The sequence below is a fragment of the Ambystoma mexicanum genome, chromosome 7q (assembly GCF_040938575.1).
Source record: "Ambystoma mexicanum isolate Mex_15411 chromosome 7q, UKY_AmexF1_1, whole genome shotgun sequence".
NCBI classification, from domain to species: domain Eukaryota; kingdom Metazoa; phylum Chordata; class Amphibia; order Caudata; family Ambystomatidae; genus Ambystoma; species Ambystoma mexicanum.
This window is the reverse complement of record NC_090941.1, coordinates 47,667,025-47,811,203: the sequence shown is the minus strand read 5'-3', so window position 1 is coordinate 47,811,203 and position 144,179 is coordinate 47,667,025. Positions and strand designations below refer to the sequence as shown.

The window sequence follows — 144,179 nt, the reverse complement described above, 5'->3', positions numbered from 1 at the left end:
CTAGGATATCCACTACTGCATCAGATGTAAAAGGGATGTCCAATTTCCTAACTGTTCTAAAGGTCGGTGATGAATCAAGTGTAGATAAGGAAGAGTCAAAATCAGGTACATAGTGCTTTCGGATTTCCGCAGGGATGTCATCGAAGCTAAACTCATCAGTGTCCGATTGAGAAGGAGCACAGAAAGTCCTTACAGAGCTGTCGTAATTCACAGATAAGACCACAGTCTTTCCCGAACAAGCCTTCAAAGAACGTGTTCCTACAGAGGGGAAAAAAGCTGTGATTGGTTTAAAGTCTTTTTTTTTGTTGAATATGTGATCCCCCCATCAAACATTTTAGCTCAGCTTGGGATAGGGCCGTAGATGCATTGATAACTTTGTTCACGGGAAGCGGGGGTGAGCACAGTATTAAAAAATGTGTAACCATGAAGTAGGATGGCAAGCGACAACTATAGGTCTACCTCAATGAAGCACATTATATAAGTGCGAATCCATTTTACAAAAGCAGAATTAAGCCGAGGATAGTAGGGGTCAAACAGGCCAAGATTCATACTCCAGCAAAAGCTAGAAGAAACAACGGAATCGAAACTTAGCAAGAAGCAGCTCATGCCTGGGAATTCGAGGTCAACCCAAGGAGGGGAGGAGAGTGGCAACTTCGAAGAATCAAAACTTAAGAGCATAGCAGCCTGCCCTGTGAAGGTCGAGATAAGGAGGCCCAGGCAGGTGGCGAGGTCGAAGGGAGAATCAAATACGCAAATAGAAGGACAATGAAGCAGATTCACAGTGTACTAACACGTGACCAGCCAGGCGTGAAGAGGCACCAACGTCTGATGTCACCCAAACCAGAGGATGCCATAACTCTTCCTGATAAGAAGCTACAGTATGGAGCCAACCTCAGCCAACTAATTGACACATAGCCCTAAAGTACTGATTGATGTAAGGGAAGCAGGGTGAATCTTGGGGCATACCACATCTGGATGACCATTCTGCCTGCTGCTAATTAAAGTGGAGATTTATGCCTATGGACCCAATCACAATGGACCAAATAATCTAGGGTCCATTAGCCAGTAGAACCAATAAGACGTCGTACTTGTAGTAACGTCTAGCACGAGTGATGTAGAGGGATGGGCGTAGACGCCCACCCGATAAGAGTTATCCAATCCTCGCACTCCGTTACCATATACAGATATAGCACCTATACTTAAGTTATCTTTTTAACCAATAGAATTGCATGACAAACTTTTGACTGTTACACGTCAATGATGACGAGAATTTGCTGTAACTATTGCTGCCTGAATGAAGATTACGGGAGTTGATGCGAGACGGGCGATCGCATCACTGTTGATTTCCATTGTTTCCCCGTTTTTTGTACTTGTCATTAAACAGACTTCCCTTTGCCAAACCTTGCCAAACCACTGAGTTGTCCTTATTGATTGGTGTTGGAGTAAGAGAATCCTGCACCCCATCCACCTCAAGGTGCAGCTATCTCGTCTTAAAGTACTCAAGGGTGAGCTCTGATGCCATGGGCCTGCCAGAGGTCGCTCCGCCCTTTTGTACACTTGGTTGCAGAGGATGGTTATGACCATCGATTATTGATTATTTTGATAAGACACCTATTGACCGTCGACACAAAGTAACTCTAGGTGTTCGGCAATATCACGAGTCCTTCGCCATTTGGCCGAGTAGACTGTGAAGCTTCCCGTGGACAATGATAGTTTAAATTTATCCAAAACTGCAGTGGGTCTGAAGGGACCCGTTTTAAAAAACATAAACCCTTCCATTCCTACGGGCAGTGGATCAGGTGAAAGACTGAAAGAGTTGGTAAAGGAGGCGGTGATCCCGAGGATCCAGAGAGGAACGATGCGAGCGGTGAGTGAAACAAAAAATTGAATGCTTTGGCAAATGTCATAGGCATTAGAACAAGTAAGGGAAAAGGTAACGGAGAGAGGTGGGAAAAAAAAAATAATAATCAGAAGTAGAGAAGACTGTATGTATATAAGGGGATAATGACTCGAGAATAATTAAAATAAATAGTGGTTACCGGGGTAGACACCCGAGAAGAGAGAGGATACCGGGGTAGACACCCGAGAAAACAGAGGTTACCGGGGTAGACACTCGAGAAAACAGAGGTTACCGGGGTAAACTCCTGAGAAAACAGAGATTGCCAGGGCAGACACCTGAGAAGAGAGAGGATACCAGGACGGACACCTGAGATAAAGAGAGGATACGCCTTATTCCTGCACTTTAATATAGCGGTCAGAAGAAACGTGAACTCAGAGCCCACATAATAGGGGACAACTAGGCTACCAACACGTTTAAAGATGTCGTGAATGGAGTTCGTTTAGACTCCATGTCGGGGTGAGAATTAGAGGCAGAGATATTTGTGTCCAGCTGGTGTCTGTCTAGTCTGTCAAGTGTCTGTTGTATGTGTTCTGTTGCATGTCACATGTAAGGAATGTTGTCTCTTTGTTGTTTGAAACTGAGTAGGGTTTTTACGCGATTCTATAGTTGAGAGGGAATTGCACACGAATTGATGTTCTTCAGTAAAATGGTGATATAAACGTTTTTGGCGGGAAAAAATTGGATTGGAGCTTGCAGTATTTGGTGCTCGCTCATATTGTTGGGAGTGTTGAAGTTGCATGAAAGTATTGTTAGAAACAGATTTAAGCATGGAAGACATTACTCCATTAGCACACTTATGAAAACAACTTTCGAAACATGCACCCAAGCTTAAGAAATACAGCACTCAGTGGGTTAAGGGTACCGCCCACAAGATGTTTATGCTATGGCCACAAAATGGGTCTTTATCTAAAGACGTCTTACAGCATATGACGACTTACTTGCATGCCACATATACAGGCAAGAAACTAGAGAAACGCCTTGCTGTTCTAGAACTTTGGAAAATGTTCGAACAGTCGAAGGAGGAAGAGCCACCTGCAGACTGGATATTAAACGTGTGCATGGAGGGGGGTGAGATGCCTACTGCGCCACCTTCCCCGCCTGAAACAGAAAATGAGAGAAGCAAGCCTGAGGGACCCTACCCATTAAGAACGCTTAAGGCAGCCACAGGGTATAGCAACCCCACCTATGAGTCGCCTACGTACAGTAGTGATGAAAATAAAGGGAAGGATCAAGACAAGAATCTCACCTCTGCAGTCCTGAGGGACAAGGAGAGACACGATGATGAGAGGAAGGATCGGGCACAGATTAGTGCATCTCTTGATGAAGAGAGAGGGAAAGAAAGGGAAAGAAGTGAAAGCAGAACTGATGAGATAGCATTTGCAAAAGACGAATAGATGTGAGGACAGATATTGTTGAAACTCGATGGAAAAGGATGTGATGATGTGAGACATAAAGAGAAGTCAGATGAGGCACAGAGAAGGGAGAAGGAAAAGGAGTTAAGGGACGAAAGGATAAGAAGGAAAGATAGGCTGAGGCGAGAACAGCTATATCGCGAGGAGCAAGAAAAGCAGCTCGATCGCAAACAGAAAGCGGCCTATGACCAATACAGACAGAAACAGCTAAGGTTGGAAGAAGAGCAAAGGGTACGTGAAAAAAGGATAAGGAGACGAAAGGTTGAAGAAGTTCGAAGGGCAGATGAACGTAGAAATGAAAGGAGAATGGAAGAAGATAAGGTCAGAGAAGAGGCGAGGAAGCGCAAAAAATTTGATGATGATATTGAACGTAAGCGTAGACAGAGGGCACCCGATCTCGAATATCTGGAGCGGGAAGTTAAAAAACCTGATCCAGTTGTAGAATGAGAAGACATTGAAGAATTCTTTCCTGCGTACGACTCAGTACCAGGCACGACTGGGGCAAATATTGAAGATGACTTCGACACCAGAAGCATCAGGGAAACGATCCATAAAATATATGATAAAATGGGGCTAGAACAAATATCCCAAGGGGAAAGGGAAGACGAGCTCTTGGAAAGCACTCAGCTGTATGACACTGAGGATGTCACTAGAAGTAGTGGGAGCAGGAGACTGTCCCTGGACAGACTAGAAATCAGTAAAAACTAAGAAGACACAAGGAGTTGCGTGAATTGGGAACAATCAATGTCCGACTCCGGAGAGGAGACGGAGTGCGAGACAAATGATGAAGGGAGACGGCGCGAAATGCGGCTCCCAGGCGACAAAGGGGTACGATGGTCAGACGCTAGTGAGTCCTCACCGAGGACATCAGAGTCTGCCGCGCAGTCTGACCGGCATGAAGAAACACCCCATAGTCAGAGGGGGGTGTCAGCACCCGCCTATGTAGACAGGTTGAGGACATTGCCAGGCAGACGGCAATGCGGGAATGTTACCCCAGCGATAGACAGGAGAGCTATGGGGGAAGAGAAAGAAGGCTGCGCATTCCAATTTCCGCTAATAGATAAGGGGGGTGCAAGACCGCAATATATTCCATGGCCACACATGGATCGAGAAAACCTGAAAAACAAGCTTCCAATGCTGACATCAGGAGCCGGGAAGTGGATACACGAGTTAGAAAAAATGACAGGGGGTGTCACTTTAGCTATAGGGGACATTAAAGGTCTCCTGATCAGACGATGTGTGGACACGGGCAGGGTACCCTGGTGTAACCATAATTAACACTGCACACGACGGAGCACCATTTAATAATTGCAGAGCAGCAATACGGAAAGTGCTAAGAGTGCTTTACCCGGACACTTCCGATATGGGAGCTATAATGACTCAAAAAATGAAGGAGTCAGAAGATCTGTTGATTTATATCCAGAATCTCCAAGACGCGTGGCTCAAAACGCATGAATCTTGGACAAAATCTATACCAGTGTTTTACATATTGTGCCAAGGGTTGCCTGAACCAGTGCAGAAACAGCTCAAGAAATTGGTAGGGGTTGAGGCTAAACCTTGGGCTGAAATACAGTTAACTATCGCACATTACTGTAGATTGTTGCAAGAAAAGAATCAAAAAAAGGAGGCAACTCGAAAGGTTGAGGAAGCGAAGCTGGTGCAAAAGAAATGATCAAAGTATACTCTTGAAGGAGCCATGCTAACTAACCCAGCTGAACAGAACACACAACAGGTGGCTAACCCACAGCAGAACAACCAGGGTAACGTAGGACTGTACCCGAGGGGAAGAGGATTTAGAGGAAGAGGATGGCAGAGTAATCAAGGAGGTTTCCAAAGTAATCAAGGAGGCTTTCAAAACATGCAAACGGGCCACCCAGATATGTCAAATGGACAAATAATCTGACCACCGCCAGTATGTTGGCTGTGTGGAATGACAGGGCATTTAGCGCGCACGTGCAGAAGTCTAGGCGCATGGCAAAATGGCCAAGGAATGGGAGCAGGCACGGCGAATCCACCTGCAATCACACAACAGGGTGGTGCATAGAATCACACAGTGCAGCAGCAAGCACCAGGCGTGCAGCAAGGTGTGCAACAAGGGGTTCAACCTCCGAACATGGGGAATTTGCCACAAGGGCAATTTCAACAGGCACCACCGCAAACTTCTCAGGGCACAAACTCCGGAAGGGGAGGCAACCCAGGGAACGGAGAGAATCTACAAGTGTACAGTGGACCGAACTTCTATATGAACTAGGACAGCTCACTGGGAACCCTGATGTGCTATATCCTATCAGTGATACCTGACCCTAATAGGGAACCGAGCGTGAATGTCATAGGGGGTAAAGAATATTCCTTCTTAGTTGACACGGGTTCAACACGCTCGTGCATATGAGAAGGCAAGTTTTCCTTGTCCGGCGAGGCCATAGATACTCAGAGTTTTACAGGAGCTCACAGTCGAGTTCCCTTTACAGACGCACTCCCAGTCTCCGTAGGAGAGTGCGAGATGAATGTACCTTTGTTGTATTCACGTCAGACCCCAGTAAACATTTTGGGTCGAGACTTAATGACAAAATTGAACATGACGATCTCGTTCACGGAGGAGGACATAGTATGCTCCACTCCAGGAATGCATTATTCAAACGTGTGCGAAATGATCAGGGCATACTCAGGACACATAGCCATGAGAGCTATACCATTAGAGCCAGAAGTTTTCGCATATGACATGCGCGTGCTTATGGCAGGATTACCATGCCTCGCGATAGAACTATGAGAACACCTGATGAGTTTCTATTCAGACCGAGAATACCTATGCATGAAGAGGAGGGACAAGTATTTCCCTTGATGATACATGCTGCAGCAGTGCGAGGGAAAGTAGCATTGGTCGAAGGATACGATGATGAAGGTAGACAATGGTGCGAGATTGTCGCCATTGAAGAAGGGTATCGAGTGACTGACGTCACCGATGATGATCTGTTTGAAGAACAACCAGACTCAGAAGAGACAAGGGTGGAAGTGAGTCTCATATTTTGGGTAAGAATTATCAAAAGAGAAGTGCCTCAGAGAATGATGTTGGCACTGATACATCCGGAATACTTTGATGACGACATGGCCCAGGTGCCTGTCTCAATATGGACTACCGGACCCTATGACGTAGGCCTCCTGAAGGGGGTGGGACAAGTGAAAATTAAATTGAAACCAGGAGCAATTTTACCGAGAGCGCAACAATATCCCATGTCCAGGGAGGCGGATGAAGGGATCGCGAAGACAATTTTCCACCATGATGGACCAGGGCATCTTAGTGACGTCAGAGTCACCCTGTAATACAGTGATTTATCTCGTCAAGAAATCAAAGCGAGGGTCTTGGCATTTAATCCATGATTTAAGAGCATTAAACGATATTGTTGAAGCCGAGTTCCCTCTAGTTCCTAATCCATCTACAATCCTATGAAACATACCCATCGAGGCAAATTATTTCACAATGATTGACTTGAAAAATGGCTTTTTCTCAATCCTGTTGCACCGTGACTCACAGGATCTGACGTCATTCACATTCAGACAAATGCGTCTGAAAAGCACGAGGTTGCCACAGGGGTACTGTGAGTCCCTGTCCATTTTCAACAGAGTCCTACAGATGGACCTAAGCAATATTGCATTAGAAAGTGTCGTCTTGCAATATGTGGACGACATCTTAATCTGCAGCACCACAGAGGAACAATGCAGGTGCGATTCTGTTCTGCTACTGACTATACTGGCTGAGAAAGGATATAAGGTTGACAAGGAAAAGCTACAATATTGTCAACAGGAGGTGCTGTACATAGGCTAGCTAATTTCACATGAAGGTAAAAAGGGGACCCCAGAAAGGGCTGAAACCATCATGAACACGGCTAAGCCACTCACGATAAAGCAAATGCTTTTAGGCCTGTGCAACTATGTCAGAACATGGGTTTTCGATTATAGCTCGTATACCAAGTCCTTGCTCCAGGCTCTAAAAAAGGCCCAGGCGACAAAGGAAAAGATTGAATGGCAATGGAAAAAGGGTTTGCAGAACTCAAGAGCTAGATTAGTACAGCTCCAGTTCTGGGAATTCCTAACTATGCAGAGGAATTTTAACCTGTTCTCGCACACAGATGGCAGCGCTATGACGGCAGTGCTCTCTCAAAGAACCTTGTTGGCATACAAGCCCCTGGCATATTACAGTGGGAACCTGGACCCAGTAATGAGAGGCCACTTCCATGTGAACAAAGCTTAGCTGCCACAGCGTTCGCCATAGAGAAGGCGACAACCATTGGAATGGGATGTTCCATGACGTTATACGTCGAGCACTCATTATTTGCCATTTTAGAGAAACCAAAAGGCACATTGACATCTCAGAGAGCTTCTGCTTATGAGGTGATCATATCTAATCCATTGATCAAAATAGTTCAATGTAAAACGGTAAACACAGCCATGTTCATAGCCGAGCCAGTCACTGAAGGAGAGTCGATACATGACTGTGCAAACTATGAAGAATTCTATGCTGAAATCCCCAGGGTGAAAGAAAATGCCCAGGCGGGAGGAGAGATCATTTTTATTGACGGATCTTCGAGAATCGACCAAGAAGACGGACAAAGATATACAGGCGTTGCCGTAATGAAACACATAGCAAACGGAGAATTTCGAGTACTCGTCAGTGCACGAATACCATCTCATTATTCAGCACAGGCTGCAGAATTATTGGCGTTGATACTCGCTATTGAGAATCACGCAGACCAGGAGGTTACGGTGTACAGTGACTCCACCTATGTGACGTCCACAGTGCATGCAGGTTACCGCGCTGGAAAAAGAGGGGCTACCTCCGAGCAGACGACACACCAGTGCAACATGCAGCCTTATTGGACAGGCTCATTAAGGCACTACAGCTCCCAGTGGGCATAGCGGTCGTGAAATGCGCTGCCCACACCAAAGGGACAGATTTCGTGTCACGCAGAAACCACGCAGCAGACACGGAAGCCAAGCGTATGGCCTCCAAAAGTGAGACGATCATGGAAGTGGAGGTGGTGTGCACCCACGAGAGAATGATGGTGGCACGTACCACACCCAAAGCCTATAGTAATCTGGGGCAGACACAAATAATGGAGCTTCAAGGGGAGGCACTGCAAAACGAGAAGAACCTGTGGAAATGTCGAGGGTGTTCTTTAAACCCCTCTGACGGATTGTGGTGGCAAGTCAGCACTGGTAAACCAGTAATGCCTGTAGCCCTACTAAAGATAGCATTGGAGCAATTACATTACCCATTACACATGTCAAAAGAGAATCTAGCAGCAACGCTTGCAGAAGACTGGTTTATACCGAATTTAGCAGAGCATGTTGCATTCTTTATGGTGAACTGCATAATCTGCCAGCAATTCACCACTGGGTACACATTAAAAGTAGTGAGAGGAGTCATCCCCCGGCCGAATGGGCCTTTTCAGCACTTACATATCGACTATGTCGACATGATTCAAGTGTGTAACGGGTACAGATACTTAATTGTAGTGGTGTGTCCATTCTCTAGATAGATATAAGCAGGTCCATGCACACACCCAGACTCTACCTGTGCGGCCAAATTCCTAGTGAGGGAAGTGTTCCCTAGGTGGGGGGGTGTGTGAAGTGATGAGATCAGATAATGGGGCTCATTTTGTAAATGCAGTCTTTGAACAGATTAGCTTGTTGCTTGGTATAAAGCATAAGTTCTCGTCGGCGTATCATCCAGAAGGTAATGGTATTTGTGAGAGGCTCAACGGCTTGTTAAGGGAAAGGATAGCCAAGTTGAAGCTTACGCTAAAGAGGGGATGGTTGCACTGCCTTCCATTGGCATTGTATGCTCTTCGGAACCAACCAGGCTCCGACCATCATTTTACACCGCACAAGATAGTCACAGGAAGAAGAATGAATACTCCCCTAAACCCTCTAGACAGAGCTAGATGTGATGCCCAGTCAATCCAAGAGGTCCTGGGAACCGAAATGCAAAAGTATCTGAACTGCATGACATCCAGCCTTAATGTAATTTCAGACCAACTGCAGCGACGACGAAAAGGGTGCAGCATAGCACAAAACACAGCAGGAGACACTGAAACAGACTCAGTTCAAGGTCTACGTGTTCTACTCATCTTCCCTGAAGATGCTGTGTTGGTGAAAAACCACACAAGGAAAAAGTGGGATGAGCTGAGATTCAATAGTCCTTTCATCGTGGAGGGCTGCACTCCGTCAGCTGTGAAACTACAGGGCAGGATAGCATGGATTGTTCTGAATGACATTAAGCCCTTTATCAGAGAAAGCCCTCTAGCTCCACCCCACCGCTAAGAAAATACAGAAAACGGGGAAGAACCACAGCACATGCAGACGAGATCCATGACGAGGAAGAAGGACGCATGAGCAGCAAAGCCAAGACATAAAGAACCCTTTTGCATGTTGTGGCTTAAATTGGACATTTCCTCTAAGCAAAAAGGGGATAAGGACATAAACGGACACTCTGTGCATCCTAGTTGCAGGGTGAAGAAGAAAATTGCGCATGTAAGCCACAACACGTTTGTTGACACGAACTTGTAAACCAAGCCACACTTAAGCATCGTTGAGAAACAAGACTCTAACAGACAGTGATCAAGGATTTTTTACTTTAAGAGCAAAATACAGTATCCTGAATCATCCAATACCAAGACTTTGTTTGGCAACACTTATGGTGACCCCCAGTAGAGACATCACAAAGGACGTGCTTAACTACTTCCATTTAGTGTTGGTATCGTATCCGTCGCTGGTAGGGAGGGTCACCAGTGTCGCAGACTTTATCTAAGATCCTGCCAACAAGAAAGTAATCTGGCAACTACTTGCAGTCATCGCAGAAGCCTTCATTGTACTACGTGAATACAGTGATAAGGACACAAATGCTTCCACTACATGTGATTATAGATGAACTCATCAACATGCTTTTCTTTCGCATAATCGAGGAGTGCCCAGCTATTGTCAGAAGAACCACAGACACGCTGACTTTTATTCGAGATCCAGCAAACTCTGAACATTTAAGCCAGCTGTGGAACAAACTTAGCTACTTAGTTGCACTCCACACGTCAGGAAAGTGCAAGCATTGTTCACATCAAGGGAAGAGCCTGCGATCCTGAACCCAGCAAGGCAGGGCAAATGTCCCTGTCACCCAAAGACAGCAGACTGGCACATAACGTCCTGTTACGCCTAGTCACTGACTTTCCAGAGATGGTGGGGAGACCTATGGAGGATGACGTCCTCACCTTCATCAGAGTTCCAGCCAATGTCGCACAGATGGGAACGCTCCTCCATGACATAATGTTGCAGGTGGAGCTGTCAAACTTTCAGAGAGAGTATATGAGGAGATTCCAGTGAAACTTTCCACCGAGGGACAGATCGAGGGAGCAGAGACAAGAACTTCTACTTTTATTTGTTTTATTGCCATTTTTCCATTTCTTCACATTGACCAGTGTTCAGCATGTCCTCAGGACTGAAGCAGATTCGGGGGGTGGACTGCGAACTCACCTACGTTGAGCACGCACAGTAAAAGTGACTCACCGAAGTATTAGTCTAATCTATTTTTTCCATAGTCTAGCAAGAGAACTGTATCCTGTATCAAGAGACAATCGTCACCCGCAAGAGGGGGGACACTTTTGAAGCACCAGACACCATATGACACAAACTGTTCTAGAACGGTACTGAATTGGGGAGAACAATAACATTGACATTTAGTAAATGATTGAGATGGGGGCCCAGAACAGTAACCTGGTCCTCCCACAGGCAGAGGGGCATCCTCGATTCTCTGGAAGGAAATGCTGCCGTCTGACTTACCGCACTATCATGTATTTATGCATTGTGTTTATCATTATTTTGCTATCTTTAACAATCAGAACTGCATTTTTCATTGGTGCACAAAGCGTTCCAAATTCACTGCACCCACCTGATGATGTACGCATGAATCCCACAAAAGCACCCAGACCCTATATAGTTATTCCAGTCCCGAGAAAATCTGATGGTAAGATAAATGAACTGAAAATTAATGTAATTAGCAGTGATATATACACAATCGAGGTAACGAATGAAGAGAAAAGCTGGAGAGAGGGTCAGCACGGAATGAATGAAAACATAGCACTGACACACACACACACACACACTGCACAAGAAGAAGGGCAAGTATCAATGGACACAGAACCTCAAGCAAAGGCAACAGGAATCACGAGACTGCCTACCGAACAACCAGTCCCAGTAAATAAGGAGAGAGTCCGAAAAGAATCGAGAGAAGGGCCAACTAAAGCAGACATATCAAAAGCCCTCAAGAAGACAGAAGCGGCTGCGGGAGAATTCACCACAAGGACACAAATGTTGATAGATCATTTATTCCCGTTTATAGCTAGAGCGAAGAAATGGCAGGAGGAACTGAAAAATAAAACCGCAGAAACTGTATTGACAAGCACACAAGTTCCAACACAAGGAACAAGTACCAGGCCCACAATGCAGCCATACACTGGGCCATTGACAGGCTGGTGGTTGATAAAGGCACTTATAGAGGGCAGGAAAAGAATGCAAGAAGAGAAGGAGAGAATTGCAAGACCTCCACCTACTTCATCCATGCAGATAAAGAGACCTGCACCATGGACCAGAATACCCGACAGTCCCCCAGCAAGGAAAAGTCACGCAGACGCGTTTAGAGATGTAGTTATAGCAAACTACAGGAAGACACTAAGAATCAAGAGAAGCCCACATGAAGATAACAATGAACTGAACGATTACCTGGACAGCACAGCGCATCTAGGGAATAACATTTGGTACCAGCACATGAAAGAAGTCGGAAGAAGGTAATCAGAAGGAGAATGCTTTGTTTGCGCACTTCTACCATACAGCATGGGGAAATCCAAGATCTTCATGGCTGTAGAAATTGATGTCCCTACAGCACACTGTTTGTCACACGTGGCAATGTGCAACACCAGAGGACAGTTTATGGGGAGGGATGCCTCATTGAGATGGGCAACTGAAACGGAGTACCCCGATGAAAATGGCTACGCCCAGGACATTAAGACGAGAAATAGAACTCATACTAGGAATCAAGTGATCAGGTACGAAAAGCCTGAAATAAAAGGAGCAGGAATAAAATGGGAAATAACCAGAGACTGAACGTCCAAGGAAAAACTCCAGAAGAAGCTCAAATTTGGAAGAACAGAGGCCAAATGCAGATTTGGGGAACATTGGTTTCACCAAACAGATGGGAAGAAGGAGTGGTGATCTGCCGAGCATGGATGGTCCTTGGAGCCTGCAAGGAAGCAATAGAAAACTCACAGAGGTTGTGCAAACCTCTATGGCCAAAACTCACAAACTACTGACATGGGTCGACATGGGTCGAAGACAGAGGAGGACCCCGGCAGATAGTGCCACTGGAAAGCACAAAATTGTGCTTCAGGAACAATGGCAGAATCAGAACTGCGGACACATTTTTGAAGCTCCAGAAATGACTCACGGAACCGCAGTAATTATGGACCATTATTGGGCGTGTGGATCCAAAGCATACATAAGACTGCCGAAAAACTGGGGAGGCATATGCACAATAGTGAACGTCCACGTTCCAGCACTAGTGATCCTGAAAAGTGACTAGAATATAGACAGTTTCCCGAAAGCAGATGCCCACCTGAGGAAAAGGAGATCTGTAGAGCTGATATCTCGAATAAAGAGAGAGAATTGTTTCTCTGCCAAATCAGAAGAAGCGTTCCATGCAATCCCATATGAACACAAGCTGTTCAGCCTCACCTCATCAGTGTTCACAACAATCATCATGCCAAGATTCCAGTTTGGAGCAAACACTAAATGGCTGCAAATAACCAGATGGGAGTTATTGCAGACCATCAACACTACCATAAAGGGATTCAATGCAATCAAGGAAGAGCTAAGAGCAATCAGACTAATGACTCTCCAGAACAGATATGTACTTGACATGATCACAGCGATGGATGGAGGAGTTTGTGCAAAAATTGGAGATTCATTTTTTTTTTTGTTAATGTGTTTATTGGTTTTTGACACAGTTAACTCATTGATAGACAATGTGGTATGCATAACTCAAGAACAACATTGTGTAACTTTCCCAAACCTCCCTTCCCTCTCCCTTCCCCCTTCCAACCGAGACCACCGAAAAGTCCTCAGTCTTCTTTAGGATCTCGTGCCAGGCCGGGACTGTTCGTTTTGTCCGAGGCACAGTCCTGCGCCTCCGGGTGGAGTAGTGGCACCGTAAGCGCCACCCAACTGAGCAAATCAGCGCTGGAGTCGAGGCGCTGCACGTGAATCGCCGTTTCCCACGCTGCAGTCTCAGCAGGTATCCATCTCCTGAGGTCACCCCACCAAAGGGCCTCGGTCGGACCTCTGGCGCTCTTCCATTTCATAGCTATGCGCCTATTCGCGGTGATGTAGATCAAGTCAATGAGTCTATTCAGGGGCTTATTCTTGCTGCTTCGCTTGTATTGCCCCAATATGCAGGCTGCCGGCTCACGTATTTCTACTTCAATCCCCGCAGTCGCCACCCTCTCCTTCACCTGGGCCCAGAACCTCTGGATCGTCGGACAGCCCCAAAACATGTGGGTCATTCCTGCCCTTGGCTCGTGGCATTTTGGGCATGTCTGGGTTGTAGCGCCTTTGAACTTAGATATAGCTTCGGGCGTAAGGTAGGCCCTATTGGTGATGTACAGCTGGATGAGTTGAAGACGGGCATTCCTGGAAATCTTTCTATGGTAATGGGTTATTTTCTCTCATGCTTTGTCTTCAAATTCCAGGCCCATTTCTCTTTCCCACCTCCCTTTGCATTTTAGTTCATTCTTGGTCGAGCCCTGCAGAAGGGCCTCATATATTCTGGAGATTTCGTGGCCGCCTTCAGCAGTATCCAGTATTGACTCAACGATTTCATTTTCTATGATTAGGACGGTAGTCTCCGGCCATCTCATCTTCAGGGCCTGTGTCACTGCTCTGTGGAGCAAGAACTGGCCTGTGGGCAGGCCTGTGGATTCACTGAGGTCCGTGAATGTCATGAGTTCCTGATCGTGAACAAGGTCCCCAAGTACTGCCACCCCATAGGGTTCCCACTGGGTGCGTGTTTCTGTGTGTCCCCATGAGGATTTAGCCATGACTGCCGCAATGGGGATCTGCGGGGAGTACGGGTCTGGCGGTCCCACTGTTCTGCAGGCTCTCTTCCAGAGCTGAGTTCCAAGCTTAATCAGGTAAGGATACTGTCTTAACGCCCTCTGTTCCACCCACAGCAGGTCTCGGAGTAGCAGTCGAGGCAGGGCGGGTTGACGTAGTCGGGTGTCTGTAGTGGCTTCGTCTGCCATCCAATGTGCTACATGTCTCAGTTGGCTGGCCAGGTAGTACAGTTCGAAATTAGGGACTTTCAATCCCCCTTTTTCATAGGGCCTTTGGAGAGTGTCGAGCGCCACCCTGTGCCTGCCACCCTGCCACAGGAACCCTCTACAGTTTGTTCAGCTCCCTGAAAAAGGCGGGGGGGATGCAAAAGGGGATGTTGGTGAAGCAATGCAGTAGGCGGGGGAGTGCCACCATTTTGAGGAGACCTGCCCGCCCAGCGACAGAGAGATGGAGCTTACCCCAAAAAACCATGGACTTAGCCAGTGCATCTTTTGCCCTGACTGTGTTGAGGATGTGTTCGGTACTCGGGTTACGGTGAATGGTAACGCCTAGGTATCTAAAGGATGTCACCTGCCACTGAAGGTCCAGGGGGGGCAGGGATCTGTGCTCCTCACTATATAGCGCAGCGAGGGGGTAGAGACAAGACTTGTCTTTATTAATCTGAATGCCTGTGTGTTTGTGGAAACAATCTAAAGTCTCCAGAATGCGGGGCAGGAGGTGCTCAGGGTCATGTAGGTACAGCAGCATGTCATCTGCGTACATGGAGATAAGATGTGTCACTCCGTCCAACACAATGCCTCCGTCTCCGTATTCCTGGCGGAGATATGCAGCAATCGGTTCTGCAGCAATAATGTATAGCATGGGGGAGAGAGGGCATCCCTGCCGTGTGCCTCTGTAGAGGGGCCATTTGTCTGAGTAAGTCTTGTTAGTGCGCACCCTGGCGGTGGGGTTGGTATAGATCAATTGGGTCCATCTAAGGAAGGCGGGTCCAATCCCCATCTTAGCCATAGTGGCATATAACCATTCCCATCTCACCGAGTCGAAGGCCTTGGTGGCGTCCAGTGACGCTACAGCGTATTTCTGGGGCCCTCGCTCGGTGCTATATATAATGTGGTGTAATCTACGCAAGTTTTCGGTAATGGAGCGCCCTGGCACGTAACCAGTTTGGTCCTGGTGAATCAGCACAGGAATCACTCTGCGTAATCTGTTAGCGAGGAGTGCCGTCAGTATTTTACTATCTACATTTAACATAGAAAGTGGCCTATATGACCCACAGTCCGTCCCATCCTTCCCGGGTTTCAGCAAGGGGATAATAACTGCCTCTCTCATGGAGTCTGGGAGCGTGCCTTGTTCATAGGCTTCGTTATATACCTGCGCTAGCAGTGGGGCAAGGGTCCCCTCGTACGTCTTATAGAATTTCCCGGGTAGGCCATCCGTGCCCGGCGCCTTCCCAGAGGGTAGTGTTCTAATTATTGACACCACTTCCTCAGGGGTGATCGGATCATCTAGGACTTCGGCCATCTGTGTATCTAGTTTGGGTAGCCTTATGCAGTCCAGGGCATCCTCGATCCCGGAGTCGGGTGGAGGCAGGGTCGAAGAGTAAAGGTCACGATAGAACTCGGAAAAAACAGAGTTAATCTCTGCCTGGGTGTGCGCAGTAGTACCATCTGGTCTGCGTACGTGGCAAATGGGGGTCCTGGGGGTTTCTCGCCTGTACAGCCACGCTAAGAGTTTCCCAGGTTTATCTCCCAGGGCATGAGTCCTTTCCGTGTGCTTAGCATAACTTAATTTCCCAAGGGTCTCCCAGTGCGACAGACAGGCTTGTCGTAGTTTGGTTTATTTCCTGCAAATGTTCAGGAGTCGAGTCTGCCTCGCTCTCCAGTTCTCCCAGCTTCTTTTCCGCACCCGCCAGGGAATTTACGATGGATCTCTGGGCACCCCCCACCGTGGCTATCATTTCCCCCCTCATAACCACCTTATATGCCTCCCATGCGGTGCTGATATATTCTACACTATCTAAATTAGGCCGCATCGAGCAGGGCCTCGGCTCTAAGTCTCCACGTGGGAACCGGGGGTATAGGCGGGTACACCTCCCAGGTGGCTAACATGGGGGAGTGGTCAGACAATACCCTTGGTAAATAATGTGCGTCATGGAACATAGGCTTGCTGCCCATGACTGACTAGAATATAGTCTAGTCTAGTGTGGACATTGTGTGGAGGGGAGAAGAAGGAGTATTCTCGCCACTCAGGGCCCAATTCCCTCCACAGTTCACAGAGTGAAAAGTGGCTTATCAATTTAGCTAATATTTTAGCTGGGGGGGGACGGGCGTGAGTGTTTAGTGTCTGACCTATCTAAGAGGGGGTCTAGGGTGCAATTATGGTCTCCTCCCCAAATCATAATGCTGTTTGCGTGAAGGCCCAGTCTGGCATATAGGGAGTTGAAGAAAGCCATGGCATCGTGATTGGGCGCATAAGTGCTAACCAGGCACAGGTCTCTACGCTCCACGGTACCCTGTACAAGGGCCATCCTGCCCTCATCGTCCGTCTTGGAATCCATTACTCTGAAGGGGACGGACGGGTCGATCCATATCAGGACCCCTCTTGCAAATGAGGAATAGGAGGAGCCAATGAGGGTTCCTTGCCACTTTTTGGCTAGCGCCTTGAGTTTTTCCCTTGTTAGGTGTGTTTCTTGCAGCATGGCGATTCCGACCTTCTGGCGTCGCAAGTATGTGTGAATCCGGCGTTGCTTCACAAAGCTATTCATGCCTCTGACATTCCATCTCATAACTTGAATTCTGTCAGCCATAGGTGGCATGGTGTCCGTTACTTCTCTCCAACCCTGAGCAAGGTCCAATTAATGGTGGATCTGTTGTGAGGTTATCCAGTGATCTCGGTGTTTGTTGAACAAAATTCCCAACATGGATGTACACCCCCCTTTGCTCCCTCCCCTTTATTCCCTGTGTCCCGCCCCCCCCCCCCATAACTGCAAACAAGTCAAACATAGAACTAGCCCAGCGAGGTCTCCCTCGTTATGACAAACCAGTTTCTGCTCCTTGGAACCGTACATTGGCTCCAGGTGCCCTACGGGAGGGTATATGTACCCAAAAAAAAAGAACTTTCAAGGGGTTGGAGTGAACCTTGACTCGTGCGTCTCCTAGCGAAGGATCCTTTCAGCTGTATGGAATTTCAGTGCACCCACCGGTAGTGGGTGAAGAACGCGCAGTTCCCAGCAAGTTAATGGGGAGCAATCATCTAGGCTTCCGTTTCCTTTCTTCAATATCCGGTACTTGTAGACCGTCCATCCAGTCCCTGGCCTGTGCAGGGGTGTCGAACAAGTGTGCTTTGTTTTTGTGCAGTACTTTAAGTTTTGCCGGGTACAGGAGCATGTAGCGCAGCCCGGCGGCTTTCAATCTGGCCTTCGTGTGTATGAACTGGGCTCTGTCCATTTGAACCTGGAAGGTATAGTCGGGGTAAATAGCGATTTTGGCAGAGTCACTTATTATCTGGCCGCCTGTACAGGAAAAAGCCAGGATTACTTCACGGTCCCTGTAGTTGAGAACTTTAGCTATCACAGGTCTTGGTGGGGCCCCAGGTGGTGGTTTCCTAGCGAGGGAACGATGGGCCCGTTCAATCGTGAAGCCCTGGGAGAGTTTCCCGGCGCCCACTTCCTGTAAGAGGAGGTTTTCTACATAGGTTGTGGGGTCTGAGCCTTCGGAGCCCTCAGGCAGCCCGAGGAGGCGTATGTTATTACGTCAGGCTCTCCCCTCTGCTTCCTCTGATCTATTTTCCAAGTTTTTGACCCTTTGTTGGAGTTCATCTACGTCCCGGAGGAGGTGTGTTTTAGATTCAGTGTTTTCCCCGACCTGTGTCTCGAGCACCTCCGTCCTGTCAGCCAGGGTTCGGACGTCCTGTTTTAGGAGGCCCAGGTCTGTAGCAACAGCATCTATCTTATGCTCCATTGTCGCCTGAAGCAGCCTGATGGCTTCCAGGATCTGGGTGTTGCTGGGCTCGGTAGGCGTTGTAGTTGTGGGGTCTGAATGATGGTCTGTGGTCCCCCCACTCAGGTCCGCGAGGCCTGTTGACTCGCTGGCTGTGTAAGTATCCATGGTTGTCTGCCGCTGTCGGGGCTTGCTGTTTTTACCAGCCATCTCGGGGATGCACAGAGGTCCAGCACCGGAGGCGCCTAGAGCACAGGCGGCAGTCCGCAGATTCCCGCTGCAGAGGGGAACCTCTCACTGACACCGCAAGGCCCACCCGGCAGCGCCACCCGGGACCGAGGCGAAGATCTGTAGATGTCTTTGTGTCCTGGGGGCACCCGGGGGTCGCCGCAGAGGGGGCAGCGGCCCAGTAATATGGGAGGGAAGGCAATGTCCGTTCAAGAGGGCAGGTGGAGCCAGCTCGCAGTTCACTGATATGGGTTGCCCAGAGGTGGTGATGCTCCGAAGTTCCGCTGTGTTGTGGTGATTGGGCACCCCCTCCAGTGGTAAATGATCCGAGGGGGCCTTCCAGCTGAGTTATTGGGCAAAGGATGAGGCTTCTGTGGTGGGGGTCAGGGAGGCGCGCAATGCAAGCCCTCAGATCAGTGGCTGCAGGCCTATGTTATAGCAAAGCAGGTTGGCCAGTTCGTCGTGGGTGCCGCTGGGCATCCAGGTGTCTGTAGGGGCACTGCGTTCTAGGCGGGATCCCACCGGCCGCTGGGTGCAGGGTGCCAGGTAAATCCGGGCAGTGGGGGAGCGCTGATGCCTCTTGTTGAGGGGTTGTAGGGAGCGGGTGGGCAGTCCAGACTGCTAAATCATACAGTTGCGTAGGGTGGGGAGCTGCGGCTCCAGTGCCTCGAGGGAGGCCAGCCTTGCGTGGGTGCGGCGAATGGGTTCCCTTTAATTATGAAACTAAGCCTAGGGGGCTTTCCAGCAGGATTTCCTGGCGAGAGATGAGGCCCCACTTGAGCGTGGCGCACCAAGCGGCGGGGGGGAACGCCCGCTTCCTGTCCTGCAGATGCCAGCTCGATTCTGCCAAGCCAGGTGGCCAGTTCACTGAGAGCGCCCCCGGGCGCCCGGATGCCTGCGGGGACACTGTACACCAGGCGAGAACCCCCCGGCCGACGGGCGCAAGCAAACCCGGGTAGCGGGGGAGCTCTGAGGCCTCAGGAGCGCTGAGGCCTCTTATCGGAGGCGCTGCAGGGAACGGGCGGGTAGTCAATCCAGGGCGCAGGGTCGGGATCAAGGGCTCCGGTGGCTCTAGGGGGGCCAGCCCCGCGTTCCCACCACACCCGGAATCCCAGTTCGGGCTGGGTCAGCCCCCTTCCGCCTACCTACGCCGCACCGGCCGGCCACGGGTCTCGCTGGCGTTCCTCCTGGCTCAGCTGGGTTCCGCTGCTCTCCCCAGGCTGGTCGCAGCTCAACGGTGGGCTCAGGGGCCCGATCGCACCTCCGCGCCGCTCCTCTCCCTCGATCCCAGCGTGGGCTATCAGCTCCGGGTCCGCCGCTTGTCTCGGCGGGCTACGTCCTCTGCAGTGCAGGCGAGCTCCGGTCCTCCAGACGTTAGGACGCGGGAGCCGCCATCTTGGCACACTCTGCTCGGCACAATTCGTCCGCCTAACAACGGCGTTCATAGTCTTCGGTCGACTGGCAGATGGTTCGGGTGTATGTAGATGGGGTTCCGTTACAGACGGTGCCGCTTGCCGGGTTCCAAAATTAGTTAAAATTAAGTAGAAACAGCTTATAGTGGCACATCAACTCAGAGCTCACACGAGACACGTCCGCTCTACATGGCGGTTAGCCACGCCCCCTCAAAAAAATTGGAGATTCATGTTGCACATTTATACCTTCACATGACAAAGAAAATGGAACTTTAACAGAAGCCATAGGTATGCTGACAAACCTACAGAACCAGATGATCGATGAAACTGACGAAGTAGATGATGACAGCTGGTTTGGAACACTATTCTCATGGGACCCACAATGGATTGCAGACATATTCAATGTTCTGGGAGCCCTGCTATTGAGGATACTTGTCATGATGTCTACCTCCAAGGAGCTAGGTCCGACCCAGCAACCCCAGAGGCAGGCATCATTTCCCCCAGGGGAGTGCCAGCGGGCCCAAGCTGGGGCCCTTTGGACACAGTCCTGGCGCCTTAGGCGCCAGGCTCATGTTGGACTCCTGTCCTGGCGCCTTAGGCGCCATGCTCATAAAGCTAGACATGTGTTCAAGTGTTTTAATGTGCACTTAACTGATGCAGACCATGGTGCTACATCCAGGCCCTCTTGAGGTCTGAATGGAACTACTTTACCTGTGGGACTACTTTCCACCCGGGTGTGGTCGGGAAAGGATACATACCTGATCGGTGGAAGGATACATACCTGGAACTTCTTCCAAAGCTATTTAAACCACGCTCGATCAGCAACTCACGCTTCGCGTTGTTCTGCTCCTCGCAGCTGGACGCTCACGGTGTCAGCTCTTATATCTGGACTTCAGCCACGCCTGTCAGCATCCTGGGTCACCTGCAAAGGGAGACAAGAAGAGAATTGGAGAGGAAGAAGACCTTACCTGCTAAATCTGCATCACAGAGACATCACACCGACGATCCTGAAAAGGAAGACATCATTTTTAAAAGCATTTTGCTACGATCGCTGCAGCGCTGCATTTCACTCACCTTTCCTGGGCGCCTCCATCTTCAGCAGCGATCATCCGGATCCACAGCCACTTCCCAGAGCCTAGAGAGAAAAAGACAAGAACAAAAGGTGAGAGAAGGAAGGGAATAGGAAAAGCTCAGTTTCCTTCTAAGACTTACCTGTTGGGTCATTCCCATTTCATTTCGGGTCTTGCCGCTTCCAGGCATTTTCCGGACCCCGGCCCCTATGGGGAAAAAAGACAGACATTAGATGAGCGAATGCAAAAACATTACCTAAACGCTCATCTAGGACTTACCCGATCTTTACTGGAACTGCACGTTTCACTTCGGGTCGGCGCCATATCTCTGGCATTCCGAACCCCGGCCCCTAAGGGGAAAAAGACATAAGTATTAGCGCTTGCTGCAATAAGACAATGAACATTATTATTAAGCTTGAACTTTTGAACTTGCAACAGAACTTTTACAGCGCCTTACCTGAATAGTCAAGCTTATTTGAACTCCCATCAAACCTCAATCCAGTGAAGTAACTGGGTTTCAACGCGCCCCTGCATCAGAAGCAGGATGGAGAACTCATCCTTCCAGATCCTAAGGTGAGACTTCACGGGGAATCGTGGAAAGGTATCGTGGAGGGTTGGAAGAGAGTGGGAGGCTTGAGCATTATTCTGTCAGTAGGTAATATTCCCTTTTCACACACAGGGGAATATTCCTGCGAGTCAGAGAAGCCAGAGTGGAGGGGCCCTTCCTGTCCATCTTCAGAGTCCTGCGCTTCACCTTTGAAGAAGCATCAGCACTCGAAGCCAGACCTGCGCCTCCGTGGGAATCAGGTGAGCGTTACAGAACACGAAGCCTACCCACAATTTCCCACCCGGGCGCAATGGAGACTTCCGAGACTGACCAGCTGGCCCAGCTTTTGGGGGAATTACGGGAAGAGGTGCACTCAGCCCGCCAGGAGACTAACGCTCTCAAAAGAGAATTGATCCTATCCAAGGAAAGAACAGATGACCTGGCCAAAAGGCTATTGCAGGCCCAGGCAGGGCACACTCCTTTATCTAATTCCGGAGGTACTTCCACATCAATGGGTTTGAATAACCCGGTACAAATCAATCTACCTGGACACATGCCTTTGGCCCCACCTGAACGTTTTGCGGGGGATCCCAAGAAATATGCCGTCTTTATGAACCAATGTCGTTTACACTTTCTATGCAGACCCGGAGTCTTCCCTAATGACCAGACCAAGGTAGCCTTTATACTATCTCACCTCAGTGGCAGTGCTGCCGATTGGTCTATTCCATTGGTAAATCAGGATGATCCCATTCTCCAGAATTTTCAGGGCTTCCAGGCCACCATGGAAAGATTGTTCGCTCGACACTCTCAAGGACAGGCCCTTGATAACGAACTGCTATCCTTACGACAAGGTAATCAGGATCTCCTGCCCTACATTGCCACCTTTAATAGACTGGTTGTGGAAACTGGATGGCCAGAAAACAAAAGGATCACATTGTTTCATCGAGGCCTGCACGGAGAGCTTAAGGATGTTCTAGCTCAGATAGTAAATCCACCCCAGGTCTGCCCAGACTACATAGACTTGGTGGTTCAACTTGATCACAGACTTCAAAATAGAAAAGCAGATCGGTTCAAGTATGAAACACGAGTACCGATCAAAACCCACGCTAACTCCAAGAGTACCGACGTATCCGAACCTATGCTAATCGGCGGTGTTAAAGGACCATTAACGCAGAAGGAACGAGAGAGAAGGCGGCAAATGCAACTTTGTCTGTATTGCGGGACTTCCGGTCACTTTCTTCGAAATTGTCCGGTTAAACCACCTAAGAAGGTGGTTGGAGCCACTGATAACGATTTATTGACACCTGATTCGGGAAACGACCTAGCCCGACAAGCGTAGGGGTCCGCTTGCTGAGCTTGAAAACAAAATCTTTGACCTCGCATTTTGTCATGCCAATGGTGCTCGTGAACCCAAAACAGCCTCAGCAGTTGCATGCTATAAAAGCATACATCGACAGTGGAGCTATTGGAAATTACATAGACCGTGAATTGGCTTCCAGGATTAAGCTCCCTCTCCGCCCGAAAGTAACCCAAGATGTCATTATTACAGTAGATGGAACCGAAATAGCCTCAGGGCCTATAACGCATTCCACTGTTGAAATGACACTGGTGGGTCAGGATGGACATTGGGAAGCAATCGTGTTTGATGTGATCAAGGCCCCACAATTTCAAGTAATTCTTGGAATTCCTTGGTTAGAAACACATAATCCAAGAATTGACTGGCGAGCAAAGAAGATAAGTTTTCCTGATGGTGAACCAACTTGTTTTCCAAGAAATCCAGCTATGGGTCTAGCCTCAGCAACTTCTACCCCTGTACAGATACCGTCAGAATACCAAGAATTCCAAGACGTTTTTCAGAAAGAACAGGCTAACACGTTACCTCCCCATCGATCTTATGATTGCCAAATCGATCTGGTACCCAATGCTCAACTACCTTGTAGTAGGATTTATGCTCTTACGCAACCTGAGAACCTGCATTTGCGTCAGTATTTAGATCAGTACCTAGCCAATGGTTTTATTCGCCCGTCCAAGTCTCCAGTCTCTTCAGCTCTGTTCTTCGTGCCGAAAAAAAAGAGGACGACCTTAGAACATGTATAGACTATCGCGCCCTAAATCAAATAACGATTAAGAATCGTTATCCTCCGCCCCTGATCCCTGAGCTTATCGACCAGGTGAAAGACGCGTGTGTGTACACCAAGTTAGATCTCCGAGGAGCTTATCACCTGGTGCGTATAAAAGAAGGCAACGAATGGAAGACTGCATTCCGCACCAAATTTGGGCTCTTCGAATATCAGGTGATGCCCTTCGGTTTGTGCAATGCACCTGCCGCCTTTCAGTACTTTATGAATGATGTTCTTCGGGAACTTATCGATGTCTGTGTCATTGTTTATATTGACGACATCCTGGTGTACTCTTCTTCAGAATCCGATCACAGAAAACATGTTAGGGCAGTTCTTGAGAAATTGCGCCAGCACAGACTATTTGCAAAACTCGAAAAATGCGGTTTTCATACCACAGAAGTTGAGTTTTTCGGATTCATCCTGACACCTCAAGGAGTCCGAATGGACTCGCGAAAGGTGGACGCCATCCTCAAATGGCCATCTCCTAGCTCGGTGAAGGGAGTTCAGAGCATGCTCGGCTTTGCCAATTTCTATCGAAGATTCATCCTGAAATTTTCCCGAACAATCCAACCCATCACAGCTCTCCTAAAGAAAAACAAACGCTTCGAATGGACTCTTGAGGCCGAACAAGCCGTTCAGGACCTGAAAACCAAATTCACCTCTGCACCTGTATTGAAGCACCCGCACCCAGATCTCCCGTACATTGTGGAAACCGACGCATCCAGTTCGGCCATGGGAGCTGTCCTGTCGCAAAGAGACCCAAAAACTAACCAACTACACCCTGTGGCCTTTTGGTCCAGAAAATGTTCTCCTCCTGAAATCAACTACGCAATTACCGATAAAGAGTTACTGGCTATTAAATCTGCTTTCAAGGCTTGGCGTCACTACCTTCTCGGGGCAAGACACACCATCACCCTAATTACGGACCACAGAAACTTACAGTATTTAAAGATGGCCAAAGCTCAATCTTCACGACAACTCTGATGGGCTCTATTCTTTGCGGAATTTGATTTTGTAATTACCTATCGCCCTAGCTGCAAGAATGGAAAAGCAGACGCCTTATCCCGGATTGGCATGGAAGAACCTAATTTGAGTTTAGAACCTGTGCCCATCATACCTGAGCAAAGAATCTTAGGCTTAACTTCATTGCAAACTATTGAGGACATCCAAACGCAAGTAAAACAACTTCTAGACTCTTCAACCTTACTGGAATGGAGTCAAAAGGGTCCTCATTACACCGTTAAGGATGATTTACCCTACTTTCAGGAGCGGTTGTTTCTGCCAAGTAAAGAATTGCAAGAACTTGTTATTGCCCATCATCATGAATCATTAATGGAAGGACACCCTGGTATCGCTAAAACGGAGGAAAAAATCAAACGCCACTTCTGGTGGCCTTCTTGGAGAAAAGACAAAGTCTTTTGTACTGTCTTGCGGAATTTGCGCCCAAAACAAGGCTTAAAAGAAAAGGCCAGCCGGCCTACTTCAACCCTTGGATATTCCACCGGCACCATGGCACACCCTGTCAATGGACTTTATAACTGACCTGCCTCCTTGTGCTGGTTACAACACTATCCTTGTAATTGTGGACCTATTCTCCAAAATGGCCCACTTTATCCCTTTAAAAGGTTTGCCTTCAGCTTCCACCTTGGCCAAGGAATTTCTGGAGAATATAGTTCGCACACATGGTTTCCCTTCCATATTAGTCTCGGATCGTGGAAGTCAATTTATCTCCCATTTTTGGAAGAAGTGTTGCCAACTAGCACAAATAGATGTGCGGTTATCCACCAGCCACCACCCCCAGATCGACGGACAAACTGAGAGAACCAATCAGACTCTCGAGCAATATCTTCGGTGCATGTTACACCAATCTGAGTTGAATTGGAAAGACATCCTTTGGATCGCAGAATATGCATACAACAATTCAGTGCATTCTGGAACCGGACAAACCCCTTTTTATACTTTGTATGGTCACCATCCTCGGACCTCTGACCCTGGAAATGCCCGCAGTAAATCATCTGCATTCCACAATAACCCGAGCCTTCAAAGAAGCTGCAACTCATTTACAGCAAGCCAAGGAAAAGTATAAAGAAAACGCTGATTTGCACCGAAGTAAAACTCCCCCCTTACCAAGTAGGAGACCAGGTATGGCTAGCAACTAAACATTTACCCCTCAAGGGCCCGTGAACCTTCAATCCCAGATTCATAGAACCTTATCCCATCAAGGCTATAATCAACCCAGTGGCCTTTAAACTGGATTTACCGTCCAACATGCGTATTCATCCAGTTTTTCATGCATCACTTTTGAAGCCAGTACAACCAGGAACCCGACTGTCCAAGCCTCCAGACCCAGTTCAAATTGAAGGGGAATTAGAATTCGAAGTTACAGACATTTTAGACTCCAAGGTGGTAAAGTCGAAACTCTTCTATCTTGTTGACTGGAAGGGATATGGACCTCAGGAGAGATCGTGGGAGCCTACTAACCATGTTCACGCACCTCGATTAATACAAAGATTTCACCGGAGATTTCCGAACAAGCCAAAACCCCCGGAGGGAACAACCTTGGGAGGGGCCTTGAGGGGGGGGGGTACTGTCATGATGTCTACCTCCAAGGAGCCAGGTCCGACCCAGCAACCCCAGAGGCAGGCATCATTTCCCCCAGGGGAGTGCCAGCGGGCCCAAGCTGGGGCCCTTTGGATACAGTCCTGGCGCCTTAGGCGCCAGGCTCATGTTGGACCCCTGTCCTGGCGCCTTAGGCGCCAGGCTCATAAAGCTAGACATGTGTTCAAGTGTTTTAATGTGCACTTACCTGATGCAGACCATGCTGCTACATCCAGGCCCTCTTGAGGTCTGAATGGAACTACTTTACCTGTGGGACTACTTTCCACCCGGGTGTGGTCGGGAAAGGATACATACCTGATCGGTGGAAGGATACATACCTGGAACTTCTTCCAAAGCTATTTAAACCACGCCCGATCAGCAACTCACGCTTCGCGTTGTTCTGCTCCTCGCAGCTGGACGCTCACCGTGTCAGCTCCTGCATCTGGACTTCAGCCACGCCTGTCAGCATCCTGGGTCACCTGCAAAGGGAGACAAGAAGAGAATTGGAAGAGGAAGAAGACCTTACCTGCTAAATCTGCATCACGGAGACATCACACCGACGATCCTGAAAAGGAAGACATCATTTTTAAAAGCATTTCGCTACGATCGCTGCAGCGCTGCATTTCACTCACCTTTCCTGGGCGCCTCCATCTTCAGCAGCGATCATCCGGATCCACAGCCACTTCCCAGAGCCTAGAGAGAAAAAGACAAGAACAAACGGTGAGAGAAGGAAGGGAATAGGAAAAGCTCAGTTTCCTTCTAAGACTTACCTGTTGGGTTTCATTTCCATGAAAATCCCATTTCATTTCGGGTCTTGCCGCTTCCAGGCATTTTCCGGACCCCGGCCCCTAGGGGGAAAAAAGACAAAGACATTATTAGATGAGCGAATGCAAAAACATTACCTGAACGCTCATCTAGGACTTACCCGATCTTTACTGGAACTGCACGTTTCACTTCGGGTCGGCGCCATATCTCTGGCATTCCGAACCCCGGCCCCTAAGGGGAAAAAGACATAAGCATTAGCGCTTGCTGCAATAAGACAATGAACATTATTATTAAGCTTGAACTTTTGAACTTGCAACAGAACTTTTACAGCGCCTTACCTGAATAGTCAAGCTTATTTGAACTCCCATCAAACCTCAATCCAGTGAAGTAACTGGGTTTCAACGCGCCCCTGCATCAGAAGCAGGATGGAGAACTCATCCTTCAAGACCCTAAGGTGAGACTTCACGGGGAATCGTGGAAGGGTATCGTGGAGGGTTGGAAGAGAGTGGGAGGCTTGAGCATTATTCTGTCAGTAGGTAATACTCCCTTTTCACACACAGGGGAATATTCCTGCGAGTCAGAGAAGCCGGAGTGGAGGGGCCCTTCCTGTCCATCTTCAGAGTCCTGCGCTTCACCTTTGAAGAAGCATCAGCACTCGAAGCCAGACCTGCGCCTCCGTGGGAATCAGGTGAGCGTTACAATACTATTAGGATTTTGTGTTATCAAGATAATTATCTCACAATGCCAGAAAACTGCAAAGAAAGCCATAGGGATGACGATCATGATTGATGTCAAACCAGGATGGAAGCCCAGAGACCTGACAGATGAAGAAATAAGAGACTTTGTGAAGGCCAGCGAACATGCGCCAGAAGGAACAAAGTTTGTATATCCCAGGAAACGAAGAAAGTATGAAGGAAAATTGATCTATTGCAGCCCAAATGGACAGTGCCAGCTAATGACCTGGAACAAAGATGAACCTGTAAAAACAGCAGGAAGTTTGAAAGGAGTGATAACAATTTGGACTCCAAAGAGACACTCCTTCACACCATCATGTACAAACCCAGAAGACGAAGAAATGGATACAGAAGAACCAAGCAAGACGAATCCAAAGGAGGAAGCAGAAGTGGTCGATGAACCGACCAGAGGGGGGAGTGTAGAGGAGGTCCCAGATATGGCCTGCACTCCAGCCACCCATTTTGAAGTACCAGGAACATACACACCGAGATATGTGACGTATGATGAGCAAATAAACCAGCAAAGAGCCGCACTAGGGCTCTGCCCAGTGCCCATCAGAAGAGCAATACCCACTGAAGTGCCAATAACCAGACGGCCATGGCCAGTACGGTACCCATTGAGACAACAGTACCAGCAGCTGACACGAAATGAAGACTACTTACAAACTGTCCCTGAAGAGACCCAACGGGCCTTAAGTGAAGGCGAATGGTGACGACACAAGGGCCCGGACAGACGTACAGATGAACGAATCGACAACCAAAAGCGGACACGCAAAGACGAAATGTAAGGAATAATGATGTTATGGACTTAGAAGAAGAAACAATGTTGAAATATAAAGAAACTTAACCATGAAGTAGGATGAAAATATGCAACTAGCTAACGCCTGTAAATAGGCTTGGAACGCAAGAAGCTAATAAAACAGTGCGGCTTGCTACGCTTAGTAGAAGAATAGAGCGGCAAGCGCCAACTATATGTCTACCTCAATGAAGCACATGATATAAGTGCGAATCCATTTTACAAGAGCAGCATTAAGCCCAGGATAGTAGGGGTCAAACAGGCCAAGATTCATACTGTAAGAGGATTCAATTCAACACTACAGCTAAGTCAATGCCTAGTCTGGGATACTGAATGGAAACCCTTATTGATATATCTTTATTATGTCCAGTTCATGCGTTCTGGATGACTACCGCTATATAACACCCCTCTCTTAGAATCCCCCTGACCCCCCTGAGCCAAGAAGTAGTTCTGTTTTGCAAGTTAAAAGGTTTATTTGATAATTTAAACAATATATATATATATATCACGCTTTATAATAAAATAATTGAATATCACACTGAATCTGAGCAGTAATCAATAATGGATAGTCTGGCACTAGCACACTTGTGAATAGGAACAGAAGAATAAGGTGGTAGAGAATACTTTATATAAATTCAAATGGATGTAATGTTGAATGAAATGCAATACAGAAAATACTCAATATGATTTCAACAAAACAATGTAATCACTTTTCTCTGGCAATCCCCTCCCCCCTTTATGCAATGCAAGGAAATGGAAGGAAAGCACACAGTTCTCAGAAATGCAATCAACTGTAATTCAGTTCACCCCAGCAAGCTTAGACTACAGAAGTTGGAAACACAGGCCCAAAATGCTTTTATATGTGCTGGCAATGAAGTGAAAAATATGCTAAAATGCTTTTAATTCCCTCTAGAGGTTCAGGGTGAGTGGTATCAAGTTAATATTAGTCCAGGCTCACTCTAGCAATGATTCAGGGATGGTTCTTAAGAGGCAAACGAATTTTTAGCAAGGAAACTAAGGAAGCTTCTGTTTTCACACGTGGAGAAATTTGCAAATCGCGGCAAATTCGCGAGTGCGTTTTTCGCGATTGGGGCAAAACTATAGGGAATTGCGGTTCTAGGTTTGTTGAAAAGCTGAGATTCTAAGCTTTCAGAGGAAAGTTACTGCAAGTCTCTAGGACAAACGGTCACGGAGATATGAGCGATATGGTAAAGGTCGTTTTTCAGATTTGAAAATTTAAAGTTCAAAAAGACAAGTGACAGCTAGCAACTAGAAAATGACAGGTGACAGCTTTACAAATGACAGGTGACAGTTTTACTCAAGTTAAAATAGCTTGCATTAGATTATTTTAACTAAGAGATTGGTTCTGCACAGTCTGCTAGGTACTCACAATGTATTTTTGAAATAGAATGGGCCTCGCCACGGATCTGGTCAGGTTTTAGACTGGACTCTGGTCTGGTCTCTGCACTTCACAGTGATCTGGGTCAGCTCTCTGGTTCTGCTAACAGTGGTCTGGGTCAGCTCTGCTCTCTCTCTGGTTTTGGATACTGCTCTGCTTTCTCTGGGTCTTTCTGCACAGCTTTCTCTGGAGATTGATGGATTTGAAGTCTGGATCTCTGGATGTGGTATGGTCCGGCAGAGCGCGTTGCAGCAAATGGAATTGAATGTCCCTATCTGTCCTGTCTGTCTGCTTTTATGTGTTTTGAAACTGGGTGTGTGTGCAGCATCACTAGGCTCTACCCCTCTCCACTTGTCATTGGCCACTTCCTCCTCTTCCCCTTGATTGGGGGAATGAAATGAAGTGTCATCATGATGAGGTCTGTTTATGGTACAGAGAACCCACCCCTGTCAAATTACACACAATCTATATTTTGACCCAAAAGACATATTTGCACAGGTACACATTTGTTTAAAATTACATGCACCCATCACATATCACAGGAGGTATACCCTGTCCAAATCTGCTCTTCCTGGGAGCTTGCGTTCAGAAATGGCAACATATTTCACTTTTTGGTCAGGTTACCAATATCAGATTCTTACTCAAATTTATACACATGTGCGCAAGGAGTATGGACATTACTTGATGAAGTGTCAGATTTTTAACATGCATACATTTTAAGTAATACCCTCTTAACTGCTAGCTTGCCCCCAGATCATGCCACCGGTTCTAAAAACCTCTTAAAATGTGGGCAGAAAAATCACAAGAATTATGGTATCATTTAAATAATTATTACAAGTCCGTACTATGAGTTATTCATCTTTTTCTAAAACCATATTCTGGCTACAGGGGTGTGTCTTTTCAGGTCACATGGTACAGAAACCAGTCTTTCCACTTTCTTCAAGCTCAGCCTCTGTCTCCAGTTTCTCCCCCTCCCAGTTTCTGCCAAGAGGAAGCCATTTTATTACCCCTGCAGTAAACCATCTGCCTGGGCCCTGGAAGGCCCATTGTTCAAGAGGAAGCCATTTATGGCCCCAATAATAAAATATTTGCCTGAGTCAGGACAGGGCTTTGTTCAATTTCCTGCAGAGCCCAGGTAATTCAATCAGAGAAGTGTCATATCCCTTTTGGTGGGAGCAGCAAAATGCAGGTCGGCCTGGGAACACAGCTGTTGTGCAAGTCTCAACTCCTGTCGGGGGTAGCTGGTGGGCAGAATTCAATTCCTTAAGTCACGCCCCAGCTAATGTCACTTTTAGTTACCCAGTTTTCTGCATTCAAATAACATGAACCATTTTTACATATGCAGCTAGAATGCTGATTCTAAGTTTAAAACTATGACATTTAAACAATTGCAACCTATGTGACACTCAAAAGTAGGTCACTCATTTCTTTTAAACATTTAGATTTTTAGTGTCTTTCAGTCCAAATTTACTTAAACTGCTGAAATCCACAGCTCAGCGAGTCCTGTTATAAACCTTCAAGTCACTTCAGAATATAACTTTACATTGGATCCACCTCTCAGTAAGTCTTTCTTTGGCATGCTTTGGGTTCATCTATTCAGTTTTACACATATAAAAAAATCTGGTGTGTTTTAAAACGCCGGCTTTCTGATAGTGGTGAGTACTGGTACTGCACCCATTTTTGGGATTTAAGAAAATGAATTCCCCACAATTCTAGGTTGCTTTTGGCAATCAGCATTGCCATTCCCAATGGTTTCAGGCTACTGTGTGGGTAGTCCAATGGTGGTTTTAGGCAGTGCCCTTCTGTGCCCATAACATTGGCAAAATGGGTGGCAGCCTATTCTTCATCCACTTCCCTGGTCATTTTCTGGGAAGCTCTGGCCATCATGATGTTTTCAATGCCAGTACTGCACAGTTTTTGAGGCATGGCTTGGATGCATGGGTAAAAACATCCCACAATACTCCAGCAAAAGCTAGAAGAAACAGCGGAATCGAAACTTAGCAAGAATCAGCTCATGCCTCAGAATTCGAGGTCAAACCAAGGAGGGGAGGAGAGCGACAACTTCGAAGAATCAAAACTTAAGAGCATAGCAACCTGCCCCGTGAAGGTCGAGATAAGGAGGCCCAGACAGGTGGCGAGGCCGAAGGGAGAATCAAATACGCAAATAGAAGGAAAATGAAGCAGATTCACAGTGTACTAACACGTGACCAGCAAGGCGTGAAGAGGTACCAACGTCTGATGTCACCCAAACCAGAGGATGCCATAACTTTTCCTGATAAGAAGCTACAGTTTCGAGGCCAAACTCAGCCAACTAATTGACATATAGCCCTAAAGTACTGATTGATGGAAGGGAGGCAGGGTGAATCTTGGGGCATACCGCATCTTGGTGACCATTCTGCCTGCTGCTAATTAAAGTGGAGATTTATGCCTAGGGGTGTAACTGACCCAATCACAATGGACCAAATAATCTAGGGTCCTATAGCCAGTAGAACCAATGAGACGTCGTACTTGTAGTGACGTCTAGCACGAGTGATGTAGAGGGATGGGCGTAGACGCCCACCCGATAAGAGTTATCCAATCCTCGCACTCCGTTACCATATACAGATATAGCACCTATACTTAAGTTATCTTTTTAACCAATAGAATTGCATGACAAACTTTTGAGTGTTAAACGTCAATGATGATGAGAATTTGCTATAACTATTGCTGTCTGAATGAAGATTACGGGAGTTGAAGCGAGATGGGCGATCGCATCACTGTTGATTTCCATTGTTTCCCCGTTTTTTGTACTTGTTATTAAACGGACTTCCCTTTGCCAAACCATTGAGTTGTCCTTATTGATTGGTGTTGGAGTAAGAGAATCCCGCACCCCATCCACCTCAAGGTGCAGCTATCTCGTCTTAAAGTACTCGAGGGTGAGCTCTGATCCCATGGGCCCGTCAGAGGTTGCTCTGCCCTCCTGTACAGGGACAAAGACTGATATGCAAATGGATATTCCTCCTTTGTGAAAAGTACAGCGAGCAAAAAGCGATGGCTGGACTCTAAAAGTGGGAAAAACCCACAGAACAGGTTATGATGCCATGTTCTTTCTAGTGAGGGGTGCTTGGTACCTTTTTTGTACCTTTTTTGAGTTGGCAGTTAGTTGACAAGTTGTCCCACTGAGCTTGATCATAACCCTGGGGAGTGGCTTCCTCCGAGTGTTTGACAGCTGAGAACTAGGTCTGCCTCCTGTCACAGTCTTCAGCTACAACACAAACAGACTCATTTTGGGACACTGAGAATGCTAGGATCCCTTGCTGATTGTTTAAATGTGTCCCTCTTCAGCACACGAGTGAAGCTGCTGCATCCCCCATGCACAGCCCCCACTCACTCGCACAAGTACTAGAGCAGTGTCTTCTGATTCTGGAACAGGTCTCTAAAGTACAGGCAAGTCCCAGTTCAGTCCTCAGGGAAGCCTTTCATAAGCTACCCCATTCTGGTGTAGCAGCAGCGCCCTATTTAAATGAATCTGTGGCCTTTAAAAGGCTACTATGCCGCCCAGCTCAGTGGAGCCTTTTATTTTACATGAGTTGCATCGGCCTCTTGCACACCAGCACAAAGAGCTTTTTAAAGGTCCCTCCATGCTTGTGTGGCATGTAAATTATGTTAATGTGGCATCCCGGGCAATCGCCCAGGTCGCCCATGCCTAAGGCCTGCACTTCCTTAATACTCGGAGGTACAGACACATAAAAATTATCCGATTTTGTTACCTGTTAACAGTGAAATTGTTTCATCAGAGTCCTGCTAGAAAGAAATCAACTTTTTTGTTGAAACAAGCAATCTGCCTTTCTAAGAAGGGACGTTTGTTTTTATGAGGAGCAAATCGTAATATATTTTTCTGTTTTTCGGGGGTGGGCTGCAAAGCTCACAGCTCTTCCGTTGTTTAGAGTGGTAGGTATGTGCAGTGCATGTAACAGACAAATCCGAGCAGGCATATTAACCCTTTGTTCAATCTAACTGGGAATGGGAAATTCTGACCCGTAGGATACAAGTATATCTCTGCAACTGGGACATTAACACCCTTGGCTATATTACAGGAACTCAAATGTACTTTTATCTCTTATTTGATTCATTTTTTATTTGAATTTTTATTTTAGTAGAATTATTTGAGTACCGATTAGATGTTGAATTTTTAAGTTTTGGCTCCACGAGGTGGTGGTTTAGTTACCCTCTGCATGTGAGCCAAAACGAATGCCCTAAATGATGACTGGGAGATAAGGGTTGGCAGAGGCAGATATAGAGTCTGGTTTTTGTTTGGCTGAACTGTCTTTTGTCTTGTTATCTGCAGTGAAAAGGTTTTGCATTTGGCATTTTTCATATTAGCAAAAGTTATTTTAGGATCAGACAGCAGGCGACCGTTGCCAAACACAGTCAGCCATTGCTGACTTTCACCAATGTCCAAACCAACCACGGTTGCCTATCCCCAAGCCAATCGTTGCCAACCATGGCCCACCATCCGCAATCATAGCCAATCATTGCCAAGCATCCCCAATCATGGTCAAGTCTTGACGATCATGGACGGCGATTGTGGACCATGGCCGACTATAGCCATGTGATGAGCCAGTAAGGTTGCTGCGTGGGTTGAGTCCCCACCAGAGAGATCTGAGGATCACCTCTAGCCTTTTATACTTTCAGGGTCTATCAAAGACCTTGAAATTATATGAGGATAATGGTCAAGGTGTATTATTGTAGTGGCAAGAGTATATTTAGTTTATGGAGGGTGTTTTGTCAAAGATGTGACAGAGACAAAGACAAACACTTACAATTCCAGCACCCAATGTGGCATCCTGAAAATCATTAGGTATCGGGTAATATTGTCCTTATATATAATGTCGCCATACATATAGTCGCTGGGAAACGGCATAGGTGACATTATATACGGGGACAATATATGGAGTAAATTGGAGCGGGTGTTGAGGGTGTGTCCGCCGTTCGCTTAGGAAAACAAAATGTCAGGGGTTGCAGGGGTGTCCTCCGCATTTTCCTTATGATAATGTTGCCGCAAAAAAAAGGCGTCATTCTTGCATGGTGAAAATTTTGCGCTGACATTATTACATGGAACCAATCATCATGGAAGGGATAAACACATGTTATAAGTATAATCCCCTCCTCTGGAACACCACGAACCACTGGGGCACCTTTGAACTGCATTAATGGATGCATGCCAATGAATCTGTTTTTACATACTGCCTGCTGCATGCATCTCCTTCTTAACAAATGTATGATATACACAGCCTGCCTATAAACTAGCTAGACTGGTAATATTGATGTGGAGAGGATTAATAGACTTGCTACAGTAATCTGCATGTGAGCAGGAGTAGGTAACATTTTTATTTTATTTATTTCAAATATTTTCATGGTGAAACATATTCTAATGAGGCCTCACAGCGTTGAAAATATTGACAGCTTCCACGGCCGGAATAGGAACTGTTCCATTTTTTAAGAGCATCATTTGGTATGGCAGACTTTGTTAAACCAGGGGATTACACCAAGAACTGCACTAGAAGCAGCTAACATACTTTAACAAACTTGTGGCAGTGGGGCTTCAAAGGGAAGGCTGTATCAATCCTACTCACTGACAAATAATTTGGCAAGGCTTCTGTATTGAGCTGCACAAAAGAGGAATACATCAGTACAGTACTCAACTCATGCACATCTTCTGAACTAAGGACGTGAGACCAAAGGACATGCAGGAGAGAAGAGGTGGCACTTTACAGCAGCACAACATCTCACTTATTTCCCGACTCAGGGTCTGTGAGCCTAGGCCATTGTAAAAGGGAGGCAACATAATGCGTGTCAGCTGCACTCATGCACCAAAGCAGTATCCCACTCATGTTCTGAATTTAGGGCTTCTTACCTACAGATGTTGTAAGTGGTGAGAAGCACAACACGTATGCCTGCTGTGTCCATGTTTCTGCAGAGCATACTGTAGTGCTGCGCTCTAGGTTGCCCGCGTTGCTCCGTCCCACGCCACGAGGGCACGCCGCTTGTGGTGCGGGGAGGAGTGTGGTGGTGTTGCAGGGCACTGCACAGAAAAGCGTGGAGCGGCATGCAGAGGTTGCTTCCATGGGCATCTCCTGCTTGTGGAGCAAACTACACTATTCACACCAGCTGGGTGTCTTAGCACCATAGAGACTTTATGAAGAATAATACAGTATATTGTTAACAATAACAAGACTATGTGCTTTCTTTAAGGAAGTCAACTATATGTGTAGAAATGCTCATTTCTACACATATCTCTCAGGCACATTACCTCCATGTTCCTCTCCCTTGTCCCAGTACCTACTTTTAAGGTATCAGCCTCTTTGACATAAACCCTTTAAGTGTTGGCATATGAGGAGGGCCACACAGCTTGCAAACTTAATTGGTGCTGTAAACACACTACTGGTGTAATAAAAATGCTGAAGCCAGGTCTGCTTTCAGCCATTTGATTTATAAGCAGTTGGTGTTTCTTTCATTGAAGTCCTGTTAAGAACAAGCATTGGCAAAGCCAACAGTTTGGCATGTGTATAATATTAGGCACTTGCTGGGCACTGCTTAGATGCCCAAGTACTTGCACCTGCAACGATCTATGGCCAGTTAAATACAATATGACTGTGCTTGGCAAGTGCCTTTCCCATGCCTACACAAAAGCCCAAACTGTTGACATTGCTAATCTTGTTCTATCAGTGTGCTCTATCTTGTCGATGTTCCTGTTGCGGTCTGTCACAGACACACCATGTACCCACCGACTTTCCTTAAGTATGTAGTTGTTTCTATTTGTGCCTCTTTGATGAAAAACTGTATTTGAAAGGTTGCATTTCTTGATTTATGTAAGGAATCTGTGGCTGTATATGAGGACGTATCACTTTGTTGACATTACTGCTCACGCTCTTTCTTAAATATAGCATTTTGATAAAAAAAAGTGTAGAACCCAACGGTGGACGTCTTATGTGGTGTGTTAAGGCCCCTCAATCAGGAAGATGGGAGAAATGCACAAGTGTGGTTCATAAACTCAGATGTGGCACCAGGGAATGTGAAGCTTCATATCTTGACCTGCTGGAGAACAAATGGACACAGTGGCATACCGAGCGGAGGTGCTGGGGGCACGCTGCCCCAGGCTCTTTTGAGAGCCTGACTGGAACTTTTTTCAGTGGGCCCCCTCTCCCGTTCGGCACCTCAATGAGGGGGTCCAACGGGAAAGGTGTCCCGCTGGCAGGACAATGTGTGCTGAGCAATTCCTGGTCAGCACGGTCATTGTCCTGACAGCAGGACACCTTACCCTTTCCGAAACAGCAGAGGGGCTCTCAAGTTGCTCTTTGTGAACAGAGCATTTAAATGTGAACCATTAGGCGCTGATGGGAGGGAGGGTGGGGACTATTATCAGGGAGTTTTGTCCCTTTAGAAATGGGAATGGGAGGGAGTGATCAGCAGTGGGAAGGGTGCATAATGCTGCAGGCTTTATGAAATAATGACTATGGCTTTAACCAAGAGGGATTTGTTAGGCTCACATTCATCTGCATGATGCTATTGTGACTTAGCATGCAGGATGGAGAGAATAAAACTAAAGCCATCCTCTTATTGCTCAACATATTTCTATGATGATGTATATAGTGTAAAGTTAATTATGAAAGGGTAGTTTCTTATGTAATGTGCTTTGCTTCCAAGGCATTGCTATAGAGTATAATGTAAGCACATGAAATGTAAAGGGAAACCTTAATACATATCTATATAAATTAAAGCTGTGAAGATGTGCTCAGTTGATTAAATTGTCAACATCCTGGTTTCACCATTTAACCCAAGTGTGTGATCCTGGGCAGATCACCACACTGTGTCTCATCTGCAGGTCTGTGATTCACTTCAAAGCGTATGTGTTACTATATCATGCTGTTATTTTTTTAAAAAAAACCTGACTATACAGTTGCTCCATATATAACAATAGTGCAATTTATGTATTTTGCACCACAACATTATTTGGCATTTGCCATACTTATGGCAACGTATTCTAAAGTCACTTACATTGTGTATTTTAGTATCAAAGACTGATGATGCCTCTGTCCATGTCGTTTTCAGTGAAGTAATTTCTGTTGGTGCAATCCATATGCAAATTAGGAAATGTGTATGTATGTTGCCCCAGAGCGCCTGGACAGAGCTCTAATAGATGAGTTCCCTGCATTTGCAAAGATTCTGCAGTCTTATTTTTTTGTTTTAAAATGCCATCTGCCAAAGTAGATTGCGGCAGGCGGTTTGTTTATCACAACAACGGAAGCAACACGCTCGGTGCTCTGCTGCTTTTGTCTGCGACAGCTCCGAAGAGGGGCGGTGCTAAGGCTTAATGCAGCCAATCAGCGATGAGCCGAAGATCAGGGGATACCGGATCTGTATGGGATACCAAATATTACAGAACACCGCCATGTTATTTGCAGTCCTGAGCGGCAGCTCCAGCGGCGAGAAATAGAAGCAGGAAACGACTGGACACGTAGAAGGAGATGTTGGGAGGAAACGAAAGAAAGGGTTAGTGGAAGGAGTGTGTTTGCTATTTACTGGCGTGGTTGATATGGGTAGTTTCGGGCACCAAAGTTTCGCGACGTTAATGTCAGGTGACCTCACAGATACAGCGTCGGTTACTCGGAAGTGACTAGTTGTAGGAATCCCTAAGAGTAACACCCTTGGTTCTTTCAACCTTGTACGTGGGTTCACTGATTGTTTACCCAAAAGGTATGGTTATCTGACAGCTAGCTTCTCCTGCCACCCCGTCTTGCCTCGACATAATGAAACTGGCAGCCGATGCCAGTCCCTCACTGAAAGGAGTCACATGCCTTGTCCTGGATAGGATGTCATAGGTTTGCTGCTACCCCTGCGTGTACCCTGGTTTTGCACAGCATCACATGTGCTTACATTATCCCCGTTTTATGCTTTAATCTCGTTTCCACAACTAGGGGACTTAACTGTCTGCAGCCCGCGCTGCACTTACATTTAACATACGTGTAAGTACTGGATTTGACACACTGACTCACCTCTACCTGTAATCCTGATTGTTATGTGCTTACCACTAGTTCGGCAGTAGCCCGTACTACGAGGTCTAGCTCTGTAACATGTAAAAGCGCCCTGGTGCCTAAGGGTTCGGCATGCTTAATAAATGTAAAAATAAATCCTTAAGTCATTTCTTGCAACATATCCGCCTTGAGACTGGTATCTTGCCACATCTCGCGTTTACCTGCTCCAGCCTCTCTTGTTCGGACTGCTTGGGCAGGCTGCTCCCGCCTCCCACACGTAATATAGTGGGCAGGCAAGTTTCGCAACACTTCCTGGTGTAACCTCGTTTGGCATAACTAAAACACTCCCTTAATTAGGCTATTCGATAGACCCAAAATAAAGTGTACACATCTGCTTTTAAATGTGCGTAATGGCTTGCTCGAGGCTCAGGCTTGGGTCTGATATTAATACTTACCACTAAATCAAAGCCACATTGTCTTCTTAAGTTTGACTTCCAAGAGAACTCATAAGTTGCTGATTGTGTCTTTGGCTGCGACTTGATGTGGGATCCCATGACAGACTGCTGTTCATTTCTGGCCCGACTTCTGCTGCTTGCTGCACGTGACGAGCCGGTTATCAATGGTTCTTTCCTTCCCCCCCTGCCCACCCCTCCCCATCAGATGTGATTAGTGCTAGTATGTTCTCTGTGTATTTTCAGCTTTTACACCGACCTCTCTAAAAAGAAGCGGAAAATAGATTTCAGAAAAAGGCCCGTGCAGTTGGCTTCATAGTGGTCTGTGAATGGCTAATATAATAAACACGAGGCTACAGTTTGAGCGTCCAAGCCACACCCAGTTTCAATAACCTCTGGGATGGCATTGAGTCACTTTTGCAATTTCGTCAAGGTGCATTTCCCAGGAACAACTTGTCTTCTGTCTGCGATTGTTCATTGGGGCGAAGCTTGAATTCTGCACAAGATGGAATACAGCAGTTAACTTGTCCTGTTAACAGAAGACGTGCACGTCTTGGTTCAAAACAGGGGTGTAGTCAGTTTATCAGATTACATTTCTATGTCTTGGTTATTGAGGACACTTCTGGTGATCTGAGTGCAGCTCCTCTGTGTTTTAAAAAAAAAAACAAACATATTTTTGTTAGGTGGGGTGGGGGAATCTGCCAGCTTTTGGCTGTTTCAAGGCGCTTAGACACTGTATGCATGTTTCGGATTTATAACACGCAAACACATCTCACCACTGATGGGGCATCAAGTCGCAGAATATGAAATAACATACAGCATACAACTAAATACTAAGTCGACCTATATCGATTATCTGGGGAAAAGCAGTGTTTTCAAAGTTTCTCCTAAAAGCCAAATGATCCTCCAAAAATCGATAAGGTAGAGGCAGATTACACAATTTAGCAGCTTGAACGGAAAAAGCCAACCGCCCACTTCTGAAGTTTAAATTTAGAAACTTTCAGAAGCCCCGGGGAGGAAGATCTAAAATGTCTGTTGGGGACATAGGGCCTCATTAGGACCCTGGCGGTAGCTGTGCCCTTATTAAGGGCACGGCTGCCACCGGTCATTAATTTTTACCGGGTCTATGTAATGGACAATTACCGGGTCATGCCGACCTTGGCGAACCCGGTAATTGCCCGTTCCATGGACCCGGTAAAAATTAATCCCCCATTCCCATTGAGCCCAATAGGGCTCAATGGGAATGGGGGTGATGTTAATAACGGGCCCGTTGTTAGCATGCTTGTCCCCTCGCGGGACCCGCAAAGGACGCCTGGTAAAACCAGACGTCCAGAGCCGGTCCCGCTAGGGGACCTCGTAATAGGGCGGTACTGGGTTAACCGCACTGGCACCTTTACCGACACAGTTAACCCCTTACTGCCCTCCTCGTAATGAGGCCCATAGTGACTGAAACACCTGTTCAAAAAGGAGGGTCCTTTGTGATAATAGGCCTGGAATTCAATGTGCTTTATTACCAGGGGCCAACTCGAACAATTCCTGAGAAATGTGATCAGACCTTTTTAGGTGAAAAATAATCCTTGCAGCTGCATCCTGGATGATCTGCAATGTAAGGATTTGTTATTGAGGCTCAGATAGACCGAGTTACAATAATTAGTCTACCTGACTCAACGCAAACACGTTCATCAATTGCACCTTTGCAGGAAAGGCAAAGTAGCCCAGAAATATTTTCAAATGAAAAATAACAGCTTCTGGTGAGGTTCACAAATCAGTTTAGGCCTGGGCAGGTCTGACTCCAACCAGATGCCTAGTTTGCAAACGGAGGATGAGGGGATTGTACAGGGACCAAGAAAGGCTTGGCCAATAGACATCTTGCCCAGTCTGTTCATTATGAATAAAGACTTCAGATGACACAGAGTCAACATAGGAAGTGAATCCTATTTTAATAGAGCAGATATTTGTCTGCTTTCTGGATTTTTACTTGCAGGCAATTGGAATCCAAACAGTTTTTTAACTTGTACGATACGATTTGTACATTTCTCCATATCTGAAGCCTCTGGTTTACCCAAGTGGAGAATCGGCAGTGTCATCGGCATACATAAAGAAAACTAACCCTGCTAGGTGGATTATGTTGACCAAGGGTCTCCTTTATTGATTCAATAGAATCAATGAAGATCCTTGGGGGGGGGGGGGGGGGACTCCACATGAAATGGCTTTCAGAGAGGATCAAAAAGGCAGCAGAAACACCAGTTGTGTTCACTTTGTTAAAAAAAAAACATTCCAGGCACTGCCTTCAATACCCAACTTGGATAGCTTTTCCAATAGGATTTCGTGGTTGACAGTGTCGCAGGCTGTAGGCAAATCAAATGGCTCTAAGGCACCTGATTTTACAGTGTCAACCCAACATCTGAGATCATCCACTGCTGTCACCACCACTGATTCCATATTGTGGCCCAGTTGGAAAAATGCCTGCACGTTGTCCAGCCAACCGGAGGTGCCAGCAGTGTTGAAGCTGAGAGGTAATCTGTGCTTCCATCAGCTTACTGATATATAGTGCTGAGACATTGGGCAGTCATTTGTGTGGCCACTGGTATTTAGTGTGGCCTTCTTCAGAAGTCTCACTACGGCAAGCTTGAGAATCTGCAACTATCCCTAAAGAAAGTGCTATTTATGATCTGACAAATATATGCTAGGATAGAGACTCTGAAATCTTTTATAAGCCATGTGGGACAAGGGTGAAGCGGTGTCCTTGTAGCAGGTTTTTCAGACATAAGCTTTAACAGGGAGTCTTGTGTTTAATAATTGAAAAGAATCAAATATTATTTGAGGATGAGGAATACCCTGTACTTGGCACAAGGCTTGCACAATTGGCTCCTCTATGTCATGCTGGAAATGCATTGGAGGGACAGCGCCTCCTTTTCCTGTAGTCCTTTTTCATGTGTTCTGTATTGTTTTCTGCCCAGGAGTCCATGTGGGAGTCCTGGCAGTGCAGCTCTTCCTATTTTTGGTTTGATGTACAGACCCATGGTATACCCTTAGGGTACCCACGGGTGGGGGTATAGCCCTGTACCCCTAGTGTATGTTTTTGTGTGTGTGTGGCCCACAGAGCAGGGTATGGGCTGGTGACCGTTCCATGCTGAATTTGACAGGTTCTCTGAGTATCCTCCCATTTGGGGATACCAAGGCCCTGCCGTTGTAATCAGTTGATTCCTGATAGGAAACAAGATGGCTCCTGTGGCCTCTTGCTTTCTATTGCCTGTTACCTTGTTTTTCCCAAGGCCTGGGAAACCCTGCCTCTGTCCCTTCCCCCTGACTGGTGTTGGGTGGAAGTTCCATATATGGTATTGTGGGGAAGTCCAGGCCAGACTGGCTGGAGCCTTCCCAGTGACTATATGTTGTGGGTACACCATGTGGGTGGGACCTGGGTGAATGGAGTGGATGACCAATATGCACTTTTGTTATGGGTGTCTAGTTTCTGGTTTGTGACACAAAGACTGAGACAGCCCTGCCCGAAACTGGTATGAATGCAGTGTGTAGTGCTGAATGGCTGGGTACTTGTCCCAATACACATTCACTGTTGTGAGTGTCTGAGAGGGAGGCGAATGGCCTGAATGCACTGTAAGCCTGATTGGCTGCCTGTCTGCTGAATGCTCTTCTGAGTGATTGGTTGCCTGAGTGTGACCCCGCAGAATGAATGAGAGACAGAACAGTATATCTGGGGTCCTCTCACTGCTAGAAATCGTTCAGAAGCTGAAGTCGAAACTGATGCTTGATCTTGACCGCCGAGCCCAAAGAAGAACGTTGACTGCTGTTACCTTCAGCTCAATCTGAAAGCCGCCGTGATGTCGAGACTGATCCGAGAGAGGACCTGGCTAGGAGACCTCTTCCTGAGCTACGAGGGACTATAGTTCACAGTTAAACTTCGCCGAAGCTCCCTGGAAGTCAGACCCTCGACAGGCTGCCGACAGGAGACTGGGACCACTGAGGACAACGAAGAGAAGCACCGGACATTCCATCCACGGTCATCGACCAGGTTTCCCATGTGTGCTATAACCGCTGGAGGCCCGTTGAAGCCGTGTTTCCCAGAAGCGGGGACCGCTTGACGCTGTGCCGCCGACGACCGGAGCCGCAACGCTCCCCCTGATTAAGACACTTTGAATCTAAGGACGCTCTCGTCTGCACCGTCGACCGCTATTGTCCCGCCGGAGAAAGTCAATGCTGCCGAGGATCATCCATGGTGGGTTTCCTGCCACCCGATGACCACAGAGATGCCAAACAACTCGACGCCCTTACTGGGCCAAAGTTCTTCATCGACTCTTTGCGGTAACAAACTATCGACGCTGAGGTTCCCCCATGCCTCATCTTCGCAGGACGTCCATGACCGATCGTCGATGAGCACCGCCAGGACCGAAGCTGATGCCTCAACGCCGTTGTTCACCAATTCTTCAAGAGATCTCGACGATCCGTGGCTCCTGCCTTAAAGGGAGCCGCTCAAGAAGGATCCGTCGATGACCTGACGTCAAACTCTGCTATTCCAGGTACATTGGTGTGGTAGAACTATTTTAGAAGGAAATAAGACTCATAAAAACAATATATGGAATGGGCTTATATTATATCTTTATTTACAGGTTGCCCAGGTGGAGGGGGGGGGGGGAAATCATCACACAGAACTGAACTGGGCCAGTATTCTGCCAATTGTTCTAACCAACTGTTTTTCTCCTATTTCTATTGTTGGTTCCCTTTTTATTAATTGATTTGTGTGATAGTAAGTGTGGTACCACGTAGAACTGTGTATATATTTGCCATTGTAGATTGACTGAGCACAAAGTGAGTTATTGTGATTGTATATATAACCTTGAACCTTAATTATATAAAGAGTTTTCACTAATACAGTGTGTGGACATTCCTTAGTGTGTGCTTGGGGAATACACTGTACTTAAGAACCAGCCTGCATCGCCTGCTGAGAGCCAGACCTTGATTGCTCGCCCACGTTTTGCCAAATGGAGCATCTTGGCTGGCGTCCTCTGTGCCTCTACTCTGCCATATAGAGAGCAGGAGTACAGACACCCCCTCCAGTCTTTACACTCTGAGGGGTTAAACTGATCCCTGATAGTTCTTATTTTTTCCTCTAATGTCTGAGCTAGCTCTTCACATCTTTCTTGACATGAAGGGATGTGCTTTTTGAGCTCTTCAGTTGAATGTAGTTCGGCAAGCATCTTTTTTCTAAATATAGAGTTGCTTCATATACATTTCTTCATCCTCCATGCTCTTTACCTGTCTCGCCAGCTTTTTCCAGGCAAACACATACTCCTTGAACCAAGGTTTGCTGCTGGTCAGATTGGGGTGAATAGTTTTCTCTTTAGCCGGGGCCAACTGTTTTAGCAGCTTATAATGCTTCTGTTCAAGACCTCTAAAAGAGTAGTGGTCGCTACATTGAGAATCTCCCCAGCGATAGACTATGCTTGAAAGAAAAGTCTCTGAAAAACTAGTAATTATGAGATTGTGCCATTTGTGTATGGCCTGCCGTAGGGTAAATGTTTTAGCACTGGCAAAAGTGTGATTTAAATTAATCTTAATGGAGATCTCTGCGTGATCTGACCATGGAAGGAAAAATGGGTTAAAAGTGTCAAGCTCAATGATTAGATCATGGATACAGGCTTGACTGAGTCTTATGTGCCTGCATGATGTTGCCCTGTGAAGAGCAACGCAGGCAAGGGATGCCAGGAAGTCCTTGTTCAGTTAGGAAAGACTCACAACATAGGAAATCAAACAAACTGAGTAAAATAACAAGTCTGATCGCAATAAACGTTAGCGCAATTAGAACAGTGTGTTCTAAAACTCCCAATATTGTTTCTAAAAAAAATATATCCACATATAAAGCCTAACACAACAATATGAAGTGCATTTGTGTGACTAGGCATTAACATTATGAAACATTACATACTATAAGCTGACATGTAGTGAACTGGTAAATGATAACCTGGAATGCAGCAGGAGAGAATTAAATTGAAGTTAAGGTTGTAAAATAATGCAGATCAGGCTAGAAGGACGACACTGCAGGCGGGCAACAATCCATGAGAAGGACCATATACAGATGCTGTCTGGCCCCTTACGCACAAGTGACATGATATTGCGAATATGACATTTAAAAACATGATATGGCATAATCGATCAGGACATTCTCATCTAACGAAGAATTTCATTTTAGTTAATTCAGTCAAAACATTTGGATATGCCTCTTTCTTCAGTGGGTTTCCAGAGGCGGTTAGGGTCAGCATGCAGACCTCTGTGTTTTTGCTCTTTATTTATGGCGATTTTGTGAAGTATTTTGATATGCTATTATCCTCTTAAGCCTCCTTTGCTACATAGACGTTTTCAATTGACTGTTCGTTAACTTTTGTTCTTGGTTTGTGTGGTATTGTGAAAATGTTGGTTAGCACGATTAAAGGGTTGCTCTTTGACATGCTGGACCAAAATGTTTTGCGTGAAAACCATCTTCCCTGCAGATTGTGCCAGGTTATGCTATGGTGATCTTAGGTGGGCTGTGTGTGACTGGCATGTGTTGGGGAGATTTTTACACAACCCTCTGGTGAAGGATGTGCAACCATTTTTCTAACCCAACGGTGAACCAATAATTCCAACCGAACGCGAAGCCAAACCTTTTAGGGGACAGCAATGGAGAGAGCAGGCTTAATTCAATGGAGGATGGTAGTAAAGTTCAGTTAGTTCACATAGGTAACCAAAGAAAGCACCGAACAATGGCATATTGAAAGAATATACACTTCATTAAAGTCACACACTATTTATCAGGTCAAAATATGTACTTTATTTAGAAATGGGACATGGTGGAAGCTTTATATTGCATTGGTCAGGTAGGCCTAAACCACCCCTGCTAGTAACATGCCGTTCCACTACTTGGTTACGGCACTGCAAATGTAGTCTAAGGGAGTGTGGTGGTGGGGGCAGGGAGCATAGGCACTATAAAAAATTGCATTAACTTGTTGATTATGTGGGGGGCGTGGCTTGGTGGTAATGCTGTGAGGATGACTTCCAGAGAAGCTCCTGGCAATCCTCAAATATCCTTGCCTGAAAACATGGACCCAGCTGACACAGGCTCATGAATTACACAAATTCAGTTGTCTGAAGGTAGTCGGCACAATTGAGCACAAACATAATGCTGCTTGCTTGCATCAAGAACGAGCCCACAACGCTTTTGAGATCCCACCGGAGACGAGATGGCGAGAGAAAATGGGGCAGTTTAATTTCTAAAAACACCCAGTTTTGGCAATTTACTATATTTTGGAGGGCGGGGGCACGCTCAAGTATTTGGCTACCATTATTTTACTTGGGTTACCTATTTTAATTTTGGCTAATGGCTGACTGTTGCATGTAGAGGTATGAAACCGCCCCTCAGGTGTGGCACTGCCCCTCATCAAGTAGCATAGGTATGACGCCTCCCTTCATCAGGTACCTTATACCACAATGTATTTCCTTGGGCTCTGGTTTGTTAGAAACCGTTAGTACAATCATTCATAACAATTGATAAAACAACATATTAAAATTCAGAATACATTCAGTTTTCGTGTACAGTTTTCCCCACTTGTAAACCTGTCCATGATTATTTTTATTCCGAAAATTACGAATTTGGAATTTTTGAAATGGGAATAATCACGAATATCACTGTGCAACAAAATGCCACTTTGTGAACCCGCTCCCCCTCCGATCCCCTTACTTACATTTTTGGCGGCACACTTTGCTGTGTGCCGCAGACTCTGTCTCCCTGCGACGCCAGTTCCCTTCATGGATGGGAAACGGCACTGTAGGGTTTATTATTTTTTTCTAACTTGCTTCTATAGGAAGCATGGGGCAACCCCCACTCCCTTTGTTCATTATAATGGCAACATATGTTGTCTGTTCGAAATGTTCGGCTTTATGTAATTTTCGTCAATTTGAACAAATCTACCATTTTGTTTTTTCCGATATTTAGCATAACTCTAAAATTACTAGAACCAACACAATATGTTGGTTGGTTATCACACGTGGACAGTATAGATCCGTCTTTAAAATGTCTACTTTATGAACAAATGTTATCTAATACTTTACATCAGTAATACTTTGCTTTAGTGTCTCTGCCCCAAGGGGTCATTGGAAAGTCTTATTTTGCGTTTTGGAGCTGGATACCTACTTCTCGCTACTTCAAGAGTGTCTAACTTGTTAAATCTAAAACGCATCAACAAGAATTTTTTTTTTTTTGTCCAAAAAGCAAGAATATATTTGAATTTTCATGAAAGAAAAATGTAAATATATTTAACTACGTTTTTTAGTTTCAAAATATTTCACATTGTCAATCAAAATAACTTTATTTCAGAACATAACAAACATTCAACAAAGAATCCGACTAGTCCTCGCATTTTATTTTCATTTTAACACACGGCAATACATCTCATATCACAGTACAGTATATATTTGGCATTGTAGGTGGGGGTGCAAGCGGGAACAGTGATCTGGGAAAACAGTCAATCTGCTGCTTTTGCACCCAGTATTCCTCCATATCTTTGGCCCACACAACATCTCTCAACCAGTGGTCTTTGTTGGGGACATTCACACTCTTCCCTCGCAGTAATATGTATCGTTTAGCAACAAGGCATAGTTTTACAAACGTACTCATGCTGCCCATGGCAGAATCAAATATGTAGAACAGGCAGGACAGTGGGATGGGGTGAACCTCTCAGCCCGTCAATTCCGACATAACAGTGCATACTTCTCCCCAGAAAGGTTGTAATTTCAGGCAGTCCCACAGCATGTGAAAGTATTTGACATCAGGACAATTACATTGAGGGCACGCCCCTGACCCTTTATTAGAGAATAGGCATAGCCTGGCTGGCGTGTAATGAATTTAACACTGAAATGTAGAGTTATGAGACTCTGTGTGTCTGTGGGCACATGTTTGACCAGAGACCGTCCGTGATGTCCAGCTGCACGTCATTTGCCCATTTGGAGTGTACATTGTATTGTGGTGCAGCCAGGTGTGTTGTTTTTTTTTTATCGCCCGAAATAGAGATGACGCCAGACCTCGATTGCCAATCACAGGCAGGGTGTATTCTAGTAATGTCGTCTACAGGCTCCACTGGCAAGTCCACACACTTTTCTTTTACATGCTTTGCGTTAGCCCGCATATTGTAACCATTGTGATGTGCTGTGTGCAATCATTGGAGTGTCACTAGGCTGAATGAAATTGCCTTCATGTGTGGGGAGGAGGCGGTTTCTCCGAGTACCAGAAACTAGCAACCTGCGCCTGTGCAGCCATCCAATACAACCTAAAGTCTGAGGCAGCAAACCCCCCTTTGTCGTGCGGTTGCGACGGTGTGCTCCATTTCTGGTGCACTGCTTCGGAGTGCCCCTGGTACTTACCTATATCGGTTTCTAAGTCTTGAAAGAACGTCCGCCCCAGCCACATCGGTATATTAAGGAATAAATAGAGCAATTTAGGGAGCGTTGTCAGATTATGGAGCGCTATTTTCTCAACAATTGTGATGGGGAAATCGGCCCATCTTCTGAGTTTATCCTGCAGCGGTGTAGTATGCGCAGCGTGGTTGTGTTCATATAGTTCAGGGCAGTGTCTGGCGATTCCCAAGTAACGTTTGGTCATGGAAGCCCACATGAATCCCTGTAGATCGAGGGGCAGGACGGTGGCAACTGTAAGGGGTAAGTGTTCTGATTTATTAGTTAACTCTAAGGCCAGATATCTTGCTGAAGTCTGACATCAGACATAATGGGTTCCAGATGGATAGAGGGGTCCCTTATCTATATTAGTGTCATCTGCATATAACAAAATCATGTCTGGTTCCCACGTCATCCTGATACCCCAATGTTTATGCCGTATTAGATCTGCAAAAGGTTTGATGACAATCGCAAATATGAGGGGTGATGGGGGCACCCGACAGAGCTGCCCACTATCGCAAAGGGTACAGACAGTGTCCCATTAGTATTGACCCTGTTGATCTGGATGTGTATAGAAGATGTAGGGAGTCGAGGAACTCCGGACCAAACCCATATTTCAATAATACAGGGTACATGAACCTCCAGGATACCAAATCGGATGCTTTTTGGACATCCAGAGCGACCGCTTGAGTTGCAGGGTCTATTTGGGCCAGTATATTAAAGAGGCGCCATAGATTCAATGATGAACTCCGACTGGTCGGGGTGAATGATGTGCAACATAAACTGCATCAGTCGTGTGGCCATAATCTTTGCGAATATTTTAACATCTGTATTGATTAGGGAAAGGAGCCTATAACGGCCGCACTGTTCCGCTGGTTTGTTGGATTTTAGCAGGATTGCGATAACAGCTTTGCGCATAGTGGTAGGTAGTGTCTGTGACTTAAGGGATTCTTGCCATTGTAGCATTCTTGCCATTGTAGCAGTAAGAATGGGTCTAGGTGGGTCTTATATCGTTTGTACAATGTACCGTGAGGCAATCGGTGCCAGCGGCTTTCCCAGATGGTAAGTGTTTGATAGCTTGGATGATATCAGAGTGATTGGCTGATCTAGCAGGGTTCTAGCGTCATGGGAGAGTTGACCAAGTGGTAATGCATCTAGAAACCTGTCAATATCTTCTGTTTCGTTATCTGGGGAGCGCAGACCATATCAGATGGGAGTACATTCTGGGAAGTGAGCGGGTCTCATTGACTCCCTCCCTCCCCTGAGCACATCAGAGATTAGCCACATATCGATGCGGGAGGATGAGTGGGGGGCTGATGTCTAAAATTAATAGGATCGATCGTTGCCATGGGTCACCCTCCAAGCATCGACAAGGCTGAGGGAATGCATGCCCCTACTTGTATTGGTTGCCTGTGTTGGCGTCCTCTGAGAAGATGTGGACCTGTCTAGCAAGAGATCGAGGATAGTATTAAAATCCCCTCCCCACATTGTAGGGACCAGCGGATATTGGGCAAATTTATCAATGACTTCAGCATAAAAGTGAGGATCGTCAATATTGGGATCACAATATCTCTCGTCGCGCTAGGGCTCCATATACCATGACATACCTACCCAAAGGGTCAATGTGCACATGTTTGCGCTGAAATCGGAGGGACTTATGTAGTAGGGTCATGACTCCTCTGGCCTGCGTTGAGTATGATGCCTCACAAGTCGCGGAATGCATGTGTCTCTTGTAAATATAACATTTTGGCTTTGTGAATTACGTCTCTTAATTGGATTCCGAAGGCCACGTATATTCCAGCTAAGACACATCATGTTTCCCCCCCACCCCCTTCCCAGCGTCCACAACAAGGGTTTGCGCCCACTGCAACGCCAGCTGTTGGCCTGATGCTTACCATGTGTGGTTTTTTTCCCCTTTAACTTCCCAATTCTGCCCTCCACCCACAACTCTCACCAGACCTGGGAGTTAAAACTCCTCCAATAACATACCCAAGAAAAATACCAAAACCCTGAGTGCAACCTTGCATGGGGTACTGCCGCACTAAGCAACCCGGGTGCATCCCGGTCCTAAACACATAAAAAAATGGATATATGCTCACAACCTTTTTTTTTTTAATTCACCCATTAGTGTATCACATTGCCGTCGGTCGTATTACTGTGATAGAGAGGCCTCCACCCCCAATAAATTGGCTGGCTAAGAAACCTTGACCATGGATCTCTAGGTGATCAGCGTGGAGAGTTCCCAAGAGGTATATAAGTATCCAAAGTATTAGGCCACAGCACAAGTACATTTTTGGCCGTTGCACATAGCTGGTAGGATCCCATCCAGGATTTTCATAGCCTCTCCTGATGGCATAAAAACAATGTTTTCTCATTCCATTCCACTCCACACAGAGCTTATTTGAGTATAGCATGGCTTATTTCAAGTGTCCCTTATGAAGCTGTTTTTTAACCGCCAAAAAGGATTTTCTTTCCTGCTGCACAGCCACCGAAAAGTCAGGGTATATGTGTATCCTGTTTGATCCCGGCATTAGGACCCCTTGTTCGCGGGCCGCCCATAGAATGGCATCTCTGTGCCAGTAGTTGAGAATACGAGCAATGATTGGGCGTGGAGGTACGCCAGGTTTAGGCTTGGGTGCCAGGGATCTGTGGGCTTGGCTTGTTCAATATCGAATTGCGGTGACAATGTGGGGTTGCCAAAAGTGGAAGCAGGGTGTCGTTAATCCATTGCTCTAGGAAGGATTCAGTGTTACTCTCTAGGATCCCTATAATGCGGATATTATTTCGTCTGGATCGTGACTGTCATTTTTCTTCTATACCTATAGTACCCGCTTGGAGAGTCTTTGGTTCAGCTCGGAGGTTGGACACGTCCTCCTCCACTTTGCCCACCCTATTTTCAGCTTTGTCCAGACACTGGTCCGTTCTGTCTATGCGCGACTTAATAGAATCGATGGTGCTGGTCAGATCGAGTTTGCTATGCATTTCAGCAAATCATGCATGCATGCCATCATGCGTTGTGTTTTTAGTGGGCTCGTTCGAGGATGGTTCCTGCTCCATGTCTGCTGCTGCCTACCTGGCTTCTTAAGTGTAGCCTTTGTGTACTGACTCATGGAGCGTTGGGTTTTGGCGCTCCCTTTTGTCATCCTCCCACGGTAAACCGTGGACCCTGCCAGTGGGTGAGCGCTTCTTCAGCGCAGAGTACGCTTTGTAAAAGTCTTGGGGTTTCCTATGTACCACCAGGGGGGGAGAAGAGTTGGAGCATAAGTGCATGAACAGGCAGTAATATGGGAATTCACACGCTTGTTTTATTATTTAGGTTTGGGGTCGCCACCCAGGGCACTCGTAGTCTGTCTGGCAGTAGGTGGAATAGTGTAGGCCTGTCCCAGTTCCCCAGCATCCACAGGTGGTGTCTATGCTGTTCCTGAGATCGCTGTGAGGGCCCACTCGGGCAAGATTGCAGTCAGCATGTAGAGCGTTGCAATAATTGAGATTGGACGGGCCTATCGGGGGGCATCGCCACAGCCTCAACTTGCAATCCAGCCCAGTAAACCTACTGAGCCCAATGACCTAAAGCAAATGATCGAAAAACAATGACCGGTGGGTGTGCAATGGTCCATGAAAAACTTGATGTGATATCACTGTAAGTGTTACGTCTATACGTGCACAACTAGCAAAGGAGGTACTTTGTATCAATGAAGCAGTAGAGCGAATGGGTGCCACTGAGGACCATGTGCAATGTCTACAGACAGCAGTGAACACACTGATGAAGGCTATGAACGTTAAGAGTAAATGCAAGGATCTAGAATCCCGGTTCCGAAGGAATAATATCTGCGTTGTTGGGGCTTCGGAGGATGCACTATCCGGCAGCATGAAGCAGGCGGTAGAGCAGTTATTGAAAGACCTTCTTGATGACCAGCAACTGTCCCCCTTTTTTGCAGTGGAAAAAACACAACGTGCATTGGCTCCCAGACCTAGACCAGGTGATTTCCCACGTCCCATTATGGCAAAGATCCTAAGCTATCAAGACAGGGATCAACTTCTTAAATTGGCCAGGGACAAAAAAGAGCTGCGATTGGGTTCCCAAACTAGCCGAATCTCCCGGACTTTCGGTAACCATTCAACAAAAGCGACGTACATTCACAGGAGTCAAACTGTTACGGGAACGTAATATCCTGTATGCTATGCTGTTCCCGTCACGCCTCCGTTTCCAGTTCCGTGGGAAGTTCTACTTCTTCACGATCCCTGAGGAAGCTGTGAAATTCGAGACCCAGATCGCCTTTCCGGATGGAGTGTGCAGAAGCCGAGGGCCAATTAACGGGTTGACGGCTTCTTTCCACATGTTTATAAGTAGCACTGCCATAATTATTAAGATATTGTACGTATTCAATCACTATAACATATTCAGCTTAGTAACCGCTCAAGCTCAGCCCCAACGGCAACATTAAGCCCCATTGCAATTGCTTGTTGCTTGTTGTTTGTTGGTGTGGTTATGGTAGGTGCGATATTAGGAAGGGAAGATACTACACTGCTGTTTAGGGGGATGGCAGTGAGGGTCGGTGGGAGGGTACTGAATATCTGGGGGAGTACACAGTGTTGTGCAAGTTGCAGAATGGAGCGTGGGTTCCCTATTGGGTTGGCTGAAAATGTTAAAGTTCTTTGCAGGCGAGCACTCAGACAACGATATGGGAGCTGTGGAGTTTGGGGGTCTGGGGCGATCAATTGCCATATAATGGAATGGCATTAATGCAATGGAGGCCAACATGAGTTGGAATGTTGCGGGGCTGGGAAATTTCACCAAGTCACGTAAGATCATGGCATATGTAAATAGACACAAAGTTAAGATATTGCTAATGCAGGAAACGCATGCTTATTCGGTTACATGTTGGGGAGTTGCAGCACAATGGGGAGCCAACAGACCTTACTCCACACCGTCTCGGGAGTCATGACACTTGCCCATAAATCATTGCACTTTATTGAAAAGAAGGTATACATAGTTATTGAGGGATGCTATGGGATTGTCCTAGGCGTTAATGAGGGGGTGGTTAGTGAACGCATATCGCCCGAACATTGATATTCAGGAATATTTTGATGCGTGGCAAGGCTATTGACTGCGTATGTAGGGGTTCCTATTGTCTGGGGAGGGGATACGAATCTAACACTGGACCTAACTCTTGATTGCATAGGTACTACCCCCCCTGACCCCTGGACTCGCTCCAGGGCGGCACGTGCCCTGACAGTCCATATCGCCTCCCTATTCTTGAAGGACATTTGGCGGTTGTTGCATTCCAATGATCTGGAGTGTACGTTTTTTTTCTTGTTGTTGCACGATATGTCCTCTCATTGATATGTTCTTAATATCTTCCTCCTTGGTCGGCAATGCCACAAGTGCTTTTCCCACAAACTTTCTCTCAGACCACTCCCCGGTGGTGTTGACTCTGAATCTGAAAACCCTGTACAAGCGGGGCAGGTCATGGAGTTTTTAACAAGAAGCTCTGGGAGATATTGTCTTTAAGGCAGACATTCGATATTAGATACGACATTGAGACTTATTTCGCCTGCAATACATCTCAGGCTACATCTAAGGGCACCTGGTGGCAGGCGTTCAAGGTCTACTTGAGGGGTATGGCCATTTCCAGAGAAGCAGGAAATCTTACATTGATCAGGAGGGACTTAAAGAAATGTGAATCCAGCCTGAAGGCTCTGGAGACTGAATATGCTCGGTCTCCGGACCCTTCTTTATTAGCAGCAATACAAACTGAGCTGGAACAGTATAGAACCCAGTCTACCCGAGAAGATGGGTATTTCACACACCTGGTAGCGGCCTGCAAATTGCAAATAGGGTGACGGGGAGAGACCAGGTAGAACACTAGCTAGGGTTGTAAAGGCAGAAGGGGGACCAGCCTGTATTGACTGCAGTGTAGATGAGCACGGAGTAGCTAAATGGTTGGACAATGACATCCTGGAGATCTTCTGTGTGACAGTCCACAGGGACCGAGCAATACATGCCTTGCTTGAGGACATACCGTTAACCCAGTTGAGTGCCGGGGCTAGGGACTTAATAAGTAATCCTCTAACGGCAGAGGAATTGACGACTGTGATCAGGGAACTGCCCAAAAGGAAGACTCCTGGTCCTGATGGGCTGTCCTCTGATTTTACCAGGAGTAGTGTCCTCCTAGTTCTGCATCTCTTCAAAGTGTGGGACGAATCTCTTGATAACTTGATACTCCCTGAATCTCTACGGGAAGCTATCATAACTGTCTTCTCCAGCCAAACAAACCAGCCAATGAATGCGGCTCTAATCGTCCCCTCTCATTGATGAACGTGGATCTGAAAATCTTTGCTAAAACATTGGCAAACTGCCTACTTCCTCTACTACCCCACATGGTCCACCGGGACCAGGCTGGTTTTGTCCGTGGCACAGCTACTTCACTTAACATCCAGCATCTATTCAATGTGTTGGCCAAGTTTAATTTGACTGCTGTGACGGTGACTGACGCCAAGAAGGCATTTGGTATGGTCTCATGGGATTACTTGTTTTTAGTACTTGAGGAAATGTGTCTGGGAACTGTGATGATCCGATACTCCTGTACACCCTCCCACTGTTTGTGTGAACTCTGACCTCTCGGAACTAATTGTGTTGGGATGGGACACCCGTCAAGGTTGCTCTTTATCTCCCATGTTGTTTGCCTTGGCCATTGAGCCTATGGCAGACTTTATCCGGAAGCGCCATATACAACGCGGTATACGACTTGGAGGCCCACTTGAAATAGTCTCTGCGGACAATGTCCTATTATATATTAGAAACCCCCGGACGGACCTTGAACCGGTTATTCAAGATATCGCACATGTAGGCTTTATAATTAACTACGCAACGTCGGATATCTTTCCCCTAACTGACTGCAAGAGAGAACCTAGAGGTAGATACCTGCTACGAAAGGGCCCCGGATAAAATAACGTATCTGGGTGTGACGGTGACCAGGGATAAAGTCGCCCTGCTACAGGAAATCTGACACAAGCACATCAGGAAGATATTAAGCTAGCGAGGTGGAAGTCGCTCTTTGTTACGCTGGCTGGCGCTGGCCAAGATTCTCTTGCCCAAGCTACCACACACATTTGATAATGGCCTGGGAAGCGCTTCTTTGTTAAACTACATGCCTCGCTGGCGCAGTTTCTTTGGTCCTCTGGTGCTGTGTGGAAAAAATGGATAGAAATGCACTTCCATATGATCGAGGTTTTATGGCACCGCATTTCAACGTCTATTGACTGGCAGCCCAGGCCAAGTTTGTGGTCTATTGGTGCGGAACGACTTTCAACCGCCACATACTTGACGAGTTGGCAGCAGGGGAGGTGGATCTTAGAACCTGGATTGTAGATCCGGGATGACTGCCCATATGATCCGGTGTTGGCTACAGTCGGCGCCTGGCGTATGATCTTTGTCAGGATGGTCATCACCACCCATTCTATAAATGGCTACTGCTGTGGAAGTTCCCGGGTCTGGGTCCTACATGGTGCGGATCGCTTGCTGCACAGTGGGCGGAGCTGGGATTTCCAGCGCTCACACACATTCCCTGACGGGACATTTCTGACTATCAGAGTGGTCCTGCGCTGCTGGGGACTCAGCTCTGGGCCTGTACTATAGAATCCGGGCAGCTGTGGTGACATGGTGGCAAGAGTAGCAGTCTGAACCTTCTGAATGTGCAGAGCTTGCACTTATTTCCAGCTCAGCAGGCTGTCGTAAATTGGTTTCTACACTATATAAAATGGTTGTTGGTGGTAGACAATACCCTGTTCCCAAGGCTAGGACCCAGTGGGGGGGGGGGGAAATCTGGGACTGTTGTTAACCGATTACCAGTGGAGGGAAATGTCTTCATACCAAAAAAGGTATTGCTGAATGCTAGATTTAAATGTATGCAGTTGAAATGACTTAACAGACTGTATTACACCCCTGACAGATTATGTGCAATGTAATGTATCATAATGACTTTTATGTATGTTTGAGGTGTTGTCCCAAAATGCTGATATGCACATGTTTTGGAGCTGCACCAAGCTGTCCAATTTCTGGGATGAGGTCCTTCATACATAATCTTAAGTGGTGGAGTCGCAGGTGTAGCATTCGCCTGCAGCAGTATTTGGAATGTGGCCAGAGGTGCCAGGTAAAGCCTGGTCATGGGGTTTATGATAGCCAAGCAATGTCTACTTTTGAAGTGGAAAGACAAGAGCCCACCAACAGCCAGGGGATGGGTGAGTGACCTCCACTGGGCTCAGAACTGTAAAGAGTTCAGAACAAAAGAACCGAAACCGCAGTCTAAATTTGTTCCTCAACTTGCAAATGACAATGTAATAGATACATTTCACATGGTTTCCCAAGAACTGTATGTACTGACCAAGAAAGAATCCAGCAGAAAGTCAAGATCAAAGAATAATGTAACACGGGAAGAAAGACACGCCTTGAAATAACTGGCGACGGACACAACCATAGTGATAAAGGATGCGGATAAAGGGGGCAATATTGTCATTATGGACTGGAAAGACTATTTACAAATGGCATACAATCATCTCTCAACCCCAGGATGGTACAAAGTACTAGCGAATAACCCATCACGAGATGTTGTACAACAATTAGAGCAATTCATCATAACATGGCACAAAAGAGGATTTATCACAGACCATGAACAAGATTATCTGAAGATCAAGGAACCTATCGTTCCAACAATATACTTTTTGCCGAAGATCCATAAACACTTTACAACAATACCAGAAGGACGCCCAATAATGAGTGGCATTGGATGGGGCATGGAACATATTTCAGAATACCTTGATGCGATATTGAAACCCGAGAGCCAGCCTTCTACCATCATATTTGAAAGACACAACCAGCATTATCAATAAATTATAAAAAGTAACCTGGCAAGATAATTATTTGTTGGCAACTGTAATGATCATAAAGACGCATTACCCACATTGTAATTACTCATCATGGCCGCGCCTGGTTGTGACCATATCACTAGCAGCAGTCTAGTCATTTTTTCCCATAGAGCAAAGCAGGACGCTGAGGTCACTTGCATACCAGTATATCAACCGGGAATCACAGAAGATCGACGCGTTTCCACTCTCATAGGAGTAAACAAACGCTACGTGAGTATATCCATTGCTACCCTTCTATCTCTCTATTTTCTAACGTTTCCATTTGTTTCCTCTTACTCACCTCCTTACTCCTCATTCCTAGTTTCCAACTTGCTCACAGAGCTAGGCATTAGAACTGAACGAGGTATCGGAAACCGAAAGTAACAAGCCACGCCTCTTTTGTCCACAACTGCATTCGGCTTCGTCCCGTGTTTTCCATCCAGGTCGGCTTCCCTTTGTAACCTGCGTATTGCATACCCAATCCTTACTGGCAGTAACATCATTATAATAGGAAGCATTGTATTCTCAATTGCAGAACAGTTCCTCGAGTACGGAAAGGAAGTTCCAGGCATCAAGCTGTCTCTTTATACTAAACGGCTGACTGTCATGTAAGCCGTTGGTCTGGTTTCCCTCTAAACATTCATTCCTTTTAACCTTTCATAAATTGAAAAAGGAAGGCGGGATGGGAGGACTTAGTGAAATAGAGAGAGAACACGCTAGAGAGCTTTGGCATGCTGTCGGTAGCTGTTAGGAGAGGAATGTCTAAGGGGCTTCGCATTTGCTTTGGAAGCAAAACAATGTGACACAAAACCGTATGAATGCTGATCACCGCTTGGAAACCACTCGCTGGTATTAAGCAAATGACCATTAAAAAAAATAGCTTCAATTTGGAAAAACCAGTCGCTGTGCTGGGTTTGTTTTTAGTTGATAAAGGTTAGGGGGGTGTGTGTGTGTGTGTGAGAGATGATTTGTGTGTAATTTGATTTAGTTTTCTGTATTGTTTAGTTGGGTGTTGTAGTGTGTGTGTGTGTCCACGCGCAATTGTAGTTTTAGGTTTCTCATGAGGTATGTGGATGTTTTATTTAGTGTTTGAGGGTGCATATGCAAGATATCAAATCTTTAGCTGGGTAGTTAGTGAAGTTAGTCATCGGTGCCCTTCTCTGCAATGGTTATGTTGTACCAGGTAGTATGTTCAGGAGCAAACCATAGACTATTCTAGGGTCGGATTGTTGATTGATTAATGAAACCAATGCGATTCTGAGTGATCTTATAGCAATATACACACAGGTGAAAGGAAACTTTACATCCAGAGCTACATACATTATATACATAAGTAAACTTACAATATCCCTTGAATTTTATTGAACAGAGTAATTCATGAACAGAAATGTGTTCGAAGTACAATTCAAACAAAAGAAGCAATTCAAACGCAACATAAAACAAGCACATTCATAACATTTGCGTTATAACTTATTTTTTTGGGACCAGCGCCCATATACTCCTGGGTCCGGAGCGCTATATAAATAAAATAAACAAACAAGCAAGCTGATAGAAGCAATTAATTATTCAAATTTAACACATACTTGTGCAGGTCTACATATCGATTGAACTAACCTGGGCCCGGACTGGTGCCCATTAACAAACAAGGAGCCTAACCTTCCTTTTCAAGACTTTTTGACAACTTGATGATTATTTGACTGTTGTCTTCTTTAGGACCGGTTGTTCTAAGTGAAGCCCTGCATGTGAACATTATAAATATGCATCTCTAGTTAATATTTCTTAGCATTATATCAAATGATGTAAGGGGGAGTGGATGTATAGACTGACCTCTGCGTGCTACATCCTCTGTGACAAAACCATCGGGCCATTTTTATTATATTTTCATTTTGGGCTGTGGAGTATGCTGTAGAAACCGAAATCGGGAACAAATGTGTTATGTTAAAGGATATTTATACCACACACTTTTACCACCGGAATGGTCCCCTGGCGGATCTTGAAGGGAAAGAGGGTGGGGTGGGTTAGTAGGATTGAGCGGGATAAGAGAGCTGTGATTGTTGGCAGCATCCGTTTGGGTAACACTGTTCTCTGAGCTTAAGTGTGCTTTTTGGTTGGTTGCCGTCATGTGCTGTTGTGCGAGACGGTGTGGGGTTTGTTTTTTTTGTTGCGGTGTAAAGTGTGTGTAGTTTGTTGTGCTTGGAGTAATGGTTTGATTATGAGCGGTGTATGCATAGGGGTGAGATTTTTAGTAGGGTTGCTTTTTTAAAAAACATTTTTTATTTTGTATTCAAACTTTTAACATTTCACATACTTAATTACTTTACATATAGAATACGGAAAATGGATTGCAGTCGTAGTTGCAATCAATAGTTTCTGTTTACATTAGTCATTTATCATGATTTTTTCCTCAGAATTGCAATATCCTGAAAATGAGAGGATTGCTATTGCCACCTAGTATCCGAGTCCATTTTTTGGTTGGCTCATGTTGTATTTGTACAGGTGGTAGCATGTTTTCAAAAAATTTTCTTTGGTTGGTAAGAGCAGGGCATTCCATTATAAGATGGTAAATCCATTCGACTTTCAGTTCGGTTGCAAAATCTACAGATGTTCTCTTGAGGGATTTGTTTAGTTTTTATGAGATATTCTCTGATCGGAAGGACATTAAGACAGAGTCTGAGAAATGTGTGTCTCATTCGACAACAATGGAATTTTGTTAGATATTTTGCCATTTCATTTATCGCTCTTGTCTCCATAGCTGGGTTTATTGACATTGAATATTGAGCTTTCTCATTGATCATTTTTATCCAGTCGTTTTGTCGGATCCGTTTTTTGGCCTCCATCGGTTAATCCAATATTTCAATGGTTTTCTCGTGTTTATTTAGTATTCGGCTAGATGTCTCCTTCCATCTATTCAGAGTTGTATCATTTGCAGCAGTGCTCGAATTACTAAAAATCTTAATAGCTGGAATATCCTTATCAATGAAGGTCTTTCTCTATATATTTCCAGCTAATAATCGATTAGTGATTGAATTGCCAGTTCAAAATGAATTCTGGGAATAGGATATGACATCGGGAGGGAGAGTATTTTACACCAAAGGATTCCTTCTACTTTTTGCCTGTAATATGTAAGTACAGGTCTCATGGAATATTGACCGTATTTCTTGTGGATTAAAAAACCTTGTCTGGCGAATGATCGGGCTTTATTTTTCAGATGTTCCGTCCATTGTGCTTCAGTTTCAGACTGATAGAGCCAAATTCTGAGGTATTTTGTTATTTTAACTAGATCGGGTAAGTTCCCATTTAGATATATTCGGAGAGCTTTGGTTTTGATGCGTTTTCTGGGTCCATGCCATCACTTGCGCTTTGTTGGTGTTGATTGTCAAATCGTTGTCCTGTATATATTTTTCAAGTGCCCGCAATCTCCTTTGTAGTCCGATTTGCGTCTTGTCCGGTATCAAGATATCGTATGCATAAACAATATAAGGCATGTGCATATTTTGGAGGATTTTATGTGATACTGTTTTGATTGTCAGATCAAAAAGGTAGAGTGTTGCTGCCAGGGGGCATCCTTGTTTTAGTCCCCTCGCTGTTTGAATTGGCAATGAGACTACTCAGTCCTGGGTTAAGCAAACTCAATTGTATCCGTGTAAAGGGCCTTAATTGGCTCAAGGATTTCAGGAGGGCATCCCCATGTATGTAATTTGTTCTAAAGATTTGTCCTGTTGACACTATCAAATGCCAACTGTAGGTCTACAAAGGCAGCGTGGACTTGTGGTCTTTTTCTGTTTGCTTCTTGTTTTAATATGTTGAGGATTAGTAGACTGATGTTTGTTCCAGTTTTTCTAATAAATCCGGTTTGACGCGGATCTCGGATGCCCTTTTTTGTTGCCCATTCAGTCAACCTTTTTTAATAAGATTGTAACGTAGATTTTCCCGAGCAGATCAAGCATTGCCAATGCTCTGTAATTAATTATAAGGTTGTTTTCTGTCTCCTTGCTTATATATGGGAATCCAGGTGGCAGATGTCCTCGTTTAGGAATGTATTTGTATTTTGAGATTAAAAGAAAAATTCCAAGGCATAACTCAGTCCAGTCTTCTGGATGTTGCTTTATGGTGTTGTTGCTAACCCCATCGGTTCCAGGAGCTCTGGAACTGTTGATGTCTTATGGGTGGGAATTTATTCAGTCTCATTTATTGAACCATTTCTTTTGATGCTCTGGTGTTTCTGAAGTTGGACCTGGATTATTTGTTGGTTCAGTGTATATCTTCGAGAAATGCTCTACCCGTGCTCTTTCAGGGACATCTGCTAGTAGCCGATGTTGGTTCGACGGGTTCATGTTGAGAAGTTTCCAGAGATCTCTGGTGTTCCTATTACTTAGTGTCATCAGTATTGATTCTGCGTCATTCTGGGCTAGGATGGCTCTCAGAGATTTCATCCAATTATGTTTTTGTTACTCCCTCGGGGTCCATTTTACAAGCAGCAATTGGAATCTGTCACTACTGTTTTTTCTTTGTAGCAATCTGTTCATTATATGAGTGGGTGTGTTCTTTTTTCAGGTTACCTCTATTTTTTTTTTGATTGATTTAAATAGGTATCAAAAGCCACTCGTGGTCACTTTTCCCTTATTTTTTTTTTTTTAGATTCGTAAAGCATTTATTTTTATTAATCAGAGGTGCCGAAATTCAAAGTCTATTTAAATCTGTTTATTTCAGTGTTGTGTTTTCTTAAGCTACTGGAAATGGGCAGACCATGTCAAGGAAATTTTATAATGGTCGCTACAGGAATAACTACCAAGTTTTTGGTTGCTTGCAAGATCTTGAATGATGCATATATAATCCAAGTATGCTTTGGATTCTCCTGTATCCCAGGGGGGATGCAGAGGATTATCTCCTTTTTGTTTTCCCATTTGTTAGGGAGAATTCTCTGTTAAGGCTAATTTCCCAAACCTAGTGAGTCCCCCAGCAGCTTTGCCGGATTTTTGGGGTTTATCTTTTTCTCCTGCTAAGAGCGAGACTCTTTTTCTCCCACTCTTAGGCATGGTTTGAGAATGTCCTTTGACTATGTAATGTGTTTTATGGTCTATGGGGTCTTTTACTCCATAGGGCTGCATGTGTTTTTGGTAAATGTGTTACACAGCACCCTCCGTGCAGTAACACAGGGGTGTCATAGTGACCCCCAAACATTTACTCCATACCCTGGGACTGACAGCTGTCACCCAGGGCATGTAAAGTCACCATTGGCTTTACTAGTCTCAAATTGTGAACAGAACCAGTACAAACCATCATATTGTGGAAGTACTGGTAGGGGTAATTTGATTGCCCCTCGGTCTGTTTTTCAAGGGGGCACTGTCCAGTCCCCCCTTGTCGAGTTTCTGGCTAGTGGCAGTGGTTACCACGCAGAATATTCCACTGGAATATTTCCTATGGGATTTTCCTTTATTTTAAACGCACCACTTTTTTGGTGCAATGTTAAAGATACCAACGGGTTATTTATTTAATATTTATTCCCCGGTTGGGTCTTTTTGCCAGGACTCTGTTTTAAAATGGCATTTGTGTTCGCCTCTGTAACTCCAACCTAAGTCGAGCCCTTTGTTCCACTTTTGACAGGCTTCTGCACAGAAGCCTCCAAAAGTGGCGCCACTCTGTCTGGGTCTACAGGATGTGTGGGGGGGGGGGCATAGGCACCCTGGACTGAGTTGCCTCACCACTTAGCATGTTTGAGTGACAGCTAGGACTGATGAATGGGGGATGCATAAAAGCAGGGCTTTGGGGACTGGAACTTCAGAAGTCGCGACAGGACCTAAAGAATCCGAAGAGGGAGAAGCTGAGCCGACCTGCAACAACGACACCACCAGTGGAGCCCTGCTGAACCGAACTCGGGACTTCCCAACGACAGAGAAGATCTTCATCCCGGAGAGTCTTCTTCCTTTGAGCTGGTGGGGTTAACCAGTTCGCCCTTTTTCGCCTTCCTGGATCGTCTCGATCGCCCGTGCCAAGCACCCCGGCGGCTTGATAGCCACGCTTCACCACTACCGCAAATAAAAGGGTAGTACCTTTTAACCGGCAAACTCGGCGGCTGGTTTCTTCCCTGGCAGTGCAACGACCTCCAGCTTTCCTCCATGTCGATCTTCTCTTCCCCTGGACGAACCGACTTGCACCCGCTGCCAGGAACAACTGCCCCCGCTGGAGCTTTTTCACCCTTTCAGGTACTGTGTCCCACCTGCTCTCCCTTGCAACAGACTGTCCAAGGTGACCCATAAATCCTTGACTCTCTATCCTGGGGTGACCTCGGACCTGTTAACTAACTTTTCTGAACTGATCTAACTCCTTTTTGAACTATCTGCAAAGACTTTTAAAGTGTTCTTCAACTGTGTGATCTTGGGCACATTCCGCCTTGCTCTCCAAGAGTGGGCCTGGCCTATGAACTTTTTGCTCTACAGTAGACCCTGCCTTTCTTGACTTGCTGTAGTTCTTTAAAAGTGTTGGTATTGTGTGTTTTCCTATTTCTGCCTTTTCTCTCCCTTTTTAAATAATTATTGGAGTGCCATCTTGGTTAAGCGCTCACCTCTGTGTTGACAAGTGGTGTTCTTTTCCTAAGACTTGTCGAATAATTAATCAGGGAGGTGTATATATTTCTAGTGACTGTGTTTGAACTTGCATGACATATTAGTGCCAATGTATTTTTACAAGTGTGTTTTTAAATGAATAATTATATACTTTTATACCAAAGCTCTTGTCAGTGTTTGCTTGTGCTACTGTATTTTTGTACCTAATGTGTATACTCTATATACTGCCTAACTCTTCTTGAGAGAAGTCTGACTGCTCAGCCACAGCTACCGCGTAAATCTGGGTGGTACAGACTGCTACCAATTGGGTTTACTGCTAACACCTGTAGTCTTAAACGTTTTGCAGTGGTCCCTAAGGGAACTGCACAGGTTTCTGCCTAACACCATTCAGAAGAGTTAGGTTTCTCATAGTTATCTCTTTTGACCAGAGTTTTGCTTTGGGTTCTAGTTTCTTAAATTATATTTCCTTGTCATTGGCATAAAACAGATGAATATTGAGATCACTAAAGAGAATCATGTCCAAGTTGCTGTATTTGACCTGCAAAGCATCTGTTTGTCGTGATCTCATCTATGAAAGTAGCATCACTCAAATCACCGAGTTCCAATATGAATTTATCAGGGCGATTACGTTCAGATCTTGAGTCTAAATTTTTTGGTTTCATTGGTTTGTCCATATTTTAGTAGTGTTATTTGAATCCAAGGGTTTGGATTATAGATTGCCACTAGATGTAAGTTGGCTTTAGTTTTCCCTAAGGTCATGAGGCCCGTATATGGTCGCCCTTTTTTCCTATTAGTGCGGGATTAATGCAGTTCAAGTATCCAGCGCATGTTGGTTGTTTTGATAAGCCAAGTTTCCTGTAAACAAATTATTTCATAGTTGAATAGATCCTGATTTCCTGCTGTATAAAGATGCGAAAAACCTCTAGTATTCCAAGAACATAATATCCTAGTATTATCTAGCATTTGGCGTTTTTTTGATGGAAGTTATAGGTCGATCTCCCCCAAGAGATCCTCCCGCAGAACACCACCCCACAGGTCTGCCTTTCTGGATCACAGGCAATGTTTCCTGGGGGCAATCGTCTCCATCACAGTTGTCCCCATAGAACTTTACTCTCCTTAATGCGACACAGCAGACTTATTTATGACTTTGAAGAACATATGTATTGTGTGAAGTTTGTTGTGTTCTATCAGTTTGCACTTGTCCGGACGAGGGTCTGTTCTGTGGCAGAATGGGCCATCTGATGCATTCTGATGGTTTGTTTCACTTATCAGAATACCATACAGTTAGTCCAAATATTTGAAATATTGGGATGGAGGACAGCATAAATATGCTCCAATTTTAGTACAGTACGTCCAGCTATTGGTTGTGAAAAATCAATGCGTTCTGTATCATAGGGAATGCAAGACAATCACCAGAGCAATGTGTTCACTCTACTACAATAAACCCACAGTAACCTGGTGTCGTGCCATTGTGATGGGTAGCTGATATGCATCCACCATCTGTATACTGTGGGTAATACCTTTCACCATGCCCTCCTGCGTTCATAAATAACTTAGAATACATGGCACCAGCACAGAATAGAGTTTCAAAATCTCAAACGGTTTGTTTCGTTTAAGCGAGCTCGGCATGGTATGCAATCATCCATCTGAGCCTCCTACTCTCGCTCTCTCTGAACTCATGATGAGAATAAACGGCTTTATACATTTAGCACACATTGCTTCATGACGTGTCATTATATTCACAGGCTACTTATGAACACAGGCCACGTTTTCTGCGAATTCCAGGCAGCTGTCGCTTTGGATAATTTAACTCACTGGGGGGCTGCTTCACGAACACGTGTGAACAGTCAAAACCAAGACTTTCTGCAAACCAAGCAGTCTTATGGTATGCACAGCCAGCTAATTAGAGAACCTATGTTCATTCATTTAAAAAGCCTATTTTGATTTTTTAATTTTCACAATACCGCTATCTGTTCTCCCTGGGCCAGATATATTAAAGAATGTAGACTCTGGAAGGGAGTCCTAAAAGGGGGTATTTGAGGTACCATTCCACCCGTCAACAGTTGAAGTGGAGAGACTGTTTACTGACTGTTGGGGATGCACACCTTTTGGTTCCTCTCTCCAAGCCTCTGCTCTGCAAGCAAGTGATCTTGTAAACGCTTCTCGAGAGCAGTCTTGCATATTCCACTATGTTGTGTTACTGTGTCGTGCCGCCCGTAGTCTGTAATGCAGCCAGTTGAACCTTAAAACTGGGGTCAATGAAGGATGCCAAAAGATGCTCCTTCTTTCCTTCAATGTATTTTATATGCGGGCATTCTGAAAAATTGCCAGTAGTTCTCTCACCATTTTTGCAATGTCTGACTTGGTTGTTATGTTTCATTGCTATTTGAGACATGTTAATTTCAAGCAAGTAGATGAATGGAAGTACCTCATTCAATGACGCAGCTTGGCTCGCTCGCTGTGTGGCTTTCGCAAAGGGCTGTAGCAATCGGCAGACATTTTGCATGTACTGCCACTGAGTAGGGTTGAAGAATGCCCCATCCACTGCTTGACTGTAGGTGTAGTCAAAGCGTTGTTTTGCTCTCACAGCCAGTCAAGCATATGCAATGTTTAATTTCAGCAGGTTGACACAGACCTTTTTTAGCTGGTGGTATGGGGAGGGGTTGTGCTGCACCTGCAACACACAAAGCATTACTGGTGTTGTAGGGCGGTCTGAAATAAGAGAAGGCCTTGTGTGCCAACGCAAACTTAATATTATTTATTGGTTGCGATGGAGTTCATCATGTGAACTTTTCGCACGACCGAATTACAGAAATCACACAACAAATCACCACAAGTAACATTGAAATTCAGAGAACAAAATACAGACCATTATTAGCAGCATCCATACAAAGAAAACAATGCAGCCGTGTAATTCCAATTAAGGGAAAAGTTGATTAATTTTACATGTAATTTGAGAACCCTTTAGCATAGATTGCCATAAATCGGAATCCAGGATAGTCCTAAAATTCTTTTTAAAATTCCCAAGTTTCTTTGATCTAAAATCATTCTGACTTGTACGTTCCATTGCTAGATGGTAAAGAGGTTCAACAACGACGCAACGGCATCTTTCCACCCTGGAGACTCTAATTCTAGCACCTTGAATTTCATTGGTGGGTAACAAGTTTGATTGTCAAAAAATATAGCCTCCATTGTACGTCTGGAAATATCATTACATAATTTCGGAATTGTGTGCAAGGTTCCCATCTAAGACAATATAACGCTGGTTTTGGAGTGGTCAGGAAGGGTCCCCACGATGAAGAGGGCTTCATGTTGCGCGCGCCATATTTGTGACTGAGGGTGCAGGGAATTGGGCACAGGTTAACATTTTATGTTTTTAAGTGTAGTTAATTGTGAATGTGATGTTACTTTTGGTTTAAAGTTAATACATATTAGATTTGCACGTGCGTAGAAAGATAAAATGCTAATGTCAAATGAAATTTGAACATGATTCACACATGGTGTGTGCTACGAAGTACTAAGAGAAGGGGAGGTTTTTATTGCGCGTGCAAAGAAGGGGCCTGTCCTGTACACTTACCTTTGACCGCAGGGGAGACTCACTCTTTGGTAACCTTTCACAGAGAGTAGAACATTCCAGGCAATTGACGCGTCTAGGAGGACATACAGTTTCTGTAAGGAAACCAGTATATTCAGATTATCAAGTTTTAAAAAAAAACAATTTTATTTTATTTCAAACAACCAAACTTGCAGTACATATTACAAATTTTGTGCAACTCAAACAATGTCTGCTGGTCTCCCGTTCCCTCCCTCCCAACCAAGCCTACACTGCTTCACGATCTGCTTCATCTTGCAGCGAGGTTCCCTCTACTCTTCTGGGTCCTAGTCGCTCGACCAGTTCTGAGTGGGCCCAAACAGTGTGGCTATTAAATGTTTCCAGGCTGTCGGGGTTTCTGCTTCTTCCTCCCCTCCAGTTTTACTAGCTTCCTGCCATACTGCAGTTTTAGCTTCTGCCCATTTCTGAAGGTCTTTCCACCATATTTCTATCCTTGGTCTATGGCTTGCCTTCCATCCCATAGCAATTCGACGCTTCGCAAGTATATATGCCAAATCATTTAGTTTACTTGCACGTTTAAGTTTACGTGATCTGGGAAACCCCCATACCAAACATGCCCATGCTATTTCAACAATTATCTTAATCCCTTTGTCTTCTAATTTGTGGGCTACTTCTACCCAAAATTTCTCAATTTCTGGGCATGCCCAGAACATATGCGTCATCCCAGCGTTTTCCTTGCCGCATTTAGGGCATGTTTGTCGTTCTGCGTTTTTGAATTTAGCTATCTCTGAGGTGTCATATAAGCCCTGTGGGTTATATACAGTTGTATTTGCTGTAGTCTAGCATTCCTTGATGCTTTCTTATGGTACCCTTGGGCCCGCTCCCACATCCCATCACTCATAGGGGCACCCACTTCTTCCTACCAGTCCTGTCTCATTTGTACCACTTCCTTCCCCACTTTGGACATCACCAGCTCATATATTATGGATACCTCGTGCCCTCCTTCTGCTATATCATATATCATTTCTATGGCTGAGTCCGGTTGCTCCTCTAATACTATTTCGGACCATGTCTCTTGGATTCGCCGCACCATCCTATGGTATGTGATATATTGTCCCGTATGCAACCCCGTTTCCTCCACCAACGTCTCAAATTCTTTTATCCTCCCCTCTTGCCATATGTCTCCCACTGTTGCTATCCCTACTGGTTCCCAGTGCTTTCTGGTAGGCTTCCTTAATTGGCCTTAATTTCCCATCAATGCGATAGTGGCACTTGCGGGGATTACGGGGCTGGGTTCTCCATTATCTGACAGGCCATATGCCATATATTCCATCCCAGTGTCATCTCTGAGTGCTCCTTCATATCTGACTTGGGCAACCATATCATTTCTTTCAGAAAGAATGGGCCATATTCCTGTCTAAACAACCTAGATTCTGAGGTTGGATCTTCTGATAGCCACTTTGCCACATATTGTAGTTGGCTCGCTAAATAGTAGATCTCATAGTTTGGCAGTTTTATTCCCCCCTTATCATACGAATTTTGTAACTTCCAAAGGGTAATTCTGTTCCTCGTCCCGTGCCAGAGAAATTCCCTACATATGCTATGTACCCTAGCAAAAAATCGCCTTGGTATCAGATATGGTACGTTCCTGAAATAATGCAACAATCTCAGCAGCACTACCATTCACAGCATGCCCCTCTTCCCATCATCGCCAAGGGGAGCTTTACCCAGAATTTCATACTATTTTCGATACTGCTGACCACTTTCTCAGTATTATGTTGGTGCTCTGCCTCCGCCGTATGGTAAATGTCTATCCCGAGATATCTGAACGTGGTGCCCTGCCATGGTATTTTTAGAACTGGCAATTGATCCCGCAGGATCCCTACATACCTACCCAGCGGAAATATACATGATTTTTTGGGGTTCACCGCTATGCCAGCTAGTGACACAAATCGCTCCATCACTTCCAAAACATATTGGAGGTTTTCTTCTGGGTATCGCAAGTACAACATCATATCGTCGGCATACAAGGAGACTAAATGCGGCTCCCATTTTATATTAATTCCTATTCTGTCATACTGTTGCCTTAGATATATCGCCTGGGACTCTAGTGCTAAGATATACAGCATAGGGGACCATGGGCATCCCTGTCTAGTACCTCTACTAAGTTGCCACCTCTCCGATATTATTGCTCCCGTTTTAACCCTGGCCAGCGGTGCACTATATAGCAGTTTGACCCATTTAAGATATCCAGGCCCTATCCCATAACTGGACAGGGCTGCAATCAGCCAAGGCCATTTGACTGAATCGAAGGCTTTTATTGCGTCCAATGATACAATTGTAATGTCACCCGCGTTCCCTTTCGTGTGTTCTATGACTCAGTGAAGTCGTCTAAGGTTATTGGATATATTCCTGTTTGGCACATATCCAGTCTGATCGGGGTGTATTCGTTTGTTAATGATCCATCTCATTCTGTTTGCCAGAACCGCTGTGAGCATTTTGCTATCTTGATTAAGCATTGACAGTGGTCTGAAAGATCCACAATCCTTGCCAGGCTTATTAGATTTGGGGAGCGGTATGATAATCGCCTCCCTCAGGGACTCTGGCAACCTTCCTGTTTCATATGCCTCATTTAGCATTGCCAATAGTGGGGGAAGCACCTTGTTTGTATACATTTTGGGAGTCCATCGGCCCCGGGGTCTTGCAGGTGGGTAGCTGCTTTAACACCTCTTCAAGGTTATCGGGGCATCTAAATCCCCTCGCTCCTCCGCGCTGATTCGTGGCATGACTGTCCTCCAATGTTTCCTTTATTACTCTGCAGTCGCTTCCCCCATGATCCCCATACAATTGTTGATATTACTCTAGAAATTCACGATTCACGCCCTCTTGGGTGTCCACTATATGTCCATCCTCCTTCATTGCTGCTCTAATTGTAGGTCTGGGGGTCTCGCTTTTATATAACCACGCCAACACCCTCCTGGTTTATCTCATCTCCTCCATGTTGTCTTTCTACATACTTTTTATAGTTTAGATTGCATAGTCTCTCCCGGTGTCCTGCACATTTCTGGTGCAGCCTTAGTATGGTTTCAGTATCTTCCTTGGTGGTACCCTCTCTGCTCAGCGCTGTTTCTAGCTCTTTTTCCGCTTCCTGTCGTTCTGTTAATATCCCTCCTTGTAGTCCCTTGGATTTAGCTATGGCTACCCCCCTCACTACCACTTTGAAGGCTTCCCACAACGTGCCAGCTGACTCAACACTGCCGGTGTTGGTCTCAAAGTAATTAATTATTTCTCCAGCATGGGGTCTGGCATGAATTCACATGCTCATGAATATTCCCCGTCGTCAGGCTGGGAATCCTCGGTAAAGAAAAAACCAGTATCAGTTTCGTTTCTGATCTGTCTTTCGTAGTAATAACCAATCACTGGTCTCTGCGTCATACTGACCACAGCCAATGACTGCCCTCTACCTAAGCACCTCCTCCGGCAGCCATCTTCAGATTTTTACCGCACGTTCATGTGTTGGGATCCTCGTGCTATTGCTCTCGAGCGTTAGTGCTATTTTTCGCGCTTTTTCACAAAAAACTTTGATTCTTTCGGTCAAAAGAGCCTCAAGCTCCACCGATCCTACATCCGATCTGCGGGGACCCGTGTCGGATTCATCTGTGCCCCTCAAGGGTGAAGATTTCGTCGAGCTACACTTCGGAGGACTCCAGAAGCTTCTCAGGCCCGATCTCGGAGATGGCCCAGGAGAAGGGAAGCTCGACGCCCGGAAAGCTGTTCAGGGTCTGCCCTGGATGCCAGCTGCAGAACGTCTTCAAGGAGGACGAACACTCTTTCTGCCTTTACTGCCTTCATGAGGACAAGACGCACGTGGAGAAGGACTGTGCGTTTTGCGGCAACATGTCGGAACGGACCATGAAGGACCGCCATCAACGTCTCGCCAACTGGCTGGAGGGTAAGAGCCCGTCTGGCGAGAAGAAGAAGAAATCCGAGCGGTCTTCTAAGACCTTTGAGGGCGCCCCGGCAACGGGGGCCCAACATAAGGCCAAGCACCGCGAGTCCGCTGGCACCGGGAGCGCCGAACGGTCGGGCTCTACGGGCGCCAGGCAGGGCGCACCCTCCCCGGTACCATCAACCACGAGCCAACGCTCTGGGTCGGGTAAGAGGAAGGCCGAGCACCCGGCGAAGCTCCTGGAGAGGCCCCGGTCGAGCTCTAAGGCAGAGGAGGAGCGTGGCAGTGCCCCCTCCCTCAAGGATAAGGCGGTAAGCGCACCTAAGGTGGTGAAGGCCTTGATCCATCCGACCAAGCCCTCTATTGAAACGGTCGCGGCGGCCCTGGCTCAGCCTGTGGTGGCTGCACCAGTGGTGGCGACCTCAGGGCCCAGAATCTCCCTGCCTCCTCGGAGGGAGTCTTCCTTTGTGCCCATCGATAGGACCCCCGTGAAACCCTCCGTGGGGAAGAAGGGGGGGGCAGGGCGTCGTCGTAGATTCGGCCTCAACCTCAGAAGAGGAACTGATCGAGGTCTTAAGCCACGGCCTAGGCGTGGAAGAAGGCCAGCCCGTCGGAATGGACCCCGACGCAGGTGACGACGACATCGTCGAGGATACCGACGGGGCCCCTGCTCGCCCGTCGGATTCCCCTCTGCCAGCGCCGCAAGACAACTCGGCGGCCATTTTGTTGGCTATACAGTCCTTATGCTCCGAGATAAGGACGAGGCTACCGTTACCGACGGAGGAACCTCTCCCGTCGGGGGATCCAGAACCGGGACCTTCTGGTGTTCCCCCTACCAAGAAAAGAAGGATCCATCCACCACCTCCTTTTCAACCGTCGCGCCCCGTCCAGCCCTCCTCCCCGTCCACCAGAGGGGATGATACGGGGACTGACACGGCAGCGACGGGTACGGACGACGAGGCATACGACGAGGATTTTCCGTCGTCGCCTCCCATCAGGGCTTCTCCGCCCGACGAGATTGGATCGTTCCACTCAATGATCGCCAGGGCATCCGAGCTTTTCCAACTCTGCCCTGAGGAGAAGAAAAAGGAAGGCTTCCTTTACCAGCGGCGCGAGGCCAAGAGGAAGACGGTCCTCGCAGTGCCTCTGTTGGACGACATTTGGGATGAGGGCCTTTCCCTCCTCAAGAACCCTTCCACGACGCCAGCGAGAAGAGACCGGTACGAGAAAAAGTACCGGGTCCCGGACACGGCCCCCCTATGCCTCCGGGCGCAGCCTACCCCGGACTCCGTCGTCTCCGCGGCAGCCAGGAAGAAAGCGGGGGGGGGGTGCGGCCTCCACGTCGACTTCCCCGCCGGACGGCGAGGGAAAGAAATTGGATGCTATGGGACGTAGAGTCATCTCGTCGGCAGCGACGACGATTAAAGCGGCCAACGCCTTGGCTATCGTGGCCCGCTACGACAGGGAGCTCTGGTACAAGATAGCTCCCCTGCTGGATTTTCTGCCGGACGACAAGAGGGCGGAGGCCCTTGAGATCCTGCAGGAAGGTGAGGTGGCTTCGGACCACGCCATCACCGTGGGGACGGACATCGCCGACACTGGGTTCCGCCAGCTGGGCAACGGCGTTTGCCTTCGACGTCGTGGATGGCTCAAAGCTACGGACTTTCGGCAGGACGTCCAGACCAGAGTCCTGGACATGCCCTTCGACGGGAACAACCTGTTTGGGAAGACAGTGGACGATTCCCTTCAGGCCATCAAGGCGGATACTGAGACGGCCCGGGCCCTTGGAGTCCTGCAGCAACGACGGACGCCCTTTCGGAGCGGCGGAGGCAAGGGCGCCTCCAAAGGTTCCGGCGGCGGTTTCGCTTCCTACCGTCAAGCGGCCCGCTCGTCGTCGCAAGAGGCCTACAGAGGACGAGGCAAGTCTAGCGGACCCCGCCGTCGTCGCCAAGGAGGTCAAGGCGGCAAGGCCGCGTCCAAGCAGGATTGAACTGGCCGTGGGGTCGGGCCCCCACCGAAGCACCCCGGTGGGAGGCCGGCTGGCGGGCTTCGTCAGCGTGTGGGAGTCCATCTCCCCCGACCGTTGGGTGCTGGACGCCCTGGCCCGGGGCCACGCGCTCGAATTTCAAAAAAGGTGCCCGCGCGTCCCCCCCGTGGCCAGGAAAGAACTTCACGTCCCTCAACTTCTCCTGGAGGTAAAGGCGATGCTCAGAAAGGGCGCCATCGAACTCGTCCCAAAGAGGCTTCGGGGCTCCGGAGTCTACTCGCGATACTTCCTCGTGAAGAAGAAGACGGGAGGATGGCGCCCCATCCTGGACCTGCGACGTCTGAACAAGTTCATCAAGGCGCAGAAGTTCCGGATGGCCACCCTCCAGCACGTCCTGGGTCAGCTGGAGGAAGGAGACTTCCTATCGTCGTTGGATTTGGAGGATGCCTACTTCCACATTCCCATCCTAAAGGGGCACCGAAAATTCCTCAGATTCGTGGTCCAAGGGCGTCATTACCAGTTCAAAGCCCTTCCCTTCGGACTACGGTCGGCACCCAGGGTTTTCACCAAGTGCCTCGCACCGGTGGCGGCGCAGCTGCGCCGCGAGGGGATTCACGTCTACCCCTACCTGGACGACTGGCTCATCCGCGCCAAGACGAGGGAGCTCGCCGTGGTCCACACGGCAAGGACCGTCCAACTCCTCACGGACCTGGGATTCTCCGTGAACTACGCCAAATCCCACCTGGTGCCCGCGCAAGTCGCACTGTTTCTGGGAGCGAGGCTCGACACAGTGTCCCTTCTGGCCTCCCCGTCGGAGGAGAGGACCAGGACCATCTTGGGCAAGGTGCAACGGATGTTGGTGGCCGACGCGGCCAAAGTGAGGTCCATCAAGTCCCTCCTCGGGATGATGTCTTCCTGCATCTACCTCATTCCCATGTGCAGGCTCCGGATGCGCCCGTTGCAAGAATTCCTGGATGCGCGCTGGATCCAGACGACGGGCAGCTTCGAGGAAAGGATCAAGCTCGACGAGAGTTTCCGACGAGCGATACGGTGGTGGGGCACCCGCGCGCATCTGACGGCGGGCATGGACTTCCAGACCCCAGCCCACCAGGTGACTGTGACCACGGATGCCTCCCTAGAAGGGTGGGGAGCGCACACCGAAAATCTGCACGCAAGGGGACTCTGGCTCCCGACGGAGAAGTCCCTGCATATCAACGTCCTGGAGCTCCGTGCAGTGTTTTGGGCCCTCAGGTCCTTCCTTCCGTCCCTTAAGGGCAAGGTGGTGAGGATCTTCACCGACAACACCACCACCATGTTTTACATCAGGAAACAGGGCGGAACCAGGTCCCCAGCGCTGTCCAAGGAGGCGCAGGACCTGTGGCATTGGGCCGTCGCCCAAGGGATTCTTCTGGTGCCGTTTCATCTGGCAGGGATAAAAAACACCATCGCCGACTCACTCAGCAGGGAGCTGCGCTCGTGCCACGAGTGGGAACTACGGCAGGATCTGGTGGATCGCCTCTTCCGACGGTGGGGCACATCCCAGATCGACCTGTTCGCGACGGCGACGAACACCAAGTGCCGGAGGTTCGCCAGCAGGTTTCCCCAGACGAGGAGCATGGGCGATGCTTTCTCGTTCCCCTGGGAGGGCCTGTTCCTCTACGCGTTCCCTCCCTTGCCTCTGCTAATCCGGCTCGTCAACCAGCTCAAGAGGTCACGGTGCAGGATGATCCTCGTCGCACCTGCGTGGCCGAGGCAGATATGGTTCCCGGACCTTCTGGACTTGTCAGCGTCCCCGCCAATCAAGCTGCCGGCGGACGCGGATCTACTCTCCAGGGAAGGAGGCGCCATCCTCCACCACGACCCGAAGTCGCTGAACTTGCAGGCCTGGCTCCTGCAGCGCTAGAGTTTGGAGGATACGACATACCGGCCGATTGCAGAGAGGTTCTTGCAAAGGCCAGGGCGTCCTCGACTCTTAAATGCTACGGACACAAATGGAAGAGGTTCTCTGTCTGGTGCCACGCACAGAAGATTAACCCTCTACGGATTACGGCTCCCCAAGTACTGCCGTACCTGCTGACGCTGGCCAAAGCTGGTCTGGCACACGCGTCCATCAAGATTCATCTTGCTGCGATCTCCCGATACACCAGAACCACGGGCCGGACGTCCTTGTGGTCTCATCGTCTGGTGAAAGAGTTCATGAAGGGACTGTTCAGATCGTTCCCGCCGGTGAAGGCTCCGGCCCCGGCGTGGGAGCTCAACGTGGTGCTGACCAAGCTCATGGGACCTCCGTTCGAGCCTCTGCACTCGGCCCCGTTGAAGTTTCTATCGTGGAAAACAGCTTTTCTCGTGGCCATCACCTCCGCACGACGAGTGGGAGAGATCCAGGCCCTTTCCTGCAAGGCCCCGTACTTGACTTTCCACGACACGAGGGTAGTGCTCAGGACGCACCCCTCCTTCATGCCCAAGGTACCGTCGGACTTCCATCTCAACGAACCCTTGGTGTTACCTGTGTTCTTCCCGTCGCCTTCGTCGCCGGCTGAGAGGACTTTGCACTCGCTGGATGTAGCTAGAGCGCTGAAGTTCTACGTGGACCGCACGAAAGGTTTTCGGAAGACGTCACAACTCTTTGTGAACTTTGGACCTGTCAATCAGGGGAAGGCTCTCTCGAAGGCTTCCATCTCCAGATGGCTCTCCGGCTGTATCATGTACTGTCACCGGTTGGCAAACCGACCGCTGCCTGGCCGTCCGAGAGCCCATTCCACCAGAGCGATCGCAGCTACCACGGCGTTCCTATCTGGTGTGCCCCTGCTGGACATATGCAGGGCTGCTACGTGGAGGTCGACGCACACCTTCACGAAATTCTACTGCGTCGACCGGGATTCCAGGGAGGAGTCCAGGGTCGGCCAAGCAGTGCTGCGCAACCTGTTCGCCTGAGGTGAGCCTGGTGAGGAGGTAAGATGCTTAATGTTGAGTTAATGTGATGCTTAATGTTGAGCCTTTGCCACCTCCCGTGGTTGTGCATGTGTGTACTGCTATGTATTCTTTATTCATGAGCATGTGAATCCATGCCAGACCCCATGCTGGAGAAGGAACAAGTTACTTACCTGTAACTGTTGTTCTCCAGCATGGGTCTGGCATGGATTCACATGCGAACCCTCCCGCCTACCCCTCTGCGGCTCTTCACTTGGTCATACTGCCACTTCACGTGCTTCCAAATCTGAAGATGGCTGCCGGAGGAGGTGCTTAGGTAGAGGGCAGTCATTGGCTGTGGTCAGTATGACGCAGTGATTGGTTATTACTACGAAAGACAGATCAGAAACGAAACTGATACTGGTTTTTTCTTTACCGAGGATTCCCAGCCTGACGACGGGGAATATTCACGAGCATGTGAATCCATGCCAGACCCATGCTGGAGAACAACAGTTACAGGTAAGTAACTTGTTCCTTCTTCTCTTAAGTCCTCCCTGAACATTGTATCTTTTAATGCTTCAGCTCTGAGGTGCCACGTTGGTATCCTTGCTCTTGGGGGTCGGTATTGCTATATTAGGACCAATGGCGGGTGGTCTGATGGGACCTTCGCTTTGTATTTTGTCTGTACTATTTCTGCCATTATCTCCTGTGTGGCAAACAAATAATCTAGCATAGTGTGCACATTTTGTGGGGCCGAGTAATGTGAATACTGTCTCCTGCGGGTGGCGCAGCCTCCATGCATCCTCGAACCTGTAATCCGTCAGCAGTGTCTGCAACGCCCTAGCAGCCGGGGTGGGTCTGTCTATTTTGTTATCTGATCTATCTACGTTCGGGTTTAGTGTACAGTTAAAGCCACCCCCCCAAATCACCGCCCCCCCCCCCCAAATACATGCTCATTTTGTTGTACAGGATTTTAAAATATGCCACTGTGTCCTGATTCGGGGCAAATGTATTTATGATGCATATTTCTTTATTTTCCACCAACCCCCTTATTGCAAGCATCCTCCCATCTGCTTCCACTGTGAACTGTAGTAACTGGAATGGGAAATGCGCTGCTACCCAGGTGATCACCCCTCTAGCTTAAGCAGAATATGTTGCACCAACAACAGTCCCCTTCCACTTCTTCCAGATCACCTCTAATTTTTCTTTTGTGAGGTGAGTCTCTTGTATTAGGGCTATATCCATAACAGGTACATCATAACCTTATTCCTTTTTAGGTAGCTATTGAGCCCTCTAACATTCCAAGTGATTACTTTAAGGTCCCCCCATAATCCGATCACATCCCGCTCCTCCCTTTACAAGTCTCCAGGACTTATTTGAAGGCCATCGCTCGTGTATGTAGGCTCTTTCCCCAACTTCAAACTGTCCCTCCCCTTTATCCTAACTCCCAACCCATAATACTTCAACTCCCCCAACAATGCCCTCAATTCACGCACCCCAGACCCCCGCAACCCATCCCCAACTTTTGCCCAGCTCCATCCCTGGATCTTTAGTCCCGTCTCGGCTAGCCAGTACTAGAAACACAGCAGGGCGGCTACCACATCGGTAGCCTATCTAATCTAAACTATTGGGGTGTAAAAGCGGGTTCATTTGTTCCTGCATTATGCTCAGTGTTTTGCGCATGTTAATCTCATTATGTTGGGCCTAGAATGCTCTATTACGTCTCTGTGTGCTCCGTTTTATAATCTAGTCGCATTGTCTCAGGTCATACAGCACCTCGGTCCTCGGCGACACTGCTTCACTTCTCTAGTCCATCCGCCTTCTGCTGGCCTGTCTCGTCCGGACAGCACTGGCCGCCCAGCCACTCTGTCGCTTCCTCTGGTGTTGCAAAGAATAAGGCCCTATTCTTGTGGAGCACTTTCAGCCTTGCTGGGTACATCAGCAAGTACCTATAACCCGCATCTCGCAGCCTCTTCACAGTTCAGCCGTTTCCTCTGTACCTTGAGCGTATAATCGGGGTATGCCGTGATGGATGCTGTCACCCTGCGTATTGTGCCTCCTTTGCAGAAGAATTCCAGGATCTTCTCCCTGTCTCGATAATTCAGAATCTTGGCGATTATCAGTCTCGGAGGGGCACCTGGTGGTGGTCTTCTAGTGAGGGCCCTATGCGTTTCTCCACTGCAAACCCCTGGGTGAGTTCTCCTCCCTGTATCTCCTGCAGCACCATTGTCTCTATATATTCCTTGGGGTTTGGGCCTTCCTCGCCTTCCGGGAGCACGACAATGCGTATATTATTTCTGCGGGCCCGTCCTTCGGCTTCCTTTGCTATGCTTTCCAAGTTCCACACTTGCTGTCGCAGTATGTGAATCTCCGAGGCATGCGTTTTGCAGGCCCATGTGTTGGAGCCTACCGCATTGTCCAGTTCGCCAGTGCGTTCTGCCACTTTTTTAACATCCTGTCACAGAATGTTCACATCCTCTTGCACCGCTCCGATTTTGAGGTCCAGTGATGTTTTAAGATCCGCCATGGCTGCCTCCAGCTTGGTTTCCGAGGCCGCCTTCAGGTCTGCAATTGCGTCTAGGATTTGCTGGTCACTTCTCTCTGGCGTGGTGTCGGGTTGCATATTTCTGTCTTTCTTCCTGGTCCCTTGCGTTGATTGGGGTGTCTTAGTAAAGTCCTCCATCATACAATAGCAACGATCAAGAGGGTACCGAAATCATGGAACACAGCCATCATAATACCGATATTCAAAAAGGGAAGCCGTGTTGATCCGGCCAATTATCAACCAATTGCCCTTTTAGACATTCTGGGGAAGATCTTTGCATCCTTTTTGCAGCAGAAGCTATCCAAGTGGGAGATTAGCTCTGGTCACTTTGACATTCGTCAGACAGGTTTTACCAAAGGAGTCAGAACAGAAGTGAACCTGACAATACTAAACCTGCTGAAATTAAAAGCCTTACACCGGGGGAAAAACCTTTTTCATTGGTTTCATCGACATGAAACAAGCATTCAACTCCTTAAACAGAGAAAAATTGTGGCAAAAATTGTCGAGGTGGTCCTGTCCGTCTGAATTACTGCAGCCCATTATGGCGTTATATGAAGAGACATCAATCAGGGTGCAAATTAATGAAGCAGGCGAGCTCACTGAGAAGATATATACCAACAAAGGAGTCAAGCGGGGCTGCCCCTTAGCCGCCCTGTTATTCAAACTTTTCATATCTGACGTACCTGAAGCCTTCTCTCAGACTCGATGCTTTCCCCCTAAGATTGATAACAATAATATCAGTTGGACCATATATGCAGACGATATTGTGCTAATTGATGACCAATCGGGCTGCAGAGATCCCGATCTGCACTTGAGAGGTACCTGAGTGACCATTCACTGCAAATAAATGTGGAGAAAACAAAGATAATGATAATTGGGCACTCATCTAAAAGACTGATGAAGAATTTTAGATGGAATCTTGAGCCTGTGCGGATCGAATTTACACCCTGTATACGATATCTAGGTATCGTGTTTAACACTTCAATCAGAGAACACGACTGGATTTGTGACCTCAAACAACGCATGCTGACTTTTGCGCTGCAAGGTGCCAAACTCCACGCTGAATATGGCGAATGCTCACTAAAACCGGTTGTAACCTTTTATTCACAAAAGGTAGTGCCCTCAATTACGTTTGGAGCAGAGGCGGGTTGGAATCTAGATTACCAGCTTTGGCCCACCCTTGAAGGCATTTTCTGGAGACGTATCCTTAAGTTAGCAAAGAGTGTATCAATAATTGCCATAAAATATGAACTTGGGATTGAATCGATGCACAATATAGTCATATGGAAATCGTTAGCCATGCTACGAAAGATGTCATTGAAGGTCCAGGCACCAGCATATCATATTTTTACGAACATGGTTCAACAACAGCACTGTAGTATAATGCTAAACTGGTCCAGTGGTTTAAAAAAAGTTCTTGAGTTGGCAGATATAAAGTGGGAGACACTTATAGAAACACCACAGATCCCTAAAAAGAAACTAAGGAAGTGGAATTGGATCCAGAACTACTAAGAAACTGCCTAACCTTGTCAATTGATTTGGGCCCGGTAACAAACTGTTTAGATTGTCTGCCCAGATATTTAAAAAAATTTCCATCGAGGAAACATCGAAACCAATTCATGAGACCATGTCTGAATACACATAAAACCAAGGAGATTCTTTGGAGAAGAAGAGCGAGCAATATTGAGAACAATCTTTGCAGGTTCTGTGGAAGTTCGGTGGAATCAATCAAACATCTGATCACCGAGTGCCTCAAAATCGCACAACAACGAACATGGTATCTTGAAGCCTTTGCCCCAGCTGATGAAGATATGAGCAACTGGTGGTTTGAGATACTCTCAGGAACAAACTTGTCTCTCACATGTGCAGTTTCTGATTTTGTAGACAACATGTTAAGTGAGGACCTACCTCAATAAATTAAGGAATCAACCGTTTATTTGATAACTAATCATAAAAACATAATTCTGGACAGTCGTGTTTGTGATACACATACTTGATGTGATGAATGTTTTAAAGAGTAACATGGCTAACGGAAAAGCTGAATAGATGAGATGTAAAAAAAAAAACAAAAAAAAAAACTGGATGGAACACTCTCTTTATTGTAATTGAAGTTTACTTGTAAACTAATTGTTACAATTAAAATAAAAAAATAAAAAATAAATTAAAAGTCCTCCATCGTTGCTTGTTTTCCTTTTTGATTTTGGTAATTTTGGAGTCGTCTTGGCACCCTTCGGTGCATCAGACCGCCACCAAGGGTTATCTTTCTGTTTTGGGTTAGTTCAGCCCACTAGTGCACCGGCAGGGATCTCTTTGATCGATTGTCAATTTCTCCCCCTCCACGTATTTTCTGCGTGGCCCAGTGCTTCCCCCTAGATATGCGGGGCTCAGGTGTATGTGACGATCGTGATCCAGCACTGTACCTTCTGTCTTCCAATACGTTCTGCAGCACACTTATGTCTGAGGACCCTTGCCAGTGTTTGCAGGTCTGTCTGTACCTCGCTCCTGCTTGCATCCCCTGTCTCCCTGGTCCTTCTAGCCCCAGTTGCTCCGTCACACCAGTAATGGGCTGGTTTGCTTTTATTTTTGTTGTTTTTATTATCTGTGTCTCCTGTGCCTGTGTTGAGCTCCACAGCTCTGGTACTCTCTGGCTGGGTCCGTTTGTACCTCTTACTGCATGGCGTTCCGGAGCTTTTTTTTTTTTTAAACTGCTTTTACTCGCCACTGGTGTGCGCTACGTTTCCCTTTCTATTCTGGTGAGACTGTAACATTCAAGCACGCCCTTGCTCGGGTGTCCCCTATTTTGCAACGTATTGCTCTGTGCTCCAAGTTCATATGGATCCGCGTTGTGCACCCATCCATATGCTCACCATTGTTCGTGCGTGCCCTTTGCCTGTTGGGAGGGATCCGGGGGCCCGGATTGCGAGCCTGCTTGGAGTTGGGGGTCATGTCCTGATCAGCCTGCCTTGGGGTTGTAGAGCTCTCTGCAGGGCAGTAACTGAGCGTAGCTGGATGCTCTAGTATACTTGTGGGCCACTCTAATGTTCCTCTGTGCTTTGTCTTCATACTCCATGAAGACTCCTCTTTCTCTCTGACATCTTTTTCTCTTCCTGTGGTGTCCCCCAGGGATCTAACCTCTCTCACTCGCTGTTCAACCAATATCTGGCACTTCTTGCCCACCACATCGCCGCTCTCTGCCCCAACTTTCAGTGCTATGCGATGATACCCAGCTCATTTTCAGGCTACCCTCGGCCGCCTCCTCTCCTTCCTTCATCTCCGACTGTCTGTCTGCTATCCAGGAGTGGTGTGCCGCCAATGACCTCTGCCTTAATGCCAGTAAGACTGAGATTCTACTCATCAGCACACCCACTCCCTCCTTCCCTGCAGCTCTTTGGCCAGCCTCTCTAGGCCCTCTTCCTACCTGCAAGGCAAAAAACCTCAGGGTCATCTTCGACTCCACACTCTTCTTCTCCCCTCACATTTCTGACGTCTCTAAGAAGTCACACTACCAGCTGCACCTCCTTGGAGGTATTCTTCCTTTCCTCTCCTTCCCCCAGAAGCTCACTGTCTCTGGAGCCCTGGTTCTCTCTAAGCTGGACTACTGTAACAGCCTCCATCTAAATCTGCCTGCCTCTACTCTCCGCCCTCTGCAACTCATCCAGAACAGGACTGCGAGACTTGTTCTTGGCCTCAAGTCCAGGGACCGTATCTCCCCAGGACTGAAGTCTCTTCACTGGCTCCCAGTGGCTGCGATGATTAAGTTCAAAACCCTCTGCATTGTCCACAAGGCCTTCTGGGGTTTGGGGCCGAAATACCTTCAACTCTCCCTTCCTAAATATCTTCCTTCTCAAGCTCTTCGCTCATCCGCCTCCAACTCCCTCAGGGTCAGCCACTTCTCCAAGCTACGAGTTGGGGGTAAACAACCTTCCTGCCTCCCTGAAACTTGAGGAGAACCATCTCCGGTTCCGGAAGCACCTCAAAACCTTCCTCTTTGCTTCTGCTTTCTCTCCCCCTCTCCCCTAATAAATTCCTCATTGAAACTGCACTAAATTGGCACCGGGCCACTCTCACTGATCTCGGTCCCTGGCCCAGCCACTTGCCCCCGGCACTGTCTCCTTGGCAACCCCTGCACCACGGGACTGTCTCTATCCCTACACCCCCCCCCCCAGCACTTTGTTCGGCACTTAACTTGCACTTGCCACCAGCTGGCCCTTTATTTATCTTATTATTCCACTATCCCATGTACTGCACTTTCCCCTCTCCCTTGCCCCTTGCACTTTCCCTCCCCCCCTCTTCCCATGCACCTGCGCGATCTGAATGACACCTGGCCTAGTAAGATCGTTGTCTGTCTTCCCTATGTCCCACCTCCCTGCCTCGTCGCGCCTTGAAACACTTGTGCATAGGCGCGTTATGAATGCCATATCATATCATGTCACGCTCATGGGCCGGGGTTATCGTGGAGGTGCTGGCCGCAGTACGACTTTCTCCCTCTCCACGGCGGGCTCTGCACGGCCTCCGCCGTGCAGCATCGCCTCAGTCCCCCCCTCTTCAAACCTTCTGCGGGATACCCAGAGTCCAGGCTGTTGCCTTGCGTGGGTCCCTGTAAAGACCGGTAGGGGGTGTCTGTACTTCTACTCTCTATATGGTAGTGGAGAGGCACAGAAGACCCCAGCCAAGATTCTCTATAAGGTAGCAATGGACAAGCAATCGAGGCCTAGCTTCTCAGGAGGTGATGCGGGCTGGTTCTTAAGTACAGTGTAGTCCCCGAACCCCCACAAAGGAATGTCCACACACTGTATTACTGAAAACAGTCTTTATATAATTAATATTCAAAGGTATGTACACAATCACAATAACGCACTTTGTACTCGGAAGTCAATAATGATAAATATATACAATTCTAAAGTGGTACCACTAATGTTATCGAATCTCATTAAAGTGCATCAACTGTACGGTTAAAATGTCACACAGATAAATAACGAGGAACCAGCAATAGAGATAGGCAGGAACGTAAAATGGTTGCAACAATAGGCAGAATGCTGACCCCTACCGCTAGGCACAGTTCTGTGTGGAGATCCCCCCCCCCCACACCTGGGCAACCTGTAAAATAAGGATATATCGCACAAGCCCAGTCCATATGTTCAATAGTCTCACGTCTTCCTATTAAGGAGCCACGGATCGTCGAGAGGTGTCGGGGAACTTAGCGTTCGGTGTCGGGGAATCGACGGCCCTTCTGCCGTGCCCTCCCTTTTAAGGCGGGAGTCACGGGTCGTCGAACGTCCGACGGTGAACAGGGCGAACTCAGGCAGGGAGATGGCAGCTTCGTTCCTAGCGGTGCTCGTCGACGACAGAGCGTTGGCGCCCTGCAAGGAAGAGGCGTGTGGGGCACCTCGGTGACGATAGTTCTGGACTGCAAAGATGTGATGAAGAACTGTGGCCCAGGAAGGGCGTCGAGTCGTCGGCATCTCTGTGGTCCTTAGGTGGCGGGAAACCCACCGTTGGATGCTCCTCGGCGCGTCGACGGTCAGGCCTTCTCCAGCGGGAGACAAGCGGGTGACGATGCAGACGAGAGCGACCGATGATCAATGGAAGTTCTTAGGCAAACGGGAGCACGGCGGCTCCGGTCGGCGACGGCGGTCGTCGACAGTGGCGGACACCAGTCCGAGTGCTTCTCCTTGGAGTTCCGCAGCAGTCCCCGTATCGGGTCTGCAGCCTGTCTAAGGTCTGTCTACTAGGGAGCGTTGGCAATATCAGCTGTGCTCGATGGCCCCTCGTAGCTCGGGAAGAGGTTGCCTTACCAGGTCCTCTCTGGGTCAGTCCTTGGAGGCACAGCAGCTTTCAGATTGCGAAGGAGAGCAACAGCAATTCTTCTCGTCCAGCAGGGCTTCAAGGTATAGCGTCCGTTACTCCAGTTACTCGTCGTAGTGGACTTCAGCTTCTGAACACGATTCCTAGCAGTGAGAGGTCCCCAGATATACTGTTGATCTCCCGTTCATTCCGCTGGGTCACACTCAAGCATCCAATCACGACTACGGGCATTCAGGCAGGCAGGTATTCAGGCCATTCACTTCACACTCGCAACAAGTTGTGTATTGGGACAAGTACCGAGCCATTGAACACTCCAAGCTGCATTCATACCAGTTTCGGGCAGGTTTATCTCAGTCATTGTGTCAACCACCAGATACTAGACACCCACAACACAGAATGCATATTCGTCATAAACTCTATTCACCCAGGTCCCACCCACAGGAGGTACCCACAACATAAATCACCGGGAAGGCTCCAGCGAGTCTGGCCGAGCCTTCCCAACAACACCATATATGGCATTTCCACCCAACAGCCAGTCAGGGGGAAGGGACAGAGTCAGGGCTTCCCAGGACTTTGGGAAAACAAGGTAATGGGTAATAGAAAGCAAGAGGCCACCGGGGCCATCTTGTTTTCCATCAGGAATCAACGGATCCCAATGGCAGGGCCGGGGTATCCCAAAATGGAGGATACTCCACGCACCTGTCAAATTCAGCATGGAGCTGCCACCAGCCCATACCATGCTCTGCGGGTCACCCACAGGTGCCCAAAAACATACACTAGGGGCACAGGGTTGTACCCCACCAATGGGTGCCATAAGGGTATCCCACGGGTCAGGTCACCAAACCAAAAGATAGAGCTGCACCACCAGGAGTCCCCTATGAACTCCTGCGTGGAAAACACAATAAAAAGCAGTAAAAGACAAGGATACGGAGGCCCTGTCCCTTCGATGCATTTCCAGCATCACAGTTCCCAGAAGCTGTTCTGCACACGGGTGCGCAGCACTTCACGTTGACGCTTTAGGGCTCCTTCTGCTCTTCGTTGGGAACTCGCTCGCGGGCGGTCCTCCGTGTCTCTCGCTATCGGGACCGCGGGCCGTGTCCCTCCCGGTCAGCTGAGCACTTGAGGGTCATTCTGCTTCAGCCACCTCTGCTCGCAGTGCGCAACCTTTGCTCTTCTACGCCGTCCTGAGTGTTGCGCAAAGCGAGTCTCTCACTCAATAGCTGCCTCCCACCCCCACGCACGGGGGTATCTGTACATTCAGGGGCTCTGGCATTACTTTCCCCACTGCTGCTATGTAGCAGCTCCCTCACGCACCGGGGCAAACAGTCCAGTCAGCCTCGACCGCACACGGGGCACCGTCTGCACTCGATTGTGTGGGCACAGTTCAGCGGAGCAGTCTGCATCTCCAGACGGGCCACTCCAGTCTTCGTGTGTATTTTACATACATCGGCGGCTATGCACCCCCTCAATGTAATTCGCCGGCAGTGCGTCTTCGGTACGGGTAGGTGCAGTGTCCCCTCTCGCACAGATCTTGTTATTCAAGGGCATGTTTTCATCACAGCATCTTGCTGTGCGCCCCCGAACGTACTGTTCTTGCCTCTCCTTCCACAGCGAGTCTGGGCGCCCCCTCCAGGTTTTCTCTCCACCAGATGCCAGTTGCTGATGGGCACTGCTATTCGTTAGGGGTAGAACTGCAATCCAGCCCAATACTCTTCCGCCAGTAAGGAGCCGTATGCTTTTTTTCCCTCACATTAATTCACCAACCGTGTCAGCAGTCGCAGTTCCAGGAGGAAATGTGTTTCAGGTGTTTTTTTTCGTCCTGTAGCGTTTCAGGTTAGCTCCTCTCTGTCCGGTCCCCTCAGTCTGCTCTCCGGCTCCCGGGTCTATTCCTTTGCTCTAGTTCGGTGGCTCTCTTTTTTTGTGCGACCTTGAGGTTTCTCTGCCGGGCTTTTCCCAATATTTCAGATTCCACCACAAAGTTCTTGACGCCGCTGCTCTCGTTTCAATCCGTACGTGATTATCCTTCAGTGGTGTCGTTTTTGTTACCAGTCCGCCAGTTTTAGCATGCGTGCAGCATAGGGTCCGCAGGAGCTCCGGTGAAACATGACTTATTCCATGGCCTTTAAGCCAAGCCCCCATTCAGATTATCAAGTTATGCCCTGATTAAGGACTATGTTGAAGTCAAATGCATTGGCACTCTGTACATCTGCACTAACAAATAACAAACTCTAACATTATAACACACAGATCCCATTTCATGAAGAAGCTCTCACGTTGGAGGCGGCCGTTGTGCGGCTTGAAGTGCTACAGACCTAGTGTAGGGTCCCTTCCAACCTCGCGGCAGTGTAGCAGGGGGACTGGCCGCGAGGCTTGCAGCATTCACAACCTCTCAAGCCCCTCTTTCCCGGTGGCCTATGTCTGCGGGATCTTCGTCAGTGCCTTACTGCAATTACATGCTCAGAGCTCCGTCGGGCTCGCTGCAGTATGCCCTGGTAAGCCCTTTGTCATCTCTCTTCAAACCACTGTGCTCGGTCTTGTTTCATCCTGGCCTTTTAACTATTCTTTTCAGTAAAATGGCAGTTAAAGGTTACACACTATGCATAACGGGGATAACGGTACAGACCTGCTCACTGAAACTGCTTTTAGCCCTGGGTCGCTGCCTTCTAGTAACCTTTCTGATGCCTTAGGCATGGTGGAATCTTCCCTACAATGACCCCGCTGCTCTTTACAGGAGTGGTAGCTGTCTGTCAGAAGTCCTGCCACTAAGTGCCAAAAGGAGACAAAGGCTCCAGAAAGATAATCTCCTGTCCATTAATAAAGTTTACAAGAGTGATGCCAGCGAAGATCGTCCCCTCCCTCCCTCCCACATACATACATACATACATACATACATACATACATACATACATACATACATACATACATACATACATACATACATGCAATCACTGAACAAGTTGTCTGTTCTTCATGATGTTCATTGGGGGTGGGTAAATAGTGGCGCCATCAGAGGGAAAGGAATCTGACAAATCGGAAAGCTATTGGCGTTAAGATATCTCCATCTCCATTGAAAAAACAGGGGTGTTGTCGGGAGAAGTCTCCTTAGATAGTGCTGGTAATAAGGGTTCGGGTGATTCCAATATTTCAGGAAATTGGCTGCTTGATAAGGAATATATGCTGCGGGACCTTGCTACATGTTAAAATATCGAGGATTTTCAGGCTTGAGTGGTTCCTGTAGGCCCCAAAATGCTTGCGCCACACCCGTCAAACTCGGAGAAGTCTAGCCAAACTGAGTTTAAAGGAGTTGAAAAGTCCTCCCAAACCGGGTCCATCAGGGCTGCTAAACCTGCCCCAATGAGTCTCCACACAAAGGAATGTTTTTGCAGTTTAAGGTAGCCAAGCCTGCTCTTGGCCCAGTTGGTGAAGCTCTATCGGGTGGTACTCCTCTTCCTACTAAGCCTGTTACTTCATCTGCGGATCCCAGTTTGAGTTTTGCTATGAACTCCAGAAACATTATCACAAATGTGGACAAGCTGAGGGAATTTGAATCAAGGAAGGCACTTAAGAACAAAATCCTAGCCTGGCTCAACCAAAAAGTGGGCTATAACTGTGTCAGAACCCAAGATGATAGTCCTTTGTAGGATAAAGATTAATAACTGGTGTTCCACTGATAACGGGGATTGTGTTGTTATTGGATGTGGTTTAAGTGTTTACCTTTGTTTTTGAACAAAATCACAAATCTGCAGAATACGCTCTTTTACTAAGTTAAGAATTATTTTGAATTGACTTGTTTCATTTGATTATTAATGTTTTTGCGTAATTTTTCTTTTCTACCTTCTCGTTGATGTATTTCAACTTGCTTGTGTTTTCAGATTTTGTGCTCAGTATCTGGGCTATTTATCAATGTAAATGTTTGTCGGCGCCCTTAAGCCTCAGGTTTAGTGGTGCACGGTTCAAATCAAACAAGTTGGCTTGAGATTGTAATTGTAAAAACTCATTGCTAGCTTGAATCGGCACTTGATGATTTTCAAACGTTTTCAGCAAAACTAAGTGGACCTCAGGGAGTGCAGCCCACACTGAAGGCTGGAAAGCCTTGGTCCTTCGTCTCAGTCCTATCTTTGTGCCCAGCAGGGAGGCACTAATAGTGGTTATGCACCCCACTCACATTTTTTAATACATAAGGGTCTATTGAACACTTGTTTTCAAGTGAAAACAGAACAACCAGCTGTGTCCAACTACGCATCCTGTTGTGAAGAATCCACTGAAAAAGGGGAGCTCATTTTGATTAAACATGCATGCACTCTGAGGAACATACAAAGGGAATATAAAAATTTGCGTGTAGTGGACTTTCATAAATGTATTCCGACTTTGCAGCCAGCAGTTTGTACAGTGAATTACAAGTGGCTGGGAAAATCTAGTTCTGCATGATTGAGAACTGGAAGGGGAACAATAATTAACCAAGCAGATGGGCAGGCTTCTGAACGGGGCACAATGTGTATGGCTTATTAGTTCTGCACGGAACATGTGTAATCTCTTTTAGTACATTGAAGTCTTGTAGAGGGATCTAGCCATTTGCTTTGGCCACTAATAAATACGAGGTGAAGTGGCACCCGAGGCCACGGTGTCCGAAACTTAATTGTTTCATGAGGGTGGAACTTAAGGCGTGCTTGTGGTAGTCATTTAGATTAGAATGTTTCAATGGAGCCATTAAGTCGGGGCGCATGAGATGGCTATTGTCATTACAAAGGGAACTTGTTTACCCGTTTCCCTCATGTTGCTCAAAGTATCCATGCACACACTGTGCAAGTATGTTTAAGGTTAAAGGGCTCATGGCCAGTTGTTACTAGTAATAAGTGTGAACGTTTTATGTCATGATGTCACGACCTACCACAGACGAATCCCAAGAAAGAGTGTGCTATAAATACAATCTGAAGATGGTAGTTGAGATAATCGACGACCAATGAGAGTGTAAGAATTGCAGAAAGATGGGATTTCTTTGTACATGTGTTGTGCAATCATGTGTGGGGGTGGATTGTAATAAAATGTGTTTTAACTGTTGCAAAAATGTATCGACTGATGTGGTTGGATGAGACTTTGGTTAGTTTAACTCCATAGTGTATTTAGCTGCTGAAACTTGCTTTATGTACAAAACGTGCACTCGTTCCTCAGGTGGTTGGTCCGCTTTGTATTAAGGGGAGTAGGAGCCCGCCTCTACACTGGTATTGAGTGATTTGCATTCATCAATAGTTTGAATTTAGTCAGCCTCCCATAGGTTCTTTTTGTACCTCAATCAAGAGGTCAAGGGAGGCATCAATCGATACTATTATCATTGCGCAATGTACCATTTATACAGAGCCAGGATTCTTCTATTATGCACAACTACAAGTATCAAATGCAATAATGAAACTTGTGGTGCAGTGTGTGGATCTTCCTCATCAAGGAGAAGACTTTCAAAGTGGCCAAAGCCTGGTTTGAAAGTAAGCCAAGCTCAAAACTAATTAAGGAAGCTGGGGCACCCGAAGGAAAACAAAATTGTTTCCCATTATAAACCTTCAAGGGAGCGCCATTGCATTGCATTGCCTGCCAGCATAAAATAACCTCTGCTCCATAACCAGTACCGGAATGACTTCGGCTTTAAAAAAAAAAATGTAAAAACAAATGATACAAATAACCTTGTATAATATCTATTTAATATTTTTGCTTCAAAACTTTCAGTTTGGATTTTTTTTTTAAAAGGTCTCTGCCTAGACGAGCCCAAGTATACAAATTCAGAAACCACTTCGAAAGGCTCTTGGTAGGGTGCATAATCATGACCTTACACGTACTAGTATTGACCACAATGTTGTTAGTAAGGGCATAAGAGTGCAGGCCCGAAATCAGCAAGGATATTCTGGACGGAAGCAATCGCTGATGAAACCAGTCACCATAAGGTGGCAAACATTTATTTTTTATTTTATTTATTACATTTGTTATACGCCCAGACCCGGGGGTATCACGGCGTAGTTACAGACAATTGGAGAATGCAATCTTAAAGCGAACGCAGAAGTACACAGGACTAACAGTCAATAATGTATACAACAATATACAAAATAGTCAGATATTATACAACAATATACAAAATAGTCAGATATGTACAGTTAATTGGAGCGGATTACTGCTCTGGTTCAGTTAGTACTTGTTGAAAAGCCAAGTCTTCAAAAAGCTTTTGAATTTTGGGAAAGATGTTTCATTCATAATGTGGGTGGGTACAGCGTTCCAATGTCTGGGGGCCAGTGTTTTGAAGCTACTACCCCCTGCTTTCTCTCTTTTGTATCTGAGGGTTTCAAGGTATGTGTTTTTATTGGACCTGAGGAGTCTGGTCTGGGGCTTCTTCATGACTGTGTTGTTGAGGTATTTGGGTGCTTTGTTGGCCCTGCATTTGTGAGTGATGCTCGGGGTTTTAAATAGAATTCTAGCTTGGATGGGGAGCCAATGGTGGTCTCTTCTGGTGTTAGAGATATGTTCAGATTTGTTGATGCCTAGGGCTGCTCTGAGGGCTTTGTTCTGCATGAGTTGAAGTTTGGCTATGTTGGCTTTGGAGGTGCCAAGGAAGAGGATATTACAATAGTCTAGCTTAGACAGTATGAGTGCTCTGGCTAGAGTAACGCAGTTATTGGCTGAGAGGAATTTACGGCTAAGGGAGATACGTTTGGAGGTGTAGGAGGTGGACGAAGCTAATGTGTCTAAGTAGATGCCAAGGGTCTTGACTTGTTTAAGAACAGGGATTATGGTGCCATCAATGGTGAATGATTTGAAAGTGGGCTCAAGGGTATTGATTTTGCTGGAGGAGCCTAGTATGAGGAGCTCGGTTTTGTCGTCGTTGAGACAAAGGCTATTAGCCATCCAGTTTTGAATGAGTGAGTAGATTTGGTTAACCAGGAGTGAGTCTTGTTCGTGATTGCCTGAGAGTGGAATGCGGATTATTTGGGGGTCATCGGCGAAGTTGGTATAGATGGCATCCAAAGCTGCGAATAGTAAAGCCTGGCATTCTTTGTGTTCCTCAGCTTTAGCGCAGCAATGGCATTGTAGCAATTTTCTGCTGTCACAAAGACCAATGTAATTTGCTGGAGAGTTAGCCTCTCACCTGCTACCTCGTCCGCTTTATTGCACATGTCTGTGCATGCAAGGGTTTCATTGTAGGAGCCACTCGGGAACGTAGTGGCATGTTGAACAGCATCCGGCTGCTCCAGTGACTTCCCCTTGCTCGCCACTAAAAGGGAAAGTTGCCCAATGTTGCCCAATGTGCTGTTAGCTATGTAATCAGTGCTTTGTTCACTTGTCCACGTATCCCTTGGACTTTCCCACCCTCATCTGTCCAAGGCCATACCCACTACAAGAACTACTGTATCCTACGATGCATCCTGCAGCCTTGACTGAAAGGTAAGTCTGGCTGGGAATTTGCCAGCGGGCAGCAACACTCGCTTGCCAAAGGCTCTCTCAACAAAGGTATATGGCAGAAATTCTATTGCCAGCATTATCGTTTAGCATGGATTCGCTGTACTCGGGGATGGTTACGAGGATATTTCTGACTGTGTATAAATGACTCGCTCAGGCTGGGCTAGCACTTACACATTGTTCCTCTACTGCTACTTTGCTTTTGGCTTCTGCGGATGGCACTGGAAGACGTGCTACTCTAAAAAGTGTTCACTGGCTCCAGAGGGTATGCCCTGTGATATGTTAGCCTCACTCTTGCACAGGAGGTCCCTTCCTATAGCCCAGCATGGACTGCATACTAGGATTGGTCCCTGTGGGACGCGACTTTCCTACAGAGTGCGGGTGGCAATATGCAGTTCTTTACACTGTACAAAAAAAACTCCACACCACAGATATGAGCTGTGGATTTGCAGTAGGTGTCAATGGCTATTGAGCAGAGGGAGCAGGGTCCTCGGGTGCAAGAGCTAGTGCAGGTTGTTGTGATGGTTTGGTAGGTGCGGTCATTGATTGATGTACACCACTGCCATCTCCTGATTTGAGGTGTTGTAATGAACAGTGCAAGTGTTTTGTCGTGGTATTTCTACACTCTGAATCCATACAGGGGTTCTGGTGGCAAGTGCCGTTTCAGGAGGTTTCTTCTCCAACCATTCCTCTGGGCCACTGCTTGGTTTGGATCCAGCATCGGTGATCATTGCCGTTAAAACCTCAATGGACCCCCTGGTTCTAATAAGTACCCTAATCACCAACATTGACATTGTTTAAGAGATCAAAGTAGTGGAAGGGGCAGGGGATGAAGTGGGCGTACAAGGCTGAGAAACATTCTGCTCCTATAACATACACAATTGGGTATAACTCGTGCTTTTCTGAGCTTCAAATCCAAGCCCTCTCCAAGAAAATCTCCCTTTACTACAGATAGTGGCAGGCTCTTCAGCTGGCACCTCAACAGAACTTGGACGTGTACGCTGATATTTTACAAGTGAGCATGGGATACATAAGCCACTTTTTTGCCAGACTGATTTTTGGGAAGTTGGGGCTTGGGCTGGCTGCAGTGAAGTGGCAGAAACCGCTAATACAAAGTTAGCATAAGAATCATAAGAAGCACTAGTAGCTACCACCAAGCTGAAGTTGGAATGCTTACAATACTTGTTATGGCTGTGCACTTTGTGTTTACTGGCCGACAATGTACTAATCTGCATCCCGAGATTTGTGCATCCCCAGCAATTGCAGCATCTGCTGTTTCTGCAGTGAATGATGCAACATGTCCATGGTGCCTTGCGTTCACCCTCACGTTTAGCCACTAGCTCTGAGGTTCTATTTATTGGTGTTGTTTTTTTCCTCAAACCCCAACGAAACTGGCGGGCCTCCTTCAGAAGGAGGTAGTGCTGTAAACTCGCTCAACTACTGAAAGTATTCAAAATGTAATGTGTTAAAGTTCCTCTTGAATGCTACCGCTCTCAAGCAGGTGGTGCCTCGTCAAACAGCCAAGCAACCTACCACTAGTAGCCACTGCCTGTGAGCATCACTGTGAACATTTTCCAGAACCCCCACAATTTCTACACACCAAAGTTGTGAATAAAACATTTTCAATTTAACAGCTTGTGCTCAGTCAAGTTGGCTCAGTGCAAAGATGCAAAGTAAGTTGAGGTGCTTGAGAGAGAAAGTACAATCTCCCAAAAATAAAAACAAATACAACAATTCTAATTGCTTGTGTGTCTTTTAAATTCAGATTGCTCTTAAATGGTCTTTGCAAAAATAGAATTTTAATTAGTCTTTCCCCTGAGCACGCTCTAAAATCACTCCATCCACGTTGCCTACATAGTAGTTTCCTTACGTTTCTTTTTAAATGTTGTCTTCTTTCTCGCCCTGTATATTCTATCCTCAAACTGTTTTGAATGATTGGACAAATAATTTGGCCCAAGCTTAGTTACCATGTGCACTGAAACGTTGCCTGACTGTTGCAAAAACAATAAACGGAATCTTGTGAGTGTGGTTTTGCAAGTCTAAGCCCCTTCATTAGAGGTGGTGGGGGGCAGGCTTTAGGGCCTCCCAGTTGAAGTCTTGTAAATCTATCCCCTGTTGAGATGTTTCGTTGTTGCAATTCCTGCTTCTGGTCTTGTCTCGTAAATGCCTTTCCTTCGTCAGGGGAATTTAAATACTCTTTGGTGTATAGGACCTGTTGGGAGAAGTTAAACCTTTCATATGAGAGAATGTGCCTGGTGAACTCATCAAGGGGAATGTGCCAGAGTTGGTTTAGCAGACCTTTGTGTAGGAGCCTGCAACATCCAGGAGCGTCACTGATAGAACTCTCAATGTTTGTCAGTATGCAGTGGCAGGAAATGCCTTGTCATTGAGTGCCATCAGCTGGTCCTGCAAGGAGTGGTCTTCCGAATAAGTAACCTAGATGTCACGCACCACTTGACTATTAAGTCAACTGTGCTTTGAAGATGTTTACTGGAAGGGAAGCTTGCCCACCAACTATACTCGTCCAAGTAAGAACTCAGGGCCTCCTTGGATTGTCTGGTGGGAAGAGAGAGAGTGTGCCATTTGGTTTATAGTGATGGCATCGAATGCAAAAGCAACGAAAAAAATGCATCATTTTTTCCATTTTTCTTTTTTTTTTTAAATGGGCCTGGCCCAACTCCCGTTTTTTTTTACCCATTATAATAAAAATAAAACCTTTACCTTTTAAAATAAATGCATTTTTTTTATGCTTTTGCATTCGATGGGATCACTGGATACATGCCATTCTTGTTGAATGGTCCGTAAAGTCTCAGAGAAAAAGTCAGAGTGCTTCTTAGCAGAGTAATCCTGTTAGGGTCTGTGTCACAGATATCCCAGGTTACAATAAAGGTAACTTGTCACCCTCTTTTTTTAAAGCACTCTATGACATAGAACCACATTGATGCCACTTGTTCGAGGCGTTTTTGCGCAAGGCGCTTTAATTTTTTTATTTTTTTTTATTTATTTTTTTTTTTACGAAGATGAACACCTGTACGTGTGAGTGGCTAGGATTGTTTGACTACTCGTGGAAGTTTACTTTCATACTTCTTGAAACACTGTACTGCCTATTAGTATGTATCCGTCTGGAGAGGCATGCTTAGACACTACCTAATTTCCATCTTTCTAGTGAGTATGAATTTTAAGGCACAAGGCTTCTGGGAAGAAGTAAATCCTCTGTCTTTAGGCGTGCTTCCTATGAGAGCTATGTTCTGTGTATCGAGAAAACTCATTGTGTTTGCTAAAACTCATTTTAACCCATCTAGTACACAAAGCTTTAATAAATTGAACTGTAGGAGCTTTAAAGCAAAATGTCTTTCTTTGTGCATTTAAGTACTAACAGGTGATGGAATATGTGCAATGCTCCAGATAAGATTTGGTAGTGGGAGTATTTTATTCACTATTTTTTTTAAAGTTGGGAGTAAAATGATTTTTTGGGGACTAAAAAAGTAAGTCCCAATCTCGATGGGAGTATTTTATAAATAGTGAAAACCTCTTAATTGGAAAACGGAAATATTTGTGTAATTTACATCTAGTTATTCATGCACATTAAAAGATGCATGTTTACCTCTTCTGATTAGTCAGTGATAGATTATTTCTATGGTACAAAGTGCACTACTCGTCGCCTCTTGCATCATTTTATTATTGCTATATTTGAAATCTAGTTTTACTCTTACAAACGTTCTTTGTATCAGATGTCTCTTCACAAACGCATGCATTTGAATTGTAAATGTCCACTTTTACCCTCTGTTGCTCATATCGAAGTCGAACCAGGTCTTGGCAGATAATACTGGGTGGAAGAAAATGCAGTGTCGCCATGTATTAAAGACCAGTCTAGAATTTGAACACTTGGTGTTGTGTCTTCCAGAACAGGCTTTCCCAAACAGGATGTTTTAATTTGAATGCATAACAAAGGCCCAAATCTGCGAGTTCGATGCCTGAATGTTGCAAACAGCTCCACACTAACAGCTGCATACAGACACTGATGTAATTTTTTACTCTTGAACCCCATTCCACCATCTCCAAATAGCGGGTTAGGCAGAAAGCAAGTTAATACCGATGTTTGAGTCCCTTAAATATTTTATTTGTTGAGATATTGGGCGGGGGTGTGCTCGGTTCTGGATGATGGCATACTTTTTGATGCCTGAGCCATCAATCATTACTCCCTTGTACTGTTCCTCTAGCCTGGGGCACGTCAGCACATTACATGCCTGTTTAAACCAGGGCATTTGGCCGCGAATGTGGTCCCTAAAGTATTTTCTTTTCCAAAAAGCTGCAGCATGCCCTTTTCCTCTGTGATCCTGCATTTTTGGAGTGCCTTGACTCCCTCCATGATCTGGGCTGGGGTCGTTGATAACCTTGCCAGTCCACTAGAAAACCACAACCTCTTGCTGCTAAGTTGGGGCACCACTTATCAGATTTCTGTGTAATGTGACCACGTTTGTTGCAGCTTTTCTTCACCTTTGCGGCCCATATTTCTACATGTTGTGTAAGACTGCATTTTGTTTATGCACTTTTGGTTTTCCTTAATTCAGCCAGTTGTTTTAATGGCAGGGTGTCTTTTCCCATGCCAACCCCCAACCCGTGCTCCGCTGCCCACAAGTATGTAATTGGCTGATTTGACCAAGGTACGGACAAAATGCAGGCTTTCAAATGTCTTTTAAAACCTGTGCATAGCTCCAAATGGCTCCTCTGTTGCTGAGTTTGCCCATACTATGGACAACAGCATATCTCTGGCTGCTGATCCAGTAGCTAGCTCTGCAATCTGTGTTGGTGCTACTTTGAACCACCAACGCCTTGGCTCCATTTGTCTGGCATGGTGCGGGGCTTTGTTGCAGACCCCTATCAGTCCTGCTCAGAACTGCGACTCCAAATGTTAACTTATCGACATCAGATGTCCACTGTGCACTCTCCAGATTGGTGTGTTGGTGGGTCGTCCTTTGGTGACTCAATAACTCAACATTGCGACACCTTCGTTTTTTCAGTCTTCTTTGAGTTTCTCCAGTGTTTAGGGGTTCCGTGATGGGGCCTCGTATCTTCACCCACTGGTTTTCTTAACCAATTCAAATTAATCTCCATTCTAAAGGAAATTGTGAATTTTGGTTTGTCATTACAAAGAGACTGGTGTCTCCCTTCTAGTGGACTCTCGGACATTGTTACCCTTTTAGGAACACCACACCGCCGAGCGTCTTCGCAGTATTTTCAGGTTGGCTATCCAGCCTTATGCCGGCACCCTACCAGGAGGCTCCCCAGACACTCCACTCCTACTTAAGGGCCACTCTACCAATTCTGCCTTGATAAAGACTACGGTTGAAACGCGCGTCGCCTTTTGTTTCACCTAGCGTACAGTGCTTGACGTGATCCATGTTTGCTACCACATTAAAACTTTACTGATGATAACCAATCGGGAGTCGCTTTTGCAGAATTGCTACAAATGCTGACAACTCAGAATGGAAGATTGCAACCATTGGTCAACAACCAACAGCCAGCGCCACTAGCAAACAAGGTTTGTCACATCTGTCATATTTCTAGTTTGTCTAAAATAGTCCTTCATATAGGTGAAACAATGTTGCCTTTAATGATGGAAGTATGCACTTTGGCACGCTTTTAGAGCACGACATATTGAAGATTTAAGACGATCGAACCATTGTAAGTCCTGGCAACCATTTTGTGTATATTGTAGATTTTGGTGTGCCTGAGTTAGACCGTACAACTATAAGAATGCATAATGGTAGATGATGGCAAATTAAATATGCCATTTTCATAACATAGCTCAGACCTTTTATTATTTTCAATGGATGGGTGTTGTAGGGAAACAAACTAAAATGATTGAAGTTATTCCATGTAAAACAGAGTTGTAATTACTACATTAAATGCTTAAAGTCAAATACCCTTAAATATGGTCTCTTCCCCCACCACCGAATTCTAGTCTGTTCTACAGTGTACTGTTCTTTGTGGCACACTTAGCTATTTTCTGGCACTTGCATTGTCGTGGCAGCCTTCCTTGCAGCACGTCCTAGGAGTTCCCTTCAAGCTTGTGCAGCTTCTTGTAGGATTGCCCAGCATATCCAGCACACAACCCTAATCTCCTTCCATTCCCAATCGGTAAGAGAAGCTTCAGCTGTGCGGTCACCATTTAGACCCATCAGTAACCAGCCTAGTATACAGCCATTTTGATATTCTGAATGAGCATGTCCTGTATAGGTGACAGTCTGCCAGTTATTCTACTTTTCTGCATGACCAGCTGCTTTCTTGCCTCATGCCATGCTCTTTACTGCAGCTATGGTTAAATAGCAACACTGACTTTCTCTAATGGCTTCATCAAGTCGTCTGACTGCTGGGTTGGACTGTGAGCCAGTGTACAAAATTCTGAGGTGACCTCTCCAAATGTATTCCAGGTTCCGCAAGCAGTCCTTTTGCCTCTGCCGCCCCAAAAAACTGACTGTTCTGCATCCAGTAGCTGAGTGGGACATTGGCAAGGTGAAACAGCAATCGGGGACCCATATCTCTTGCTAACTCATGAACAGCAAGAAAAGGTATGTTCTTTTCAATTCTTAATGCATTCCAATCTGTAGTTCATCAATCTTATGGCTAGAATGTAGTCCGTGTCAAAAATCTGTAAACATGGACTCCTTACTGACGACTAGAAGGCATTTCTCACACTTGAGCATGCTGTCATCCCAGCCTCTTATTACTTGCCAAAAATACACAAACCTTATGAAATACTTCCCGAAGACCTATAGTGAGTGGTGTAGGCTGGATCACAAAGAATCTTTCTAAATATATTGATACTGCAATTAAGAGTAGAGTCCTAGAATGACCATCCTACATTAGAAACTCAACACAGATTTTCGGGATTTTAAGTGATGTCACACGGAGTAAGGATTTTACACTTGTTACACTACAATGTGGTGCGGTGGTATAGATGCTTAGATGACATTATCATGGTATGTAAGGGCACAGATGAAGAACTAAATCGTTAAACCGGAATGACTTTGGTATTACATTACCTGCATAGCCAGCAAATGCGAGATACGCTTTCGGGATTTGACACTGTACGTTTCGGACGGCAGGCAAGCTGCTACACAGTAAGACCTACCACACTATTGGATACTAGTTGTCATCTCAGGAGCACCCTTAACATTATACCAGTGGGAGAGTACACCAGCATGCAGAAATTGCAGTGAAAACGCACATAAGACACAAGAATGTAATTTGTCTCAAAGATTCTGTGAACGTGGATATAAAACTAACATACTATGTAAAGCACCTCATAAATACATGATGTTAACAGAAGGGACTGACTCACACAGGTCAAAAAGACCAAGATAAAGGATTTGGGAGACAGTTCATACTTGGTATAGTAGGGACAGTAACAAACTGCTTAGGATTCGTAAGATGTATAGGCACCTTCTTAAGGATGGAGAAGAATTTGGACCAATTTCAGATTTTATTAAAATTTACTTTTTTAGCTTTAGGAACTCTTTGGGTAAATACTATTTGAACATGAGCAAGCAACAAATTTGTTTGTGAATTACTACAAATCGGCAAGTTTGAGACACTACAGAGTTTGAGCGCGTACTCGAGCATGAGCGAGTATGAGCCAAATCTATAATCCAGGGCTAGAATGAAGTATGTGAAACCATATGTATTCAGGCTTTAGGATACCCTTGCTGCACACCATTGGTTAAGCGGAGTAGGATGCATTGTGCCTTATGTGGCAGACCCTTGCATCCTCCTACTCCTTGCAGCGAGGCATGTTGATGGTTTATACAAAGCACATTGGTATCATTTGAGGTAATCTCCTGTTTGTGGCAATAGCTGCTGCATTTGTTGCCAAGGAGGAGAACAATGAAATCTGGTTTAAATCTTTGCAGCTCAGCACTTGCCATTAAAAAAAATAATAAAATAAAACAGGACTTGTTGGCGCTACTGGTTTCCAAACACCTTTAGCCATGTGTGTCACACCTCAAGCTTTCAGGCCTATACACAACACAGATTATTGAAAAGAAGTGTGGAAGCCCTTCTACTGAGAACGAACATGGGTCAAATACCCTGTTCTATGGAATTTTTTCACTCTCGAGGGTCTACAACCATTTTTAGCTCGCTACACCCTTCACAGAAGAGAAATCTATTTGCATATCTGTCTTTGTCCCACCTAGAAGGGCAGTCCAGCACTGACATGCTAGGCAATTCTCCTCTGAACAAGAGTACCATCAATGACCCCAAACACACGTTTCGCCCTTGTTGGGGCCTCCTCAGTGAGGTGAAGCTGAGCCTCTCCAAGGCACAGTGTGCAAAGGGTCCACATCTGGATTACCCTTCGTTACTTAGGGTGAAACACCAAGTTTTACAAAACAGATTATGCTTATTCTTGACACTGATTGAAGCTGTGATTTGATGTAGGGCACGAAAACCTTACTCGCATAATGTGTTTTTCCATTCCCTGGTTGCAGCATGTTTACGGTAATGGACCATCAGGAATGGCAACCTGAGCTATAGGGCTGAAGATATTGATAGGTGCGAACAAACTGTTCCGGCCAGTGAAATACAGTTTGTTCTGGTTCTCAGACTCCCCATCCTTGAAGTTGCTGGAGGGTAGGCATGACTTAAAAGATTGCCATTAGGAATCCGGGATGCAATGTCAAGTCTACAGAAGGGTGTTTTTTGTAACTGTTTGACTTTTTCCTGATTGGAGAACAGCTAACGATCTGTTTGTTCGGTTTTATAATACTCCTGATACGTTTGGTTTGGTTAACCGGTCTCTCACCGACCTGTCTTATATTGCTCAACTCCAAGTTTCTCAATCTTGAGCACGTTTTCTGCCACTGCTTTTTATACTATATTTCGACTGTTGAATACAATCAGATCACTCTTTGTTTCAGCAGAGCAGTTGAAGATATAGTTAACTGAGAGACTTGACCTCTGTTTTCCATCAGGCTTGCAACCCACAGTCCCCTTTCAGGGATTAATTATTTTGATCATGGGCCTAGTATAGGCCTTTGATCATAGTAGAGAAAGTATATTTTTTCTTTGGCACGTTTCCCTCATGTGCATTCTTCGTGGGTTTTATAATGGCGATCTTTAAGTGAAATCCTATATTGCAAGTGGACAGGAATCCATTTTGCAAAGTGGGCATGGTCTGAAGAAAAGAACCAGGAACTATTTTGTACATGGCTTCTATACAGAGCGTGAAATCTCCTTATTATAATCTACCAGAATCTGAACTGGGGGACATAGAACACTTCTTTTCTTGCATCAGTCTTCTAGTGATTATACTTCCCTGCTACCATCTGTTTTGACTGTGTTCGTCATATGCCTGCTGGAGAAGTACATAGAGACTACTGGCTGTGATTTTGATTTCCGGCTGTAGTAGCACTAGTCTGAACAAGCGCTCTACTCACTTCCATCCAGAAGATTCCAAAATACCTTTTTACATCTGCCCTCTCAACAAGAAACCCACCAAATATTCCAGTGCATGTTTGCTTAGCTTGACTTGTTGACCAGGTCCACTGGATTTATTTTACAAATATATAGAGTGGTTGAATGCGGTGATTTTTCCTGCCCGATAGTCTACTCTATTTTAGAGTAGCCATTGAATGGTGGGGGTCATTGCCACTGACATGTCATGGTCTGGAAAGAAAGGAAGCGGGGAAGCTAGTGCCAATTCACCATGTCAACCAGAACACGGCTATACCCCTGTTAATTCGGCCTAGCTGTTCACATACGAACATGATTGATGATCACCTCATCACCCTAATAAAACGTAGCTAGCTGAGCACATTCCGGCTAGCTGTTCGCATAGCGCAGGCCTAACGCAGCCAGAACCAGTCTAGGTGTCCACCCACCAGACTGAACACATCCAACTGATTTACTCAGCACCACACCTATCGCTAAGAAGCAGCTATCCCCCAACAAATACACCAGCTGCACACATATCCGGTGCACCCACGCACCGTACGACACACTCTACTGACTTGCACTATGGTTCCAGAGGGCATTCAACTCACCAGAGCTTTGAGATCATACCACTGATACATAAGGCGCTATACAAATGCCAAGTAACATAACCTAACATGTATCAGTAGTGCTTCTGGTTGACTTGTGTGCTATGTTACTCAGGCAATTATTAAATTCCATTGGAGGTTGTAACTAGCCAACACCTGTTGCATGCTCCTACCCAGGTATGTTCTTTCTCAGCGTCTTAGTTGAGTCAACCTTGTCTTGTGTCAAAGCACAAGACGCAAACAATCTGTTCTGATGAGAGACGTAGGAGAATTCGGGTCTAAGACACGGGGAGATGTTTTCATTTGCATGAGTATCATAATGTATGGTAATGGTCCCATCAGTTCCACTGAAATCGTCTTGCTGTTGAAACTGTTTTATTCCCATCCTATGGAATGTGTCCTGCATAGTAGCAGTGCTGGGATTATGATCAACGTTGTCAACTGCACTAATCACAAAGAGCCCTCGTTTGAGTTGAGGAAAAGTCAAATCTTTTTACATATTATAGTGATGACCTTTCATTTCCTGGCTCTCAGATATTTAGCACACAACCATATCGTAAAACACTGGTTCCAGTCCGTTAATAAACATTCATGAACTTGCACATTTTGACAAGTCATTCACACTGCTTCACATGCAATGACAAATGAGATATTCTAAATATCACATGCATTTATAGTACAAATTCAAGCAAACTCCATTCTGTTTTGACACACAGATCATCACATACGGTAGAGCAGATTGATACCTTTTTTTTAGGTGGGCATTTTAACTGTGAATGCTACTTTGGGGGAAATTCGTGATGGTCCGATCTACTAGTTGTACCTCAGGTCTACAGCTTCTATCATCAAAATCATAATTGGAATGGATTGTGTCCTCACACGTGTTCCACATCTTAGATATATTCTTACCTTCAGCTTTGCTGCTTTGGACATTTTTTCTCTCCACCAGAGGGCGCTCCACTCGAGGCTGCGGCATTGATGTCCCGACGTCATCCGCTGTATTAATACCTAGAGCGTGCCCGTTGGCCTAAGTTCAGTTTTTCCGTTAGCTTTGCTTCGGATCGTTATAAAATGGCGCTTCAGTTCGTGCAATAATGTTGTCTTCATCGAACCCTTCCACACTGAAAACTGGATTCAAGAAATGCCAGAAATGTGGGAGAAAGATGTCACTGACTGGTCCCCATCAGAATTGCCTCTGTGCCTCGGTTCCGACCACTGTATAGATGACTGCAGTTCTTCTCAGTCGATGACCTATAAGGCCTTAAAAGAACGAAGAGGTAAACTGGCAGTGGAGGAGGAATTCTCGAAGTTTTCTTTGAAGGGGAGAAAAGACTCTGCTGAGTCTTCAATACAACGTCATAAAAAATGTAGGTCGAGGAAGTCTTTCTTCGTCCTCTAAAAGGCGAAGAAAAGACACTGATCTCCCTCTTCCTCGACGTCATCTGAGGAAGTCAAAACATGTCCATAGAGACATGACTCCCCTGGAAAATGGGAAGCTTTCAGAGCATCTAAGTTTTGAGAACGCGGCCCAGACCCCCTCAAAAAAGTCTGAAGACCATGCCCCTGGTCACAAAAAAAGTGACAGAGGAAGATCTAAAACAAGGAAATACGACAACGAAATTGTGGAGGGTGTCGTCCAGAGACTCTTCCCAGACACCTCATAGAAAAAGCCTACCGGTGCATAAATCGGAGGTAGAAGTCAAGAAAAGGGCGCCAGAATCTCATGCGTCATCAAAGTCCACATCGAAAACCTCCTTGAAGCCACAAGGCGTCGATGACCCAACCTAAAAAGGTTACGTTGAGTTTACAATCGGCAGTATCGAAGGCTCCGTCGAGACCAACGACAACTCCTTCGACGGCATCGACTATTTCTTCAAAGGCATCGAAAGCTACCTCGACCATATTGAAGGTTGTAGCTACAACATCGACTCTTTTGTTGACGTCTACGCCCATGCCAACGTTAAAACCTATACCACCTTTTCACCCAGAAAGCAGACATGATTTGTTTAGGAGCATGTCATCCATATATGAAGGAGAGTAATCAGCAGAGGAAGAGGTTTCACCTGCTGGTGTTAAATTTGGTACTCCTGAAGGAGGACTACTGAGGAGTTAGTTGACCCTCAATCTAAGATACGAGACCTGAGAGTGCTTGCAGTCATCAAGTGTTCTGGATTCTTCTCCAGAATATGAATTTGAAAAACCTGACGCAGCAGAACATGCTGATGCAGGTTATAGGAAATTTGATGAGTAGAGTTACTGAATTCGTGGGAGGGGGTAGAAATTCACCTGTCTATCAAGATGATGACATGACTGACATCCTTTCAGGAGGTCCTCAGCAAGACCCTATACTTCCCTTTCATGTAGCCTTACAAAGGAGGGTTAATACTGCATGGGAAAATGAAACTATTCCAGCAGTAAATAAGAAATATGTGTCAAAATATAGACCCTGTAATTCAGACCCAGAATACTTAAGTAAGCACCCATCTCCAGAAAGCCTGATAGTTCAAGCAGTTACCTCTAGTAGAAATGCTGCATACCCTACAATTCACCCTGATGGGGGATGATAAAAAGGTTGATGCATGGTCCAGAAAGATTTTTGCGTCGGGGATTATGGCTTTAAAATCCACAAATGTCACTTGCACCCTTGCAAGAGTTACATAACCCTGTGGGACTGCATGTCAGCGGCAGCTGAACACATCCCAGAAGGTGAGGAACGTGATGGGTTCCTATCCATAGTAAGGGATGGAAAGGAGGCTTCGGGGGAATGCCTTCAATCAGGTTTGGACACAGCTGACCGTATCAGTAGGTCCATGCCATCTAACACAGTGCTACGTAGATTTGCGTGGCTAGAAAATCAGGTTTTGCACCGGATGTGCAATCCAAGCTTCTTAATATGCCATTTGACGGCTCGAGGTTGTTTGGCAGCAAGGCGGATGAAAGTTTGGAGAAGCTGCAGACAACCTGCGCAAAATCACTCAGTGCCGCTATCAGATAACTTCAACAACACCCCTACACAGGGTCCTCTTCCTGGAGGAGTCGTCCCTTTTGATTTTATTCCTCATTTGGAAAGGGGAGGGGACAGGCCAGTCAGAGAGGTCAATCCTCGGGGGGGATGGTGGGGGTCAGGAAAGGGTGCTTGATATGCCCCAGCAGCAGCAGTCCCTTCAGCCGCTGCTGCAGCTGCCGCAAAACCACTCTGAGGTTTTGACACACAAGACCCCAGTGGGAGGCAGTATCTCACAGCATCTGAAAGAATGGCAGAGCATTACTTCAGATGCTTGGGCACTGGAAACAGTATCCCAAGGTTACTGCCTTCCTTTTCAACAGTAACCTCAGAATCGCCCACCGGGATACAACTGTCAAACATTCAGATCCGCTCCTGTTGCAGGAAGTTTTAACCCTGCTACAAAAGGTGCAAGAAAACATGTACCTGTAGCGGAGAGGAACAAGGGTTGGTATTCCCCATATTTCCTCTTTCCAAAGAAAGACGGAGGACTGAGACCCATCTTGGACGTGAGAAGCTTGAGCAAGTTCTTCAGGAAGTACAAGTTCAAGATGGTCGCAGTTTCTCAGATCCTTCAGGCTCTCCAACTCCAGGACTGGTTGGTATCATTGTACCTTCAGGATGCTTACTTTCATGTGCCAATCCATCTCAAGCACAGAAAGTACCTGAGGTTTGCGATTGGCAATTCTCAGTTTCATATCAGTTTCGAGTTCTGCCATTCGGGTTGACCTCCGCCCGAGAGTTTTCACCAAGTTAATTGCGTTAGTGGCAGCGAGTCTCAGGAGAGGGGGGATTCAAGTCTACCCCGATCTGGACGATTGGATGATCAGGGCACGTTCTCAAGAACAAGCCCCAGATCATCTATCCAAGACTTGCCACTTCAAGTCACAAACTAGGGCTTTCTCTGAATTTAAAAAAAGTCAAACATGATACCATCACAGAAGCTCCAGTTTATCGGAGCAGTCCTGGATACTTGTTCGGGCAAAGCCTCGCCTCCCGAAGAGAGAGCTCGTCACATTCTGCAGATGGTAATAAAATTCCAGAATACCCAGTATCTACCGGCCTTCGATTTTTCTCAAGCTGCACGGTCTCATGGCATCCTGCATTTTTCTGGTGCCAGAAGCCAGATTGAGGATGAGATCCCTTCAATGGGCTCTCAGGACTCCATGGTCTCAATTTTCAAGGGAAATGTCAGATCTATTGCAAGTTCCAACCAAAGTAGCACCAGATCTGCAATGGTGGGCTTGCAGAGAACATATTCTCAGGGGGGCATCTTTTTGGCAACCATGGCCGGAGAGAACAGTAGTAAGACGCCTCACTCACGGGGTGGGGAGCTCACACCAACGAGTTGACAATCAGCGGGCATTGGTCTCCATCGGAGTCCATACTACACATCAACCTATTGGAGCTGAGGACAATCAGACTAGCACTGAAGGCTTTCCTGCTTTCTCTACGGGGAAAGAATGTCCTGAAAACGATGGACAACATGGTGGCTATGTACTACCTCAACAAGAGAGGAGTTGGGTCACTGCCACTGTGCAGAGAAGCAATGCAGCTCTGGTTCTGGGCAATACAAGAAGGGATCTCTCTGTCGGCAGTTCATCTAGCCGGAGAGCAAAACACAGCGATGGATTCTCTGAGCAGGAGCTAGCTCAGGAAGTCCTTCAAGAGATCTTCGCCCTTTGGGGAAACCCTCAAGTGGATCTTTGGGGACGAGTTCGTGGTGGAATGGGAGTTTCCACTTCTGTATGTGTTCCCTCCAGTCCCTGTGATCCCTCAAGTAATCAGGAGGTTGAGAAAGTTCAGGAAAACCATGAACCTAATTGCCCCAGATTGGGCCAGGAGAACGTGGTACCCGGACCTTCTGGACGTGTCCATCTGCCCTCCAATACGTCTTCCAAAAAGAGAGGATCTTTTCTCGCAAGAGGAAGGTTACATTCTCCATCCAGAGGTCAACACACTCAACCTTCACGCATTGGCTTCTGAGAGGTTGATACAAGGATTGGGACCTTTCGGATGACGTGATGGGAGATTTTGCTTTCGTCCAGAATGCCAGCAACCAAATCTCTGTATCTGTGTCATTGGAACAAGTTCAGTAACTGGTGCAGAGAAAAGAATGTGGACCCATTTCAATGTAATATTCCCACAATATTGTCTTTTCTGTTACACTTAGTTAATCTGGGGCTCCAGGTTGGTACGATAAAAGGATATTTAGCAGTTCTATCCATTTTTAAGCGCTCCTCAGAGGAAGAATCTTACTTTAAGATACCTTTTTAATAACTCAATTCTTAAAAGGTCTAAATGTGTTTCCTCCAATACCTTTTCAAGTTCCTGTGTGGGACTTAAACTTGGTGCTAAAGTTCCTCACATGCATTCCATTTGAGCCTTTACATTCTTGTCCGTTAAGGCTCCTTAAAAACAATATTTCTTGTGGCAATGAGCCCACAGGGTAAGTTTGTTTATTATTTATAGCGCGCGCCAGACCCAAAGTAACCGGGCGCAAATGCAAGAATACTCTAAGCTTACAAGTTACAGTTACACATTTCAAGTAAATGCAAACTACATTGACCGCAAGAAGCATGGTTACCCTAAGAAGTTTGTACACAGGGTAATAGGCAGGGTTATATTCACAGATATTTATACATAGATATGTATACACAGTATACATTGAGAAACAAAGGCAAGGTGGAATAGGCTAGTGGGGGAGCATGTTACTAAACGTTCAGTTACAGATTGGTCGATAGATTAGTCCTGGTGTCAGTCAGTTACAGGTCGTTATCGTTGAGCCATTTGAGGCAGTTAAGTCTGAAATGTGAATAACATTGGTCAGTCCTTAGCGAGGTCGGGAGGGAGTTCCACCACTGGGCTGCTCTGACTGGGAAGCTGTTCCCTCCGGCAGTGCTCAGTTTGAATGGGGGCACAACTAGCTGGTTATTATATGCTTCTCTAGTGGGTCTAATGGACGTTCTTTTTTTTTTTAACCTTTCTGTTAGGTATTTGGGGGCTAAATCGTTAATACTTTTGAATGTTAGCAATATTGTTTTAAGTTTAATTTTGTCCGCTGTAGAGAGCCAATTAGATTCTCTTCTGATGTCGGACATATGCTCTCTTTTTGATATTCCTAGTGTGGCTCTAAGGGCGTTATTCTGTAAGGTTTGGATTTTTTGCAACGTATGTTTATTAGACCCTATATAAAGTGCGTTGCAATAGTCCAATTTGGATAATACCAGAGCTCTTGCTAGCGTGAGGCAGCTGGTAGTGGACAGGAATTGTTTTGCTGCTCTAATCAGCTTGCAGGTATATGCAGTGCTAGAGGCCATCACACTCGCCAGCTTCGTTAGAGAGAGGCAGGAGTCAAGGTAAAAACCTAGTGTTTTTACCTCTTTTGCTACTTTGATGTTAAGTGAGTTGCTACTGAAGTGAGTTGCAGGCGCTTTCTAGCGGTCTTCCGCACACCATCTTTTATAAAGATAAAATAGTCCTTAGAGTAAAACCCTCTTTCTTGCCAAAAATTGTTTCAGATTTTCACCTGTCACAAAAAATAACACTGCCTTCTTTCTACCCTCCTCCTCAGGCAAGTAAGGAAGAGGAACGGCTACATAGATTAGATCCTAGAAGAGCTTTTAGCTTCTATATTTCAAGATTGGCAAAACTACATCGGTGTGATCAACTTTTTGTGGGATACACTGGCTACAAATTAGGACTAGCTGTAACTAAGCAAACATTATCTAGATGGATAATTTTGGCTATAACGGGACGTTATAGATTGGCTGGGAAAGAACCACCAGATGGGCTGAGGGCTCATTCATCCAGGGGCATGGCAACTTCGACAGCACTTCAAAGGGGTGTCCCTGTGCAAGATATTTGTGCAGCAGCCACATGGTCATCCATGCATACTTTTATAAAACATTATGCTCTAGATTCGACTTCTTCTCAAGGAGGTCTGTTAGCTAAATCTATACTTCATTCTGTACATAACTAGAACATAACTGTTCTCCCACCTCCAAAACAAAACTGCTTTGGGAGTCTATCTAAGATGAGGAATACGTGGGAGGACACAATCCATTAGAAGAACAAGTTACTTACCACTGTAACGTTCTTTAAATTGGATGTTCCTCCCACGTATTGCTCATCGATCCCTCCCAGCCGACCCCACAGTACAGTTTACGTGATTTACACTCTAAATTCTATTAAGGCCTGGGTTAAAAGAGGCACGCCTTTAACTACAATCCATTGGCTATAATATACGAAAAAACAGAAATGAGGCCAACGGGCGCGGTCGAGGTATTTATACATCAGATGCCGTCGGCACTCGACTGATGCCGCCGAGGGACATAGATGCTGCAGCCTCGAGTGGAGCGCCCTCTGGTGGAGAGAGAACATTTCTGAAGCAGAAAAGCTGAAGTTAAGGATATATCTAAAATGAGGAATACGTGGGAGGAACATCCAATTGAAAGAACGTTACAGTTGGCAAGTAACTTGTTTTTCTGCCAAATTCTTCATTTTATCGGTTGTGCTAAAGTTATGAATACCTGTATATTAGTTACCTTCAACTGCCCCGAACTCTAAATGGGAGTAGTCTTAACCATTAAATGAACAACAAAACAAGTCCAAGTCAAAACAAGGCCTATAGTAAGAAAATCTAACCTTGCCCTCCTTCTCAAATGACAAATGTGTTAAAGGCAATACAAAAAAGGAAACATTATGTTAAAGAAAAAGGCAGATTGGCTTGGTTAAACTCCCTTCTCCACGTTCAGAAGCACAGGGTGTAGTTTCTTAAAAAGGATAGGTGAATGGCACAGTTCTATCAGTCTTGCATAATCTGTCTTGCTGGTACAATTCAACCGTTATGGCTTGGGCTTCAGGCTTTCAACAGTCCAATCAATTCTTTAGGTGTCGTCTGCCTTACCGCAAATGCACTGTTCTGCTCTTGGCTTTCACTTTGCCTCTATCCACTCTGCCGGGCTCAAGCCTGTCTTTCTCTTTGTGTTGGGGGGGAGGGGTCCCTTTCCCACGCTCTGTCCGTCTCCTTTTTACTGCCGAAGACTTTCGATACTGCAAGGAGTTTACGTAGACTTGTGTGTGACTACTTTGACCTCCTTTTCAACAATTTGGCAATCAGTAATCTTCACAGTACCTCCTTGGTACTTGTAGTTTTCTTATTCTTTCCTTATGCTCTCTTGGCATCTTTCAAAGTTCATATGTTACTTTAAACCTCTTGGCGGTTTAGATTGAGTGAAAAGCAATCAACTCTTGTTCGGGATCGCGGTTACTTTGTGGTCTTTGTGTACCTGCTTGCCATAACCCAGAACATTTCAGATACTTTTGAATATGCGATTCTGCTTCGCACGACCACTCTGTTACTTTGTATACTTTCCTCAGTCATTTAATCATTGTTCGCAAATCTACTACTGAGAGATCTAAAAGGCTGGGCGAAGGAGGCTGGTATACTCGACCCACGGCAAACAGGGTTCATAGGTGGGGTGGGAACCTCGTTAAACCTATTTATTTTGAACCTGTTAAAACATTGTGCCCTGGAAACGGGCACAAAAATATACCCGGGGTTTGTCGATTTTTAGAACAAGCATTCGAGGCAGTAAATGGGGCAAATTGAGGCAATGGAAATGCCCCGAACATCTGATAGAAGCAATCCAGCTGCTGTATACGGACACCTGAGGATAACGAGGGATGGCTCACTCTCAAGAAAGATCTATGCATTACTGGGATAAAACAAGGATGTGCGTTAGCTCCGTTCTTCAGTTTATACATGGCTGATGTGGAGGAATCGCAAAGAAATATTAGGGCATTCCCACCAAAAATGGAAGATGGTGTCATACCATGGATACTATACGCAGATGATCTGGACTTTATAGACCAGACGGCAATAGGTCTGCAAAGGCGACTCGATGCATTCAGGGTCTATCTAGATTGAAATGAAGGCAAATGTGGACAAATCCAAAGTCATGATAATGACATCAGCAAGATCTAAAGGAAAAGATTTTACATGGACCATCAGTAATCAGAAGTTGGAAACTGTGAACTCTATAATATATCTAGGAGTTCAAATAAATGAGAACGTAACAGAGCAAGGTCAATTCCTTCTGATTTAAAGAAACCAATTAAGTTAACTAACCAGGGTAGAGTACTGCATAGAAGATATGGGACTTTCTCCATGGTCCCAGTCTGTACCTTCTATAAACAAAAGGTAGTGGCGGTCCTGACGTATGGGGCCGAGTCACTACTAAATCTATCCTGGAAAACATGGGAGTTTTGTGAAGGTTTCTTTTGGAAAAATGTATTAAAGCTCCCAAATGCTCTGCCAGGAAGCTCTTTCAGACATGAGCTGAGGTTAGTCATGGACATCAACGGTTCTGTGGAAAACCATTTCTCTGTATCGAATGTGCACTATGGAGAATGCACCTGTACCTTCAATATTCTGAATAATGATAAAGATATGAAAGATAGAACCTTGGAAAGATGGAAAGCCTGATGTAAAGAACATCTTGAAGGCAATAATATTGAGGTGGAAGTACCAATAACCATGAACAAGGTGTTACAGGGAAAAGATTGGATAGAGATGAAGGACAAGAGAGCAAATTGTAAATATTCCCATTGGTATTTGGGAAATGAAGAAATTGAATGACCTACCGAAATACCTTAAAGTTTCCATCTGCATATTACAGAGATGCAGACTGAACCTTCTAGCCACAGGTGAAGTGTTGTTTGCAAGGAAACAGATCAAATTCCAAGAGTTGATATGTCGCTACTGCAAAGATTCATAGGAATCAGAAACATTAAGACACATGATGCTAAAATGTGCACCCCTTACCGAACTTAGAACGTAATTCCTGGAGGAGTATATAAACTCATGTTACTGGTGGTCAGCCGAGGAATGGTGGGAAAGAATATTAGCGGTGGATAAAATTGGTCTAACAATCGCCGCATTGAAATTTGTGGAAACCGCTGAAAAATGATGTATAAGAGTTACTGGGGCTACATACTCTGGAAAATCTTATCTCCAGGATGAATAATTTTTGGAACTATTTGAGGGATGAATGGATTCGGTACATGGTGTAATGTTAAAGGTTACAATTTGTATTAACCAATAAAACATTAAAAAATAAAATAATCATTGTTCTCTTCATTACGCTTTATCGGCACACACACAACCTTCAACTCTTGTTACATGTCTCTTTTGCTCATAACACAAACCAGGCTTTTGTTTTCCTTTGATAACTCACCGGTCGTGTTAACTGGGCTTCTATCTACAATGCTTTTCTCGTAGCCGTTGAGACTGTTACCAACTCCTCCTATGCTCGTCCCCAACTGTCGTTCACCCGCGAGGGTAGTGCGCTGCCTGGAGTAACTTTGAAGGGTTTTTTTTTCCACTCAGTCTCTTTCGATCGTGGAAGGCTTACGGCTTCCCGAAAGGATGGATTTCACACCTGGCTCTCTCGTTCTCCGCTGCAGCCGATCAGCCCCTTGGCTTTCCAACTTCCATAGCCTGGGTCACATCGGCCCAAAAGAGCTGTTCCTTCTCGCACCCAGCCTCGCTCAGTGTGCACTACCTTTTATCCTGACAGGGAGTGTTAAGTGGCAGGTGTATGCAATTTATTACGTGCCTGACTCTGCCTGATCTCATTAGAGGGACAGAGCCATTGCAAGTCAGTAGAGGTAATTCTCCCGGCCCCATTGCTCATCTTCCTCGGCTCAGTAGTGCTGTAGATGTAAAGTGGTGAGGAATTGTGGGGTTGTAGTTTCCCATGCAATAAGCAGGGTTAAGGGTTAGATGGGTTAGGGAAAATGGGATACCATGTCTCAACATCAGGTGCTTCACCCCCACTCCATGAGGACCTCCTACCCAGGTGATCAGCCCTCGCTTGTCCAACCATATGATCGGGATCCTAAAGCGATGGCCTTTCCCTGGCCACTCGAGTACAGGATCTCCACGGACTAGGCAGTGAAAAATCCTTTTATTTTTTTTTATCCAACCATGCCCTTATTCTACATCAGAAACAGAAGGCACTGCTCACTACCACACACCATGCACATACTCATCCAAGCTACCCTCCATCCCTAGACTCTCTAAGAGCCAGCCACTGTCAATACCAAACCATACCCCTGTTAGTACGAGTGAGCTAAGCCACTCTCACATACCCTTATCCCATAAACGCCTGTCCACAGCAGACAGGCCATTAAAGCATGTTCCCTTGTGACAAGACCACTGCACCCTTTATCAGGATTAGGTGGGAGGAACCACTGCAATCAACAATTTGTCTTTCACGCACAAGCCTAGGCCCAGCCCTTGGTCCACACATGCTAATTCAAAATTCCAGTCTGTAGCAATAAAAAATGATATTTGAAACTACATATGTTGATAAAGGGAAGGCTGTGACCTATTCATATGTGAGGGTAGGTAGGGGATGCCATACAGAAGAAAAATACCCAAGTCCTGTGCAAAGAACAGCCTCTGGTGTACGTAAAAGGAGAAGAAACATGTCTGAAGTAAAACCTCAAATTAGCAAAAAGCAATAACTTTTTTTGTCCTATACTCTGCAAATCATCTATCTTTACCTAAGATGCTGAATTATGAAATTATCGTTTAGTTTAAGTCGTTCAGGGGGAAAGTGGCATGTCATTTTTTAAACTAAAACACTCAAACTTAATTGTTCACGTGATAGAAAGGTAAACTATTAAAGTGTTGCTATTGCCTCATTTCATGTGTCATGGTTTTTTAATGTGCTCTGCTTTACAAGTTTCTATAGCTCTCCGGACAGAAGAAGGCTGTAGCTTGTTTTAATCTACGATTAGTTTAGATAACATTTTTGTCAGATGTTTTAGGAGTGTTTAAATTCCTCTAAATAACATTTATTTTCTTGTTACTGTCCATGTCAACAGTGAATAGTGATGTACATGATTTCCCATGATATGTGTTCCAGATGTAATTTATTTGCAATTCTTTTTACAGAGCGCTGACATCGATTGAGAACCAGTTTTGAGTGCAATGGCTGCAAAATCTTCCCTACTCAAAGTCATTTTGCTGGGAGACGGTGGGGTTGGAAAGAGCTCACTAATGAATAGATATGTCACCAACAAATTTGACACACAGCTGTTCCACACAATTGGTGTGGAGTTTTTAAATAAAGAATTGGAGGTTGATGGCCACTTTGTCACCATGCAGATCTGGGACACAGCAGGCCAAGAACGGTTTCGTAGCCTGCGGACTCCTTTCTATCGGGGCTCTGACTGCTGCCTACTCACTTTCAGTGTAGATGATTCACAGAGTTTCCAAAACTTGGGTAACTGGAAGAAGGAGTTTATCTACTATGCAGATGTGAAAGAGCCTGAAAGCTTCCCTTTTGTTGTCTTGGGTAACAAAATTGACATCAATGACCGGCAGGTGTCTTTGGAAGAAGCTAAGACTTGGTGTAGAGAAAATGGTAACCACCCCTATTTCGAAACAAGCGCAAAAGATGCTACAAATGTTGCTGCAGCCTTTGAAGATGCTGTTCGGAGGGTGCTTGCAATTGAGGATCGGTCTGATCACATGATGGAGACAGATACAGTTAATCTACACAGAAAGCCTAAACCCAAGCCTAGCTCGTCTTGTTGCTGATTACAAATTCTAGTGTCAAATAACTCCCTCCCTGTTGGGTTCTTTGAAAAAATGTAACCTCCTACTTGAAAATGTATTAACATTGCTACCTTGTTTTGAAGTACCATTTTAAGATGGTACCAGCTTTTAGGGAAGGGGATAACACATTGCACTTTGACCAGTTGAAAGACAATAATCTTATACAACTGTGCTTGATTTATATTTTGGTTAAGTTGAATCTCCAAAATGTATATTATTTTAAGTACATAAACATAATTTGAAAGGAAAAGTTGAACGTTGTAAATCCACTACTTTGTGTGCTTTAAATTCTAAGCCGATTTGTGTCAAGTATGTCGTATGCATGTGCGTGTATAATTTCATGGGATCAGCAATATATGTATTGGGTAATCAAATAGTATTGTCTGAAAGCAGTGCAGACTGAGGAGCATCTTGTTTTGGTGTTAAGTTCCCTTGGATTTAAGTGGTACTTTTTATTATCGAGAATCCTTTTTTTAAACTTTTTTTAATGTCAGATAAAAATCCATTCCTTCATTATCAATCACTAAATTCAAGATTTACATTTTTGGCTTTTTTTCATATTTCAGCATGAGGTCACATTAATCCTTAAAGGCCACTGGGCGTGCATTAACAAATTCTGATCTAAGTGTCCAACATGTTTTGATGAAGCATTTCATGCTGCCTCATGATTAACTGGTAATAGTTACGATAACCTGTCAGCTGGGAAGGTTAGAGACTGGATAGGAACCTGTACGAATCGTTCAAGGTCTTCAAACGCCCTCCTCAATGTATTTGTGAGGTCCTTTTACATTTTGGATTTATGGAAGTAAGAAACACTTCTTATACAGTGGATGCTAAAATACAGAGATTGACAGATCTGCCATAGAAAATCATTTTTTTCCCCAAGCAGGGGGGGAGGGGACAAATTAGACACTGCATAGGCTACTGGTAATTCAGACCTCTGGCACAAAATTGAACACTGTAAAATGTTGAAGAGTTTCTGGCTTCAACAAAGTTTAGTCTTCATTTTGAAATAAAAGTGGTGCATAAAGATATTGAAAAACAAATGGCCTGTTGAATACCATTTATTCTCGTTAAACACTGAGGAAAATTAGCACACATTGATTTGGGAACCTTTCTAAAAAATCTGAATGTGCCCATACTACCCTGCTTGCACAAAAATGACAAAACTGGATTGAATAAACAAGTTTTGGGAATATTTCCATCATTTGCAAAATGACATTTGCTCATGTATCCATATTGAGGTTCAGAATTATGGATTAACGCACTTCTACTGGAATTATTTATCTTGGTTGAAATTGAGCTGCAGTTTTAGAGTAGATGTATTCATCAGTTCAAACTAAATGATTGCATGAAATGTGTGCTTCTTACAGAGGTAATATGTTGACGGGTAACCACAATTAACATATGAGCAGGTTAAATATTTCCTTTGCATATTCCTTTTGAATGTTTTACATATTAGTACTATCACTTACATGTTTGTCTTTAACATACTGTGATACATTTCACAAAGTGGTCTAGTCCAAGAGTAAAACTACAAGCAAAATAGGTGTTCCTGGGATTGGTTTAATTATCTTCACAAATAATCCTCAACCACTAACAAAATGTATATCCTCTGCAGAGGTTTCCAAATGGACAAATTGCATCCTTGGTTCTTAGCACTCAAATGTATAAACCTTTTAAATATGGCATCTTTCGGATGCAGGAACTGCAAGCACCTTTTCCAAACATATTTAATCGCAGAATAAAGGCATGCAAGTATGTAAAGAAAGGCACACTTTTACGTCTGTATTGCTTTTGTGATTTGGATGTCATGCAGAGCTAGATGTAAAATGTATATTCCGTTGTGCAGAAAAAGAGGTACCATTCAGAGAAATGATGCAAGAATTCATGTCTTTTTAAACCAAATCTAATTATTCCTGGCAAACATAATGCTACAAATCTCTCACGTTTAAGATTCATAAATTCCGTTTCATGATGTTCGTTCTGAAATTAATACGTCATTTTGTTGTAGTGATCAGTCATTGCCATACTTGATAAAGCCACCTAACCAATATCATTAAAGTATACATTTGTTTTTAATGAACACTGTTACAATTTGACAAAAGCAACATGTGTGGGTACAGAGTTTAGGTTTGCCAAAATGTCTTGAAACATTTTCTTTTCATGAGAGCAACTAATTCAAAAGTGATAAAATGTTTTGCTAGTTTCTTCTATGAAATATGTATGCAATTAAACTATTTAATTTCGATTTTGTGTATGTGTGGTGTCACAGGCGCATGAATTACCAAAGGCAAATAAAGTAAATTTCACCATGCTTTTTATTTTAGATGGACTAGGCGTTTTGGGCCTGTAGCCTAAGGAGAGCCTGGTTTCAACTCCCACCTCCCACTAGACGCTCTCCAGCCTAGCCTAGGAATTCTCATTTCCCCATGAGAGAATTCCAGGCACAATAGCCCCCTACTGTCTGGATCTAAACTAATACAGAGGCTGGCTTAAAGGACGTATCCTTCACTAACTATCTTCCTGCACGGGATTTTCTAAAGGAAACCGTAAGGTGTTTGATCTGCCCATCAAGGCATATCTGCTCTTGTTCTCTATTCAGTCTTGATCTTCCTCACGGTCTCTCCCTTGGTGTCTCCCTGCCTCTTCTCTTGCTTTATCTTCTACCCCCCTCCCTTTGATCTTCTCACTGGTCTCTCCTACTTTGCCTTTTATTATTGTATTTATTGATCGCTGACCTAGCTTCGGGGAGCAACGGAGCACTTCGCAATCGTAGGGGGAAAGAACACAGCAGAGAAAAAAGGAGCACAGAACTAACAGGGGAGGGCATGCAATTGTCAGCAAGGGATCTACAAGCAGCCAGGGGCAGAAATGGTGAGGAGTAGATCAGCCTTGGGTAGTGTGGGAGGGTATGTGGACCTAGGTGTTAGGGAGGAGCCATTTATTGAAAAGGAAAGTCTTGTTCTTTCCTAAACTGTGGCAGTGACTAGCTGCATCTGATGACAGGAAAGAGGTTGGAGTCTTGCGGGGTAGATGCAGTGTCTTCTGGTTCTTTCCTTCCAGCATGGGCGGAATTAGCCTGCAGATCTTCTTACTTCTGGTGGATCGCAGGCCTTCAGAGAGGCCGGAATTCTTGGTGAGGTAGCTTGGGGACTTCAGGGTGACTGGCCGGTGACTGGCGTTTAGATGATGCAACAGTATTTGAAGATAATATGGCCTTGAGGCAGGAGCCAGTGCAGTTTGATGAGGGTCAGGTGATGTGGTCAAATTTGCAGAGTCCTTTAAGTCTTGCTGCTACATGCAGGATACCTCTCGGGGGCGCCAGGGTAGTCGCTGGAAGGCCGTCCTCATTGCCACCCTCCATGTGGAAGAGTTCCAAGGCTTGGACAGCAGATATGAGGTTTTCTGGGCAGAAAGGCTTGATTTTCCACTGGAGAGAAAGTTGGTACCATGTCAATTGTCTGTCGATGCTGAACCCAAAGAAGGTGGTGCAGGTGGGCAGCCAGAGTGTGAGCCCCTCGGGGTTCATAGCAGAGTGGATCAGTTGAAGTGCTTCCTTTTATATATTCTGGTCCTCCTGTGTGGATGCTTTTGCAATAGAGGAAGGTGGAGGCCATAAGCAGAGTTTCATCTTCATTGGAAACCCAGGAAGGGGAGGATGTTGTTCAAAGTATGCAGTTAATACTTTTTCTTTTTTCGGTACCAGGTAACTTCGTAAAACGACTGACCTGAATCCAGGATCACGCCAAGCTTTTGAGCATGATTGGTTGTGATGGATGAGGAACCCAAGGATGATGGCTAGTCAAACTGGAGATTGCCAATGACTGTGGTACTGAAAGTTGTATTTCGAGGGGATTGGGTCCTCCGACGTATTCCATATCTATGACAGTAATCACCACAGCTGTGCTGCTTCGGAAACTTTTTCGGCGTCTGCGTCCTGCGTCGATGACGTCGATGCGCCGCCGTCGAGGACCTCCTCCGACGTCCGACGTCATCCGATGTGATAAGTAGGACGCACGACGCCAGTAGCCTCAGTTCCGTTTTTTCCGCGAACGTGTTGCTTCGTGTTTCTCGGTTCTAGCCTCGACTCTTTGGAGTTCTGTTCTTTCTGGTTCTTCGAGCCTGTTCGTTTGTGAATATTCCTTCGCAGCGATGTCTTCCACTTCGTCTTCAACCCCGCGTCCGGGCTTCAAGAAGTGCGGGGTGTGTGGGTCCAAGATGTCGGTGACTGACTCGCACGACGCCTGCCTCTGGTGCCTCGGGGAGGCCCACGACACGGATGACTGTGTCGACTGCCTGTCGCTCACTTCCAAGGCCTTACGCGAACGTAAGAAGAAATTGTCGGTAGGTCGGGTGTCCAAGCCCCGGAAGTCGAAGTCGGCGGGGCTTTCGACGGATGATTCGAGGGGTGACTCTCCGCGTCATCGTCGGAGGTCTCGTCGGTCTTCTTCTAGGAGTCGGTCTCGCCACTCCTCTGCCTCTTCGAGGCGTTCTCGGAAGCGCCGTCACCGGTCGCCTTCCAGGTCCTCTTCCGAGGACTCTGCCCGGCACGTCGGTTATCCCACCAGCCGTGCGACGCCGGAGGAATGGGCTTCCTTCGGGAAGAAAATGTTGGCGATTCTTGAGTCGCAGGGTACTCAACCGTCCGCGCCCCCGAGTGGGGTCGGCCGTGTGAGGTCGAGAGACGCCGCTCGCAAGAGTGGTCGGCACGAGTCACGGGAGAGGTCCCGTTCGGACAAGGAGGCTCGTTCTCGCCGTACCCGTTCCAGGTCCCGGTCCTCGACGCGATCGAGACCGTGTGCACCTGTGATGTCTTCGAGGAAGACATCGACGTCTGAGGCGTCGAGGGCGTCGACAGGCTTTCTCGAGGCTCCGGCTCCGAGGAAGTCGTCGAAGCCGTCGACGTTCAGGTCGTCGAGGGACACGCTCGGGGCTCCGGCTTCGAGGGCTGTGTCGACGCCGCCGATATTGGAGGCGCTGCATCTGACGTCGACGCCGATTTCCTCGACGTCGACGCCGATCCTCTCGGCGCCGTTGCCGGTTTTCTCGACGGCGGCGCCGATTCGCTCGACGCCATCGACGCCTTTCGTGTCGGAGGTGCCCCGTGTCTCGGGTGTACCCCCTAGGAAGCCTCTGGCTAAGAGCAGGCACTCTCAGGTGCCTTTCCACCTCTTGGATTATATTTCGGAGGCGGATGAGGATTCGGTTGGCCTGGTTCCTGATCAGGTGCCGGATGACATTGTCTCGGGCCATAGTCAATTTGACGATTTGAGGCAGTCGCTGCATGATGCTAGTGGTCTGGACACCTCTCCGGAGGTGGAATTTGGTCGGCCTGAGCCTGGCTCCCATGCCGATTCCTCATACCGGCGCCTTATGGCTAGGGTGTCTGAGTATCTGGGATGGTCTGCTCCCCCAGGGGAGTTTGTGCAGGATGATCTGACGGACATCCTTGATGTTGGTCCCCCATCTGACCCGGTTCTGCCATTCCATATGGCTTTACAGCGTAGGGTGGCGGCGGCTTGGACTGCTCCGGAGAGTCTCCCGGCAGTGGGCAGATCCTTGTCGCGGAAATACCGTCCAGCCAGTGGCGACCCCTGCTACTTGACCAGGCACCCCACTCCGGAAAGTTTGGTGGTGCAGGCGGCCACGGCCCCGGCAAAGCAGGCGTCGTACCCTACCATCCCTCCTGATAGGGACGACAAACGTTTTGATGGCTGGGCGAAGAAGGTGTTTTCTTCTGGTGGTATGGCGCTTCAGGCGGCCAACTCCATTTGTGCCTTGTCACGTTTCACGCACACTCTGTGGAACTGTGTTGCGTTAGCGGCTGAACATATTCCCGAAGGGGACGAACGGGTTGGTTTCCTTGCTTTGGTCCAGGATGGTAAGGATGCCATGTGTGAGTCCGTTCAGTCGGGTTTGGACTTAGCTGAATGCGTCAGTAGGTCCATGGCGGCGAGCACCGTGATACGCAGGTTTGCGTGGTTGCGGAAGTCGGGGTTTGCTCCTGATGTGCAGTCCCGGCTCCTCAACATGCCCTTTGATGGTGAACATCTTTTTGGCAGCAAGGCTGACGAGAGCCTTGAGAGGTTGCAGACCTCAAAAGCTGCAGCGAAGTCGTTGGGCGCTGCAGTTCGCCAACCTCCGCCTTTTCGTCCTAGGGGACAGCAGTGGAGGGGTGGCTCCTTTCGCTATTACTCGTCCTTTGGTAGAGCGAGAGGAGCTGGCAGTCAAAGGGGCCAACGCAGGGGTACCAGAGGTGGACGACAGGGTACCCGTGGTGCCAAGGCCGCTCGGGCAGTTGCCTCTTTGCCCTCAGGTAACGCCGCAGCCGCTCCTACTCAGTCATGAGGCCTTGTCCCATGGTTCGCCGGTTGGGGGAAGGCTGGCGCAGCATCTTGTAGAGTGGCGTGCCATTACTTCGGATGTGTGGGTTCTGGAGATCATAACCCACGGCTACTGTCTTCCCTTTCGGCACAGGCCTCGCGACAATCCACCGGGGAACCTCTCTTTGAAGTGTCCGGATCCGCTCCTTGCGCAGGAAATTCAAGCCCTGCTGGAGAAAGGCGCCATAGAACTGGTGCCTGTAGCGGAGAGGAACAAGGGATGGTATTCCCCTTATTTTTTGATTTCCAAGAAAGACGGGGGATTGAGACCCATCATGGACTTGCGCGGTTTGAACAAACTCCTCAGGAAGGACAAGTTCAAGATGGTTACTCTCTCTCAAGTCCTCCAGGCCCTTCAGCTTCAGGACTGGTTGGTGTCACTCGACCTCAAGGATGCTTACTTCCATGTGCCGATCCATCCCAAGCACAAGAAGTACCTGAGGTTCGCGGTTGGCGACTCGCACTTTCAGTTTCGGGTCCTGCCGTTCGGTTTGACCTCCGCCCCGAGGGTTTTCACCAAGCTCATGGTGGTGGTGGCAGCGCATCTCAGGCAAGGGGGGATTCACGTCTACCCCTACCTGGACGATTGGTTGATCAGGGGGAGCTCTCCCGAGCAGGTCCTGGATCATCTGTCCGTCGCCTGCCACTCCCTTCACAGGCTGGGCTTCTCCCTCAATTTAAAGAAGTCCCATTTGACGCCAACGCAGAGGCTCCAGTACATCGGAGCAGTGCTCGACACTTCCCTGGGGCAGTGTTTTCCTCCCCAGGTGAGGGCTATTCACATTCAGCAGATGGTGCGCAAGTTTCAGCATGCCCAGACGCTCCCAGCGTTCGAGTTCTTGAGGTTGCTCGGCCTCATGGCATCCTGCATTCTTCTGGTGCCAGAGGCTCGCCTGCGAATGAGATCTTTGCAGTGGGCACTCAAGATGCAATGGTCGCAGTCCTCCGGCAGGATGTCGGACCCGATTCAGGTGCCGCCCTCGGTCGCCCGGGACCTTCTGTGGTGGGCCGTCGAAGGCAACTTGATGAAGGGGGCTCCGTTTTGGCTTCCCTGGCCGGAGGTGACGATCGTGTCGGATGCATCCCTCACGGGATGGGGAGCTCATGCCAACGGGCTGACAGTCAGCGGTCGTTGGTCTCCGTCGGAGTCCAGACTCCATATCAATCTGTTGGAGCTGAGGGCCGTCAGGCTAGCCCTGAAGGCTTTTCTGCCGACTGTGCGAGGGAAGAGTGTCCTGATCCTGACGGACAACACGGTGGCCATGCACTACCTCAACAAAAAGGGGGGGGCAGGGTCACTTCCTCTGTGCAGGGAGGCGATGCAGCTCGAGTTCTGGGCCATCCAGCAGGAAGTTTCGATCTCGGCAGTTCATCTGGCCGGAGTCGAGAACGTGACGGCGGACGCTCTGAGCAGGCAGAGCACGATCTCTCACGAGTGGGAGTTGGCTCAGGAGATTCTCCTGGAGATCTTCGCCCTTTGGGGGACCCCTCAAGTGGATCTCTTTGCCTCCAGTGTCAACCGGAAGTGCGAAAGGTTTTGCTCGCGGGAATTTCCTCCAAAAGGAGCCTTAGGAGACGCGTTCGTGGTGGAGTGGTCGTTCCCGCTGCTGTACGCGTTTCCTCCGGTCCCCGTCATCCCGCAAGTGCTGCGGAGGTTACGGAAGTTCGGTTCCCGGATGATCCTCATTGCTCCGGCGTGGGCTCGGAGGACGTGGTACCCGGACCTTCTCGACTTGTCCATCTGCCCTCCACGTCGTCTTCCCTACCGAGTCGATCTGCTCTCACGGGAGGGGGGTCAGGTTCTCCATCCAGAGGTCGGATCCCTCAACCTTCACGCTTGGCTTCTGAAAGGTTGAGGTTTAAGGATTGGGACCTCCCTGAAGACGTGATGGAGGTGTTGCTTTCGGCCCGAAGGCCCGCAACTAAGTCTCTGTACCGTTGCCGTTGGCGTAAGTTCTGCGACTGGTGCAGAGTTCAGAATGTGGATCCTTTTGCATGTGACATCCCCATGGTTCTGTCCTTTTTGCTTTCTTTGGCCCACAGGGGCTTGCAAGTGGGTACCGTTAAGGGTTACCTGGCGGCGCTGTCCATCTTTAAGCGCTCATCTGAAGAATGTTCTTACTTTAAAATCCCTTTAATTTCACAGTTTCTGAAAGGGCTCACTAATGTGTTCCCTCCGTCGCCTTTCCTGGTGCCCGGTTGGGATTTGAACCTTGTTCTTAGGTTTCTTATGGGTGCTCCGTTTGAGCCGTTACATTCTTGCCCTTTGAGGCTGTTGACTTTGAAAACTGTGTTTTTAGTTGCGGTTACTTCCGCTCGCAGAGTGAGTGAGTTACAGGCACTTTCTGTTAAGCCACCCTTCACTGTATTTCACAAGGACAGGGTTGTCCTTCGAGTTCGTCCTTCTTTTCTTCCGAAGGTAGTGACGGAATTTCATTTGGCCCAGAAGATTGTTCTTCCGGCATTCTATCCTCCTCCGCATCCTGGTAAGGAAGAGGAGAGGCTCCATAGGCTTGATCCTAGGAGAGCTTTGAGCTTTTATGTTTCTCGCATGTCCCGGGTCAGAGTGGACGATCAACTCTTTATTGGTTACGCTGGTAAGCGCTTGGGGCAAGCTGTGACGAAACAGACTTTGTCCCGCTGGATTATTTTGGCCATCTCGGAGTGTTACCGCTTGGCGGGCAAGGACCCTCCGGCTGGCTTGCGGGCCCATTCTACCAGGGGCTTGGCTGCATCTACTGCCCTGCAGAGGGGTGTTCCTATTCGCAACATCTGTGATGCTGCCACCTGGGCTTCAGTGCATACATTTGTGCGGCATTATTCCCTCGATTCCATCAGAGGGCAGGATCTGGCCTTTGGCAAGGCGGTCCTTTGCTCTGCTATTTGATTGGCTATTCTAAATTTTGTTTCTAAATTCTTTCCCTCCTCCTTGATTTGGTACTGCTTTGGGAGTCTGTCATAGATATGGAATACGTCGGAGGACCCAATCCCCTCGAAGAACAAGTTACTTTCTTACCTGGTAACGTTCTTTCGATGGGATGGTCCGACGACGTATTCCATATCGCTCCCGCCCTGCCTTCCCCGCTGCAGAATTTCTGTTGCGTTTGCAGCTTACGTTCCCCAAGGCTTTGTGTCGGACTGGCAGTTGACTATTGTCACACGTTCTGGGGGAAAAAACTACAACTGAGGCTACTGGCGTCGTGCGTCCTACTTATCACATCGGATGACGTCGGACGTCGGAGGAGGTCCTCGACGGCGGCGCATCGACGTCATCGACGCAGGACGCAGACGCCGAAAAAGTTTCCGAAGCAGCACAGCTGTGGTGATTACTGTCATAGATATGGAATACGTCGTCGGACCATCCCATCGAAAGAACGTTACCAGGTAAGAAAGTAACTTGTTCTTCCATTGAAACGGAGGCTTCTGCAGGGTATACAGAACTGGTTTCTAGTGATGCAGATGTGATAGCCCTACTCTTATTATTGTTTGATATGATATGGAACATTTGTACATCATCTGCATAGTATAGGAACGAAACAAAGCAATGACACTGCAATCTCAGCTGACACTCCATGTAACCATTGCCTTTAATCCTAAACTCTCAATCTCAGCAAGCCACCACAAACCTATTTATTATTCCCTTATTGTTGACATGCTTATTGGTATCACTCCACACGTCTGAGAGATTAGTCGCGTATGGGGTTAAAGCTTGCAGGAGAAGCCAGTGCAAGATACCTTATGCATGTCTTGCTCCAAGAACTAGCCATATAGTGAAGAAGGTGCAAGAGAGCGAGTCATTGCCTGGAAGTAGTGACTCTTTTACTTGGTTTAGAACCTCCACCATGGGCACGTTTCTGATACTATTCATCCTTTACCTACCACCCTTGCATTTTTGTTACACCGAAGTAAAAGCTTTAATACTTTTTTACATTTTGTCTATTCCTCTCAACACATGACAGTAGATTTTTCACGGTTTTTCAAGAGGTATACTGTGATATTGATGATTATTACATGTGAAGTAAAGTTGCTTTTCAAGTGTGTGTTTTTTTTTTTTATTATTTATTTATTTATTTTTTAAATTAAGAAGGGGTAAATGCAAATAAGAAGGAAAAAGATTATAACCCAACATTTCTCAAGACCTATAAGAGCTAGTCTCAAGGGAAACCCAATGTAGGCATGAAGCAATCTGAAGATGGCGCCAACTCATGCCACCAAAATTGGAGGCACATGCATGTCATGATGGCATCTAGTTAATTATATGCCTCTCAATGCCTATTTTAAGGTTTCATATACTCTCCCATCCCCTTTCCTCCATACCTGTGGGACTTTCCGTCCATTAGGACGGGACCGTAGCACTTTTAAAGCATCAAAAAATGTACTTTTTTTGTCATTTATTTTTAATGCAGGGCCACCGCAAATGACCGCAGCCCTGCCTTCCTGAGCTCTGCATCACCCTTCAGTCCATTTCTCTGTGCGGTCGGGAACGGATGCACTTGCATCTCAGGGAATATTTTTTTGTTCCCTTGTCCTTCATTTTCCTGCTCCGGTTCCACAGTCATCTTTCTTCAGTTTATGCCGGAGCGTCTGGGATTCATGTCCTGTTCATCGTGCCAACGTTGTTTCGCAAGGGCGGATCCCCACTCTTTGCCTGGAGTCCTTAGGCCTGACACCGGTGGGAACTCGTGTTTCTACTGCGACTCCCTCTCCGTCCGGGCACTCTGTTGTCGGCTTGTCAGATGGAAGGTGGTTTTCCAGCAGATTCCACCACCACATTTACAGCAGTTCATTGAAGAAAAGCTGAAGCGGCCGGTACGTTTGTTTGTTTTTAGGGCACCCCGGCCAGGGGACTCCTTCCCAGGGTCTTCATGGTCTGGGAGGGGCTCAAGTGACTCTGTTATCAGGCATCTCCCTGAGGTGTCCCGAAAGGGATCTAACTGGCACTCCTGAGTTTCCTCTGCGGTCCCCTGCAAAGGGGCTGCCATGACCGGATATTCAACCGAGGTTCCCCTTTTGGGGGGCTAAAGTTAGGCCCAGTACTTCTTGGCCCGTTTTCACCAGGGTCAGTCCGAGGTTTCCAAATCTGGAATTAAGTGTACCGAGTCTCAGCTCGAGGTTCCTGTTAAGGTGACTAAACATTCCAGAGGTACCCCTGAGGTTCCGGTCTTGGGGCTAAGTTGAAGACCAGCAAGATTGGGGGGCCCCCTTTGAGGGCTCTGGTTTCAGAGGGTGACACTAGGCCTTCCCACACTCGGGGGAGGGGGGAGCAGGATGGGGGGGGGAAGCTGAGTCAACACCTTAAGTCTTCTAGTACCGGCTCTGCTGAGGTTCCCTCAACAGGGACTAATTAGCAGTCTCTAAGGGGTTGCAAAAGCAGACCACAGCCTCACTGACACCTGTGACACAGTTCACCTCCGGCGTTAACAAAATGGCAGTCCAACCCCTGCCGTCTCTGGCGGCCATTTTGTCTACCTGAGCAGCCTTTTCCCTGTTTCGTGGATAAGAACCTGTTAAGCCCTCCAATGGATTGGCGTGCTCGGTTTCTGCTGCCGCACACTCTTGCTTACTCCTACATCTGCTCCCTTGGTTTACGTGGATCCAGTTGGTGGAGGACATCCTGGCAACCATCCTCTTTGCGATCCTGGGGTTATGCCCCTTCATAGCGGACTATAACTAGCGCCAAGGCCTTCTGAGGATGCGTTTTTTGGCAAGTTTCATATGCTTATGCACTCTGGTCCAATGAAGGCATACTTTATTTATTCAGCGAAATGTATCCTAAACCACCTGAACCTTCCTCTGCAGGTCCACTTGTGCCTCCTCCACCACTACCAGTGGGGCCCCCCACTCCCTCCATTGTCACATTTGCTGAAGACTACTGTGGTACAGTCAATCCCGCCCTCGATGCCACGTGTTGCAGATCAGGTTTGTGTTCCTGCCGCACTGGATGAGGACCAAGCAGACCAGGACACTAAACAAGAAAATTGACACTTGCTACAAACTACATGCATCTGAAGACTTATCCTTGACTGCATGTTCACTTCCCTCATCGACGGTGGCAGCAGCTACACTCCAGTCGAGGGCGTCTTCTAAATCCTCCACTGCAGCGACTCAGATCCTTTCCAAGGAGGACAAGCTTCTTGACGCCATTGGGGGGGGGGAAAGTATTTTCCAATTCTGCCCTTCAGCTGCGTCAGGCTAATACTGAGCTTATCCTGGCAGCCGCTATTGTCCAGCTCTGGAAGGAGCTTGCTGAGTTTCAGGAATGTATTCCTCCTGACAAGCTCGAAGACTGGCTTATCCGATGCCAAAATTCTGGCGCAGAACTTGCTGGAAGCAGCGGCCCATCATGTTGACACTGCCCCTCGGGGCCTTATGGTCTGAGTAGACCTCTCCCGCCAAGCGAGCTGCATGCTGCGAAGTTCTAGAAGGAGATTCAGTACAAGGTACTGGACCTTCCTTTTGAGGGTAAGGAACTTTTTCACTCCTCCACTGACTAGGAACTCACCAAGGCAAGCACGCAAACTGCTTAGTCATTGTCGGTCCTTGCCAAAACCCCAACTAAAGCAGCTTCTTCTCAGGGGTCTCAAACCATGTCCTTTTTTGGTTTCAGAGGCTTTCAGGACCGCCGGGCAGATGTTCCCGCTGGTGGGCCTCGCTGCAAGCACCAAAGTAAAGGTGGCTGGTTTTTCACTCGGTCAAAAGCCTCCTCTTCAGCAACGGGCGGTCTCCCCGCCGATAAACCATGTAAATTGTTTTGTCGGTCACACAAGACTCTGGTGGGAGGACGAATTTCATCTCAACTGGAGGCATGGCATGGCAGGGCATCACAGAAGATGGGTTTTGCCCGTCGTCTGGGCAGGCTTTTGCTTGCTCCTCTCCCCTACCACACCCTCTTACTCCCTTCTCTTCAGCAGACTGGGTTGCCCGCCCTCCGAGATGAGGTACAGAAACCTCAGAGTAGTGGAGCCTGTTCCCTTGCGGGGAGGGCTATTACTCCCATCTGTTTACAGTGCCCAAACCCAACCAGGCCGGCCTGCGCAACATCCTCTACCTTTTTCAATCTTTCTCTATCTCAAGAGAAATTCAAGATTACGCTTAGCCAGATAAATTCCTCTATCCGGAAGGGCGATGGTAGACCTTCAGGATGCCTTCATGCATATCCTGATCTGGAGCCCACATCGAAAATATCTGCGGTTGTCCGTGGGAACGGAGCGCTTCCAGTATAGTGTTCTACCGTTTGGTCTCAGTTCGGCACTGCGTGTCTTTACGAAGATGATGGCGGTCATCGCAGCATTCCTCAGACTGCAGGGAGCTAATGTATATCCATACTTGGATGATTGGATCCTGTGCAGTCCTTGCCCACAAGCCACAACGGCCAGTCTTCAGTCACTCCTCCAGCCCTTGTTCCATCTTGGGCTGTTGGTGAACTGGCAGATATCGTCTGACGGTTGCTCAAGACCTGATCTTTCTAGGTTTCTGTTGAGATACCGTCAGTACTAGAGTGTTTCTGATGGAGGACAGGATTGCAGACCATGCAACCACGTGCCAGCTCTTCCTGCAGTACTCCCACATGTCGGCAAGGTGATTCCAGAGACTCCTAGGCCTCATGGCCTTTTGTGTGTTAAATCTGCCTCTTGCTCAACTGAAAATGAGGCACACTCGACTTGCTCTTTGGAGCTGCTGATCCTAGGCTACGGATGCGGACTCCAAGATGATTCTAGTCCCATCCGGCATGACGACGGATCTTCAATGGTGCTAGTCTGCCAGCAACCTTTCTGTGGTGACCTCCTTCCAGGAGCCCTGCCCACAAGTAATGGTTACTATAGAAGCCTCCATTCTGGAGTGGGGTAACACTAAGCCACCTCGAGATTTAAGATTTGTGGACTCCCCAGGACAGGCGGTCCCATATAAGTTACCTAGAGCTCCTGGCAGTTTTTCTGGTGCTAAAGACTTTTCAACCCTCTATTACCAACACTGTTGTACGAATTCGTACAGACCATTCTGTAGCAATGTTCTACATCAACAAACAGGAGGTCACCAAGTCTCCTCCTCTGGTGGACCTAGCTTTCCAAATTTGGAACTGAGTTATCGAACACAATGTCTGGCTTCAAGCTGTGCACATTCCAGGGCACATCAATGTGGCTGCAGACTCCCTCAGCCACCAATCTGTAGCTAGTTAAGTGGGAGATGAACACCGATGTTCTCACCAAGATCTTCCAGCATTGGGATTCTCTAGCGGTGGACCTCTTTGCAACCTCGGAGAACAGGAAACTTCCTCTTTATGCGTATTGGGACGGCTTGGAGTGTCTTCCTTGGGGGATGCTCTCGAGATCCCTTGGGACTACAAGAAGGCTTACGCTTTTCCTCCTTTGCCGCTGATTCATCGGTCGCTCTGGAAACTCAAGAGTACTTCCAACTGCACTCTCCTCTTCATAGCTTCTTGGTGGCCAGCCAGGTTCTGGTTTTCGGAACTGCAGCACCTGTCGGTGTGCTCCCCGATCAGGTTGCTGCATATTCCTGACCACCTTCACCAGGGCAATCGTCAGTTGTGGCACCCCTCCCCACAATCCTTCAGCTTGGCAGCCTAGTATCTGAGATCTGATCATTAGCGCAGTTCAACCTCTGAGTATAACATGCATATAATTCAAGTGGCACGTAAGCCCCATACGAGAGCTCAATACAAGAGCAAATGGCTCTGATTTTTATCATTGCTGTCTAGCTAAACAGCTTTATCCCAGACAGGCTTCTATTGACTGTCTTGTCTTTCTGACCTTGCAACCTCTGGCATCCGTGTCTTGTCATGCAGGACATACTTCTCCACCATTGCGGCTTATCTGTCCAGACAGTTGCTCTCTGGCAAACCAGTTGCTCTTTTTCACTGGCAAACCCAGTCATCAAGAGACATTTTGCTGGTTTCCATCTCTTTCTGCCAGTTCAGACCCCTCATCCCAAATGGGGTCTGAAAGTGTTCCTTAAAGCCTTATGTCGTAAGCTTTTTGAACCTATGGCCGCTACCGAGCTCAAGTACCTTTCTTGGAAGGTGTTTTTTTTTTTTTTTTATTGCGGTAACATCTGCAAGACGAATAAGTGAGCTTCAAGTTCTGTCGAACACCGTTCCTTACTTTCCACAAGGATAATGTGCTTCGCACTCACCCTTCTTTCGTTCAAATGTGGTTTCTGAATTCCATGTAAACCAGTCGATATCTTTACCGGTTTTCTGCCCGAACCTGGTCTCCGATGCCGAGAGGGTTTTACACAGCTTAGATGTCAAGACAGGCTCTGAAGTTTAACCTTGACAGAACAAGCAAACTTAGAAGTGGAGTAAATTGCAGAGTGTTCAGTTTGCCTGGAATACTTTACCTGATGCCTTTCCCCATTGGATTTCTGGAAGTCTGTCACCCATTTCCACTGAAGCGTGACGTGCTTCACTTTAAAACCCCATTTTACAGCAGAACGGACTGCGCAGTGAATTGCAGAGTTTTCTGTTTGCCGTGGCTCTTGTGACTCTCGGGACTCACTACATCAACATGGAAGTCCACCCGCACTCAAAGCTTCGTACTGCTCCTTATGGGGTAAGCCACCACCTTTCAACAAACACATCAAAAGTAATTCCATTTATTTGCCTGCTTCATAACTGCTAAAACGGTGGAGCTCTTTTCCTTTGAGATTGCGGTTTATGTGCCACGTGGGACTAAAAGTAAACATTTACTTATGGCTTTCGTCTGACAGCTGTATTGAGTGGGGGACTTCACCACCTTTTTCATCAGCCGACATGCTAGCAGTTTGTTTCATTGCTGACTTTTAGGCTAATCTAGGGGAGTGATGGTGGGAATTCTTCCTTTTGAACGGTTTTCACCTTAACCTTGTTACAATCTCACTGTCTGATTCTGCTCTGTTAACGCCGGGTGTGATAGCACACGCAACGATTACCCACCTAAGGGACACGTGCTGAGACTACTGCTCCTTGCTTCCTGTGTGTCCTGAGCGGGTCAACGCATCCGAAATCGCGGATTTGTGGGTTTTTTTTGGGGGGGGGTTTGGCCCATTGTGGCCGTACAATGCAGAACAATGCCTGATCAGCTGTATACGCAGCCCATTTGATTACTTGGAATGAAGCATATTGTCAAGCGTGTTATAAGAAGGCTAACCCAGGACCTCTTTTTCACCATTAACAATGCCTTGTAAATGTACATTGCACAGTGCGAACATGAACAATAAAGGCAATGCTAAGAATGGAGCTGCTAAACATGGCCTGGCTCAGGCTATTTCACATATTCGACCAACTCAGACTGTCATCACTGCCTTCTTCGATTCAAAGTTGCCTCCTCCACCACGCCACTCATCCGTTTCTAATAACAAGGAATCATTGCATCCTCTATCTGATGAACTCGACAATAATGACTCGGTACCAAAATGTAGTCGGCAATCTGAAAAGAGCCTCATTGGGTGGCAAACAACTATTAAAAGGTGGAGGCTATCCTGATGAATCACTTATGGACAATCTGCTTCTAACATGGCTGCTTTTGTCTCACATTCTGACTCAGTAGAAGATTCAATTAGCATTGTAGACCATACTCTTTTGGAAGATCCAATCTTGATGAATGTGATGACGGCTGCTCAATTCACCATGCTTACTACTATCCTCTAGGAACAACGGACCAGTAAGGCGATAATGCTGCAATTGATTGAGGCTTTTTTTCCTAATGCAGAGAAAAGATCAATCAATTGATGGCTAAAATGTAGTTAAGAATAGTTCTGGAACGGACCCTGAACAATCAAGAATTCACTATGAATGCTCATGCAAATCAACCAAAAATATTTCAAGTAATGATATAATCATTCCACACCACGTAGGTGTAGTAGGAAAGCAAAATCACTCCGCTGGGACTTTGAAGAGTTCAAATATCTCCTCCTAAGGAATTGAAACACGTTAAAAAACAAACGCTGTACAACTGAACTCCAGCCTCCCAATGACCTTATCACAGGAACAGCAAAAAGCTGACACGACCTACAATTTTCAACATCCAGGGAGTAGCTAGTGCCAAGAACTTTGTGGCAACAAAACGTGATTCTGATGGCAATATGAGACTGGCCCAATTACGCGGCCCTACTATGTCTGGTATTTGTAAATTGCAGCAAAAGAGAAGTCACTCTAACTCATCGTGCCAAATAGAGTGGAAAATAGTAGGGGAAGATAAAAATCTGAAGGAAAGAGGAGTAGCTGATACCAGAGCTATAATCGTCAAAACAAAATCAACACTTACATCTGACCCATAGAAATAGTGTCAAGTCCTTCTTTGGTAATACTTCCCGATGCACTAAAGGATAGAAATACCTGGATTAGTCTTGATGCAATTTCTCTTACGGCTTCTAGCCCTTTTCTAAATAGATCTACACTTCTTTCCTTTTTTAAGCAAATACGTTATTTGGAGATTATTCAGTCTAGAGACATTCTGAAAATTGAGCTGCCGTACTGGAATAGTACTACCTACTGGGCACTTGTGGAGTTTTCCTCACCATTAACTATGGCTATGTTGAAAACCTATTCAGATTCACTCTTATTTTAAATCGGGTTTATGCTCAGTCTGTAGGAAGGTAAAAAGGCCTGTCTTGCCCACAACAGTTTAAGAATCGCAGGGCACTAGACATTCCGTATTTAAGAATTCTGAGTGCGATGCTCTTCGTGCCCTTAAAATAGCAAGACTCAAGCCGATGGTCAGCGTCTAGCAAAAGGAATTGTGGATGCTGTTATCTTCATACAGTGGGGCTAACTGACCCGAACTCGCCCCAACTGGTTTGAAATTAATTTCTTGGAATACGCGGGGGTACCAATCTTTTTTGACCACCCTGAGGGTCAAAAACTGTTTGAAACCGTCGATCTATTCTTAATTCAAGAAACCTGGTTTACGAAGTCTGTGTGCATAGATGGTTTTTGTTAGGGAGAATTCTCAGAAATGTGCTAATTCCCTCTACCTTAGAGATCCCCAGCAACGTTGCTGAATTTTGAGGACTTAATTTTCTTAACCTGGACAGTGAGACCCTTTTTCCCACTCTCTCGTATGTTAATGTGATTTTGTACACTGTTTCTTTTGGTTGTGGAGTCTGACCAACTCCATAGGCGTCATATTTTACATTGTGTCACACAGCACCTTCAGTGCAGTGACACAGGGAAGTCTTCCAGATTTCCCAAAGGTTTAAATACCTTCTCTGGGATAAACTACTGTGTCCCAGAGCAGTAAGGTGAAATTGACTTTACTTACATGTGTAACTTTCTAGACCCAGAACACACTATCTTACAATAGGGTGCTGGAGGGGCTCCTTACTATCCCCTTTGTCTAGCTTCTCGTGTAACATTTTTATGTTACCCTTTCCTCACTGAGTGGCTGGTGGCAGTGGTTTACTTTTCACTGTCATTATGGGATTTTAGGCCGGGCTGCGTTCGCAGCCACGGTAAAGCACCCATGGGTGCCATGTTTGTCAAAATGGCCCCGGTCTTCTTTTTTCGCCATTTCTTTGTGGAAAGGTCCTTCTTGAAATTTACTCTGCACGCCAAACCAGGTTTGTTCCCTTTGTTAATTTTGCCTTTGGCGGGATTCACGAGTGAAGCCGCCTCTGACTCCAGGGTGTCTGGCGGGGGCAGGAAGCAAGGGAGTTGCCCAAAACTCCCTGGGCTTAGTCTCCTAGGAGACAGGAATGCACTCTTAGGTGATTGGCCACCTGGCTGTCCGGCAAGGACAGCCACCCTGCTGGGTGACTGACAGCTGGGCTGGAATGAATGGGGGCAAGGCGAGGCTTTTTGGCTTGGAAGGCAGAGTTGACCACTGAACGAAGGAATCCGAAGAAAGCTGCAACTCCTCCTGGACCACTGGTTTGCCTGGTGAAGCCCTGCTGCTTTGCTCAAACTCCAAATTCGTATCGACCGAGAAGCCTCTGCAAGGACGACTTCTCCCTTTTATGTTGGTGGGACCAATCAACTCCAAAGTAAGCCACCTGGACATCCTCGACGCTAGTCGAGTATCCACTGCAGTCGCTGCTGGAACCGGATAGCCAGGGAGAGGAACACCAGTTTGTGTGTGTTGCTTTTAAGCTTGCCAAGAGCTCCCAGAAGATCCTCCGGACTCCCAGGAAGCAGGACTGACCAAGCCTGAGCCCCTCAACGGAGTATGGGACCCCAGACCCAAGGAAAGCCCAACTTGACAACCAGGAACCGCAGTGTTGCTATTTGCGGTAGCCGCGAGGAGCTGAAACACCGATCAGCCACTTGTTTGAAGTGTGCCGGTTGCGAACGGTGACCGTCCCATTGCAGTGCAGGAGTCCCCAGAAGTTCTCCCTCTTGTCCCCACGACTGAGGCCCAGGAACAGCGAGATCTGCAGAGCTACACAGGAACAGAAGTCGTCTGCTGCACTTTTTCTTCTACCTAAAGTTACTGTACAGTCTAAGAACTTGCCACTTGTCCTCGTTGGAGACTTGCTTGGTTGCATATGTAGAGTTGCTTGCAGCGTCTTTACTTCACACGCCTAATCAGCTTGTGGCCCTACTTTGATTGCTTCTATTCTACAAAGACTTTTTAAACATTGGAATATACTTTCCACTTAGCTGCAAGAAGAACTACAGTTCACCTTTTACTTTTGCTAACTTAACATTGGCTGGCCTGGCTCCCTGAATGACTCTTCTCTCCTCTGCTTATGTGTTTTGCCTTCCTTCCAGGAAAGGGTTAACAAACTTTGCATTGGGGGGTTGTTTTGAAAGTACTTACCTACTTAAGAATAACTGTGTGACTACTTTGTTTTATTCCAAACTCTCTTCTCTTTAATACTACTCCCAAGAATAATCTAAATGCAACAGTGATGTATTAATGCCAGCAGCACTCTAGCTATTTGAAGTCACCTGAGGATGTACGTAGTGCCTGTGTGTCATCCCAAATGGGTATTTGCTGATTAGATAACTAAGAGTGTAGTTTTTGGAGTGTATTTGTGTATTGTGTTATATTGCTCCCTTCTGAAGAAGGCTTACTGACTGGTAAATAAATTAAAATTGTTTACTCAAGAAACCTTCTGTGTAAGAGTTTATTTGAATACTTGCCACTGTGAATCTCTGTGTAACACCCCTACAGCTCACATTGACTCCTCTTGAGATAAGCCTGGCTGCTCAACACGCTACCAACCTGTGAGTTGTCAGGGTTCCCTGAGTCTTATTCTGTGATGGTGGTTGATTTAGGGTGTGATTTAGTTAAGTATTGCTATGCATTATTTCATTGTGTGCTGGTTGGGCCTTAACTCTATCATTTAGAGTGTTGATAGAATCCCAAGTCAAGATCAAGGGTCACAGCAGTGATCTGATTGGCTGAGAATTCCTTTTGTTCAGCAGCTTCCGCAGATCATGAGACAAGACTCGGCCTGACAGTATGAAAGGCCAAAGATAATTGAGGCTGCCTGAGCTGCTATGAATCCCGACGAGACCGCTATGGATGTTTTGGGAGTTATGATTAGGGAATTGAGAGAAGAGTTAAACATTTCTCATAGGGAGAATGAAAAATTGAGAAGAAAGTGGAGGAATTGAGTGAGAAGGTTATGAGTTTGCAGGAGGCAGAGGCAAGAAGAATGGGGGATTTCAGAGTTCAGGATGGAGAGGATCCTCCTGTGTTATATGGGGTGGATGAGGATTGATTCCAGGCAGGGAATAGCAGTGGAGTGACAGCGGGAATTCGTTCTTTACTTTTGCCAGTTCCATTGGCGGCTCCTGAGCAGTATGGAGGAGAAGCAAAAAAAAATCAGATTTTCAACACACAATGTGAGCACCATTTTTTGAGTAAACCAGAAATGTTTTTTTCTGAAATGGCTAAAGTCATATTTGTTATGTCTTATTTAACAGGGGAGGCGGACACTTGGGCTGGGTTATTGGTAACTCAAACTTTCAGCCCTGAGAAACTTTGCTTTGTTTAAAGAAGAGTTTTATAAAATGTTTGATAAGTGTCAGACCTCTTTTGAAGTAGATGGGGGAATTATTATAGCTGCATCAGGGAGGACGTGATCTGGTGTCCTATATTACTCCATTTAAGTCATTCGTTTTGGAAAGTAAGTGGCCGGAAGAAAAGAGGCCTTCTCTTTTTTATAGAGGCTTAAGGAGAGGAATTGAAGGATGCTTTATCCAATGTAGTGAATAGGCCATCCTCTTTTGAGGAGCTAATGGATTTAGTTATTCAATTGGACTATCGTTTAAATGAAAGGAGGAGTGAGAGAAGGCAAGCATTTGGTGATGGAAGGAGTTTGGGCAGGGTTGAGCGGCCAGTTAAAGTGGAGTTCACAAGTAAAGAAGAGGTCGAGGTATGGAGGCTAAGGGATCCAAACAGTGTTCTGGGGTAAGAGCCCCTTTAACTAAGGAGGAAAGGGAGAGAAGGCGTGCCAATAAGTTATGTCTGTATTGTGGTCGGGCGGTTATTTTCTAGGGAACTGTCCATCTACTCCCAAGAGACCAATCACTTCAGCGGTTAAAGATCAGCAGGTGGCGAATATCATACAAGCAGCTGTTCCGCATATTACAGTGAACGTATCCTTGCTTGATAAGGTAACAACTCTAAAACGGGTTCTAGGCCTGTAGTTATTGATTCAGGAGCCACGGGTACTTCATGGATTGGGGAGTGGCCAGGGCCTTGGGTATTCAGTGTATCCAGAAGGAGGTTGTAGAACAAGTGCTGGCTGTTGATGGCACTTCGCTCTCATCAGGGCCTATTACCCATGAAACTGTGTTGAATATGGTTCTTATTAGGGGTCATGGGGAGGAGATTTCTTTTGAGCCGATAGACGCACCTCAGCTAAAAATTATTTTGGGTATGCCCTGGCTCACTTTCCATAATCCCCGGATAGATTGGGGGCGAAGGACAGTTGAAATGCAGTCCGAGTTTTGTTTGGGACAGTGTTTGGTTGGGGAGGGATCTGCTGAAACTTCTTCTAAAATAGAAGGGGTATCCGTGTCTAAGGTTTTGGCTGAAGAAGGAGCTTCTGTAGTTTATCATGCAATTGGGGCTGTCGTGGGGGAACTACCAGATTGTTATCAGGAGTTTTGGGACGTTTTTGATGAGAGGATTGCAGGTGAGTTACCCCCACACAGATCTTTCGATTGTAGGATACATCTCGAGCCAGGAGCGGTATTACCCAGTAGTAGAGAGAATGAATACCTGAAAGAATATTTGGCTGAGAATCTAGAAAAGGGATTTATTCGGAACTCGCAATCCCCTGCGGCTTCCCCCTTGTTTTTTGTGCCAATGCCAGACGGTTCTTTAAGAACTTGTATTGATTATCGTGCAGTGAATAAGGTGACCATTAAGAACAGGTACCCTCTTCCATACATTTCTGATATGCTTAATCAGATCCAGGGAGCTACTATTTTCTCGAAACTTGATTTGCAAGGAGCTTATTTGGTCAGGGTTCAAGAGGGGGATGAGTGGAAGACGGCTTTCAAGACCCCGTTTGGGCTCTTTGGATATCAGGTGATGCCTTTTGGCTTGTGCAATGCTCCAGTGGCTTTTCAGTTTTTCATTGACAAAGTCCTTCGTGAGGTTTTGGATGTTTTCGTGGTAGTGTACATTGATGATATCTTAATTTTTTCTTCCGATATTAATCAACATAAGATTCATGTCAAGAAGGTGCTCCAGGAATTGCGGGAAAATCATCTGTTTGCCAAATTGGAAAAAAATCAATTTCATTCTGAATCCATCTAAGTTTTTAGGATTTATTATTTCTCCAAAGGGGTTAGAAATGAATCCTCGGAAGGTTCAGGCAATATTAGATTGGCCCTCACCCACTAAGGTGAAAGGGGTCCAGAGTTTTGTGGGGTTTGCCAATTTTTATTGGAGGTTTATAGAAGGATTCTCACAAATTGTTTCTCCAATTACCAAATTGCTCAAAAAAGGAGTGAAGTTTGTTTGGAGCTCAGAGGCAGAAAAACCTTTTCAATTGCTAAAGGCTCGTTTTGTGTCTAGTCCAATTTTGATTCACCCTGATCCTGCGAAGCCTTTTTTGTTGTTGAGGCAGACGCTTTGAACCTAGCTATGGGGACGGTTTTGTTGCAAAGGCATTCTGTGACTGACAGCTGCACCCTGTGGCTTTCTTTTCTAAGAAATTTTTACTAGCAGTAGTTAACTACACTGTTTCTGATCGAGAACTTTTGGCCATAAAATCAGCATTTGAGGAGTGGCGACATCATTTGTTAGGAGCTAGACACACGGTTACTGTTTTAACAGACCATCGCAATCTGCTATTTTTAAAATCTGCAAAAACCTAGACTCCTAGACAGTAGAGATGGTCCTTGTTTTTCGCAGATTACGATTTTGTTGGTACTTTCAAGCCTGGGAAACTTAACGGTAAGGCAGATGCCTTGTCTCGCCATTTCCCGTGAAGCAAATCTTTGAGAATTGACTGCGATGCTGTGCCACTGATTGCTCCAGAACGGTTTGTGGCTGCTGGAACTCAAGACAAGAGGCATTTGGCAGAAATGATAAGGAAGGTAATGTCTGTAGAGCAGATGGAAGATTGAGAGCAACAAGATCCAGTTTGTTGCATTCGTAATGGTTTGCCTTATTTTGATCATCGTTTATTTTTACCGTCTCTGGAGTAGAGGGAGCATGTATTAAAGGAGTGCCTTGAATCTGTCGTCGGGCCATCCAGGTTTCAGAAAGACTCTTTAATCAGACGAGAGTTCTGGTGGGAAAGAATTAGACAAGATACTTTAAATTATGTGAGGACTTGCACAGAGTGTGCAAAAGCAAAAAGCCAAACCGGAAAGCCAACGGGTTTACTGGAGCCTCTTCCGATTCCTCCTCGGCCCTGGCATACTGTAGCTTTGGATTTCATTTCTGACATGCCTAAAGATCAGGGTTGTTCTTCCATTTTGGTAGTGGTTGGCCTTTTGACTAAAGAGAGACATTTTATTCCTGTAAAGGGAAAGGTTACAGCAGAGAGTCTGGCTCGGTATTTTCTTCAAGGGGTGGTCAGATTACATGGCTTGCCTACTAAGATAATTTCTGATAGAGGATCTCAGTTTATTTCTAGGTTTTGGAGAGTGTTTTGTAAACGATTGGGGATGGCGGTCCGTTTAACTTCAGGTCATCATCCCGAAATTAACAAGCAAGTTGAGAGGGTCAACCAAGAGTTGGAAAAATATCTGAGGCGCTATTTGAGTGTGAGTTCTAAGTGGGTAGATTTGATTTGGTTGGCGGAGTTCGCCTACAATAATTGTTAAAAAGATTCCACGACTGTCTCCTTTCTTTTTAGCCAGAGGATTTCATCCTTGTTTCTTGTCTGATTTTTAGGAAGGGAGGATGATAATCCAGCGGTCGAGGTGTGACTCCCGTCAATGGAGTTAAACTTTGTGAGGGCTAAGGTGCCCTAATGAAGAATAAAATTAAGTATAAGAGATATGCTGATATGAAAAGAAGATTGAGTCCTCAGTATAAAGTTGGGGAGTTGGTGTGGGTATCGACTAAATATTTAAGACTCAACGGGAAAAACAAGTTCAGCCCTAGGTATGTTGGACCATTTGAAGTTGAGAGAGTAATAAATCCGGTGGCGGTGAAATTGAATTTGCCTGCTGGTCTTAAAGTTCATCCCACATTTCACGTTAGTCTTTTGAAGCCTGTTAATAAAGGAACTAGACTAAGAATTCCTGGGAGTTCAATTCAGGTGGAGGGAGGTTCAGAGGAGTTTGAGGTTAAATCAATTTTGGACTCTAGGCGGGTTAGAGGGTCCTTGCAGTATCTCATTGATTGGGCAGGATTTGGTCCAGAAGAGCGTTCCTGGGAGGAGGCTAGAGATGTCCATTCTCCGTTATTGATTGCTAAGTTTCATAGAAAATTTCCCTGTAAACCTGGCCCTGAGACAGGGCTTTAAGGGGGGTACTGTCAGGGTTCCCTGGGTCCTATTCTGTGATGGTGGTTGATTTAGGGTGTGATTAGTTAACTATTGCTATGCATTCTTTCATTGTGTGCGGGTTGGGCCTTAACCCTATCATTTAGAGTGTTGATAGAATCCCAAGTCAAGATGGAGGGTCACAGCAGTGATCTGATTGGCTGAGAATTCCTTTGGTTCAGGAGCTTCTGCAGATCATCAGACAAGACTCAGCCTGACAGTGGTACAGACTTCTACCAAAGGTTGGGTTCCTATTGCCAGGAAGTCGGGTTGTTGTAGTGCACCCAAAGGGTACTGCATACAATCTTGCCTAACAGTTTATATACCCTATGTATAAATGCTACTCCCACCAAGAAAGGGTGTCCCAGTGGTGGGTTGGCCATTGGGGCCAAGTGTCATTTAAGTTTAACAACTATATTCAACCGAATAAATCTACAAATGTATTAATGGGTGTTTTAAGTCTTGGGCCAGTCTCTACAGCTGAAATGAATATCCTAATTATTAATATATATGACCCCCCGGATGGCCTAATTACAAAATACAACCAAAATTTGATATGCAACGCCATCATTCAATGGCGTGAGCAATCACCATTGGGTGGTGTCTTGTTGGCAGGTGATTTTAACAAGAGACTTGCATTTGGGAATGGACACTGTTCATTACGGCCACCTTTCTTGGTTTGAAATAATTGATTCTTTTGATTTGACATTTTTTAATCCCCTCTTTTAGTAGCAGTAATCCGCCCCTCTATACCTAGTCAAACAGTATTTGTAAATCGTACATCAATTATGTGCTATGTAGCCAGACTCTGCACTTGCACTTTAATAATTTCTCTATCATTCACAATAGATTAAGTGACCATGGAGCATTGTGTTGGTATATGCATATCAAAAGCCAACACTTAAAGATTATGGGTACTGCCACTGCCACGTCGAACTTTCATGGCAATCGTCTTTGTTCCGAGGAAAATATCACATTTAACAAGACAACGCTTTCCCTGGAACAACCTGACTTTTTTGAGGTACTTGAAAGGTCTGATTGGGATCTTGGCCTAATTGTAACTACTATAGTATCATCTTTATCAAATAGATGGAGACCAAGACAGAATAATATGCTTAGCAAATCTGCCCCTTTTGACCACATCATAGCAGAACGAAAGAAATGACTTCGTAAGGAGCGTGCTGCTGCCAGAAATTATTATGAATTTACTCCTGATGAGAGACATAGCACCCTGAAAAATCTGGGTACTAAGTATAAAAACTGGCTGAAACAACATAAATAATCCTTTAGAAGTGGGAATTGGCAATAACTGTTTTATTGGCTTAGAACACACAACACTTGTAAATTCTGGCAGTTGTATAATGATTTTAGAAAATCCTTCTCTCCCCAAGAGCTTAACCCCATGGGTTACACCCGTTTGGGACCGATTTTACACCCCTCTAGAGCATTCACTATAATCCAGTCCTGTGTGGCAGGACGACAGTGAGCATTGGGATTCAGCCTGTTCTCCAGCTCGGTATTTGTGAAAATAAATTTGTAAAAATGATTGTGCAATCAAAATAGTCTAGGGCCCCTGGACCTGACGGCATTCCGAATATCGTATTAAAAGAAAGCCCATTGGTTTGGGCAGAGGTCCTTAATGTAATGTTCACACACATCATTCGCACTGGAAAGATTACTATTGGTTGGACAAGATTGATCCTCGTTCCTATCTTCAAGAGGGGCAACAAACTGGAACCAGCTAACTATCGATTACTGGCCATGATGGATTCCAGTCAAAAGCTCTTCTCAAAGATACAGTTAGAACAATTATCTCGATGGATAGAAGAAAGAGAAATACTGGGAATCTTCCAAACTGGTTTTAGGAAGTCTTACTGTGAGCAATATATCAACACTGCAGTATCTGATCTCTTCATGTTCTAAGATCAAAGGCAAAGCACTGTATTGTTGCTTTGTTGACTTTACTAAGGCATTTGATGTCGTCTCCCGTGTCAAACTTTTAAAAGAACTGGGGCATCGACCCAAAGCTATTGTACTTTATTCAATCCCTATACATTAATACTTCCATATCCGTCCGCCTTAGCTCAGAAGGTCTCTATTCTCACTATATTCCAACTAACGGTGGTATAAAACATGGATGTGTATTGAGACCTATATTATACAATCTGTACAAAGCTGATTTAGCCCTGGCACTGAACAATATATCAAATGTTCCCCCTAAGATTAATAGCACTAAAGTTGTATGCATTTCTTATGCTGATGACATAATCATTTTTGACCAGACCCCAATTGGCCTGGCGCGGTCATTGGCAGCTCTTGCCACACATGCAAAGGGCAATAATATGATTATCATTACATGTAAGACTAGAACAATGTGCCTTGGTGGAAAATATTTATTAAAAGCCAAAGCCAAATGGCAAATTGATAATACCAAGTTAAATGACGTGTAGGTATTTTTATTTTGGGCTTCCCTATAAAAGTTGATGCATCCTCATCCTTTTATGACGAACATGTTTATGGGAAAATATGGAAGCGATGGATGGTCACGAACATTTTTATTGAACATAACTGGGGATGGAACATCAGTGATTTTGTTGAGATTTATAGGACACGTATAATGCCAGCTACACTATATGCCCTTGAGGTTCTCCTGGCAACAAAGGTACAGTGGTTGAGAACTCGAAGCAAAAATATTATGTTCTATTATAAACTTACCATCTGCCATGCCTGTAGAAGCCCTCCTTGTACTCACTGTGGAGCACTCAGAGAATACTACTATATGCAAAATTAGGCAAACAAGACTGCAGTTCAAATGCTCTACTGCAGTTGCTTGGAGTAAATCATTTTGTTATGATAGCAATATACTGGTTAACTCACCTGCCTGTGACAAAATTATTAAGCAGAAATCCCGTTGATGGGAGTTGATTTCCAATATCGAGCAATTGCACCAACATGCTCGATATAACGAATACTCGCATCAGAGTTTCCTTGGAAATACACCCTGCAGCTATTTAACAAAATGCTGTAGTATTCATTTAAAGCGTTTTGTTTTATATTTGCAATTTAATATCCTTCCCACTAACGAATATACACGCCACTGGTAACCTACTCTTCCCCGGACAGATTTATGTAGAGGTTGCAATCTCGAGTGTGTGACTGCCAGACATATATATTCTCATGTACAGCTATGACTGAGATTTACAGCAGAGGATATGGTCACTTTGTAAGTGCAATAGAATGCATAAAAGACCACCAATTTTGCTCCACGTTGATAACTGCACAATCCATATTAATAAAGTCTGCTGCATATGAAATTTGGAATATGGTAACTAGCATTTAGGGAAAATGAGGATGCTATTTGTTTTAGATGGGGAGGGGTTGCGGATACTTTTTATATAGTTTTATAATTGAAGATATTTATAGATTTTGTTTATTTGTATTGTAGGTGACTGTCTTGAATATTCTTATCAAATTGATTATTTGATAGTACATTATGCATTAGTTATTTTTTGTCTGTTAACATGCTTAAAGTGTATATGTAATTAAACTAATGCATTAAATAAAAAAATTATTACAAATTTAGAAGTTCTT

General features: G+C 46.2%; 1 protein-coding gene across 4 annotated transcripts; it reads left to right on the top strand.

Moving 5' to 3' along the window:
* The first annotated feature begins 38,469 nt into the window (after positions 1 to 38,469).
* RAB9A (RAB9A, member RAS oncogene family) lies at positions 38,470 to 117,553 on the top strand. Of its 4 annotated transcripts, XR_011284063.1 has the most exons (4): positions 38,470 to 38,599; positions 98,081 to 98,163; positions 99,056 to 99,193; positions 114,637 to 115,571. XR_011284063.1 is itself a non-coding variant. In XM_069639142.1 (2 exons), exon 2 carries the CDS (start codon positions 114,673 to 114,675, stop codon positions 115,282 to 115,284), a length of 612 nt encoding a protein of 203 aa, XP_069495243.1. In that variant the 5' UTR covers positions 38,471 to 38,599; positions 114,637 to 114,672; the 3' UTR covers positions 115,285 to 115,421. The 4 variants fall into 4 exon arrangements, 2 of the variants coding, with proteins under 2 accessions (XP_069495243.1, XP_069495242.1); XR_011284062.1 differs by lacking the exon at positions 98,081 to 98,163 and having other exon boundaries at positions 38,478 to 38,599; positions 114,637 to 117,553; XM_069639142.1 differs by lacking the exons at positions 98,081 to 98,163; positions 99,056 to 99,193 and having other exon boundaries at positions 38,471 to 38,599; positions 114,637 to 115,421.
* Positions 117,554 to 144,179: the final 26,626 nt, after the last annotated feature.

Coding starts and splice junctions, on each gene's coding strand:
- RAB9A (XM_069639142.1), top strand. CDS start 114,673: ATGGCTGCAAAATCTTCCCTACTCAAAGTCATTTTGCTGGGAGACGGT.